The sequence below is a fragment of the Pseudorasbora parva genome, chromosome 6 (genome assembly GCF_024679245.1).
Source record: "Pseudorasbora parva isolate DD20220531a chromosome 6, ASM2467924v1, whole genome shotgun sequence".
Lineage (NCBI taxonomy): Eukaryota > Metazoa > Chordata > Actinopteri > Cypriniformes > Gobionidae > Pseudorasbora > Pseudorasbora parva.
Genome location: NC_090177.1, coordinates 13,077,286 through 13,214,702, shown reverse-complemented (window position 1 = coordinate 13,214,702; position 137,417 = coordinate 13,077,286). Strand labels below are relative to the sequence as shown.

At 37.4% G+C, this 137,417-nt stretch overlaps 6 protein-coding genes across 8 annotated transcripts; 4 read left to right on the top strand and 2 right to left on the bottom strand.

The window, feature by feature from the left end:
- The first annotated feature begins 18,625 nt into the window (after window positions 1-18,625).
- LOC137079234 (P2Y purinoceptor 1) lies at window positions 18,626-21,194 on the top strand. The gene is made up of 2 exons (XM_067447188.1): window positions 18,626-18,718; window positions 19,822-21,194. The coding sequence occupies exon 2, from the start codon at window positions 19,993-19,995 to the stop codon at window positions 20,920-20,922; it is 930 nt and encodes a 309-aa protein (XP_067303289.1). The 5' UTR covers window positions 18,626-18,718; window positions 19,822-19,992; the 3' UTR covers window positions 20,923-21,194.
- Window positions 21,195-22,825: 1,631 nt separating this feature from the next.
- Window positions 22,826-35,172, bottom strand: ints11 (integrator complex subunit 11). Its single transcript, XM_067445674.1, has 17 exons — window positions 34,896-35,172; window positions 33,542-33,639; window positions 33,397-33,470; window positions 33,078-33,306; window positions 32,226-32,324; window positions 32,098-32,132; window positions 30,654-30,792; window positions 30,490-30,554; window positions 30,153-30,342; window positions 29,599-29,682; window positions 29,379-29,468; window positions 28,692-28,854; window positions 26,901-27,011; window positions 26,692-26,753; window positions 26,442-26,584; window positions 24,088-24,217; window positions 22,826-22,976 (listed from the first exon to the last, which is right to left on the bottom strand). Exons 1-17 carry the CDS (start codon window positions 34,921-34,923, stop codon window positions 22,920-22,922), a joined length of 1,797 nt encoding a protein of 598 aa, XP_067301775.1. The 5' UTR covers window positions 34,924-35,172; the 3' UTR covers window positions 22,826-22,919.
- A 1,098-nt stretch (window positions 35,173-36,270) lies between these two features.
- On the top strand, window positions 36,271-38,106 carry cptp (ceramide-1-phosphate transfer protein). Its single transcript, XM_067447187.1, has 2 exons — window positions 36,271-36,579; window positions 37,136-38,106. The coding sequence occupies exons 1-2, from the start codon at window positions 36,467-36,469 to the stop codon at window positions 37,656-37,658; spliced, it is 636 nt and encodes a 211-aa protein (XP_067303288.1). The 5' UTR covers window positions 36,271-36,466; the 3' UTR covers window positions 37,659-38,106.
- A 773-nt stretch (window positions 38,107-38,879) lies between these two features.
- Window positions 38,880-41,389, top strand: ubxn10 (UBX domain protein 10). Of its 2 annotated transcripts, none has more exons than XM_067447186.1 (2): window positions 38,880-38,976; window positions 40,454-41,389. In XM_067447186.1, the coding sequence occupies exon 2, from the start codon at window positions 40,459-40,461 to the stop codon at window positions 41,113-41,115; it is 657 nt and encodes a 218-aa protein (XP_067303287.1). In that variant the 5' UTR covers window positions 38,880-38,976; window positions 40,454-40,458; the 3' UTR covers window positions 41,116-41,389. The 2 variants fall into 2 exon arrangements, with proteins under 2 accessions (XP_067303287.1, XP_067303285.1); XM_067447184.1 differs by having other exon boundaries at window positions 38,887-38,976; window positions 40,458-41,389.
- A 6,710-nt stretch (window positions 41,390-48,099) lies between these two features.
- ddx19a (DEAD-box helicase 19a) lies at window positions 48,100-56,719 on the bottom strand. The gene is made up of 12 exons (XM_067445673.1): window positions 56,533-56,719; window positions 56,014-56,068; window positions 54,665-54,697; window positions 54,285-54,420; window positions 54,060-54,152; window positions 52,682-52,784; window positions 51,688-51,802; window positions 51,432-51,609; window positions 50,478-50,715; window positions 50,232-50,394; window positions 49,638-49,829; window positions 48,100-49,115 (listed from the first exon to the last, which is right to left on the bottom strand). Exons 1-12 carry the CDS (start codon window positions 56,587-56,589, stop codon window positions 49,054-49,056), a joined length of 1,425 nt encoding a protein of 474 aa, XP_067301774.1. The 5' UTR covers window positions 56,590-56,719; the 3' UTR covers window positions 48,100-49,053.
- Window positions 56,653-120,381, top strand: vwa5b1 (von Willebrand factor A domain containing 5B1). 2 transcript variants are annotated; one of them, XM_067445671.1, is made up of 23 exons: window positions 56,653-56,788; window positions 58,322-58,355; window positions 67,817-68,026; window positions 70,478-70,636; window positions 70,816-71,035; window positions 74,476-74,624; window positions 78,894-79,025; window positions 82,000-82,124; window positions 86,970-87,146; window positions 91,001-91,111; window positions 91,984-92,186; window positions 96,345-96,459; window positions 96,789-96,974; window positions 99,697-99,898; window positions 100,068-100,267; window positions 106,710-106,914; window positions 109,836-110,126; window positions 110,259-110,396; window positions 110,586-110,717; window positions 114,113-114,187; window positions 114,428-114,497; window positions 116,613-116,739; window positions 117,229-120,381. In XM_067445671.1, exons 3-23 carry the CDS (start codon window positions 67,888-67,890, stop codon window positions 117,910-117,912), a joined length of 3,840 nt encoding a protein of 1,279 aa, XP_067301772.1. In that variant the 5' UTR covers window positions 56,653-56,788; window positions 58,322-58,355; window positions 67,817-67,887; the 3' UTR covers window positions 117,913-120,381. The 2 variants fall into 2 exon arrangements, with proteins under 2 accessions (XP_067301772.1, XP_067301771.1); XM_067445670.1 differs by lacking the exons at window positions 56,653-56,788; window positions 58,322-58,355 and adding an exon at window positions 58,936-59,226.
- Window positions 120,382-137,417: the final 17,036 nt, after the last annotated feature.

The window sequence follows — 137,417 nt, the reverse complement described above, 5'->3', positions numbered from 1 at the left end:
AAGCAGCACCAGTTTACATAAAATGCCTGGACAACAAATCGGAATATCAGCATCTTGCCGACCACCAGCAACATATGAACCGAGGACATCAATTACATGTACATGAGTCTGAAGCTGCTGAACTTGGATGATTTCATCTTTAACACCAAGCACATGTTTAATCTAACAGAACAGAGTTACTACTGCTCCGTCTGTGTCAGACGGCTGAATCAGGGTCACTAAAGGACTAAAGGATAATATTCCCCAATAAAGAGGGAATACGAGTCTCAGTGGAACTATAAATATTAGCCAGCCATATTTTATCATTAGATACGCCAAGCCAGTGTAAATAGGCAATGCAATCATGTTGGTTTTATTGATCGAAAAAGCACATCAATATTAGATTAGATTTCCATTTATGAATTTGTAATGCTTTTATCCAAAGCAAATCTAAATGCACCAACTGAATTCAAGCTAAGAATTTAATTTTGCTGATGTTCCCATTAACTTATGGTAATGCTATTTCTGAATGTTCCCTATAAACATTCATTTTTTTAAAGTTTTTTTTTTTGTTTAAGTTTTTTCTTAATTATACAAATGTTAAGGAAACATTCCATTTTATAATTCTGCAAACATTGTGACTGTTACTTTTGAACGCTCTTTGAACATTCTAAAACAAGTAGGTACATTTAAAAACATTTCAGAAAAAAATATATGTATAAATAACATTTTTGTGCTAACATTTTGAGAACATTATTAACCCTTCTGTAGCCCTTATTTGTGAATCACACTCATGTTCCTTACAGTTGAAGGTAACTGGACAGCTGGAACGTAACTTCTTATTTTTTTTCAGTAAAATCATTGTAATACATTTTATTTTGCATTTTTAGGGGGGGTTGTGGTACTAGTTAACATTTATGCAGTAAATGTCTGCATACATTTTATTTTTTTATTTACCATTGAAAATAATACAAAAATATTATTATTATTATTATTCAATTGATGCTGTATTTCAGATTAAAATAGAGACACAATTCCATTTTTTGAAGGCAAATTAGTGCCATCTGGTTGTTTTAAAAAAAGAAAAACATGTAATGCCATGGTGTAACCACTAGTTGCCAGTATAGCTCTCTATAAAGTGGCTTGTGAATTGCCTAGTTGTTTTTAGACATAATTACATATTTTATTCAGTGGAATATTTTAATATATAGTTAAACAATCTCAAAGACTACTTTTTGTCAAGTTTTAGATATTTCTTTGTTATAAATAGTGAATTAAAGTGTTATTTTTTGTGTTGACTTTACAGTCAAACTGAATTATTATTGAATTGATTTCACATATGGCTTACTCTCAAAACTTTGCGGTTACAGACAGCAGTTCCTGCAAGCAGTAAGTAGTGATTTAGCCACGTATTGACTAGCTGTTTAAACAATTTCTGATTAAATTGAAAGTTTCTTAGAGAGACAGCATTGTCAGATAACGCAAGATGCTAGTACAGTAACAACAGGAAACTCCAAGTACCATACAAAACTAAATAGTGTGTCTAATGACAAAGGTTAATATTATTTTGTATTACAAAATACAACCGTAGATACGTTGCTTACAGATCGTTCACTCGATCTTTCTAGCAAACGTCACCTTTTCCACCATATAAGTTAAAACGACAGTCATTTGACACGGTTATTCATTTAGTAAAAATATAAGTTATATATTTATATTTTTGAGAACTGAAGTATGGTGTTTCCTATGATGTTTTTGCATGCTTGCATCTCAGAGTACATCACAGTCACTGCGTAGCCTACATTGTGACTAATGTTATATAAACATGCAATATCGTTGACGAAAAAGACAGGTCTAAAATGTAGACTGAATGACACTTTAAGTAGAACATCTCAAATGGAGATTGCTGAAATGCAGCGTACTTGTTTATTGGTGTTTTCAGATCATCTGCGCGCGAGAGAGAGCTTGTGTGTATATGGTTGCCAGATTGGACATGTTTAGGTAAAACACCGGATAGTATACGGGTTTGTTTTCACAGAAAAGCTCTGTTGGGGGCTCGCGACCGCGAGCTCTTTCTCACACGCGGATGATCTGAAAACACCAATAAACAAATAGGCTGCATTTTATCAATCTCCATTTGAGATGTTCTGCTTAAAGTGTCATTCAGTCGGTCTGTGTTCTTTCAGGACTCACGAACCGCTTCACTGAACTGCTGTGAGCTGCTGAAATAAGCCAATCAGAGCAGAGCTCAACATTAATATTCATGATTCTTCCAAATAAGGCAAAAATAGAGCATTACATCCTAGGGACGGGTTGTAACTGGACCTGTAAAACTGTGTCTGGACAATTTTTTTCCTTAAATAAGCCACATACCCTCTATATAGATATCAGAGAACAATTTAACATGTGGTTTCAAATCATTCTAGGGCACCTTTAAGTTTAAAGAGGTTGGATAGGCTATGGGGGGGGGGGGGGGGGGGGGGTTTGTGTGTTCAAATTCCAGATTTCAAATCCCAAATTTGAAAATCGAATGCCAACCCATCAAATGAATATTCTGGTCCAGTCCTAATACAAACAAGTTCTCAGTTTGGGATTAGAACGAATTCAACCAGTCAGAATTGCACTTACTGATCACCACAGCAACGACCAAAAAGCGCACACTCCTGGATCATATCTACGTCTCTCATCCGGATTTGTGCCTTCAGGCGGGTATGTTACATAGTTATCATAACTATCAAAATCCAGTGTTCTGTATTTTGCGTACGTGAGTTTTTGTTGTAGATGGCTATTGCTGCACGTTTAGCTAGAATGCCATACAAAACCAACCCATTGGGCCACTGAATCCGCATTAACGACAACAGCTGGGGTAACAGCCTTAGTCCTAATGGGTTGTTATCATCGCTATCAAAATACAGTGTTCTGTATTTTGCGTACGTGAGTTTTTGTTGTAGATGTCTATAAAAATTTTTTTTTTTTTTAATTGTGTACTGTGCCAATTAATTGAGATTTCTTACAGCTCTTACAGGTTGTTGGCCTTGTCTGTTTCGTTGCTTCTATTGCTCTCCCCTTTTTTGTAAGTCGCTTTGGATAAAAGCGTCTGCTAAATGATTAAATGTAAATGTAATGTATGTTCACATTCCAAGTGCCATAAAAGTCACAAAGTTTTGTACCATTCCGGTGAAACTGTGATTTAAAAAAATTCAGAAGTGACCAAGGGCCAGATAAGGTTCAACAAACATTCTATTGACATTATAGAAGAACGTTTGTTCAGAACCGGGCAAGAACTTTCCGTTTGCTGGGTTCATGCATTCCCTGGGAAAATCGAACCTATGACCTTGATTCAGTATTCACTTCAATCTGAGTTGATTGTCCTCTATGAAAAGGCATTTTAATGTGATATGAAAACTTATTCAGTGTGTTGGTATCAGAAGGCTTGAGTCCTCTGCAGCATCGTAGCCCATCCAATTATTCTAACAGCAGTTGGCAGATTAAACAACAACACAAATACAGTTCCTGTATGAGAATCTGGAAGTGTTTGACTTATAGATCTCACAGAGAAACCTGACACTAAGACGGATTTGCATTCTGGCAGGCTGTGAGAAGTACCACAGCAAAGATGCAAACATATGTGGTGGAGATTTCTCCTCAAAACAAAGCAGTTATCAAGTTTCAGTGGACAGGAGTAGTCTAATTCAAAACCATAACTCACAACAAAAATAAAGGTTCTTTATATATTGTTTCATAAAGAACCTCAGTCGCGTTGGGACATTTCTCAAATCGACCTTAACATTTGCAAGTTCATTTCTCGAAACAGTTTGTACAAACAGCACCCCACAATGGACTATACCTGCAAAAGCCTGTAACTTGCTCAAAAGAATGATAAATTGCTTTTATGATCTGATATGATCTGGGAAATGTACCAAAGCAACTGAGAAACTGTAATATCCATAGAACTTTTCAAATGCACAAAAGAGTCTTTATAGTGGAACAAAATTCTTTAGATTATTAAAATGTTCTTCACATGTGAGGAAAAATGGTTCTTTTGTGACTTTCTGATCACTGAAAGATTCCTCAATGGGAATCTTATATATTGCAATGTATATTATGTCTTTTATTAGACTTCATTATGCATTTCCTTAGGATTGAGAAAATATGTACATTTCATATTCAAACTATTGTCTTTGACAATCTTTCCAGAATCTATTGTGTTCAAACTTTACTAATTAAATGTTATAAACCTGAGATGATTGTTAATTCCCTATTAAAAGAGAAAAATACACAAACACAATTGAACTTGGCATATATGGCATGCACTCTTCATAATTATCTCTACTGTTCTTTGTAATCCAGATGGTCATTCATAAGTAGATGGCCAGTATTTAGATATACTGTATGAACACGTCAATTGTTCTAATGGCATTTTTATGGAAAGACCCAAATTAGAGGCTTTCAACCGCCTGCATTTCCTATTTGAAGCCAAAAATAGAGGGCATTATTAATTCACAGGAAATGGGACAGCCTGGGGGAGGGACAGGCACGCAGGTTTTACTCCAGGCTTTTATTGAATGCTATTGTTCAGTCACACTGGGAAAGCCGTTCCCATTCATCCGAATGATGTCATTCCCCTTTCTTCTGCTTTTGAGTAGTCAGGACAGCCCCTGGACTGTCCGTGATAGTTTGTTTGGGGTGGGCTAGGAAGTTAGGTCACATTGCTATTGCTCATACTTGGAGTTAGAACAAATGACTCAAAGTCTTCATCTTCAGAGCATAATTCATCTCTGAGTGTTTGTGCTGCAGGCAAAGATTATACGTACTTCAAATGATGCAGCATGTTGAGGAGAGGTGTGCTAGTACTTTGATTGCATTGGACTAATGATTTTTGTCAGGAGGATGATAAAACGGGTTAAAACAAAATCTCACACTTAGACACTGAACAGAACCATCAGCAGTTAACAACTACATAAGCCATAGCAACCAACAAAAACACCCAAGCAACTGCATAACAGCTAACATCACATTGAGTGATGATCAACCACCACTCCCATTTTCTATAGAAAATACACTCACCTAAAGGATTATTAGGAACATAATACTAATGCTGACCCCCTTTCGCCTTCAGAACTGCCTTAATTCTACGTGGCATTGATTCAACAATGTGCTGAAAGCATTCTTGAGAAATGTTGGCCCATATTGATAGGGTAGCATCTTGCAGTTGATGGAGATTTGTGGGATGCACATCCAGAGCACGAAGCTCCCGTTCCACCACATCCCAAAGATGCTCTATTGGGTTGAGATCTGGTGACTGTGGGGGCCATTTTAGTACAGTGAACTCATTGTCATGTTCAAGAAACCAATTTGAAATGATTTGAGATTTGTGACATGGTGCATTATCCTGCTGGAAGTAGCCATCAGAGGATGGGTACATGGTGGTCATAAAGGGATGGACATGGTCAGAAACAATGCACAGTGGTAACAAGGCATGATGGATCCATGTTCTCATTCTGTTTATGCCAAATTCTGACTCTATCATTTGAATGTCTCAACATAAAACGAGACTCATCAGACCAGACAACATTTTCCCAGTCTTCAACTGTCCAATTTTGGTGAGCTTGTGCAAATTGTAGCCTCTTTTTCCTATTTGTAGTGGAGATGAGAGGTACCCGGTGGAGTCTTCTGCTGTTGTAGCCCATCCGCCTCAAGGTTGTGCGTGTTGTGCTTGTTCTCACAAGTTTCGGAGAGTTTTTTTCGAGCATGGGTCCGCTTGACGTCGACAGAGCGGAATGTCCTTGTATGGGCCATACTGGCTCTTCTCCCGGAAGGGTCCGCGTGACCAGAGCGAGAGAGCAAATGCACGCCCCTAAACACTTCTCTCAAGCTGCAGATCCACTCGTCCCTGCAACAATTGTCACGCCGTGCTCCACTTTATTCCTATGGGTGACGTCAAGCGACTAGGTGTCAGTTTGTTTATTGTAAAACCACCCAAACATAAAGCTAGGGGAGGTTCTCACAAAGCGTACTTCGTCATTCAAATGCGCTAACGGTTACTCCATTGTTTTTCTATACACTAGTCTGATGTGCAAAACCGTTTTGCTTGCTTCTGCTAAGGTTTAGTCGCATAAAATAGTCCATAAACCAAATCATGTCATCATAAACCACGAGGAAACCCACACAAATGTTGACAGGCCACTAAATAACTTACAGTACATACCACAGAGACGGACGTCCTGCTGTTGTTGCTTCTCCTGTTAAATTTATTTCAGCCTCCGGATCTGATTCTGGATCATTATCTGTATTAGTTGAATCTGGGTAGCGTTTTCTTCTCCACGCTTGAGGACGTCCCAGCTTTGTGCTCGCTCTTCATTCATTAGCTCCGCCCACACGATACGCCTCCAGCTGCTCGTTTATTTTTTAGAAAGACTCGGTACAGCCTACATTTCTTTTATAAGTATAATAAAACTAAAGACTTTTCGGAGATATGAAGGATGCAATACTACTCTATAGGTACTCAAGATTGACATGAGATTGACTGAAACTGAGTGTTTCACCTTTAAATCACCTTTCTTTCCCATTCTGACATTCAGTTTGGAGTTCAGGAGATTGTCTTGACCAGGACCACACCCCTAAATGCATTGAAGCAACTGCCATGTGATTGGTTGATTAGATAATTGCATTAATGAGAAATTGAACAGGTGTTCCTAATAATCCTTTAGGTGAGTGTACAACAGGGTGTCCGCGGGGTTTTAAAAAGTATTAAAAAGTGATAAATCAAAATTGTCAAATTTAAGGCCATTAAAAGTGTTAAATGTGGTCTCATAGGTATTATTTTTTTCCAAATTAGGTATTATTTTTTCAGACTATCAGGTGTCCTATTCTGATTGAAATTCTATCTCCGTTCGCGTTAGTTCGTTTAGATATGGGCTTTAGCATATCTGGGCACATAATCAAAGATCTTTCGTCTCCGTCTCGACGTATGTTTGATGCTGACGTCATATTCAGTGGTCGTTCGGCATCATCTCAGAACACTGCGCGCTCAACAGAAGGGGCTGCATGGCTTACGTTTTATTTTAAACTTGCTTCAAGGCATATCTTCAACGACTGTCCCCATAAGAGCAATCTTAAACGATTTATATAAAGTCTAAAATGAACAAAAAGAGTTGTGAGAGAATGAGGCGCGATCCATAGACAGTGAGATCCGCGTGTCTGTCTGCTCTTAAAGGGGCAGCAGCCAATAAAGCTTCCTGTCAGGGAACAGAGAAAATGACTCGCTGCTCTTGACTAAATAACTTTTGTAGCTTTAATAAGGATTAACTATTTAATTTATAGTTTATGCAGTGCAGACTGCATATAACTTTGATAACTGTATTAAATTTCTGTATATTTCCTAACTGTTAAGACAGGAAGGGCAGGAATAAACATGACATTTATTATGGGTTTATGTTAGCATTGTTTTAAGTTTACTTAAATTAAAAACTGTTATATTTTTGAAGCCTAATAATGAATGTAAAAAAAAAAAAAATCAGTAGCTGTATTAATATCAGTAATACTGGCCTTCATTCAGAAAAAGATGCCATTTAAACAAGTATTTAAAATATACTGTCTTTATGTTGTTTCTACATTAATTTGATTAACTGTGAAATTATTATATTAAAAAATGTATTAAAAACGTACAAAAACTTTTTTTTAATTGCGATTAATCACAGAAAAAATGTGTGATTAATCTAGTTAAAGTTTTTAATCGATTGACAGCACTAGTTTTTAGTATTTTGTTTAATTCAACAACTTATCACAGTTATAGAAATGTAATATTTGGCTCAGGTTTTGTTGCTGGAAAAAAACACTAAATCATTTAATTGCTGAATTACCAATTATTAATGTAAATCAAATGTGTATGCAGTAATGCTTCTCCTTAACCAACCTTTGTGAATGTTGAGATGTATTTTACTGTGTCTGAATGATAACTTATAACAGATTTCCTCCTGCTGTCGATTCTAAATCTATTCTTTTTTGTATGTTATATATGTCAAAATCTGTGTAAATAATAGAAAGGTCGCTGATTAACACTTGCAATTCAGTGTCGTGATGGTTTTAAAAAATATTCTGAAGGTAGTAAAAAAGGTATTAAAAAGTAGTAAATTTAACTTAAGGATTGCTGTATATACCCTGTACAAATATTTTGTTTAATATATAGGCTAATGGGTCCTGCACACTGTGCGATTTTTCAAAATCCTTTGCGAATGTCCCTTGTCAGACTGTACGAACATGATCCCGATGTAAGCCATGTCACACTGTAAGATCTCAGTTGTCATTAATGTCAGACTGAACGATAGTGAAGGCGCGCTAAAAACGGACGCGCACAAGAAAACTTGTCCGGAGTTTTATATCATCAATGAATGACGCGTTCGGTGACAGTGAGCTGCATTACACGCGGGACTGAAATGCTAGCTACAAAGAAATCTCTAGCACTCGTTTTGGTCATAGTTTGTCTTGAAAAACCAAGATATTTGACGGTCGTCGTAGGCGAATTCACACTGCAGGATTGTGTGCCAAATCTTCTGACACTGCCAGAATTTCGTCTGAGGTAAAATTTGATCGCAGCGCTCATTAATCGGCTGCCGGTGAACATGTCAAACTAACGACCAAAGACGTCAGATTTTAGCCTAGGATCTGAGGAATCTTTTAGGATTTGCTAAATTTGTCTCAGACGGCCAAATCGTGGGCAAAATCGCACAGTGTGCACCCTGCTTAAGACAGACTGTAAACAGATTACAAAGTGATTCATTTTTAATTGAACTTTTATTTAAACATTTTTATTTAATTTGATTTATTTTTTGTATTATAATTTGTATTCATTTATTTTATGGCACACTTCAATCAAAAACAAAGAATTAATATAAATTTACTTACTAAACCGCATAACTAAAGGACCTTTTACTTTTTTTTAACTTTTTTTTTGCATTATTTTCTTGTAAGGTGTAGCATTAAATTGATAAACAAACAAATAAAGCAAGCAAGCTAGGCTAAATTTGATTGCATAGCCAAATCACATAAGCAATCATCCATAGATTTACTTAATGCAACAATAAAGATTAGATCATTTACTAATTCTGATTAAAATGTATAGTCCATATTCTCAAAATCATTTCCCATTAGTAAAGCTTACACAAATTGCTGGGCAAGCCTACTGTGTTATAATATTACCTTTATTTTAATTACTAAGATTCGAACTCGGGTCGCCTGAAGCGCAGCGGCTCCGACATGGCGTCATGATTTGTGTGTCACGGGCCGCCTTTAGTCAAAAAACCTTCCTTTGACTAAACACTGCCAATAGTTTCTCTATTTCAGCTTGAGTGAAATGCTGATTTTGTCCTCAGGACACCAGCAGTCATGGGAGTCATTCGCTGAGGACACCAGAGCACACGTGTCTCAGCCTCCAGCTGCGTCTTGCATGCCAAACCTCCTCCGCTCTAATACGGGTGTTAAAATTAGAGCTTTTTCAAATTCAGCGAGACTTCCAATTCTCCAGTCGCTCTTCTTCCCCAGTGCTTTCTCCCCGACTTTCACTGATCAAAGCCGCATTTCTTTCTTGGTGGCTGTTGAGTCAGCAGTCTAAATTAGAGAGAGAGAGAGAGAGAGAGAGAGAGAGAGAGAGAGAGAGAGAGAGAGAGAGAGAGAGAGAGAGAGAGAGAGAGAGAGAGAGAGAAAGAGAGAGAGAGAGAGAGATTTACAGGAAATATTCCATCTTTTCTTTTGAAGTTGTGCCATTATTTTTGCTGGCATTCCATAAAGAATTCTATAAAGAACTGGACCTTAAAATATCAGTAATAAGCATGACCTTCAGTTCAGAATGAAGGAAATGCTCATAATTGCTCATGTCTTATATGTGCCCTTGACGGATGGACAGAACAGATAGATAGCGATATAGAGCGATAGATATAAAGCAAAAAAATAGAGCACATGAGCAGTTCTACAGCCGCGGTGTCCTGTCAGCTCAGATTTTGGCTGTTCTTCTCTCATCTCAAGCACATCTGAAGCAGCAGTGTGGAATGGCGAATTTGCTTGGAGAGATGCGAGTCTCCGGGAGGATGACCTACTTTTGATCCCAGCACTTCCCAATGCTCTCTCTTCCTCTGGAAGAAGCAAACCCTCCGCAGAACACACACTGTAAGTAACAGTATCATTTCTGACTGCAGGTGCTACAACCGACAGACACTGGAGTGATTCAGCCACTTTCCTGCCAATAGTATATTATGCTCTCCCTCTCTCTTTTTCTCTCACTGATTCATTATTCATCCTCAGCATGTTTGCTTTTTTTTCAGTACATCTGGCCTTTCCTTGTACTGGGGGACATGTTTTAGTCTCAACAGTCTTACTCTAGTTTTCTGTTCCCACCAGAAACACAAACTGCAAACAGTTCATCATCTCCGTAAACCAACAGATACACAGACAAACTTTCAAAACCGATTACCAGGAGTCTTGCAACACACACCACTAAATTCTACAAAATGTCCTTTAGCTCATCTAACACAGATTGTGCAGCTCAGTCCAAGTCATCAGAACATACGAGACAATAGCAGACCCATATGCCAACATCTTAAAATGGGTCTCAAGTGCATTTTTAAATGGCAAGTTATAAAAGTATAAATAAACTCATATAACTGGCTTTTTAGACCATCTGGGAGCATTTAAACATTTAGTGGGTCTGAAAAATGAAAATAGCAATGAGAAACAAATTTGCAAATATGATGTCAGTTGGATTATTTGATAGGGCCAGAGCTGGTTTTAGGATCTGAAGGATCTGGGCAATTGCACCAACGAGATTTGAAATGGAATAGACATTTTTCTGTTTTGCCGTTACTGGATGTGTGCCTTACCAGATGAAAATGAGCACACACACACAAGACAAAAAAATAACCGCATTTGTCCTTACCTGGATGATTTTTCCCGCTGGTTGTTCTTGAGTCCCTTGTTTGTCCTGAGCAGTTAAACTGCCTAACATTTTTCCTCCAGTACCTGCAAATTCTTCAGTTTTCCAGCATATTTTGCATATTTGAACCCTCTCAGTGTATGATTTTGAGATCCATCTTTTCACACTGAGGAGAATTTAAAGACTTTAAACCCAACTATTAAAAAAGTTCACTGAAAAGTTCAAACATTCAATTATGCTCCAGAAGGAAACGCAATGCATGATCCAGTGAGTGAACTTTTTGAGGTTAATTTACTTAATTTGTCTTCCAGGAACCATGTTCTGTTGCTTTCCAAGGGCAGTACTAAATGAGAAAATTATATTTAAACAAAATAAGAAAAATGTGGACATCAACTATCCAACCTATATACATTTTGTGTGTGTGTGTGTGTGTGTGTCCCACAAGTCATTTCATAGCTGACCTTGTCTTTTGGCCACTAAAGTCCACTGCAGTCTTCCTGATAAAGTTCGGGGCTCGGACACACAGCCAAGCTTTCACAAAATGCCTCTCATAACCTTGCACTCCAGTTATATCAGATCAGATGCACATGATTATCTTTAGCTTGAAATGTTATGAACATTATTCTCTATTTGTGTTTCTGTTTTATCATCATTACGATCATTTTTTCTGCTTAAATTAATGAAGTTAACTAATTGCATGATCTGAACTGTACATCTCTGCAATTTAGATCACTTTGACACAGTCACCTGATAACAGATTACTGTAATGTAGAAACATGTCAATCTGCTTTGAAATTATATATATTGTGAATTAAATGTTCTGTGCATGATCAGAAGTGACTTTACTGTCAGTTTGTATGCAGAATTTGGAGTTATATAGTGTGTCTGGGACTTATTAAGCACACTTGAAGTGATTAGAAAGGAACACACTGTGAAGAACTATGCTGCATTGCTGGGGCTGCTATGAAAGATTCATGAGAACAGATGAGAACAACCCAGTTCAGTGCAATCCAGTGTTGTTTTTTTGTTGTTGTTGCTATCTTTCTTTAAGATTTTATGTTTAATGAACAGATAACAAATAAGTCTCACTGAAAAATGTAAGTCTAAGGGTCCTATTTACACTTGGCCACTGCAAAGGGGACAACTCGTAAAATTGCAAGTTTATAGCTCTCAAACTGAGAAACAAATGAAAAATTGGTGCAAGAAAAAAGTGAGAATAAAAAGTTTATTACGGAGGTACAGAAGGCCTGATGGAAGCCCTGACCCACGAAGTAAAAAAAAAAAAGATAGCATTTTGAGATTAAAGTCTAAATGTTTCGAGATTAAAGTCGAAATGTTTCAGGATTAAAATTGGAATATTTTGAGATTAAAATTGAAAAATTTCAAGAATACATTTTTTTTTTTTTTTTTAGTAAAGAACTTCTTCTATTTTTGACTTTATTCTCGCAATATTTTGACTTTAAAGAGGTGTTGGTAGAGTGCACTGTAATGTGTTCATGCTTCGTTTTTAAAAGATTGCATTATTTTTCATATATTCTACCTTTATTCTACACTGCTCTGTCTCTCCTTGTAAAAACGGTCTGATGGTTTCCGGGTTCTATGAAGCCAGTCCCCAAAATACGCAATGGGCTCAGATTGGTTAGCTGGCCCAGCTGTGTTCTGATTCGCTAACCGCCTAGTGCACGTTTCTCGGAAACCCCCTACCTTTACTGGTAGTCTGTAAAGACTGTGGATCTATACTACTCGCTACTGAATGGCACCGTTTGTATTTTTAGAACGATTATAGCCAAATATCTGTCGCAAGAACTATTAACCCAAAACGAACACTAAACATTGGCTTTACTATAGCCAAATCAAACAAAGAATGATGTTTATCATGCCTGTAGATAAACAACCATGTAGATAAACAAGACATAAAAGCGCAAATAAAACAATAATTTACACGAATTCCAAGCAAGTTCGATTGCTTGACAAAGTTTGTAATGTTAGGTGTTTGTCGGACAACATTAAGTATGAATGAGAATTTAACAAACTGGGTTTCAGAGCCAAACAGCATTGTCATTTGTATACTTCCTAGCTACAACGTACAATTAACAATACGAACTATTACAGTAAAAAAATATAGACGAAAAATAAATCATACTTACAGGTTGTGGTCCGTAAACAGCTTCTGTTTTTAAAGTTGGAACTGCTCCATCCCGAAGGACAAAGCCGTTGTGCGAATCCTGCATTGAACTTGCGCCGATTGTGGAAGCTTTCCTCCGTAACATGTGCAGCACAGAGAGCAAGATTTGGGTAATAATCATGAGGGACCGAGTTAAAAATACATTTTAACCATTGATCCCTAACTCCCCCCGTCCCTTAAACTTAATCAAGATGTTTGGTCTGGAAACTCACCATTGACAGGGCTCAATCCGAGGGGCGGGATAAACGGTTGTCTTTTAAACTACCTCTGCACGCGATAGGATAGCGCTACAACCAACCAGAGCAACGTGAAGCGGAGCTCGTTGACAGATTAAACTTTAAACGTATCCGGTCTGCAAAACTCTGAACACATCTTCCCTTTTTAAGAATGATTTCAGTGCCGTTCTTTGTTCTTTTCTCAGAGAAAAGCTTAACTCCAAGTCTTCCAGAGTCGCAGTCAAAGCTGATTACTAGCACGCAAGCGCAACTCGGCCGTCATTATGTTAAGCTCCGCCCACCGACTCTATACACGATGTGATTGGCCTGCCCAGAGTTTGGTTTTGACAGCTCAGAAGTGTATTGAGAGTTGCTAGACGATACTCGCGGCAGATTAGGTTTGCTGCCGCTAGGGTACGTCTAGATTTCTAGGCTACCCGTCCCTTGGAAGGCTGAAAAAAGTGGATGAAAATCCAGATGAAAATAACAGCGTTTCATCGGTATTGCGGCAACAACACTTCAGCCTGCTATTCCACAGCAATAAAAAATGGCTTCGCCCCCCTTATTTAATGTTCTCGGAGGAGGGGTTTATGTAAATATTGAGGTTGGTGATGTCAGCAACCCTGGAGGAAAAGTCTGTAGTCCTTAGAAATTGATTTCTTTAAAAGCAAATATCTCCCTTTGCTTTAAACTTTGAACATTGTAATTTGGCAGATGTTGTTTATACTCAAACAGCAACATTACACACTAGCTAAAGTTAGAAAAGTGAAATCGTGTTTTACCACACCTTTAATCTTGAAATATTTCAACTTTATTCTCTAAATATTTCTAATTTAATCTCTAAATATTTCAACTTTCATCTTGAAATATTTCAACTTTATTTTCTAAATATTTCGACTTTAATCTTTAAATATTTCAACTTTATTTTCTAAATAATTCGACTTTAATCTTAAAATATTTAGACATTCTTCTAAAGAAATATTTAGAAAACTTTTAGCATTTCGAGATAAAAACAAAAATATTTCGAGATTAAAGTCAAAATATTTTGAGATTAAAGTCAAAATATTTTGAGAATAAAGTCGAAATATTTTGAGAATAGAGTCGAAATATTTTCTAGGATGCTTTATTTTTTTATTTTTTTTACAGATCATTATTATTTTTCCATAATACGAAGCTTGCATACCGTCATGTATCGGTTTATGATTGATGCTTTCTATAAACTCTATATAATATAAACATTCTCTATATAATAATTGTTCTATAAAGGATTTCTTGTCTACTAGTGTTTAAATGGGATCTTTACAAGCATGTTGACTCTACATTCCAAACAGCATCTGACCTCACATAAGCTTCTCTTAAGCAGGTGGTGAGGGTGAGAAACACCATCTGCTCCTATTTAATAGGTCAAACACCCAAAGATTCAATAAACTCTCCATTAAATATTCTACTCACATTCATCAAGGAGTTAGATAAAGGATCATCACATGCAGGGCAGGATGTTATGGAAGATGACTGCTTAATTTTATTTGCTGAGTTTCCAGTGATTCAACACAATTTATTTGTCCTTGAGATGCTTCAGTTGCTGAAAGACAGTGGATTTGTACAAAGGACAAGGTGAAAGGTCAAAGTATGTTGCACATCCTTACAGATGAACGCATCCGAGCAAAGATCATCCATGTGTTTTACTGTATTTCAATGCAAACATCCTGTTTCAGCATTTTTTTGCTTGCAGCATGACTTTGAAAAGCATTTATTCTGTGAATAACCCATATAACCGTAAAAACCTCAAGAATGTTATGTTTTCTAAAGATATTTTTTATTGTGAAGAGCGTGCTGTATTTAAAAGCAAAGATCTGATATAATTTACATCTGGATTATTTGTTACAAAGTTGGTGCACATGATATTTCTATATCTATATTTTTCCATTGTTGCACTTTGAGATTCTTTGCAATGAAAAGTGCGTAATAAATAAAATATTTTATTATTATTATTATTATTTCTCCAACACTTGAAAAAGAATAGCATTCATAATGTACACATCAACAAGTGATGTGAATAACATTATCTTCATCACAGCACCTGTTAGTGTGTGGAATATTAGGCAGAAAGGGAGCATTTTGTCCTCTTAGTTGATGTGTCTGAAGTGATGGCTTGATGTGTGAACACATGGCGCCAGGATGCACTATGGGAAGAAGGCAAGCTGGCGGAGGCAGTGTGATGCTTTGGGCAATGTTCTGCTGTGAAACCTTGGGTCCTGCCATCCATGTGGATGTTACTTTGACACGTACCACCTACCTAATCATTGTTGCTGACCATGTACACCCTTTCATGGAAACCGTATTCCCTGGTGGCTGTGCCCTCTTTCAGCAGGATAATTTGCCCTGACACAAAGCAAAAATGGTTCAGTAATGGTTTGAAGAGAACAACGAGTTTGAGGTGTGGACTTGGCCTCCATATTCCCCAGATCTCAATCCAATCGAGCATCTGTGGGATGACTGAACAAACAAGTCTAACTTCTAATAAATGCTAACGTATTGGTGCCAGATACCAGGGCACACCATCAGGGGTCTAGTGGAGTCCATGCTTCAAGGGGTCAGGGCTGTTTAGGCAGAAAAAGGGGGACCAACACAATATTAGCGTATAATATTGTCTTAATGTTATGCCTGATCGTGTAGGTTATATTTTCATAAATATTTGTAAGTAACAGTAAATATAAATAAATATTATAATGTATTATAACTGTGGTTGCGATTATTCACAACATCATTCAATGCATTATAACATGCATTACAAGGCTTAAATTAAAAATACCTTTATAATGCTAAAGCCTTCAAGTAAAGTGTTACTGATATTTCTTTCCCAACTCAATTTTAATGCAAATAACAAATCAATAATACATTCCAAAAAATTATAAAAAGGGAAGAAATATACAGAGGTGGTAAAAGTACTCAAAAGTTATACTCGAGTGAAAGTATATATACCTAAATAAAAATTATACTCCAGTAAAAGTAGAAAGTCCTCCATTCAAACATCACTTGAGTAAAAGTACAAAAGTATCCGATTTAAAACGTACTCAAGTACCGAAAGTAAAAAGTACATATACAAATTAACTGTAAATATCAATAAGCAGATAAAATCTTTTCAGACTGATATGCAATGCTTTAATTGAACAAATGACAAGATTAGATACTGCAATTAAGAATTTGTTAGATTTGCAGATGAGGAGCAAGATACTATTAACTAATTCAAAATTAATTCAAAAGCCATAACCACAATGACATATTACGTAACAATTAGTTAATAGTCATGTGCCTCAACAAGTAAAGTCATACTATAATTTTGCCAATTGTTATGATTAATGATGAATTAAACAGACAACTGAGAGTCGGAATGCATGGCTTTGAATACATGAATTTACATTATTAGTTAATGTAATATGTTATTAGGGAATTAATGATGTCATATTTAATTAATAGCAATTCATATATTACTTAATCTATTAATCATAGAGAATGTTCATTAGTTGCTGATGCAGTAATCATTAATAAATGGTTTAGTTCTTCATTAGTAATACATTAACTCATGATTATCTGTGCATTAGTTAGGCATGAATTATAATAGTGCACCTGTATTGTAAAATGTTACTGATGTTTTCATAGTAAATTGTGTGCCGCAAAAAAAAAAAGGTGGGGAAACACTGAGCTAACGTTAGTGTGGCAAACCTGACTTGTCAGCTTTTCCAAGTCTATACCCGACTGGATCATCCATGACCGACCAGACCGGTTTGGAAATCAAGTGTAATAAATACTTAATACTTGGAGCGGGCTTGGGGAAATGTATTGGAGTAAAAAGTAAACTTTGCCTTTAATATTGTAGTGGAGTAAGAGTAAAAGTAGATGCAACTAAAATATACTCAAGTAAAGTACAGATCCCCGAAAAAAATACTTAAGTAAAGTATCAAAGTATTTTTACTTGATTACTTACCACCCCTGGAAATATTGGAGATCATTTCAAACCATGTTACTTTAATGGTCAACATAGTTTCTTAATTTACATCCTGTAATCAAATGCGGAAATGCAAACCAACATAGTTCTGTGTTTCATATATTCCACAATGCAAAGCTGCATTTCAGAGTCATTTTCCGAAATGAATGCCAAGGGTATCCTTACAGGAAGTGTGGAATGTGATGGGCTTGTAGTCAGTGAATGCATCTATCACTACATAAAGGCCATCGGACACAATGCCACCCTTAAACCAAAACACAAATCTCATTCTTGTCCTCTCTGATTCAAACTTTAGAGTTGCATATTCAGAGTTGCAGCTTTAGAGTTGCAGCCAATTCAGTTTCATTCAGTCAGATGGTATTTACAGGATCCTAAACTAGATTTATTGTCCTCGGGATGAGTTTGTACATTGGCACTAAATTTACAATTTGTATGTTAATAACCCATAAAACCTGCTGTATCATATTATGTTAGAAAAATTTCTAAGGCCTCTAAATGATCACCGTGATGAAAACTTTGCTGAAAAATCATGTTAAAATGATTTGTTCAGATGCAAATGTAATAGAAATGCTTGCATTGGAAAAAAATATTAAATATAATTATTATCATTAAGAATAGGCCTATAAAATGATAACGGTTTATGCGCCATCTTGTGTCCAAGTGCCAAATAGGAGATTTAAAACTGAAATGGACCAATTTAGATTAACAAAACTGATTCTACACAAGAGGAACAAAAAATAATTCTGGTCATGAGAAGCACTCACTCACTGTACATTTAGGGATAGCAGTAGTCTATTTCAGATACAACTTTCATTCACGTGAGCTGCAGCTGTAGCTACGAAATCTCTAGCATTAAAAAATGCAGTGAAAGAGAAAGCTCATATTCACTATTTGCTTTGCACACTGACAGTTAGCATCCCTGCAGCTAAACTGTCAAATATAGCCTACACAAAAATGTGTATTCAAATAGTTGGTTTAGTAATTTATTTTGATACATTTTAACTGAGGTATTTTGTATTTTTGTTTAAAATTCATGTTCATGTTTTTATGCTCATCTGTGTACATTACCTCGGTTTGACCACCTTTTAATTTCAAAGGAGACTCATTTATCAACACAGCTACCTCAAAATATCTAGACACTCAGCTACACTATGCTAGGTGGAACAATAAATACATAATTTCCACATAGTAAAACGTATGCTTGTCCCCCGTTACCCTCAAAACACCGGGGGAGGCTGCACTTTTTGGATTTCCTGTTCTGTCTTTTCACATCACTGCGTCAAACCACAGCTTTTAGAATAAAGTTTCCACCAGCGCAGCGACAGAGCAACAGCTCTCACGCGACTTCATATGAAAACATTGTGATTTTCTCTATAATTCAAATCTTCAAGGACAATCCTTCAAGTCTTGTAAGTATGTCAAAAGATTATTTTTGTGTGGTGTTTATTTGCATCTCTGTCTAATTTAAAACGGTGTTTTATATATAAATTAGCATAAAATTGAGTGACAAGTCGAATTGAAAAATGAACATGGATTTTCTTTTAAAGTCCTATTTTAAAGGAATATTCGTTGTTTAGTGCAAGTTAATCTCAATCAACAGATCTTGTAGCATGTTGATTACCTCAACACGTTAACCTTAAAAGTGTATCACTTACTGTAAATCAAAACCACAAAATGTAATCACGTATGTTAACATAGTTTTACTAACCCAGCTGGTGTAGCCCTACCTATAAGTTATCAGATGTTATGACTTTGTTGAGATCACAACATAACGTCTAAAACGACCGTAAAATAACGAGAACTAGTAAGTGTTTTTATACAATTATAAGCTTCATATTTTGTCTTTGATATTTTAAAATAGGCCTCATTTACGATATCTCATTGTGACTGCAATTTATGCCATTTTTCCCTTCAAGAATAGCCACAATTCGAACGTATTATTTTTTGTAGTAATCAACCTAATGCAACAAATGCTGTCGATTGAACCCAGAATATTTCTTTAATGAGAGTCGCATTAAAACAGAAATCGAGTAATCCTGGGGCTGGTTGCATAAACTTCTTAGACTAGTCTTAAATGTTAGTCGTCTAATTTTTTTCTTCAAGAATGGTCCTTACTTTTTAAAGTCTGTAGCATAAAAAGGTAGATAGTGTCATCTGAATGGGAAAAGTAAAACTCATGCCCCTTGGTTAACTGCTAGTTAGTCACCCAAAAATGAAAATTATCCCATAATTTACTGACCCTCCTCAAGCCATCATATGTGTACATATGACTTTACTTTCAGCCAAACACAATCAGAGTTGTGGCTCTTCCAAACTTAATAATAGGAGGGTATTTCTTGTTTTTTGAGCATTTCTTAAGATACTGACTGGTACTGAAGGCAGACTTTAACATAGCAGCTACGTTTGTGCAACTGGCACAAGATGACCATGTTCTTTTAGATGTTTCCATCTTCAATGGAAGAGTCAAAAGATCAATGTCACTAACTTACTGTTTCAATTTCTTTTTTCACAGCAGAACCTCACAGACTTTTACCTCTATCCTGATGGGGAACCAAATATCAGACTAGTAACCAAAACAATGAACAATGATTAATTTATTTAAAATCTAGTAAGTTATATTGAGAGTTGATGAGAGCTAATCTCTAAAATCCAACAACCTTATTAACTCAAGGAACACGACATCATGATAAACAACACCACCTCAGTCCACTTTGCAAAGTTTTTGCCTTTACAGCGCTACCTCTTCCCACCTGTGTACGGCCTGGTCCTGTTTTTTGGACTGATAGGAAATCTCGGAGCTTTGTACTACTTCATCGTTAAAATTAAGCAGAAATCTCCTTCAAACATATACATCATTAACCTGGCAGTGGCTGACACACTTTTCTTGTTCTCCTTGCCGTTTCGCATTCACTACCATCTGAATGACAGCAACTGGATATTTGGCGACACCATGTGTGTCATCACCGGCACGGTGTTCTTCGCCAACATCTACATCAGCATCACCTTCATGACCTGCATCTGTGTGGACCGCTACATCGCCACCGTCCACCCTCACACCTACCTGAAGCACCGCAACACGAGTCTACCCGCACTGGTGAGCACCGCCGTGTGGTTGGTCTCTGGGGCGGTCATGTTGGCCTTCATGCTAACATGCCCGCTATCTTCTAAAGGGAACATGTGCTTTGAGCGCTTCACTTCAGAAGAGTGGAGCGACCTTGCACCCTACAGCATATGTAGTCTCATTTTTGGATCCCTTCTGCCTTCTGTGGTTATCCTGGTGTGTTACCCCATCGTGGCCCGTCGCATCACCCGGATCAACAACTCCACCGCCCGCGGGGCACGGCGGGTCATCTACGCCATCCTGGCCATCACAGTTCTGTGTTTCCTGCCTTATCATGTCGTGCATTTAGTGTATCTCCTGTCACGCTTGAGACAGATCGAGCATGATGACTGGATTTACGTCCTCCGGAGGGTGACCATGGCTTTGGTCAGTCTAAACAGCCTCCTGGACCCAATATTGTACTACTTTGCCACCGGCCACTACAAGTGGAGGATCAAAAGACTGAGGCTGAAGAAGAAGAATGGTGTTTATTCCATTTCCAAGGGTTTTTGAGCTTCTGAGGGCTTCGTTCTGACTGAACTATTTGTTTTTAAAGTCCCCCTGTGGTGGAAATCAAGTTTTTAATGTGGTTTGTATGTTTATGTGGTGTGTTTAATAAGCTTGAAGACAAACCATGTACAAATTCATAAGTCGAGTATTTATTGTAACCAATCACGTCAACGTACCGGCGGGCTTTAGAATATCATTAAAGGATTAGTTCACCCAAAAATGAAAATTATTTCATTAATTACTCACCCTTATGTCGTTGGACACCCGTAAGACCTTCGTTCATCTTCAAGACACAAATGAAGATATTTTTGTTGAAAGCTGATGGCTGAGAAAGGCTTCAGAAAGGCCTCCATTGACATTCAGTACATTCCCACTGACCCACTCACAAGACCCATAAAGGCACTAAAGACGTCGTTACAAAGTCCATCTCACTACAGTGGCTGTACAATAATGTTACAATGTGACGAGAATAGTTATTGTGCTCACAAAAATCAAAGTATGGACTTTATCCGCCAAGTTATTGACGTGAACTCGACGCATGCGCGAGAATATGACGCAGCTCCGCCGTTCAGATTCATGACCCGGAAGAGGAGGAGCTCCGCTATCGCATGAGTTCCATGTGAGTTCACGTCCGAGACCTACACGGAAGACAATAACTTTGCGGATAAAGTCATTAATTAGATTTTTTTGTGCACAATAACTATTCTCGTCGCATTGTAAAATTATTGTTCAGCCACTGTGGTGAGATGGACTTTGTATCGATGTCTTTAGTGCCTTTATGGGTCTTGTGAGTGTGAATGTACTGAATGCCAATGGAGGCCTTTCTGAAGCCTCTCAGCCGTCAGCTTTCAACAAAAATATCTTCATTTGTGTTGAAGATGAACGAAGGTCTTACAGGTGTCCAACGACATGAGGGGGAGTAATTAATGAAATCATTTTCCTATTTGGATAAACTAACCCTTCAACTCTGAAGCAGTGGGCGAATCTCAAGAGAAACTAGGTGATCCCGGAATATTTTTCTATTATGAAAAATCAGATAGAATTATTGATATAGCGAGTGAATTATGTATATTGCGATGTTATGATGAACTTTATGGCTTTCTCAACAAGTTGTTTAAAGTACGTTTCTGACTGATACTGAAGGGTGAGATGGCAAACGGGAACATGGTTTGTTAACATTAGCAACACATCATTAGCTGTTTAAAAACATAGTCGAGCAAAATTATAATCCTATTAATCACCGTGATGTTAAGCAGCATTTACCTCAGTTGGCCAACTATATTTCTGAGCTGGTGTGAGTGAGCGGAGGCGGAGATAATTTTGAATCTGCGTATATTATATGAAGCAAAGGTGTAGTTACATTCAAGCATTTTTATGGCACACATAATTTTTTTTACAGGAAAAAAAAGCTTATAAATGTGTAATTTGGGTGATTAAAGATGAGTTAAGGGATAAAATTATTGACTACCTGGGGACTTTATGTGCCATCTACAATGTAAGATTGTACAAGAGAGGCAAGACAAGATGACTCCAATGTGACGATGTAAGCGAGTCAGGTTTTGTACTGATACGGTCCAAAAACAAACAAGAATGACTATTCTTTATGACATAACAGCAAATTTATTGACAGACTGATTAATTGGCCAATATTTCACTATTTTGAAAGGATCTTGCCATCTAGTCTGATCCCCAGTTGAGTCAGTAGTTTATGCAGATTTGGTGTTTTATAATATTTCGTCTCTAAATATCTGCATGTCTCATTTATATCAGTAGATGTAGATATCAGTATCACCACTGGAAAAGCCCACATGTGTCGTCCTCAAATGAAAATACTGTTTTGTTTCAAATTAATTGTTAATGTTGAACTTTTACAATCTAAAACTAAGAAATAAATATGTTTTCCAAAAATGACAGCCTTATGACTTTTACTTTTAAAAAAAACTTTATTGTTTTGTTTTGTTTTTTTCAACCAAAGATAAACATTAAATCAGTATCAGCAGTCAGGAAGGAAGACCTTTCTTCAACAGCGTAGACAAGAAACTGCCCAATTCTTCATCCTGAGGAAGACAAAGATAGTTTTAAAACACTATGATAAACAGGTCAAAAGGGTAGATTTCAAAACCTATTATTAAGTTATTCATTGGTATATTACTATTAGTGCTTTCAAGTTGATTAATCGCGCCCAACATAAAACTGTCTAAATATACTTGTGTGTGTGTGTTTTATTAGTATTAGTGCTTTCAAATCGATTAACATAGAATGTAATTTATTCCTGTGATCAAAGCTGAATTTTTGGCATCATTACTTTTATGTGTGTATGAAGTGTATACTCTTATGTGTGTGAAGACACCCAATTTCACACTTGTTCCAGGATTCTTTGATGAATAGAAAGTTTAAAAGAGCAGCATTTATTTGAATTTGTAGAAATCTGTTTTAACATTGATTTAACAAAGTATTTAATGCAACTTTTGATCAATTTAATGCAGAATAAAATAAAATTAATGCATTTTTTTTCTAAATAAGCACTAATCATTTCTTGAGGTTAGAGGTGTTTCTATTAGACGCAATATCGGAGAAAGTGACACTGCAAATTAACTTTCTGTCAAGCATTTGTAGCCATTTCAATCGCAATCCAGTTGTGATGCATTGCGGTATAATGTATGCCGACATTTATAGAATATATGCATCGACTTCACTTTCCCTTTCTTTCGGCAGTTTGTAAAATACACCTCAGGTTTCCCCCGTTTTAGATGCGTTTTGTGTTTTTCACGGCATTCACGCTGAAAACCAATGCTGCCTCAGACTTTTTGCCACTCAGTGGGCGTAAGCGCAGTCAATCCGGCCGAGGGTGAAATAACGTGCATACCCTCTATTGTGATATGTTTGTGTGGTGAGCTAGCTGGCGATACCCGACCCTGTGTGCAACCCATGTTTGTTTGGAAACATAAGGGCAAAAATGTTCCCTTGTGGGTTGCGAGATTCTGTAAATTCCACTAGAACAACTGTCTGACCACGCGCAGAGAAAACAAGTGATGTTTTCCACAAACACGGAAATATGTAAGACTTAATTATATTATTCCTCAGCTTTAAAAAACAGTGGTTAATGTTGAAGACAACATAACTCCTATTAAATTACAAAGCGGAGATTAGTTCAACATGTTTGTTCACCTGATAGCTCCAAGAAAGCAGAATGACTTTGAGGTTGGGCTCCTCGGCCGAGGAAGTCACTTTAATAACGATGGACTCCACGATGACAGTGCCGTCTGGGACGTGCTGGATGCTGTAACTTTTTAATGCACTGAAAGAGATCATAAAAATAAACAAAAAGGACTTGACTTCGAATGAAACCTTTAGGAAAGAACAAACCTCATACAGTGTTTTCACACATGGGCCGACATTTGCACTGTGGCTAGTTTTGTTTACTGAGGGCAAGTGTTTGGGTGAAATGACTCACCTGTATGTGATAAAGACTACAAACATAGTAGTATATTAAAAAACAGTGCTATAATAACAATATATTCAGTGTATATGATTATATTGATTGAAATGATCCCCTCGTCTTACTCTCCATGCCACTGATCCTGTTATCAGCAGGATTTCTTTTGTAATTGTTTCTGGCTTAATCAGTCAAATGATATAGTCACTGAATATTTTATTGAGTTAATGGCTTGTTTAGCTTTTAAAACTACACTTTTTGATATTTTCCCCCATCTAGCGGTGAAAAGGTATATGACCATCCAGTGAATATTAGTTTCTGTTCCTCTCAATTCCGTTTTGGTTTTAACTCCTACGGTGGCCGATTTAGTCCAAGATTAACATGGCTTCCAGTTCGACCTCGTTAGAAAACTATTTATAATTAGCAGTTATTTAATTTGTCAGTTAACATGTAGGTTATGCAAAATGAATAAGGTAAAGTTTACATTGTAGACTATCTAATTTTCTCCGTGAGCAGAGATCAGCTGATGTGACGGAGGTGTGAGGGAGAGCTAGAGGTACGTGAAAGGCGAAGCTTGAATTTACGGGTATGTCCCTCTTTGGCTAATGTACTTTCAAGATGGAGGGGCAACATGGCGACCAGCATTCAAACCCCTCACCCGTATGTATTTTCAATGGCATATTATAAACTTACGAGAATACTTTATAACTTAAAAGAAGTAAATATACATTAATGAGCACATATATTTTAGAAATAACTAAGTGTTTTTAGCTAAGAATAAACTAAAAAAGTTACACAGTGTAGCTTTAAGAAACATTAGAATTTCATTTTTGAATTATTCCTACATTTATTACAACAAAACACTTTAGTAAACATGTACATTTCATCAATATAAGTCTATCTATCCATTTTTCCACCTACAATTGGGTATAACTGAAAAAATATCTTCAGCGAGGGAGTCAAGTTGAGAGCTCAGTAACGGCATGGAACGGTTCGTTGACAGGGTGAATCTGACTCAAACTACAAGTTTGTTCTCATTAACTCATTAAAAAGAATTGGTTCGTAAGAGTCATTTGTTCATTAATCAAACATGTCAGCTCATGCTGAGTCTCTTTTTCGTTTTATTCTGTCAACCTGAAATCTGAGGAAACCACAGATGATTGAAACCATTTCCGTATTGCTCTGTTGCATTTGCGACCAATTTAGCTAGAGCCTGGCATTCTCTCTTTTTCTTTTCTTTTTTAAACCACATAACAAATGACTCAGTGAGGTCCTCTGAATTAAAAACTGCTTAAGATATCTCACCTAGCCACTACTAAAGTGTAACATCCCACACCATCTGTGAACTTGGAAAAACATGACCTTCAAGATTGAATTGATCTGAAAGTTAGGAAATACTTCATTACAGGATTTACACACCAGTGTTATTTTAGTATTATTTATACATTATTATAGGTTACTATTATTGAATACTTTGAATTATCTTTTATTTTTACATTTTCAGTTTACTTACTAAAATGAAAGTTTAGTTTAGTTTTTAGTAATTTTGTTATGTGCTTTTGTAATGATTTTTTATATTACTGATTAATAATAATAATACATTTTATTTGTAAAGCCCTTTTCATAGTTAAAAACAATCCCAAAGTGCTACACATAAAACAAATAAAACAAAATTAAAAACTGGAAAGAAAAAAAAAAAAGAAAAGAAAAAAAGTTAGCAAAAAGTAAAAAATGCTTGTTTAAAAAGAAAGGTTTTTAGTTCTTTCTTAAAAGAGTCTATGGCTTGAGGAGCCCTTATTACCCTAAGATTAGGTTTAATCCTTAATCTTAATCTTACCCCTTGATTAGGTTTAATTTACATTTATTTTTGTTTTAACTTTTGAATTTAGTTAACTTGTAGTTTTTGATTATTTCCAGTTAGTAATTTTAGACTTATTTCAAATTTAATTTCAAATCTAATGTAACATTGAAGCTTTATTTAAATTTACAATTTTTTTAATCACCCTGTTGCATATGGTTGAGGGGGGCCTGATTAGCTGCATTCATCTAGCAAAAGGAAAGTGTGTGTGTGGTATGGTTTGCTGACCTCTTGAGGTGTGTGTAGATGCGGCCGAGTGTATCGGTGTCGCTGTGGGGGTCGTGGAGCTGCACGCGGCAGGTGAAGCGCAGCTGATGTTCACTGAGGCCCAGCTCTTTGAGGGCCTGCTCTGGAGAAACCAGCCGCAGACTCTACAAACACACATATATATTCAGAGAACATGGAATTAATGACATCCAAAACCTCACATCAGTCAAATAAATGATAAAGACCAACCTAAAGAGGCATATTGACTTACATTGTCCTTCATTATTAATGTCCCGTGCATGGTTCGAGGTCTTTTAGCATCAGGCAATGGACCTGCAAGAAAGTTATATATGTGATGTGTGTGTATATATATATATATATATATATATATATATATATATATATATATAGCTCTTAACCACACGTCACGATGGCTTGTCTGTAAACAGGTCAAGTAAAGCAGTCAGTGTCAATGATCACCTCCGAGAGCCATCTCTCTCTTCAGCAGGTTAAGCGAGATGTCCACGGGGACGCTGGGGTTTGTCACTATGGTCGTCGTCTCTCCATTGGCCGGCATATAGCAACTAACACCTGCATTGGGTAAAACAAAATCTGTTTATCTCAGAAAAGAATATTTAACAAATACCGGAACTGAAAAGTAAACTATTAAAGTAATCGTATGCTACAATATTGCATTACTCCCTAAAACTGCGTTACTTAGTTACTTTTTATGTAAAGTATTGTAAATTACTTTTATGTTACTTTTTCTCACCTCTGCTGAACTTGATTGCTTGTTTTTTAATAACGAAAAACGAAAGTAAAATTGCTGGCAAATGTAAAGGCCCTTTCTCACCATAAGTTAAATGAATAAGCCTCAGGATGAAGGAAATGCATTCACACATGTACAGTAGAGTGTGCAACTCTTCGCAATGCGCAAGTCAAACCTTTCGGCTGTGCTGCCATTCATGACCACAGAAGAATATGACGCATAAGAAGAAAGTTCAACACTCTTAAAGGTGCACTATGTAGGATTTTTGCAGTAAAATATCCAAAAACCACCAGGCCAGTGTTTTATATTTTGTTCAGTTGAGTTCTAACAATATCCCAAATGTTTCTAATTATTTGTAAATTGTGAGAGGGACTCACCTGTCAATTGAGTCATATCTGTGTTACCGGTTTTATTCGGCAAAATTGCTTTACTCTTAGCAGTGTGAACAAGTGTCACAGCAGCCGCTGAGCGAACACACAGAGTAACGTCATAACATCATTTTAAACATACTTAAATGTATCTGATATGATAAATAGAGCTGCGTTAGCTCATACTCATGACTGCAACAGCAGAAATGGTACCGGCGACTGTGTCCCGTGTCATAATAAAAGTCCTGATGATCGCGAGCCGTGTGTTTGCGTTCCGTTGTTCGCTCCAGCGGCCTTGCTCAGCTCCACAACACTCGGCTCTGCTCTGCTTCATACTACAGTAACGTTAATAATCGTATCGATGAACATTTCTACCTATCCCGATTCTTTTCCACCGGCTGTGAGGTGAGGACCACATGTCCCAAGATTCTGAGCTCAAACTTGGTGTCATCAAGCTATGCCTTTGTTTTGAATAGGTTGACCTCTAGCGGACGGAAAAGTTACATAGTGTAGCTTTAAAAAACAAAACACAAATGTGAACTTTAACTAATAGAATTTTTTTCTTATTAGTAGTACCGTTTACCGAAGGACAACAGAAAAGACATTGGTTAATAAAGTGAGATTAAATACATAAAGTATATTTGTGTTTTTAAACATTTCATTATTTCAGGTTTCTGTAATATTGTGAGTTGGCATTTCACTATTTGTATTCATTCTATTTCATGCAAGTGAGATGAGTAAATGCCTGCTCACATTTAGTCTTTAAAACTTTGGTCAACCATGGTTGTGTTTAAATGTGCTCTATAAATAAACATTGATATTGTTTGACTGAGTAACTTTGATGTTCACAGTGCACAGCTCAAATTTCTCCCAACATGGGTACAGGAGAGGTGTCAGTCCATAAATGGGAAAATAAAGTAACTTATCTTACTTTTTTGAAAAAGTAATTTTAAAAGTAATTTTGTTGTAAGTTTAGAAGTAATGAGCTACTTCACAAGTCGCATGAAAACGTCATCGGATTACGTAACTCGTGTTAACTGGTAATGTGTTCCCCTAAGACTGTCCGTGAATGAATCACAGAGCAGGAAATAGTTTAAAACAATCCAGTACAATTTTAAGAAGCTTTAGACTTACTGAACTCCTGTTCGATTTTGTCTTTGAGGAACTCCATTTTCTTGGCTTCTCCATGCACCAGCAGCATGTTCCTGGGTTCTGCCATCCGGATCAACTGCATGATGCCTTTAGCGTCGGCGTGAGCGCTGAAGGACATGTACTCCACCTGCAGCTTCACATCCAACTAAACACACATCACAAATAAGACCACGGCTTGCATAGACTACTCGGGTACTCAAATACCTCTACTTAGCATCGAGTACTCGAGTGTGCAGTTTTGACCAAAACAACAAGCCATGACTGCGACAAAAGAGAGTATGTCTGATATTATTGTTAAGGATTTAATATTGCATGTCAATTTACATTTACTGTTATTTTAATGTTTTTGCAATATAAGAGATGTAATCGTTGCAAACATTGGGCTGTTAATTAATAAACATTTGTTGACATACTTTCTTTTTCGTCCCTTTACTCTAAAATAAACCACGAGCACTCGAGTGATTTGGGTATTGTTTTGACCGAACGGATATTCAGAAGTGAAATATAGAGGTTTGACCTAAGAATAAACTTCTGGTTTGGTCAAATAAGGTAAAAATTGCCCCCTCCCCCTCCAATTATGGGAAATGGTTCACAATATAAACCAGAGACTATAGTTACTATAGAGTTCTCTGATGCCATCTAGTGAAGGTGTTTGCAGCCAGTAATTACCGTTGCTCTTCCCTCTATCTCTAGTTTCTTCTGTCCGTTTAGGATCTTGTGTCCCACAGTGCCTTGCACACAGTATCCTGGCATGATGACCTGAGAAACAAATACATGAAACTTATATATTTTCTCTTTCGATGAACCAAAAGCTTATTCAACGGGCATTGAGTGTGCTGAAGTAAGTGTTTGGCAGTAAAATCTTCTGCTGTTTTCTAAGGTTTCTTACCATGTTCTTTTCATTCCCGGCCCATTTCTTGAATATCTGTAAAGACTGCCCAGCATGCAACATTCCAGGGGTGGCGAACACAACCTGATGGAGCAGATATCAAAGTCTCTGGCTGCTTTTCCGATAATATCATACACTCATTTGACTCATTTCACAGCAATCCATCAATTCTTTTTGAATGCCATAAAAAACAGATGGCCTCTTATAATGGCTATAAACGTAATGCCTTCCCAAAAAGTACCAGCTCTTCCATTCTGAGGCAGTTCTTGAGAATCAAATCAAATCTTTTGATTCTGATCACCTAAAAGACTTGAGCTCAGATTTGTTCACTGATTTATTCTGTGATAGATGTGGAAAATCTTTTTAAATATTCTACAGTTATACCAAAAAAGGTACATATTTATCGTATTAAATAAAGTTAAATATAATTTAAAGATATAAGATTTATCTTTAAATAATATTTTTCTTTATTTAATACAATTTTCATATTTAATATACTGCATGATAGACTTGCAGAGTATAACTATTACATATATCTTTTGTAGCAGCCTTACCATTGGTCCAGGGTTATCAGCATAGGTTCGATCAAAGGCTTTGATGTGCTTGAACTCAAACATGTTCCTTTGTACAAAGGTCTTGCGGATCTTCTGATTGGTCCAGGTGATGAAGAGTTTGTAGTAGTGATTGGCTTTCTCCGTCAGCCCGGTAGAGAAGTAAATGGGTGCTTTCAGGTTCATTCTCTCCCTGATAAAGTGAACAACCATCGATTAGACACCGTTCTGTGCCAATATACGTTTGCATCCTAGCATCCTTATGGAACATATCATGCCTTAAACATGTTCAAAAAGATAAAACAATAAAAGGCGAGCAGCTGTAATTGCACAAGCTCACCAGAATGTTTCCAACAAAATACAGAGTTCCTGTGCTCTTCCCAGAGCAAACACCGGAATCAAGACCTAAAACATAGAGACACCAAAATGGACAGAACATAAACACACACGCCTGAAAGCGTATGATTAAACTGACTAAAATCTGATTGGATGAATCTTGTCTACCTTGCCTCCTCTTTCCACTGTTTCGTGAACCTTTTTCAGGAAATCTCTTTCCCTGCAGCGTTTGGAGTCTCTGATCGTGGTGGCATATGTGGATTCTGATATTAAAATATCTGGCCGGCATTTGTCAATCCAAGCAGCTCTGAGTATTTAAAGTCAGAGAATTTAATGGGTTAGTTCAGCCAAAAATTAAAAATCTCTGATTAATTTACCCACCCTCATGTCATTCCAAACCTGCAAGACTTTATTTATCTTTGAAAAACAAATGAAGATATTTTTAATGAAATCTGAGAGATTGATGTCCCTCCATTGACAGCTAAGCAACTACCACTTTGACAATTCATAAAGAGATTGTGAAAACTAATCCATATGAATTGAGAGGTTAAGTCAAAATTTTCCAAAGAGACTTGCTTTACATGATGAACAGATTTAATTAAGTCCTTTATTCACAAATATATATACATTTATCAACTTGCGCATCAGCTCAAGCATGCTCGCTTGATATGCGAGAACCAATGAGGTTCATTCTCGTGTTACACAAAACGTTTGAGCTTCCTCGAGAACCAGTGAGGTTCAATCTCGTGTTTCGCAGCACGTTTGAGCTTCCTCAAGAACCAATGAGGTTTATTCTCGTGTTACGCAAAACGTTTGAGCTTCCTCAAGAACCAATGAGGTTCATTCTCGTGTTACGTAGCACGTTTGAGCTTCCTCAAGAACCAATGAGGTTTATTCTTGTGTTACGCAAAACGTTTGAGCTTCCTCAAGAACCAATGAGGTTCATTCTCGTGTTACACAGCACGTTTGAGCTTCCTCAAGAACCAATGAGGTTTATTCTCGTGTTACGCAAAACGTTTGAGCTTCCTTAAGAACCAATGAGGTTCATTCTCGTGTTACACAGCACGTTTGAGCTTCCTCAAGAACCAATGAGGTTCAATCTCGTGTTTCACAAAACGTTTGAGCTTCCTCAAGAACCAATGAGGTTCATTCTTGTGTTATGCAAAACGTTTGAGTTGAGCTTCAGTTTGTGTTTCTCTAGGGTAAAGCAGGTTTGGTCATGCTTCTGTTTATGTTTGCTGATCAATGTTTTTTATATGTGAATAAAAGCCTAAATGAATTAATTAATCTGAAATTGTTCATCATACAAAGCAAATCGTGTCTCTTCTGGAAATTCGGATTAAACCGTTTAAGTCATATGGATTAGTTTTACAATCTCTTTATAATGTTTTTGAAGAATCAAATGCATAGCTGTCAATGGAGGGACAGAAATCGCTCAGATATCATCAAAAAAGATCTTCATTTGTGTTTCGAAGATGACAGAAAGTTCTACAGGTTTGGAAATGAGGGTGAGTGATGACCATGTTTTACATTTTGGGTGAACTATCCTTTTAAACGTGACAAATTTGAAAAACAAAACAAAAATTGTGATAAAAAAATATATTTTACTCACCCTAAATGTCTGTCTGGTGTCATGTTGTAATCCCCCTATACAAATTGATTTAGATATAATTTGCAAATCAAGACAATATTTGGAACATCATGAAATTGGGAGTATGTAATAGGTAATGTGACACTCACTGTGTAGACAACAGACTCCAAGCCCACTTTGATTTGAAACATGGCGGCTCCCAACACATGACCTGCATAGTACGCTTTGATCTCAAGCTCTTCATCTACCTTGATGCGGCAAAAAAAACAAAACACTTAAAACACAATGTCATTTTTAGAGGTTGCTTATTCAAAACAAATGCATAGCTTGATAACACCTTGATTTCGCACACAGCTTTTATTATGCCCCAGTTTCCGCGCTTCCGCTTGTCCCGCTCGTGTGTAGTAACATAGTGCTGTTTTATCATATTCAATACATTTGAGTGTTGAAAGTTATGCTATAATGCTACTCTGTGAGTTCGCTTGGCGGCTACTATGAGACACTTGTTGCACACTGCAGTGAGCTGGATCGATATTAGTCATGGTAAAACATGGCACTCGCCGTAAATCATGAAAACGAGTTTTCAACATTAAGACTAACTGTGTTGAGCTATAGAACAATGAATCATTTTCTGTCGATGAATGTCTTCAAACAGTTGCTCGCCTGTCTCAAAACACATAATATGTTAAAGCTTCTTTAGTGTTTCCATGGTTTCTACAAGATAAAACCAGAAATCGAGGGTAACACAGGTATGATGTCATTGATAGGCGACACACGGACATGATGTGTCCTGGTTAAAATTGCTTATTTCTCTGGATTTAAACATTCGTGGAAACATTTGGGATAATGTAACTCAAATGTATAACATTGTTCTATGGTTTTTGGATATTTGAATCCAAATTTTTTACATATTGTACCTTTAAATAACATTTTATTTAAACAGATTTCGATGGGGAAAATTTACAATAAAAATACATATTAAATTACTAAAAATACTCTACCTGAACAGTTTGGTGGAGGTTGAGCGGCACAACTTTCTTCATACAGTCTTTAATCATCTGTGAAGTGAAGAAGTTGGTCTCTCCCTTTTTGTCGACGGTGATCTTTCTGAAGTCCTCCAGCAGGATGGGACAGATGGCTTTGGTGGGGTGGGTCATGTAGATGGGTCCGTCGTAACCCACCATCTCACTCATGTAGGGAAGAGCACCGCAGTGATCCAGATGGAAATGACTGATGGGAACATAAAGGAGGAATAAATCACAATGGAGAGCAGGAAAACTCACACAAAAGTCACATAATACAAATCAAGTATAGACAAACCTTATAATGACACAGTCCAAAAACTCAGTAAGGCGACCGTTTTGGGTAATGTAACTAAAATCTGGGAAACGTCTCTGAAATGAAATGCAGAAAGTTATACTCAAAATACACAAATGTGAACGGAGCAAGAACTGTTGTAACGCACATCATCGTTGTAGCCCATGTGCATCCCGCAGTCAAGCATAATGTTTTTGCCTCCGATGGAGACCAGAATACAGCTGCGGCCGACATCCTGACCTGCACCTGTGAGACAACAGACGCAGCACACACATTCATTTATAATATACTCAAATATATAATCAAATATACACAGAACAAAAATATAAAAGCAACACTTTGGAGTTTTCGCTTGAACTCAAAGATCTAAGACTTTTTCTATGTACACAAAAGGACTATTTCACTCAAATATTGTACAATTCTGTCAAAATCTGTGTTAGTGAGCACTTCTCCTTTGCTGAGATAATCCATCCACTTCACAGACTCATCATACAGAGATGCTGATTAGACAGGATGATTATTGCTCAGGTGTGCATTAGGCTGGCCACAATAAAAGACCACTTTAAGGCCCTGTCCACACGGAGACGCGCTTAGTTGTATACGTATACATTTTGTACCGTATCAGCATTTCGTCCACACGGATCCGGCGTTTTCGGAATCGGATTTGGAAAGCTCTGGCTTCGTGTGGATGGGGCCTAAAATGTCCAGTTGTATCACACAGCACAATGCCACAGATGTTACAAGTTTTGAGGGAGTGTAATTGGCATGCTGACTGCAGGAATGTCCACCAGAGCTGTTGCCCATGAACTGAATGTTCATTTCACTTCCATAAACCTACTATAAGTCTCAAGAGGCGTTTCAGAGAATTAGGTAGTACATCCAACTGGCCTAATTTTGAGAGATATAAATCTTTTGTGTATATGGAGAAAGTCTTAGATCTTTGAGTTCAGCTAATTAAAAATGGGGGCAAAAAGTTATTTTAATATATAGTTATTATTATAATATGAAAAGTGAACACAGGGACCCAGGAACAGACAAAAAAATTCCATTGTTTTTGCCTAAACATGTAATTTCATGTCTTATTGTCATTTCAAGTACAGCAGACAATGAACATAGCTTAACATATTAATAAAATTTATACTTTCAATATTTTTCTTTCCATTTGTTTCTTATGCTCTAATGTAATGACATAAAATAATACTACATTCATAAAAGTTCTCACAGTATTACACAGGTTCACAGGTTCTCAGAGTACACATGCATGCAAAATTATATTATAGATAGAATATCAACGGAGTCTAATATACATATTTAAAATGTATTATTTTAATGTACAATAAGCTTATTAACATAAACACTTGAACACAATAACTCGCTGATTAATATATAATAATGTTTGCCTATATTATAGGATTTGTTAAGCAACATGTTGGCAGTGGCTTCTGGCTTGTTTATACATGCGTTTCATATGTGTTACCTAGTAAATTAAGCAAACGTCTTACCTAAAGGCGTGACTTTGATTTCAGGCATCCTGACAGCTTTCACAAAAGATCATAAATTAATGTTTTCTGTTAACAGGAGACTCTTAACTGTAGATTAGCGGGACATGAACACTTGGTGGGTGCATGTCTGTCCACTTGCACACTGTCCAGGGATGGAAATTAGCTGTGGAGATTTTATAAGTGTGGATATGTTCAAATAGCCTAGTAGATCAATCAAAAACAAGTTAGCACCGAAGCTAAACAACTTCACGCCGCAGCCATAACACCAAATGAGAACCGTCATGGTGTGGGCGTGGCTTATTATTCTGAATTATAATTCTCTTATTTTAACGCTTCACTTTATATTTTATATTTTATAATGGCTATTAATGCACTTCAATGTTATTATTCAGGTATAAATTATTGACTAGACCGCCACTAAAACGCAGCAAAGACATGGTACCGTTTCATGGTACATGGTTCACATGGTAACCGTTACCTTTCACAGCGGTGTGAGGTTGGACCAATCATGGTCGTTTGTGATTTATGGAAATTATTTTTAATTTTCATTCAGATTTCAGAGGTTTATTTATATTCCATTATCAGGAAAAACATATGTGGAGTTTACATATTAAAAGATTATAGTGCTCAGTGTATAATATAAATGTCTTCAATAAGACAAACAACCTCCAGAGATTTGAATTCGACTTTCTGAGCCATAGACCGTAAAATAAATATGGGCACTCAATCGTACCCTCATGGAATGACTACTTTGTGCATCATAGAAAAAAAGCTAGTAAGAATTATTACTCTAATTCTCTCTCTCTCTCTCTCTCTCTCTCTCTCTCTCTCTCTCTCTCTCTCTCTCTCTCTCTCTCTCTCTCTCTCTCTCTCTCTCTCTCTCTCTCTCTCTCTCTCTCTCTCTCTCTCTCTCTCTCTCTCTCTCTCTCTCTCTCTCTCTCTCTCTCTCTCTCTCTCTGTGCCCAAGCCGTCCGCCATATTGGAACGGTCCGGGAACATTTGAGACCCGTCTCCAACCTTAGTTAGACGCATGTATGAATATATATAAAGACCTCAGCAGATGATATTGCGAAATTAACAGCAAGACAAAGGTGATAAAGGTGACATTAACAAGTTAATAGTTGGTCAGCAATGGTCCACGCTGACCGTTCCAACATGGCGCGCCTACGTGTCTATAGCTAGAGCGGTCGAATGTGGTATCTACGTATATACAGCTATAGCAAGATTTGACGTCCAACCTCGTCATCTCCAACCCCATTGGTTAAATTCTCCAAACAACTGCGGTGTCAAGACCTAACGCCCAATCATGTGGACATTTTGTCATGTAATGTAAAAACAGGTGATTTGATTGGTTTAATGTTTGCCTACGTTTCTTAAAGAATGCAGGAAATCCACGAAGAGAGGGTCAAAGGGAAAGCAAAGCATTCTTAATGATATGATCCCAAAGAAGAACACATAAGATACTTCGTTTCTGCTAATTTATATATATTATTCCCTTGTAGATTTTGTTAAAAGGATTCGTCCACATTTTTTCTTTGGATTATTTCGTAGTTGAATAAGAAATAACAAACATGGCAGACACATTCAGTCTTCAGAGGGTTTTAGAAACATTCAGATCGAGCCTAAGTGAGAATAAGGAGGTTTACATTAAACATTATATAGAAGGATGGAAAGAGCTGGTCAGGTGGGTACATGTTTTATTCATGCTTTACATTATGGTTACTTTGAAAAGGTTTGCCACAATTCTTGAAATATTAAGGATTTTTTTATTTATTTTATATTTAATTTTTATTATAATTTCAAGACCTGTATAATTCACAGAAACCAACCTTAATTTATGAAAGAGAAAGAGTAATTTTTCCATTTAAAAGTGTCTAATGCTCAGATATAGGCTATTGTAATAATAATTACAGATGTCTGGAAAAGTTATGAAAGAATTTGTCAAATCGATTAATTGTGATTAATCGCATAAAAAAACAGTTTACATAATATGTGTGTACTGGGTATAATTATTTTGTGTATATATATATATATATATATATATATATATATATATATATATATATATATATATAAAATAAAATGCACAGTATACCCATGAATAAAAAAATATATAAAATCATGCATTTTAATATACATAATAATTATAAACAGCACACACACATATATTATGTAAACAGAAACTAGAAAACGTATAAATACTGTCTAAATATGGATTGCCTGCTCTTTTTCCTTATCAGCTTCATGAACAGTTTAGGGAGCGTGTTTTCCTTCATCTCCAAGGATGTAATATGCAAAATCCAGATAATGGAGAACTTCCTTTTAGGAGAAAATGGATCCCATTATGTCACCATCCAATCCATGGTGAAGTATGAGCTTGAAAATGAGCTGGTGGACCTCACCAAAAGAGGCAGCCACCCAGAATCCGGCTGCCGGACTCTTCTGAGGCTGCACCGTGCTCTGCGCTGGCTGGAGCTCTTCCTCGAGAGACTGCGAACCAGCGCAGTGGACAGCAAGACCTCCGTCATGTGTTCTGATGCCTATAACGAGTCACTATCTCAGCACCACCCCTGGCTCATCCGGAAAGCTGTCGGCGTGGCCTTCTGTGCCCTGCCAGGGCGCGACACGTTCTTTGATGTGATGAATGCTGGCGATCACACACAGGTGGTTGCGCTGTTAGGAGAGTCTCTGCCCCTCATCTCTGAAGTGTACCAGATCACAGAAGACTTGTATGCAAAGAACAACCTCCTGGAGTTACCATAGAAGCATAGATTTAATTCAGTTCTTGTGGCACATACTCATTCACTACAAACATAGGCTGTCTTTCCGTTTTAAAGTATTCATTTATTTGGTTTGCCGAAGGGACATGCAATATGCACATTTAATGCAGGGATCTGCTCATTTTACTTTGAACTACACAATATTGTTGGCAGAGTGGGCATTTAATGCTGGGTGTATTTAATATATTTGAGCTTAGGGAACAATATAAAGTCATGATGTTTATTTAAAGGTATAAGATGTTTATGATATATAAAGTGATGTGTATTTGATTATATAGGCCATTCCCTTTTTTCTTGAATGTTAATTATCTTAGTGGTAATTTTATTTCACTTGAATTCATGTTGAATTTGCGTCTTACATCTGAAACTTAAGGGGAATTTTGTTGTGAATGTAAAGGTATAATATGCAATGCAATAAATAATAAAATATGTGCTGTTGTCATGGTTATTCTATAATATCTCACATTTAGAGGAATCCAAATATTGTTTCTTAGAATTACGCTTTTTAAAAACAATTGTTGCTATAGTAAAATTTGCACCCATATGAATAAAGCAGTTTTTCCAACAACCCAATAAAAAAAACCCAACAACCCTAAAACAAATAAATAAATATAATAGGTAAGCCTATAATAATTAAAAAAATATATATACCAGGATATATAAACATTAAAAGGGAAGGTGAAAAACAAACAGGTAAACAAAGGATGGCCCTGGCCCCAATCAGTGAGAAAGATAAGAACATAATCCTAAGATATTTCTTATTAAAAGTGTTTTACAGTATGATATAAATCTAAAGCAAGAAAGACTTCTAACTGTTACGACATTTAATAAGTTCAAAAGCATGGTTACTGCCAGGGAAAAATAAAGAAATATATATTTCAGAGAAAAGTGAACAACATTTTGTAGAAGGAGAAGGATAACAACAACCACCAAAGGGAATGAATGCATCTGATTGCGATTACGAAATAAATGTTTACAGAATACAGGCCTACACTGTACAACTGGAAATATCAATAAAAGTAACAATAGTTAGTTGGATGTTATGCAGTATCTTTTACTTCTTTTCAGTGAATACTGTCAAAAAGCTGCTTCAGTAATACGTTTTCAAAAAATTGAAATGACAATGTTATCTATATAACATTATATGAGATAAGTGACAAAAACGCTCATACAGCACTTCCGCTTCAGGAGCGTTGTCACGGAGACGCCAGCGCGTCGGCAACACTAGAGACTGAGGTGAAAATGCCTCCTCACTCGATCTTTTTAACAACGATTGAAAGAAGCAAAATAACAGAATAAAGGTACGACACATCTAAGATTTTACAGTAGAACGATTATTTGTTGAATATTTGATGAATTTGAACCTATAAACGTTACCCTATATTTTATACAAGTTATTTGCAATGCAATCGCTAGTCTATCTATCTAGTTGCAGCTTTGTCAGATATCAATAATATTTGTGGAAACTTATGGGTGCCTGTTAAGGCTCTCATGAATCAAAGTATGTCTGCAAGTTATATGTTTTTGTATCTATCTATGCCTTGTTTTCCCCCCTTCTTTTTTCCTTTATGTTGTATCTTGTTGTTGGGCCTAGAGCCTGTAATAAAGTCTCTATCTATCTGTCTGTCAATCAGTCGCTCTGTCTCTGTCTTGCTAGCTAACTCTATCTGTCTGTCTGTCTACAGTGCATCTGGAAAGTATTCACAGCACTTCACTTTTTTTGTCCACATTTTGTTACAGCCTTATTCCAAAATGGATTAAATTCTTTATTTTCCTTAATTCTACAAACAATACCCCATTATTAAATCTTTGCAAATCTTTCACAAAAAACAAACAAACAAACAAACAAACATGTACACAAAGTGCATCCGGAAAGTAGGCTATTTACAGTGTTTCACCTTTTCCACATTTTATGTTACAGCTAACTTATATTCCAAAATTGATTAAATTTATATATTTTTTCTCAATTCTACACACAATACCCCATAATTACAACATGAAAGAAGTTTGTTTGAAATCTTTGCACTGCACATTTATTAAAAATAAAAAACCCAGAGGAAAAAAAAAACAAAAAAACAACAACAACACATGTACATAAGTATTCATGCTCTCCGTCCACACTTTTTCTCATCCACACCGAAACATCAGTAAACGGCAAATTCAACTTAATGTGGATGCGTAAAACATAAATGCTCACTGAGATGATACATTTTTCTAGCAGGATCATTTTATTTAGCAAAATATCTCACCATTCATTTATGTGTCCGGGTTGCTCTCAGTCGACCATTATGTTTGGTCTAATGCTGCTCACGTGCTATCGGAAATTTGATAATTCCCACTTCTGAAGTCGTGATTACGAGCTCATCCCATTGAAATTTTGAAATAGGAGGACGTTCATGTGTAGTTTTTACCTAGATAGAAGACTCACATGTACGATAATTATATAGACAGGTGTGTGCCTTTCCAAATCAGGTCCAATCAACTGAATTTACCACAGCTGGATTCCAATCAAGTTGAAGAAACATCTCAAGGATGATCAGTGGAAACAAGAGCACCTGAGCTTAATTTTGAGTGTCCTGACAAAGACTGTGAATACTTGTACAAAGATTTCAAACAAACTTCTTTCTTGTGTGTTGATTATTGGGTATTGTTTGTAGAAGCTTGAGAAAAAGAATAAAGTAAAGTGTTGTGAAAACTTTCCAGATGCACTGCATGTATTTGTGTGTGTGTGTCTATCCATCTGTATGTCTGTCTATTTTAACTCAATGTCCTCTGGAGGCAGGATGCATGTGACCAGGCCCAAGTCTTCTAAGGGGCGCAGCAGACCCATGATGGCTCACACTTCGAGTGTGAACCCACCTTCTCAGTCCTTGTCTCTTTCACCCCAACCTCCAACTGCCAAGGCAAATGACAGATTAAACCAGAGTCTTCGATCCCGAGCCATTCTGAGACGCAGCAGTCAACCAAGTACAGATATACTGACTGAAATCTTTGACAGACCCCCAGATGAGCCCATCTTACTCAACAAATACAGGGTTCTGCCATCCATAGAGAAAAAAACAGATACTGACCGGTTCAGTCAAGATGACAGCAGCCATAGGATGCGTCAACACACTTCATGTGTCCACACAAAGCCCTGGCCGGATGTGATGTCAGAGGGGACGGGAAATGAGACAGAGGAATTATGTCTGCTGCTTGCTATCAGAAATCCATGCGGTCAGAGATTCAAGAGCCATTTCCGGCCAACAGACCCGCTCCGGGCGGTGCTATCAGCCGCAGAGGCTGAATTTGGGGTGAAGTTTGATAATTGTTTGCTTGAGACTATGGATGTACCACGCAGAACTTTTACAAACCTTACAATGACCTTGGCTCAGTGTGGTGTCCTAAACAAATCGGTTTTATGCATTTCCCAAGATGACAGCAACGTGGATTTAACTTGAAACATTATGCAGTGCAACTTTTTATGAACACTCAAACAGCACAAAGATAATAGATATGCTGTCTGATAAACATTTCAAATTATGAATAACAGTCCTCACGATTAAATACATAATTTAATGATAAATGTTTATCCAATCAGTTTAAGTTCAAAGAGTTAGAGGGTAACATTACAGAATAATAACTATAAATTAAGATTAATCTGTTTGGAACTTTGGGTCATATTCATGCCAAAGTCAACAGGAGAAAAAAATAGATATTATATAGATATCTAGATAAAAGATTAAGCCACTTATTTTTATCTATAATATGTAGAGAAAATTAAACTTATTTGTGAGACCATTGAGACTTTTTGAATTGACATTTTTTTCTTGATTACAGATTCAGGATTTTTGATATCTTAAATACTGTTGCCATGGCAATGTGTCAAACTTTAATAATCATAATGGGTGTTTTGAAACTCGACACACATATCAGAGTTTTCAGCCACAACCTTACAAACAGGCTTGGAGGAAGGGCTCAGTAGTACCACCTTTTGACAAAAGTGTGTGTGCAGGGGGTGGGTTATTTTCACCTAAACTCAGTATATGTGTGTGTGCATACATACATACATACATACATATATATATATATATATATATATATATATATACAGTCTTGTTCAAAATAATAGCAGTACAATGTGACTAACCAGAATAATCAAGGTTTTTAGTATATTTTTTATTGCTACGTGGCAAACAAGTTACCAGTAGGTTCAGTAGATTGTCAGAAAACAAACAAGACCCAGCATTCATGATATGCACGCTCTTAAAGGGTCATGAAACCCCCCTGCTGCAGCGGTGTTTTTTCACACCTTCGATTTGAAAAGGCTTGTTAAAAGGGGAGTGGTCGACTGTGAAAAGGTGGGATGGTATTGTGTGGAAAGAGGGGATGGTTTGCATAAATAGGGGAGTGTCATTAGGTGCATTAAGATTAGCAATCCCAATAGCAGCAGTTACAGCGGTACTGAGACACTGTAGGCTACCACAGTGAGATTAAATGAGGGATGAGTACAGCGAATGAGAGAGCTATGTGGCGTGCAGCAGAGATCGCAAATCATTCAGCTCTTCATATTCAACCCAGCATAATTCAGTGAGAAATGAAAATAAATGTTATTCTGCATGACGAAATATTTTGCAAACGTGATAAAACTATATTTGTCCAAATATGCACGCTGTTTGGCAAGATGAACAACGCGCCGACGTGATAAGAGAACGTGAACCACCCAACATGCGATGAGATAGAGATGTGTAATTCTAGATCAGGGTAAAAGCGAAGGTGTTTGAGGCAAGTCTCAACCGCGCATCTGAAGCACAGAGCGACGCGCGCTGGGTTGCCGTGACGATCCGCGCTGTCTAACACTCGGCAGCTAAATCTATATCTGTCCAAATATGCAGCACACTGTTTCACTAAGAGCCCGAACACATGCGGTTTAGTGCATGGCAGTGACCACAAATAAAACGGAGAGGACGTGGCTTTTGTTCATTAGCCTACAGATTGGTTATTTTGCACTCCTGACATAGATAGTCAACGCTTGCAGGTTCGGCGTGCGATTCCTCAGGTGAATCTTACTTTACCGAGCCTTTGTAGCAAAGGCTTCCACAGACGGCGCCGGTTACAGCTCGCTCGGCGCCCTTACGTTACTTCGTATCAGCACAACGCCTAGCTTTCCTCCGTGACTTTTCCGCACGCTGCTTCCAAAACTTCCCCACCATATCTCTACAATAATGATGGAAGACGAGCCTGACAGAAGTGACTGTCTCATGCATATTAACTGAATTATCTTGTATGCATACAACTGCGCAGGGACTGGACTGAATGAGCTTTATGTCATGAATATATATCGAGAGTCGCTCGGAGCGGTCGACGTCAGCATGTGCCCAGCAGCCCATACATGGGCCGAAAAGCCCGAGCTGACGTCAGCATTTGTGACGTTGCTCCGACTAAGCTTTTCAAACCGGAAGACAGAAATCGCTCTGAAAAATGCAAAAATAACTATTTTCACATATGAATACCATTAATGAGTACCCTTAGTGTTTTCAATGATGTGCAGCCTATACATATCTGTTTACATCTCAAAAAAAGTGTTTTGGGGTTTCATGACCCTTTAAGGCTGTGCAATTGGGCAATTAGTTGAAAGGGGTGTGTTCAAAAAAATAGCAGTGTCTACCTTTGACTGTACAAACTCAAAACTATTTTGTACAAACATTTTTTTTTTTTCTGGGATCACTAAACTAATATTTAGTTGTATGACCACAGTTTTTTAAAACTGCTTGACATCTGTGTGGCATGGAGTCAACCAACTTGTGGCACCTCTCAGCTGTTATTCCACTCCATGATTCTTTAACAACATTCCACAATTCATTCACATTTCTTGGTTTTGCTTCAGAAACAGCATTTTTGATATCACCCCACAAGTTTTCAATTGGATTAAGGTCTGGAGATTGGGCTGGCCACTCCATAACATTAATTTTGTTGGTTTGGAACCAAGACTTTGCCCGTTTACTAGTGTGTTTTGGGTCAATGTCTTGTTGAAACAACCGTTTCAAGGGCATGTCCTCTTCAGCATAGGGCAACATGACCTCTTCAAGTATTTTAACATATGCAAACTGATCCATGATCCCTGGTATGCGATAAATAGGCCCAACACCATAGTAGGAGAAACATGCCCATATCATGATGCTTGCACCTCCATTCTTCACTGTCTTCACTGTGTACTGTGGCTTGAATTCAGAGTTTGGGGGTCGTCTCACAAACTGCCTGTGGCCCTTGGACCCAAAAAGAACAATTTTACTCTCATCAGTCCACAAAATGTTTCTCCATTTCTCTTTAGGCCAGTTGATGTGTTCTTTGGCAAATTGTAACCTCTTCTGCACATGCCTTTTTTTTTAACAGAGGGACTTTGCGGGGGATTCTTGAAAATAGATTAGCTTCACACAGACGTCTTCTAACTGTCACAGTACTTACAGGTAACTCCAGACTGTCTTTGATCATCCTGGAGGTGATCATTGGCTGAGCCTTTGCCATTCTGGTTATTGTTCTATTCATTTTGATGGTTGTCTTCCGTTTTCTTCCACGTCTCTCTGGTTTTGCTCTCCATTTTAAGGCATTGGAGATCATTTTAGCTGAACAGCCTATCATTTTTTGCACCTCTTTATAGGTTTTCCCCTCTCTAATCAACTTTTTAATCAAAGTACGCTGTTCTTCTGAACAATGTCTTGAACGACCCATTTTCCTCAGCTTTCAAATGCATGTTCAACAAGTGTTGGCTTCATCCTTAAATAGGGGCCACCTGATTCACACCTGTTTCTTCACAAAATTGATGACCTCAGTGATTGAATGCCACACTGCTATTTTTTTGAACACACCCCTTTCAACTAATTCAACTAATTGCCCAATTGCACAGCCTTAAGAGCGTGCATATCATAAATGCTGGGTCTCATTTGTTTTCTGAGAATCTACTGAACCTACTGGTAACTTGTTTGCCACGTAGCAATAAAAAAATATACGAAAACCTTGATTATTCTGGTTAGTCACATTGTACTGCTATTATTTTGAACAAGACTGTATATACACACACACATACAAACATACAGGTCCTTCTAAAAAAATAGCATATTGTGATAAAAGTTCATTTTTGTCCATAATGTAATGATAAAAATTAAAAAACTCAAAAAATTAGCATATCATGAAAAGGTTTCTTTAAACGAGCTATTAACCTAATCATCTGAATCAACTAATTATCTATAAACACCTGCAAAAGATTCCTGAGACTTTGTAGTTAATTACTCAAAACCACAATCATGGGTAAGACTGCCGACCTGACTGCTGTCCAGAAGGCCATCATTGACACCCTCAAGCGAGAGGGTAAGACATAGAAATAAGTTTCTGAACGAATAGGCTGTTCCCAGAGTGCTGCATCAAGGCACCTCTGTGGGTCACTTTAAGACCGATTCCAGACCTTGGGGGACCTGCAGAAGCAGTGGACTGAGTCTGGAGTAGAAACATCCAGAGCCACCGTGCACAGGCGTGTGCAGGAAATGGGCTACAGGTGCCGCATTCCCCAGGTCAAGCCACTTTTGGGCTACAGAGAAGCAGCACTGGACTGTTGCTCAGTGGTCCAAAGTACTTTTTTTGGTCATTAATGTCATTCGTAAATCAAGGTGCCAGAGTCTGGAGGAAGACGGAAATGTCCAAATGCCTTAAGTCCAGAGTCAAGTACCCACAGTCAGTGATGGTCTGGGGTGCCATGTCAGCTGCTGGTGTTGGTCCACTGCGTTTTATCAAGGGCAGGGGCAATGCAGCTAGCTATCAGGAGATTTTGGAGCACTTCATGCTTCCATCTGCTGAAAAGCTTTATGGAGATGAAGATTTGGTTTTTCAGCACGACCTGACACCTGCTCACAGTGCCAAAACCACTGGTAAATGGTTTACTGACCACGGTATGACTGTGCTCAATTGGCCTGCCAACTCTCCTGACCTGAACCCCATAGAGAATCTGTGGGATTTTGTGAAGAGAAAGTTGAGACGCAAGACCCAACACTCTGGATGAGCTTAAGGCCGCTATCGAAGCATCCTGGGCCTCCATAACACCTCAGCAGTGCCACAGGCTGATCGCCTCCATGCCACACCGCATTGAAGCAGTCATTTCTGCAAAAGGATTCCCGACCAAGTATTGAGTGCATAACTGAAAATAATGATTTGACGGTTGACTTTTTTTGTATTAAAAACACTTATTTTATTGGTCGGATGAAATATGCAAAAAAATGTGGGTTTTAATGAGCTGTATGCCAAAATCATCAGTATTAAAACAATAAAAGACCTGAAATATTTCAGTTGGTGTGCAATGAATCTAAAATATATGAAAGTTAAATTTGTATCATTACATTACGGAAAATAATGAACTTTATCACAATATGCTAATTTTTTTAGAAGGACCTGTATACTTTAGCTCCAACCAACAGGAAGTCAGATATTTTGGTTTGAATGTGGATTAAAAAAAAAAAAAAAAATCAGGCTCTGAATTTTAAAGTACTACTCTTAAGTGGTTTATTTGATTCACACCAAACATTTTTTTTACATGACGACAATATATAAAGATGCTAAATTTTGAACCAATATCGTATATCTCAAATTGTATAAATGAACGTCATCCAAATGATTTTAAAAAGGTCTTTTTACATTGACCCGGTTTAAATGCATATTGCCTGTCATGCAGTTGCGCTGAACAGGGATGCAAAAAATCTGTATGGTCAAAAAAGAGAGAGGTAATCGAAGCCCCTGCCCCATGGCAAATATCCAGATACTTACTTTGCCACCAACCCCTGCCCACCCCTATGGGCACAAAGTAAAATTAAATTCTGGAAATCTGTTGCAGTGGCAGATACCATAGACCAGTGTTGGTCTTCACTATTTTTTTTAGATGTCATTTTTTTTTAGGAAAGCCATGATAGGACAAAATCAATAGGAGTGCCACTTTTAGCAAAGTGTAAAAAGTTATATCCAATAGCATATCTGCATATCAATCTGTCATCCCCGAACATACAATATGCAATGCAATAAATACAAAAGGCAGATAGATAGTGGGTATGCATGCATAATATATTTTTTAATGTAAATTTTCTTTTAGTGCTGTCAATCGATTAAAACAATTAGATTAAATCACAATTAAAAACAAGTGTTTATATGTTTTTAATATATTTTGATGCAATCATTTTACAGTAAATGAAAGAGTATATTTGAAATATTTGTTCAATGGCATATTGATATTAAATTAAATATATATGAATTAAATATAGATTAATCAAGACGCCCTTTTTTTTCCTCTTTTTTCGTTTAAGTTCGTTTAAGACGTTATTTGATATGTGAATACTCGACAAAACTGAAATGTTGGCATAATTCTTTCTGTGAGTTATAGGTTTTTTTTAAGCACGAAAGAGAACTGCAATCTGGCACACTGTCGGCTTACGATGCTGGCACGTAACCCACGAATCCTAGTTGACAATGTGTATCATATGCATGTGAAAAGTAATTCTGGCGTATAAATTGGACGATAAATACAATTCATGTTATAGATATGGACTTCATGAGAATGTGTTCGTAGTTAAGAGCAGGAAAGATAGCCAAAACTGGCAACTCCACAGTGAGTGGACTTAAGGTCAGAGTTAGGTTAAATTTTCAAGTCTATATTTCAAACTTTTTTAATGCAGCTGTTTTGGGTATTTAAAAATAAATTTTAAAGTTATTTTAATAGATTTTATTTTATATTATTTACATTTTTAATTAATTATTTGTAATAGAGTAGGCAGTTTGAGTTTTTAATGGGTTATGTTATAGCCCTGCTTGTTTTTATTATATATTTGTATTGACTGCATGATCATTTCACCATATTATTTACTGCCATGCGAGCCGCAAATTAAGCTGGGCGAGCCGCGCAATGACACTGCCATAGACAGTAAAAGATACGCAGCAAGAAGAAACACCAGTGGTTCACACTTGCGCGCATAGTTACTGCTGTTTTGGTGTGCAGTGTCCTGATTTACTTAGCTCCTATTTACTGTTTGGTGGAGGCAATCCAGAATTACTTTTGGTGATCTGCACCATTCACACGTCACCCAAACTGACGTGAAAAAAGCGGGAGGCGCCGAAAAGCGTGCTTTTTTCATCCCTGGCTGAAGTCCCCAGGGCTCAGGCCTACCATCACTGCTTGCAGCTATATTTACTGTTTATTTCTTTATGCAAAATAATGATGTGTTAAAAGCAGATGCGTGTTAAAACATCTGCAAACTGTTAAAAGTGCTAAAAGTATTTTTCATAGTAAATGCAAGGAACTGGAAAGACCAAAAAAAAAGCAACAAAATAATAAAGTAGATAAATCCACACTAAGAGTATGTTACATTTAATGCTGGCAAGGAAGTGAAAATGATTGATAAGACCACACAGAAATGTGCCATCTGGTATTTTTATTATAATAAGAATATAGAGCAAACAACTATAAAACCCTAAATGCAGCTAATGTACAAAAAAACCTGAAATGCTAAATGCACTACCAAATGGGGTTCAGTCAAACAAAGTGCATTACTTTTGAGCAGCAAAAATGTAAACAAAGTAAAATAATTTTGCTTTTTGCAAACAAGAGTAGAGCAGCCATTCCTAACAATATAGCTACAATACAACAATCACTCTTCAGTAGCTCTTTATACTTTGTAAAAGTGCTGCATTTACTGCAACGGAACAAAATATGCTAGCAAATGTTCAAAAATTCAGTGCAACTAAAACTCAAACTAATATTTGGTCTTTCTGAACAGAACAACAACTCTTTCTTCTTCCAAAAGCTTAAATGGGGTTTGGCATCATTATACAATCACAATAATACTCTATTGTGTGTTTACACAATAATTCTCAAAACAAAACGTCTAAGTGTCTAAAGTGCTCAAGGAATGTTAGTGTTTCGAGTTGGTCTTAAGGGACTGCATAATTTGTGTACTTTATAATTTGGTGCAAATTTGTAGGCATGCTGAAATATAAAATTAATCTTTATCCTTACTGACTGTTCTTCTTAGATACGGTGATAGAATAAATACTGAAGTCTGTTCAATTGTAAGACCAAAGGGTAGTCGACTTGCTTCAGAATGCAACACTATGCAAGATATGCTTAATTAGTCAAGAAGATAACAGACAAAACTTTCTCCAGTAGGAATTAGTATTGCAATCCACTTCTAAATCAAAACATACTCAAACGCAAACTGATCCTGTAATAATAGAATCAAAACTATTTGGCATTAAGCTTGTCGAGTTAAAGCGCATTCTTTTAAATATTCGTCAAGTATTGTTGTAAACATTACAATGTAACAGCAGAACTGATTTTTAGGAAAATAACGTGGATTTCACTCTTCATTACTTCAGTTGGCGATTTTTTCAATTTCATCAAGATCATCCGTGTCCAGCCTCACAATTTTCTTATCTGTTGGGAGAAACAAACAAATAATTGAAACTATCTAAATTCTGAATTATAAAATAAATATAATATTACATTTGATTAATATGTTATTTATTCATTTGTAATTTATATACACTATGAACTAACATGAACAAACAATGAACAGCATTCACTAATACTAAAACGAATACATTAGTACATTTTAACAAATTAGACCTTATTATTAAGTGTTGCCGTTTTTGGTTCATTTTTTTCCCCTTACTTAATTTAGTACAAGACATTAAACTAAATGAAAAATAGAAATGTTGAAATAAAATATTTACAGAAATAGCTCTATTTAATAGTTTTAATTAAATATTTTTTGTTTTTTCATAATTAATTATAATATATACACACATTCCCATTCTCTTTGATAGGAAAGTGCATCCAAACTTTTGACTTGTAGTGTGTATATGATAATTGAAATGTTCAGAATAAATAATTTCTGTAATTCATTAAAAATAAAAACGATTGGGTGAACTATTCTTTTAAGATATATAGACTTACTAAAATGCCTCTCGTATGTCTTGAGAATCTCCATGCTGCGCTGACTGTCCACCATGTTGACAGCGAGTCCTCTCTTGCCAAAGCGTCCAGTCCTACCGATCCGGTGGAGGTACGTTTCGTTGTCTGGATTGCTATCTTTGTCCAGTGGAAGGTCAAAGTTGATCACCACTGACACTTGTTCAACATCAATACCTGTGAACGGACAGCTTGATTATTTAAAGACGGCACAATTTACACATAGGCCCTGTTCACACTGGTATTAAGAAGCATCACAAGTGGAGCACACCCCTAAGTATCTGAAAAAGCAGATACATTTATCTAACCATAGAGTCTCCCCTCGAAGAAATCAGGCCAGAAGTGGTTGAAAGTGGACAAAGAAGATGGATTAAAACACCAGGTGTAAACAGGATGTCTCCTCGTCGCCTACTTGTGATCCGATCAACCAAAACACATCTTAATACCAGGTGTAAACCAAGCCATAGATGAGTTACTTACAAATAATTCATATTTTGGTTAAAATAGCATATTTTATAAAGGATGTAAAAATACAGCTTTGCATCTGATTAGATACATGTTATTAGGTAGTGGACTTGCCTCTTGCACAGACATTGGTAGTAATGAGAACTTTCTCCTTGCCATCTCTGAAACGTTCAATAACTGCGGCTCTCTGCTCAACCACCATTTCCCCGCTGAGGAGCGCCACCTGGTGGCCCTCTTTAGACAGCTGGCCAGCAAGCCAGTTGGCTGTTTTTCGAGTCTGAGAAAAGACAACAACATGAGATGATTGGGTGAAAGAAACAACAAAACACTGAAATATCAACCAGAGGCAAACAGACTCACATGACAGAAGATCATTGCTTGTGCGATAGTGATGGCTCCGTAGATATTACAGAGCGCGTTGAGCTTGTCCTCCTTGCTGTTGCAGAGCACATAGTACTGCTTGATAGTGTCCAGGGTCTCCTCTTCTCGTTTTAGCTTGATAATGTTGGGATCCGGCACGACCCGCTCTGCAAACTTCCACACAGAGTCCTCAAAGGTGGCAGAGAAAAGTAACATCTGACAACCTTTGGACAGCATTCTGTAAGAGACAAGAAACAGAAACCTTTTACACTCAATCTCATGCTAAACCATGTTGCCACTTCTTTGAATTTTAAGCCAGTATATCTGAAGGATAAATCTGTTGGTATTTTTGTAAAAATATCCAAAAGGATTAGCAGATTTGTGCTAAAAAAACACACACAAAAAACAACAAATGCTGAGCTTTAATGACTAATTTAATTCAATTACATTTCATGACAAAATATCAAGCTGTGTAAAGAGTAAAAGACTTTTCTTGCAGAAAGCTCTCAAATTTAATCAAAAATATCTTCATTTGTGTTCCAAAGATAAATGAAAGTGGACCCGGAAGGAGTGATAAAGACAGAATTTTAATTTTGGGGTAAACAATCTCTTTAAATGTCAAAGTCAAATGATAGAATATTTTTGAAGATACATAATTTTGTAACTTGACACAGTCATAAAGGTCTACATGTGTATCTCCATTCATAATATCAATTCCTGTTTTTTTTTACATGACAACAAAAGGGGATCCTTCATGTAGGTTTTAAAATTAAATAAAAAATCTCAAATATTAACAGTATCTTAAAAGAAAAATGACTAACTATCTAATTAAGTAATACTAATCTCTCACAAACACACACACAATCATTATAGATCATGTAAACATCAGTCTGTCTTTGTGCAATTGCCTGCAAGGTTTGAAAGCCAGTTCTCCAAACACTGGGGAAAGTTCACCTCTGAATGCGGATGCTCTGGTCTTGGTGTCCCTGTGTGGCGATCATGACATCAGCCTCGTCCAGAACAAACACTTTGATCTTTTTCGGGTCGATGAACTTCAGCTTGAGGCACCAGTCCAGAACCGTCCCAGGTGTGCCGATGACGATCTGCTCCTTGATCTTAACGCCACGCTCCACTGACAGAGGGCACAGCAGCCATCACGCATTTACATCTGGTTTACACAATATTCTGAGGCTTAATTTGAGCCACTTACTTTTATGTCCTCGAACAGCATACGCCAGTTTAACTTCAGGATAAAACTTGCCCATTTGCTCGATGACTTTACCCGTCTGCAGAGCGAGCTCATATGTGGGAGAAATGCACAAACACTGGAAGAAAGACACAGATCGAACAACAAAGCATTATTAAAATTAAATTGCGTTATTAAACCGCATTACCTATTAAAATATGCACTAATTTGCATAAATGTCCAGAACAGAAATGTGAACATTGGATCAAACTAATTCTTGTTTCATTTTGTTGACATTTTTTAAAGGTTTTAACAGAGGCGATGAATAGCTATTTTTAATTACTCCATAAATTAGACAATACTGTCAACAGTTAGAAAAATAAAATAGTCACCATATTGTTTAGGAATAAAATATTGTATAAATCAGGGAAATAATTATGAACAAACCCCTCTGTAAATACCTTCAGAATTGATAGGAATAAAACTGTAAAGTTGAAGGTATGTTAGGGGTGTGAACCTACATGGTTCGATTATGATTATCATGTCATTGATTCGGTTCAATTCGATATCACTATGCATTGACGGTTCGCTGCATCCTCATGTATACAATTTTGTCAGTCAGTTATATGAACAAAACTTAAGATTAAAAAAAATTAGTAATAAAGGCATCGTAAAAATAAATAATCGAGTGTCTAATCCAAACCCAAGTCTTCTGAAGAGACATGAACAATGGCTTATGATGAACACATTTACAACGACGTACATACTGTAGTAAACACGGACGTTCAGATGATGGCGTGATGCGCAGAAACATTGTGAGTATACGAGTATGACAACAAGTGAAGCGAGTAAACGCAGAATTAAAATTCTTAGATGAGCTAAACATTTACAGTTTGAGAGCGGTCAAACACTTAAATGTGTATTTCAGATGTTTTCTTTCCAATAGTCTGAAAGAAAAGTTATGGAAGTAAAATGGCCTAAAATCTCAGAATTGGTGAATCTCAGTTTTCTAACTCACCTGAGGCCATTTTAAGCCTGGGTCCACATGACTGAGCATGGCCAGCACGAAGGCAGCTGTTTTACCAGTCCCAGACTGCGACTGAGCGATCAGATTTTGAGGTCTGAGAGTGAAGGAAACAGTCCATTCATATGAGTGCTATATGAAATTTATTTCACATTTATACTCTCTGAGATTTCACATAACACATTTTATAATAGTCAAATATTGTGCATCAAATATCCAATATGTTTCATTCTTCCTTTAGTTAAATAAAATAAATTCCAATTGTGTGTGTGTGTGTATGTATATATATATATATATATATATATACATACACACACACACACGCATACAGGTCCTTCTCAAAAAAATTGCATATTGTAATAAAGTTCATTATTTTCCATAATGTAATGATAAAAATTAAACTTTCATATATTTTAGATTCACTGCACACCAACTGAAATATTTCAGGTCTTTTATTGTTTTAATACTGATGATTTTGGCATACAGCTCATGAAAACCCAAAATTCCTATCTCAAAAAATTAGCGTATTTCATCCGACCAATAAAAGAAAAGTGTTTTTAATACAAAAAAGTCAACCTTTAAATAATTATGTTCAGTTATGCACTCAATACTTGGTCGGGAATCCTTTTGCAGAAATGACTGCTTCAATGCGGCGTGCCATGGAGGCGATCAGCCTGTGGCACTGCTGAGGTGAAACAGTATGCTTATTTATTTACCCGCCACGGTGGCCAGTAGGTGAAGCGAGTTTACCCGCCACAACTCAAAATCACCCGCATTTGGCTGGTGGCGGGTGCTAATTTCCATCCCTGTCTGACACCTTCCTGCCAGCATTAACTTCTTGTGCAATTTGAGCTACAGTAGCATCATGTCCGTTTGATCGGACCACACGGGCCGGTTCACAACTGTTCCTTCACTTTCGGTAGATACTGACCACTCCAGACTAAGAATACCTCACAAGAGCTGCAGTTTTGGAGATGCTCTGACCCCGTTGTCTAGCCAACACAATTTGTCCCTTGTCAAACTCACTCAAATTCTTACACCTGCCCATTTTTCTTGCTTTCAACATCAACTTTGAGGAAAAAATGTTCACTTGCTACCTAATATATCCCACTCACTAACAGGTGCCACAATGAAGAGATAATCAGTGTTATTCACTACACAAGTCAAAATGTTATGCCTGATATATAAATACACACACACACACACACCTTTTACATTAAATTCTTATTATGGAGCCTGCCAGAAGTGATTTTGTTTTTATACTGAGTGTTTGGAGCCAAAGGGGCTCGAGTGCAATTCAGTTTTTGCTACAAACACTCAATATGACATCTGTATTCAACTCAAATCTAATGTAAAAAATATGTGGACGTACGGTTCAGCGAGCATCATGGGAAGGGCATTCTCTTGGATTTTAGATGGTCTGTTGAAGCCCATTTCATAGACGCCTTTCAGCAACTGAGGTTTCCTGAGTGACACAAGTAAAAACTAATAAAACACATGCAAGCCACCTGAGAGGTGTCTTAACCTCCAAATATAGCACAATGTCTAACCCCACCCCCCAGATGTAATTGCTTTAACACTCATATGCAGTACTCACAGTCTCAGCTCCTCGAAGGTCTTGACTGAATACAGTGGGGAGTTTGGGTCTCTCTGAAGAACCTCCACTTGGTTTGTGTTGTTGACCACATTGCTTCTGATCAACTTATTAAGGAGAGACTGTGTGGCTTTGTCCTCTAAAATGGTATATTAAGAAAGAAGCAGACTTAATAGGAAGTTTTTGTTTTTTTGTTTTTTTACTCTCAGTCTATAAAGTTTAGGTGTCATTTGAATAAATACCTTAAGATGCAACCACACACTTTTTAGATTATTTAAATAGCAGATTTAACATCAGAATAATTCACAATAGCACTAAATGTGTATTAAGCAAATAAATTTGCTGTTTTTTTTAATGGCAACTGTAATGATTTAAAGATGAACCTTTTTCCTCTTCATCAGATTTGTCACCATTATCTGCAGGAGGGAAAAAATTACATGTTAGAAAATGTGAAGAAATCTTTTAATGCAATTATTGTTAACAGTTATCTTTTTTAACAACACATCTCTATACCGTTTCAAACCTGTGTGCCTTTATACTTTAGACAGAGGAACATAAAGGGGACATTTTGAGACTGGTGGTTTCTTCTACCAAGAACCAGATCATTTTAACTCATGTCAGAAGCCACGCCCGTGTCCAATACGTCACATTGTGTCTCTCCCAGTCCCTGTTTCACCCTGGAAACCTGATGTTTTATGCAAGTTTCCGATTGAAAGGGTTTTTTGAGTCGTAAGGGTAGGTTTTGCGTGGGTTTTGGCCATTAGGTTGAGAGGGTTTTGGTGTAAGAGTGGGTTTTAGGTGGGTTTCAGCGTACGGGTAAGTTCTGAGTGGGTTTCAGGCGTAAGGGTAGGTTTTTGGTGGGTTCCGGGTGTAAGGGTAGATTTTAGGCATAAAGGTAGGTTTTCGGTGGGTTTCGGGAGTAAAGGTAGGTTTTCGGTGGGTTTCAAGCGTTAGGGTAGGTTTTTGGTGGGTCGGGTGTAAGAGTAGATTTTAGGCATAAAGGTAGGTTTTCGGTGGGTTTCGGGAGTAAAGGTAGGTTTTCAGTGGGTTTCAAGCGTTAGGGTAGGTTTTCAGTGGGTTTGGGGCATAAGGAAAGGTTTTAGGTGGGTTGTGTTTTTTTTAGCTTATTGTTTTAAAAAGATGGTTGCTAGGAAAATCTGACAAGCAACTTTGTTTCTTTACACTTATGGTTGCTGTTTTCTCCAAAACATCAATTGACTGCCGTTGATTGACATGTGACGTTGTAAATGCAATCATTGATAGTTAGTAGATGTAAATGGCCACATTTTCACAAACAATGCCACCAACAGAGATGTACAGAGATGGAGAGGAAACATGGGAGATGATGGATGGTGCAGGGAGGAGAGGGACCTACGTTTTATAATGTATTAATCATTCGACTATAATTTAAAAAAAACAAAACAAGTAGGCCAATACTAATACTTTCTTCTTTTCCATCTACAAAACTGTGCATGCCCCCCTGCTTTGTTGCAATTTGATGTTTCTATTTTTGCTTTTCAAACAGAGTGGTCTCGGTTTAGTATGTTGCAGGTTCATTTATTGATAAGAAATAATTTATAATTAATATTATTGATATGAGGGTGTGTGTTGAAGACTTCATTTGTCAAAGGTTCTCTTATTGTGTTCCGCAGAAGTCATACAGGTTTGGAACTACATTTCAATTTCTGGGTGGATTGTTTTGATGCGATATAATAATGCAAAACGTTAATACCATTAGTCTCACGTAAAGATGCATCTCCTGCTTCCCTAATCCGCGACTTCCCAATCTGTTCAAATTAAAACCACAGAATTTACAGTTTTAGAACAAATAAAGTCAATATCCACTAAAGAACATTCACAAATTAAGCATTTGTCAATAGCAACGTCTTAAATTGATTAAACAACAGTCAATGATTTATAGTACTTTACGTATATTTGATGCTAGTTTAAGTGCTAGCTAGCCATAAAAGACACGTTAATGTAAATTACTCAAACACTAACTAGCTTTTAAACAGCACAGGCAGAAATCTTAACTTCAAAGTTAAGTGGTTCAAAGTCAAACTGTAGTCACTAAAACTGATATAGATTTAAAATCTCATACAGGCTCTAGCAATTTGATGGTAAAAACGTGTTAGGACGTTTTAAACGCGGCTGTGACATTCACGTGGATTTGAGACCCAGCCAATCCCTGACTCACCGCCGCTAGTGCCCTAATCCATTACAACACAATTAAAATCTAATTTTCACTCACAGATTTGACTGTAGACTCTTGTTCGTCTACAGCTAGAGCCCACGAATCGGTTGACATGGCTTCTGTCGCAGATGTACGAACTAATAAACTCTTTTGATAAGTCTTCAGATGAGATGTCCACTTCACTTGACTCAGCTTCGCGAGAACGCGCAAACTGCCAGCGCGCGCATTGAACGGTGTCCGACTCCGGCCGGAAGTCAGCACAAGATACCCAGTTCCAGTTTACTATTCACCTCAAACTCTTTGACTTTCATATGTAAGTATTTGTGTTGTAGTCTAAACCAGATTTAAAGTCATCACACGACACCCAGTTCCAGTTTAATATTCACTGCAAACTATTTCATGTGTAAGTATATTGTAGTATAAACCAGGTTTAAAGTCAACAATACCCAATTCCAGTTTACTATTCACTGCAAACTATTTCATGTGTAAGTATGTAATCGTATAAACCAGGTTTAAAGTCAAAACACGATACCCAGTTCCAGTTTACTGCTAACTATTAGGCTAGTGTGTAAGGATTTTGTAGTCTAAGACAGATTTAAAGTCTAGTTCAAGTTTACTATCCACTGCAAACTATTTCATGTGTAAGTATCTGTATTGTAGTATAAACCAGATTTAAAGTCAACACTCCCAGTTCCAGTTTACTGCAAACTATTAGGTTAATGTGTAAGGATTTTGTTGTCTAAGCCAGATTTAAATCATCAATCTGTGCAGACTAATATCACAACATTTTGCACTGCCTTTATTGTTTGGCGTCACAGAAGCCTATGCTAAACCATTTCTTATTTTTTACGCGTTAGGTTTGGTCCTCCAAAGCGTACACACACGGTAAATAAATATTAAACATTGGAACACACACAGTATTTCACATGTAGTTTATGTTATAATGTTTTATTTTACATCTGGTTAGGCTATTTATGAATTCTGCCTGGTAAGTTTAAATTCCAGTATATTCATATGGAAATTATTACAGGAATGAGTTTTCTAAGCATTAAAATTTTTCTCCTCTGAATATAAATCACATTTAATTTAAATACAAAATTTACTTTAAAATGATGAAGAAAAATAATTATATTATAAGACTGTGTAACACTAACTGTGGTGTTTTGGAAGAAATAGTAGACACTATATAGGGAGCGAAGGCATACACATTGTGTTTCGGCTACTCATTTCTTGAATTATACCTTTGTCATATAGGAAAACATAGTTGCATTCGTGTAACCATGGTAATAAGGAGACATGCAGGTTTTTGTCAGTGGTTACTATGGTCTTATGAGAAATATCACAGTTAAATTATGGTCACTGTGTAAGTGATTTCCATTAAAATATTTAAAATCTTCTTCTGACCCAATTAAAGCCCAGTGTACAGATGCTATCAAAGCTATCAAGTTTCCCATATTTTGTACTTTCATCGATTTAGCAGATGATTTTATTGGAATACAAGAAAAGATTTATCGGGGAGAAATCGTGTATTGTCGGTTCTCATAAACCTAAGAAAGGTCAAGATGCTTCAACCTGATACCTTAGTGTTACAAATTATTAATTTATTAATTAAGGTGCTTTGGGTATTTTTTTCTGCTACTTGCAATCTTGTATTTGTCTCAAATACATTTGTACACTACAGGCTATATGGTTGTGTTTATTTCTTAGGAATCGAATGCTTGTGTTCAAAGATTCTTTATTTTTTTAAATGATCATCATGTAGCTGATGTTTATGACTTGCATCCATAGCTTTTTAGATATTTATTTTTTTGCCGTTGTATTTGACACGTTATTTTCTTTATTGCAGATGAAATAATCAACAGCAACTACTGCATCCCTCGGTAAGTCTCAGCAGATGAGATAAGAGACATTCAGAGAGCGAGTAACAGAGAAAGAGAGACAGTAAATAGCACATGTTAATTTAATTGAGAAACAGAAGCTGAGATTTAAGCCAAGGCAGTGCACATCACTAGACACACACACACACACACACACACACACACAGACACTTTCTCCAAACAACCTGTTGTCTTTTGAGAAGCCCTGGAGGCTCCATATTGATCGTCATGGTTACATCCTCTGCAAAAGCAGATTAATCACACATGCCACGGTCATATTGAAATCAAGATAGTGAGCTTAGTAGTCACTGGAGGGAAAACATGAATGATGGAAGGACGGACAAAGACAGAGAAGGACATCTATGCATGTTGAATCCTTCGCATGATCTATGATCTCTCGCCCTTCCCTCGTTTCCCCCATGCATGGTGTTGCATTTCAGCCCGTGGTGCCCCGGCTATCAAATAGGATACATGAATGGGCTCTCGTCACTGATTACGGAGAGACAGAGAGGTGGGGGAGTGGGTAGGTGGGTGGTACAGATGCTGAGGGGAGAATTGAGCGTTGGTGGGGGGTGCTGGGGTTCCTGTTAATCTGTTGCACAGGACAAGCTCTCGCTTCCAGCTTCCAGCGCCTGTGTTTCTGCCACAGCTTCTCTGAGCTTCATAACCACATGTTGCTGTGCTGATTGACTGCGTTAACGTTCCTCCAGCTGCTTCTATATCTGTCGGTCTCTCTACCTCCCTCCCATCTTTGTTCTGCTCAGTTGTTGTGTTCATCTCCAAGAGGTAGAGAGCTTTCCGGAGTTGCAGCCGATTATTTTGGAAATCTCAAATGCAGGCGTCGAGAGAGAATTGTGACTGCTGCAGATGTGAGGTAAGAGTCATGCTTTGCAAAAAAGTGCATGAGGAACTCAAAGGGTTCAATTAGGCTGAAAGCTTATGGTGAAGTAGGAGGCATTTCGTTTTAGGTTTGAGATGAATTTGGGAAGTGTTTCGAAAAACCTCTAAAAGAGATTTCACAACCTAGCAAAGTGATGCATCTGTAGTCAGTTGATGGAGATGCAGGATCAACAGGTGGTTGTTTCTGTGCCGCATCTCCCAAGGTCTGTGTGGTGGCAGCCGTGGAGTGTGTGTAGTGGGGAGTCTGGCTCTTTTGTTGGGAGTGATTCACACACCGTTGCTCCAGGGAGAGGATGCCTGGGAGGCGGGGGTTGATCATTGTCTGTCACTTTGGGTTCTCCTCATTTGGGTCCCCGTGAATTGAATATGGACGTTTTATTTCATGCATTTTCAAACTAAATCAATCTTGTCATTGAGGATGAAATTGAATTTGAACCGTTACCTGGTCTTTTCTGCTGGAGTTATTTTAAAAAGCTTAAATTATTATTTTTGTGGTTTTTAATATCATTGGTATACTCTTAAAAATAAAGGTTTCAAGAGGGGTTTTCTTTCTTAGCGTGAAGAACATTTTAATAATTTTAATTTTCAATAATAAAGGAAACTTTTGTGCAGTGCAAAGTATCCAAAGGTTCTTCGTGCAACCATCAATGACAATAAAGAACCTTTATGTTTATGAGTGTTTATGCATGAATTCAGTGTCTGTTATTTCATGTCTGAAAAAGATATTGACACCATTGCTTAGTCCAGAAATGCCTGCTCCTCTCAGGACACATGATGGCAGTGTTTGACCGGTTTGCTGTGTGTGATGGCAGTCAGGGGCGAGGGGGAAATCTATCTTGCTCGTCTGTCCGCTTTCATCTTGTCACGTGGCACTGTGCCAAACCCTAATCCATTAGAGAGGGGGTGGCATTCCTCTGTCTCTGAGTTATGGCCATGTGGACACCTCGATGAAAGCCTCTGTTTCTCTTCTGTAATATCGGGAAGCTGTTTAATCTAAAACATTAATGTCCTCTGAGAATAATTGCTCGTAAATCTGGAAACAAAGTCAAATTTCCAAAACACTGACCCTCTGAAGTTCGAAAGTTCAACAAGTTGGATGAAAATTAGAGGATTGATTAAGTCATACTGCAGTTTGCTTTTAAAGTTTGTTGCAGTTAGTTTACCTATTAACTACAGTGCTTAAAACAATGACAAAATGTGCGTTTATAAGATATAAGCATTCAAAACTTACTGTAACTAATTTCTGCTGAAATGGAGGATTTTGATGACATTACTATGGCCTTTTTTAGCCAATCAAATGCTCTCTAGAACATAAAGCGTCCTGCCCCCTACATTATAAAAAGAAGCTGAGGCTAAAATCGGTTACTTGTTCACACATTTTCTACATGGTGAATGGCACATAGTGCACTATATAGGGGACAGGGAACGATTTAGTGTAAATATGCTTTCCACTGTAGCGAATGAAGTCTGGTTTCACATTAGTGTCACATGAACTGCCACAGCATGGCACACAGTTTGCTCTGGTCCAGAGACATGATAGCACAGAGCGGATCAAATGCGTGAGTCGGCACAGACCAGAAAACATATTGGATCCTTTAAATTCTGCACAGAATGCTTTATTTTAAAGGGATATTAGGAGGAAACTGCAGCAGCTTCACCAATCTCAATTTGTCTGGCTGTCCACAGACCAAGCTTAATTTAAGATTGAACATTGGTCTGGGGAGTCTGCTCTGTATTTTCTACTGCACAAGAGGAGTGATCAACGAGCATTATTCAAATGACTGTATGCAATTGGATAGTCCTTCAACATATCAGACCGCAAGAGGCGTGATCAACAGTCAAAAACCTATCGCTTCTCTATCCGTCATCGCGTTAAACCCGCCAATAGTGTGCCAGGTGGATAAGTCAGTCTGTGATTGGTTCCCGCAAAAGTGTAACAGAAGCAGTAGAAATTAATGTACAGGTTTCCAGACTGAGTTGCAGGGTGAAATCAAATCGCTGGCAGACCAGGATGGGTTTACCCAGTCTAAATCTCAATGGCTCTGGCCAAGCTGTGATCGCTATTGGCTGTTTTAAAAAAAGGGAGAGAGGCTGTTCGATATGTCTTCCTGTTTTAGTGGAAATTACGTCATTGAAAAATGATGTGCATTTCAAGCGACTTCATTGGGTCTTTAACATACTGTGGGATATTGTTGTTTGATCAGAGCGCGGGAGACTTAACGAAATTCCCATTTGCATTTGACTGAGCTCTAGTAGATCAGTAGAGAGTTTTGGAAAACTGTTTGGAAACCGTTATCATTTTCTTATAATACTGTTCGATGACGTATGCTTTGAATAAAATCTATATGCTTTTCCTGTAAGTAAGACTGTAGCATTAAAGTCAATATAACATTGTAACAGGGTTCGTTGATGGAAGGAAGGAGGCGGGAACTGGTGAACGTTTAACAACTTTAATTTGCAAATAAATAAACAAAATGAAAGTTTCGCTGCCTTTGCTCCTCATTTTATGCTCCCATCACTCAATCAAACAATGAGCAACAAATGCAAAAACATGAAACCGAGCAGGAAACTATGAAAAAAAAAGATTAAAGTCTATCTAAAACTGAGAACAAAAATCTATGATCACAATAAGCGTGTAAAAAGTGTGTAGGAATCCAAGGAACTGCTCTTAGCTGGTTCAGATCTTATCTTAGTAATAGAACCTTTTCAGTAGGTATTGGTCATCAGTGCCATTTTTATTATTATATATAAATGTATTTTATTATTAATATTTCGTACTTTTGCTATTTCGAGGCATTATTGCAATTATTGGAGTGAAGTCGCCATGGTGATAGTGGCGCTGCTGTAATGAAATGAGATCATGTAGTGGGCGGCAGGGAACGTCGTCATCCATGCTTTAGTTTCATCATCATGAAAAGGTGAAAGCCATCAGGGGCTCAGTATCGTAAAGCTCATCACGAGCTCATTCATGACTGTCAATGTGACTCCTGCAGCGTTTTGGGCTGTCAGACTTCCTCAGCGGCTAAATCACATATTGAACACACACATTCGGTTTTTAATTGTAGTGTCTGTTCTCTAACTGAACTGATTTTATGAAGATGAACGCGGCCGCGGTGGGAAAGTGATCAGTGATTCAGTAGCAGTGGCTTTGGGAATGGCCTCACAGGGCAGCGAAGCATTCTGGGAATTGTAGTCTTTCATCCCCATGAGACAAAAATACATTTTCTGTCTTTTCTCAGTCTAGAAAGCACCAAATTCAAAAATAATTTCACATTTCTACTACATTAATGACCCAGTTTATATACAGATTCATCTTCCCAGCGCTGAAGTACTCCTTTAAGCTCAAATTTAGTGATTTAAAAAAAAAATATATATATTGCTATGTTTATATTATTTTTTTATATTATTATTACTGTTCTTTGTACAGCACAGTGATCAACTTTTGTTGTTTATTTGTGCTTTATAAATAAATAAATAAATAAAAAATGAATGAAGGTGGCCGACAAATGATATAATGTCCTCAAAAGGAATATTAAATATCTCAATGTTAAAAATACTTTTATGAACACCAATTTTATACAATATACTCTACTATTCAAAAGTTTGGTGTCAGGTAGATTCATTTTGTGGGAAAACCAACAATTTAATACTTTTATTCTAAAAGGATGCATTAAATTGATCGAGAGTGACAGACAATTCTAATGTTACAACAGATTTTTCTTTTGAACTTTATTCATCAAAAAAATATATTCCTGAAAAAGTATAAAAGAATATATGAAGCAATACAAACTGTTTTTAACACTGATAATAATCAGAAATGTTTTTGAGCACCAAATCATCATATTAGAATGATTTCTGAAGCTGACACCTAAGGCAGGAGTAATAATGCTGAAAAATCATCCTTGCCAAAACATTTAACTCTTTTTACTGTATTTTTCATCAAATAAATGCAGCCTTGGTGAGCATAAGAGACTTATTTAAAAAATATTTCAATTTTTCAATATTTCAGTTTCAAAAATCGTACCGACCCAAAAGTTATATCATATTCTGGTCAAATATTGTATATTACACGGCAGTATAGCTCAGGTAATTTGGTTGTGGTTTTCAGATTTTGTACCAGGAGACTTTTTTTTTGTAGGTATTTGGCTGTTACATGTATACCGAATTTCATACCTGTGCATGAAATGTAGCGGGAGGGGCACTTTGTTGAAATTTTGTAGGTGGCCATGGCGCTATCGGGCCATTTGCCATGCCTAATTCTGAAACTCGTATGCAGATGTCTTCAGGCTTATCAAACATATGATGTTTGGGGCAGATCGGACTTTGTATGCCTGACGAACAACAGCTTCCTGTGTCATGGTGAAAGATCAGACTTTGTTAAATTAGACAGGCCTTTAAATTAGACAGTGCAAATATAATGTTGATCTGATTAAATCTCTAGGAGGAGTTTGTTAAAGTGCAACGTCTGGAAATGGCAAAAACTGCAAAAATGTTGCAGAGAAAATTCAAAATATCTCGCATTTTGCCACGCCTAATTCTGAAAACCATATCAGACGTACATTTTCACCACTTCTGACGCATGTGCAAAGTTTCATGAGTTTTCGAGCATGTTTAGGCCCTCAAAAATGCAATTCATTTGGGAGAACAATAATGATAGGTTGAGCAATTCCAATATGGTCCTCACACCATCGATGCTCAGGCCCTAACAAGACAAATGTTGATATGAGTATAGGGATATAAAATTAATGCACATAACAGGTCAGATCATTTTGAAAGATGGTTTGAGTTCATATCAGAACCTTTTGATTGCAGACTTTTTATTTTGGCAAATCCCATTTTGACTTTGAGACATTATTCAAAGGAGAAAAATCTGTGATGCATTAGCCTGCCATTTAAATTCCATTACTGTAAGATCAATTGAAACGTTAAAGAGATCTTATTCATGCACTCAAAACCATCTCATTTGAGTTTTACATCATGTTAATTGCTTTTTCTGGAACAATCATTAATAGAACTAAGACAAAGATGGTGATCTGTATCGTATAACTCTTCTGGTTTTGTATTTCCATTGTCTGAAGTTCTCTGCGCTGACATCAGGTAAAAACTGACGAGTCATGACATCAGCACTGCATCTGTAACGGTGCCAGTGGCCTTTTGATGTGCCAGAGGCTTCTGTTTCCTTTTGATGGTGCTGAACCAGACCTGAGCTTTGTGTGCCACAAATCCACCCTTGGGATGGAAAACAGTGTTACATTTTTTTGTAATTTTCTGGTGTTCAAAATGTTAGTCGAACATGTTCTGTTCTTAATCAGTGTTTTTCCTTTTTCAGAGGATATACACTGATCAGGCATAACATTATGATTATGTGTTACTCTCCCTTTTGCTGTCAAACAGCCCTAACTTGTTGAGGCATGGACTCCTCTAGACCCCTGAAGGTGTGCTGCGGTATTTGGAACAAATATGTTAGCAGCAGATCCTTTAAGTCCTGTAAGTTGCGAGGTGGGGCCTCCGTGGATCGGACTTGTTCATTTAGCACATCCCACAGACACTCGATTGGATTGAGATCTGGGGAATTTGGAGGCCAAGTCAACAGCTCAAACTCGTTGTTATGCTCCTCAAACCATTCTTGAAACCATTCATGCATTATCCTGCTGAAAGGCCACAGCCAACAGGGAATACCATTTCCATGAAAGGGTGTATATGGTCTGCAGCAATGCTTAGGTAGGTGGTACGTATCAAAATAACATCCACATGGATGGCAGGACCCAAAGTTTCCCAGCAGAACATTACCCAAAGCATCACACTGTCTCCGCCTGCGTGCCTTCTTCCCATAGTGCATCCTGGTGCCATGTGTTCCCCAGATAAGTGTTGCATACGCACCCGACCATCCACGTGATATAAAAGAAAACATGATTCATCAGACCAGGCCACCTTCTTTCATTGCTCCGTGGTCCAGTTCTGATGCTCATGCCCAATGTCTTGCCGCTTTTGGTGGTGGACAGGGGTCAGCATGGGCACCCTGACCGGTCTGCAGCTATGCAGCCCCATACACAATAAACTAACACTTTTCTATCAGAACCAGCTTTAATTTTTTAATCAATTTGAGTAACAGTAGGTCGTCTGTTTGATCGGACCACTCAGGCCAGCCTTCTCTCCCCACGTGCATCAATGAGCCTTGGCCGCCCATGACCCATGTCGGTTCACCACTGTTCCTTCCCTGGACCATTTTGGATAAATACTGACCACTGCAGATCGGGAACACCTCACAAGAGCTGCAGTTTTGGAGATGCTCTGACATTTTGCCCCTTGTCAAACTCGCTCAAGTCCTTAAATTTCCCCATTTTTCCTGCTTCTAACACATCAACTTAAAGGACAAAAGGTCCTTGCTGCCTAATATATTCCACTCACTAACAGGTGTCGTGATGAAGAGATAATCAGTGTTATTCACTTCACCTGTCAGTGGTTATAATGTTATGCCTGCTCGTGTATATTTGAAATGTTTATTTTTCTTTTTGTTTTAATTAAACCTCGCAAATGTGCATTAGATTCATGCTTAAAACAAGAAAACACAATGCAGTAAAAAAATAAATATATATATATATATATATATATATATATATATATATATATATATATACATACATACATACATACATACATACATACATACATACATACATACATACACACACACACACACACACACACACACACACACACACACACACACACACACACACACACACACACACACACACACACACACACACACACACACACACACACACACACACACACACACACACACACTCCTGAACAAAATCTTAAGACCAGGGGATTCATTGCAAGTTTTACACATTTCGCACTAGTGGATCATAACCGGGTTGTAAGTGCTGCTTCAAAATGCCAAAAGAAGAAACAGGAGCAAGAGACAAAAAATAGAGAGTAGGCAATTTATTGAAAACTGTGTTTAAACTGATACAGGCCGTTCATCAGCTGATCAAAAGTTTAAGACCATAGCCATAAAAAGGTAAAATCTGCACAAAAATATGGCTTTCATGGCATTGTCCTTCAAGCAGTCATACTGTCAAGATCTCCTGATGGCAAAGGCAAAAAGGCTTTCTCTCTTTAAACGTGGCAGGATTGTTGAGCTGCACAAGCAAGGCCTTTCGCAACGCGCCATCGCTGCTGAGGTTGGACGCAGTAAGACAGTCATTTTACATTTCTTGAAAAATCCTGAGAGTTATGGGTCAAGTGGTAGACCCAAAAGGATTTCACCTGCACTGAACCGCAGGATCCGACGGGTTGTCCGTGAAGACATAGGTCGATCCTCAACCCAAATTAAGGCCCTTACTGATGCTGACTGCAGCCCAATAACCATAGACGTCATCTGCTAGATGACGTCTTCAAAGGCCACGTCTCCTCCTACGACACAAACTTGCCCGTTTAGAATTTGCAAGGGAGCACCAAACTTGGGACACTGAAAAGTGGAAAAAAGTTTTATTCTCTGACGATAATTTTTTTTACCTGGTCTTGATGGCTTCCAACATTACTGGCATGACAAGGAGATCCCACCTGAGATGTTTTCTACGCGGCACAGTGGAGGAGGCTCCATCATGATCTGGGGTGCTTTTTCCTTCAATGGGAAAATGGAGCTTCAGGTTGTGCAGGGGCGTCAAACGGCGACTGGCTATGTGGATCTGTTGCAGCGGGCATCCCTCTTGACCGAGGGCCTCCGTCTGTGCGGTAATGACTGGGTCTTTCAACAGGACAACGCTGCAATTCACAAAGCCCGCCTGACGAAGGACTTCTTCCAGGAGAATAATGTTGCTCTTTTGGACCATCCTGCATGTTCCCCTGATCTAAATTCCATTGAGAACATTTGGGGATGGATGGCAAGGGAAGTTTACAAAAATGGACGACAGTTCTAGACCGTGGATGCCCTTTGTGAAGCCACCTTCACCACATGGAGCAACTTTCCCACCAGCCTCCTGGAAACAGTCACATCAAGCATGCCGAAACGAGTTTTTGAAGTGATCAACAAGAACGGTGGGGCTACTCACTACTGAGTCCTTTTTTGACACTTTTAGTACTGTTGTGCGTTTATTTTTGGGCTATGGTCTTAAACTTTTGATCAGCTGATGAACGGCCTGTATCAGTTTAAACACAGTTTTCAATAAATTGCCTACTCTCTATGTTTTGTCTCTTGCTCCTGTTTCTTCTTTTGATATTTTGAAGCAGCACTTACAACCCAGTTATGATCCACAAGTGCGAAATGTGTAAAACTTGCAATGAATCCCTGGTCTTAAGATTTTGTTTTGGAGTGTGTATATATATATATATATATATAATATAATTATATATAATTCAGGTCCTTCAGTTTTGCTTTAAGTACATTTGTGTTTTTTTAAGGTGTAAATATTTTCAATATTTTTTCTGGATGTTCATACAATGGCCAAAAGCATACATAAATATACATTGGTGCCAAGGAATTAATTAATGGTTGATTCATTAATTCATTCACTCTGTAATATATTGTAAAATATGGTTTCAATCTTATCTAGCCTTTTTAGGGAAACATCACCTATCGCCTCCTTCTCTGCATGTGAGAAGCTGTACTGGACAGATCTACATCATGCCAGGCCTGATCAACAAGAGCAAACGGAGCGCTCTGCCTCTCAGCATCTCTGACATCACTTCCTGTGTCAGGGGTTACACCCTGGCAATGACAGCCTCCTTGACATATGAAAACATTGAAGATCACCCTGTTGAGGGTGAGTATGCTTCCTAATAGGTGCATTACTTCTGATACTCCTGAAATGACATCCATAGCTGCTCTTTCTAAGGCATTACTATTACACACAACAATATTTATAGTACACACAAATTTTAAGATTTATGTATTGCATATAACATTTGGATTACACAGTTTTAACATGCATAATGTGATGCATATTTGCCAGACATATGTATCTGAAACAGGCACAATTTCACTAATAGTACTAATAAACTGAATGTGTTTTTAATGCACAATAACCAGGTTTATATATTTATCATCAATAAATCAAATTAGTTTCTATCTCATAAATTAACTGAATATTTCTAGCCATTCATATTTGATACATATTCAATGTTAATTATTTTTAACTGAATAAAAGTTTCACAATGAACAGATTTATACTGATTTGAATAAAGGCATTTGGAATATCATTATTTAAATAAAATCAAATAGATGCAAATTAATGTTAATAGCCATGATTTTTTTTTTTGAGTGCAGAAGAATTTTCTGACTGTGGGGGACCACAGGTGTCACAGAAATGCTAAACGGTTAAGCAAATCAAATAGATACATAAAAAGGAAAAACAGCACAGAAATGCAAATGAGTAACCGAATTGCCCTTTTAATTGCCTGACTAAAACCTATACTTGTAAATCAATTTGTGAACCCAATTTCTTATTTCTCTTTTTAAATCGCATTTTCAAATCAAATAATTAATTACTTCTCTATTTAGACTATTTAATTTGTAAACACATTTAATAATACCTATTTTATTGTACAATTAGTTATTAATTAACAAAATGCTTTACTACTATGTCCGTGTGGTCCTCCATATCTGAAAAATATATGCTAAACTTGTGTTTCTTAGACTTGTTAAAATTGTGTGACCCAAATGGATGGACATTTTATGTGCAGTTACATTTAGACCTACATTTTTTTTTATGTAGTTTTGCTTATTCTGAAGGGATTTGAACTGAACTCTAGTATTAAACTTTGCCATGTAATTCTTCACACAATGTTCCAGTTGTTCCACCAATGATGACTAGATTAAATATAATCTCAAAATATGCTACATCATCAGGCCCTGCACATACACTTAAAAATAACAGTTTGCTACAAGCTACATTGAGCAACCAACAAGCTACATTGAGATTATAATTTGTAATATATACACATTTTTAAGTTGATTACTCAAAAAAATAAAATAAAAAAAAATTGCTCCAACTACTTGAGTTGTAGCCCTATAAATAATTAATATTATCTATTTCAGTTCAAATTCACAGCTACAGCACATATGTTATTTGGCATGTATATTTAGTGAACAGGTAAGATATTACTTGTCAGTTATTATCCCAGTCATTGATTATAGAGTCTAAATGTTGTGTTAACCTTATGTTGTCTACTCTTCAGCAAAATAGTAACCACTAAAACTTCAACATTGCAGAAACTCATTTGAATGTCAAACATAATACTAACAGGTCTTTTTTCACAAATAAAACAACTAATTAATTAGCAGGTAATTTCAACATTTATTCTCCATATCCTATCCTAGGCAAAGCATGCCACGATCCACTGCCTAATTTCTGAAGTTACCAAGATGATTTAATTTAGTTACTACAACTTTATTTAAAAAAAGAAAAATCTATTCAAGCAGAAATTTGAGTTAAAATTATACACACTATTAAGTTGATGCAATAATCAACATTATTGTCAGCAGAACTCAACAAAATAATGTTTGCAACCTAAAAGTTTGAATTAAAACTAAATATTAGAATTTTTGCAACCATGCATTTATTCAAAGGGGTAGTCCTCCCAACAATGAAAATTCTGTCATCATTTACTCACTCTCTGGTTGTTCCAAACCTTTATAATTTTATTTTTCGGCAGAATTTTTGGGTGAACTATCTCTTAAGTTGTTGTAACAGGTCCCCTGAATTACCTTTCAGAGTGTATTTTTAGTAGATGTGTCAATATATATATATATATATATAATATATATTGTTTTGTTTGTTTGTCCAAAAGCACTCCACTTTATCCACTTGTGATGAAAATAACCAATATAAAAAATCAAGAATTTATTTATTATTCTTATCCTCAATAGCAATTTGGGACAAAAAGCAATATACTCTTTATAATCACAGTAATACTTTCTCAAAATGCCCTGAAGGAAAGAGAAACACTTGTGTTTCACTTCCAACCTCATCAGCGATTTGTGTATGAACTCTAGAAATGTCACCGGCACATTGCTGCTCTGTGGTCTCCAGTGTCTTATTGACTCCAACAGATTGGATTTTGCATTAGTCAATGCTGAAGGCACTAAAACGAAGGATTTAATTTCTGTCAAGTGCAAAATTAGCTTTGTGGAAAGATCGCCTTTCGCTATTGTGTAATAAACAATGCATTCTCCTGAATCACTTTTTCTAATCCTTTTCCTGTGATTCATGCAGGAGTCTTTATATATCCTCTGGATGAGTGCAGTGTGGTGGTCGGGTTCGAAGCGATGATTGGCAGCCAGATAATAACCGTGCAGGTCAAAGACAAAACTAAAATCGATGACTGTTACTTTGATTGCTGCAATGCCAATGGAACCCCGCACAGTGGAGGTGGTAAGACTGCATGCTCATTTATAACGCTCATCAAAGATCTAATCCCCAATTCAGAGCTTAAACGGAAGGCCTGTCATGGTGTCTGTTCAATCCAGTTTACACGCAAAATCCTGTTAAGCTCTTGCATTGACGTTGACTGTACATTTCAGAGGCTTTACTGATGAATCATCTTGCTGCAGGACATATCGTTTTGGATGAGGATCAGGAGAGGTCAGTGCTGGTGGTCAGTCTGGGTGTCATTCCCCCTCTGGAGACCATTAATATACTGGTCAGCACGTCCTCGGAGCTCAGCACGCTCCCTAACGGTGGAATTCGGGTAACCTCACCGCCCGTATGCTCTCCAAGAGTCCAACGTTCTGTCAAAGAGGAGCAGGCGTTTTCACCGAGTACTGTTAGGAGGTTCGTGATTCATTAATATTTCATATTTTAATAATTATAGTATTTGAATGGCACTCCTGTATTTATAATCCTCAAACATTCTGGTTTCTGTTTTAAATTCCAAACGAAATGTTTTTAATAATAATTTAAATTCTGTGGATTGTATTATTGACCTTGTGTTTGCCATGTAAATAACGTAATAATCAAACAAATTAAACTCCAAATCCTAGTCGAAGTATTAAACTTTGCAGTTCTTTTTTCAATTTTGTTCTTACTTGCAGATTTTTTTTCTTCTTACATCTACATTTAATCTCTATGTAGCTACATTTAATTTACACAGAATCACAATAATAATAATAATTTACTCGCCCTCATGTTCCTAAATCTGTAGGACCTTGTGTAGAACACAAAATAAAATATTTTCTATTTAAATATTTTGAAGAACTTTGGGAACCAAACACCTTTAGACCCCACTGACTTCCATTGCATGGGGAAAAAGCAATACAAAATATATTTTTATACAGTGCCTTGCGAAAGTATCGTCCCCCTTGAACTTTGCGACATTTTGCCACATTTCAGGCTTCAAACATAAAGATATAAAACTGTCATTTTTTTTGAAGAATCAACAACACGTGGGACACAATCATGAAGTGGAATGAAATTTCTTGGATATTTCAAACTTTTTTAACAAATCAAAAACTGAAAAATTGGGCGTGCAAAATGATTCGGCCCCCTTAAGTTAATACTTTGTAGCGCCACCTTTTGCTGCGATTACAGCTGTAAGTCTCTTGAGGTATGTCTCTATCAGTTTTGCACATCAAGAGACTGAAATTTTTGCCCATTCCTCCTTGCAGAACAGCTCGAGCTCAGTGAGGTTGGATGGAGAGCGTTTGTGAACAGCAGTTTTCAGATCTTTCCACAGATTCTCGATTGGATTCAGGTCTGGACTTTGACTTGGCCATTCGAACACCTGGATATGTTTATTTTTGAACCATTCCATTGTAGATTTTGCTTTATGTTTTGGATCATTGTCTTGTTGGAAGACAAATCTCCGTCCCAGTCTCAGGTCTTTTGCAGACTCCATCAGGTTTTCTTCCAGAATGGTCCTGTATTTGGCTCCATCCATCTTCCCATCAATTTTAACCATCTTCCCTGTGCCTGCTGAAGAAAATCAGGCCCAAACGATGATGCTGACGCCACCATGTTTGACAGTGGGGATGGCGTGTTCAGGGTGATGAGCGGTGTTGCTTTTATGCCAAACATAACGTTTTGCATTGTTGCCAAAAAGTTCAATTTGGTTTCATCTGACCAGAGCACCTTCTTTCACATGTTTGGTGTGTCTCCCAGGTGGCTTGTGGCAAACTTTAAACAACACTTTTTATGGATATATTTAATAAATGGCTTTCTTCTTGCCACTCTTCCCTAAAGGCACGATTTGTGCAGTATACGACTGGTTGTTGTCCTATGGACAGAGTCTCCCACCTCAGCTGTAGATCTCTGCAGTTCATCTAGAGTGATCGTGGGCCTCTCGGCTGCATCTCTGATCAGTCTTCTCCTTGTATGAGCAGAAAGTTTAGAGGTATGGCCAGGTCTTGGTAGATTTTCAGTGGTCTGATACTCCTTCCATTTCAATATTATCGCTTGCACAGTGCTCCTTGGGATGTTTAAAGCTTGGGAAATCTTTTTGTATCCAAATCCGGCTTTAAACTTCTCCACAACAGTATCTCGGACCTGCCTGGTGTGTTACTTGTTCTTCATGATGCTCTCTGCGCTTTAAACGGACCTCTGAGACTATCACAGTGCAGGTGCATTTATACGGAGATGTGATTACACACAGGTGGATTCTATTTATCATCATTAGTAATTTAGGTCAACATTGGATCATTCAGAGATCCTCACTGAACTTCTGGAGAGAGTTTGCTGCACTGAAAATAAAGGGGCTGAATAATTTTGCACACCCAATCTTTTCAGTTTTTGATTTGTTAAAAAAGTTTGAAATATCCAATAAATTTCATTCCACTTCATGATTGTGTCCCACTTGTTGTTGATTCTTCACAAAAAATTACAGTTTTATATCTTTATGTTTAAAGCCTGAAATGGGGCAAAAGGTCGCAAAGTTCCACGAAAGTTTGGTATGGCCATTTTGGAATGACATGGATAAAGACCCCAATATACTTCAAGAGTAATCGCAAAACGAACTGATGTGATATCATTTCAAACAAAATCAGGCCAAAACAAAGTTCAGGTAGGTGTGCATGGCCTTCTTTTACGGGATTTTGAAGGGGTGGTTCCGTGTTTTTTTCTTCTAGGCTTGGTTGTGTTTATGGGGCGCAGTATAACATGTCTTAATACTTTTTTTTAAAGATGCCGTATTTTTCTTCTATTTGACCTTTATTCCACACCGCTATCTTCACTGTCCTTTGAACGGCTTGTTTGCTTCCTGCTTCTGTGAAGCCCATCCCTCCGAAAAACGCAATGCTCTTAGATTGGTTTGATGGCCAAATGTAGTTTCCTGTATTTTTATTGGCTGAAGTGCCAAGCACAGGTTACCGGAAACGCCACGCCCCTTACCATTACGGGCAGAAGTCACATCTGGGGCAGTGTTTATGTTAATAGCAAGGGTTAATGATGTCACCAATCCGGAAAGAAGCTTGTTGTAGTCCAAACAATATCTCCGTTTGCATTGAACTTTCAGCGCTGTAACTTTGCAGATACTATTTATGCTCAAGCAGCAACATTACACACTAACTAAAGATAAAAAAGTGAAATCGCATGCAACCACCCCTTTAAACAATCTATTGTATAAAGTGCTGTATAAATAAACGTGACATGATTGCTGGTGTGCAGCAGAGCTCGTGCAAACATACATGTTGCTATGATTAGATGCTTTTTTTATGCTTTATTAAAAAATGCTTGCTGTTTTCTCAATTGTGTTGTTAATTTTTTTATTGAGAGGGAAGCGTGCAGCAAATATTTCCATATTCATCTAACCGTCGCTCTCAGCAGCATGGGCGGCGTCAGATGTTTGATAACAGTATAGCGCTGCTCACGTGTTTCAAGCGTTTTTTTACTCCTAAACGAAGAACGAAAAAGAACTTTGCCTTGAGTATATCGGGGCCTAAATTATGACAGAATTTTAATTAGTTGAAATTAAATAGTTGAGATGTCAGCTGCTCTAAGCCATTCCTCATTCCTCAGCCATTCCATCTCTTCAAAATACAGATAATCCTCCAAAAAGTTTTGTACAATTTTGGAATGGTGTGAGTATAAAATGATGACAGACTTTTAATTTTATAGTAATCTATCCTTTAAATCATTACTACTGTTGTTTTACTGCCTTTTAAGCACTGCTTTTTCCTTAAAAAATTAAACATATTCATATTATTACCTCACTAGTCCAGGATTTAATGAAACTGAACTGAAAATGAAGTTTGAATGTGTACCTGCTGATTTTGTCTCAGGAGGGATCAGCATCATTGTGCACAGGGAACACACGAGCAGACGGCCTCAGGTGTGTGTTTGGCTGCTCTGTTGGAGGAAGAGACCATCAACTCCATTGACTATGAGTTTAACTTCCATCTTGAGATCAGAGGCCCGTATTTACTCGCAGGTCAGTTCCTCCATCCTCATCCTTAAAAATTGTCTCTCAATGAAACACTCCTAATACCCCGATCATAGGCTTGATTTCCAGAGAACACAAGTAAATTTTGTGTGGTTAATCGCATCTAAATATAATTATATTAAAAATATCAATTATATATATAAATTATATAAATATACATACATAGTACATACATGCACATATATACAGGGTTCGTACGGGTGCTTGAAATCCTTGAAAGTGCTTGAATTTTGATGTTGTGTTTTCAAGGTTTGAAAAGTGCTTGAATTTTGGATAAGGTGCTTAAAAATGCTTGAAATTGTAACTATTTCTTTTACAACAAATACCTATCTGACTAAATAGTTCGTTTATTAAATGTAGAAATAAAATGTTGGAGAGCCTAAAATGAAACCTGCTGTGCTCGCGATCTGCCTGTCTATTTCCGTGTGACTCCGCCCCCATGTTGTCGTTTCATTGAACGTTGGCTGAAAGATGCTAAATACGAATTTTGGATCAAACTGGCACAAACCCCACGAAGTACCTCCTGTAAAGTTTGCAAAAATACATGCAGCTTTTCACTATATGGGCGAGTCTGCTCTTTCGAGTCACATGAAAGGTAGGCTAAGTCATAGACTTTCAAGTAAGCTAACTAAAGTAGTTTAACGTTACTGTAGCCTACACATTAGCGCCTATTTGTTTAACTTGCGCTATTAACTGCTAGCTAGGAATTCGCATTAGTGACAGAGTATATGTATAATGTGATAATGTAAGATTAGCATGTCCGTTATGGCATGTTCATTTGTGGAATAGGCAGTGAACGTAGCCACAAATTTAAACCTACAAACATTAGCTCAGTGCATAAAAATAGTGTCAGATGATCATACAAGTAACCATGGGCGTAGATTACGCGGGGGACGTGTCCCCCTCACTTTTAATAAAATGTATTTTCGTCCCCCGCACTTTTACTGGGTCTCACCGATGCTAGTCGACCCGCTCCGAGCGGGATCCGAACCGGCGTTACCTGCGCGGGGGCGGGCAAGTTAACAGGGACGCTAAAAACAGCTCTCTCTAATCTCGGTTGATTGCGCGCTTCTTGAGGTCACGGTCAAATGTATTTACATAGAAACCAATGTGAATACATCAAGATTTAAATTCAGAGACAAAAAATAATCTATGCATGACCTGTCATTTTATTCGCATCTAAATATGAGGAAAGTCCTCCTCATCCACTTTTGGAAAGTCCAAAAGTGGATTCGTAATATCCAGTCACGCTGGAGCTGCAGCTGAAGGAAAACAATCGTTATGATGATGAAACGTGACGACGACAATCAGACGATTGCGACAATATATATGCTTTGTGTGTTTTTCAAGCCATCTCAATGTAGGCTATTGATGACAATAAAGTATAGGCTATCATATGAATAATGCAGCTTTTAATGTTTAGTATCTTCTGCTCACCAAGGCTGCATTTATGTAATCAAAAATAGTTCAAACAGTAATATTTTGAAATATTATTACAAATTAAAACAGCTTTTTTCCTATGTGAATATATAGTAATTTATTCCTGTGATCAAAGCTGAATTTATCATTACTCCAGTCTTCAGTGTGACATGATCCTTCACTAATCATTCTCATATCAGGATTTAATAATCAAGAAACATTTATGATTATTATCTGTGTTGAAAACAGTTGTGCTGCTTAAAAATGTTGTGGAAACCATGATAGCCTACATGTTATTTTTCAGGTTTCTTTAATGAATAGAAAGTTCAAAGGATAGCAGTTATTTGCATTCATTAAAAATTATCATCTTTTGTAATATTAAAATTATCACTTGTGATCAATTTAATGCATGTCTGATCAACAAAAGTATTAATTTCTCTCTTTTTTAATTTTACCACAAATGTTTAGATGGTTTCCACAAAAATTAAGCATCACCATGAGCAGCACAACTGATAATAATCATAAATGTGTGTTGATCATCAGATCCTCATCTGAGAGTGATTAGTGAAGGATCATGTGACTCTGAAGACTGGAGTAATGATGATAAATTCAGCTTTGATCACAGGAATAAATTACACTTTACTATATATTCACACAGAGAACAGCTGGTTTACATTAGAATATATATATATATTTTTACATTGCATAAAATCTATGGAATGTTAATGCACAAGTGTTTGTAGGCTAGTATATAAACCAATTATAAAATTGGCACAAAAAATAGGAGAATAATATTATAGATATTAATTAGTGGTTATTGTTCAGCAGTGTATTTGATATCTTGCCCAATTAAAAGCAAGAGATGCAATAAATTATATTGGTCAAAAAAAAAAAAAAAAAAAAAAAATTCTGTCCCACTCACTTCTGAAAAGATGGCTTTGCCCCTGCAAGTAACTTAGTGCTGTCAAAATATTGATATATTTTTCGATCGGTCTGAATTTCACACAGGATTAGACACATAATTCTACAAATTCCTGCCGATTTTGCGCTCATATCTGAAGTGGGCACATACCGTTATAAGCCGACCTCTGACATACAAGTAAATAAAATAAAAAATAGCTCCTTTTCCCAGCTAATTAATGGTCAAATACACACAAAAAATGTTACACTGTTCATCTGGGTGTGTATTAACCTAAATACAGCCGTAAACGATTCAGAAGAATGAGTAACAGGAACAGTGTTTTGATTCCACACTCGCGTCAGGTCTTAAAGGGGCAGCAGTTATTCAAACTACAAAAAGACAAAATATCACCTGCTGCTCTTTACTGATCATATAAAGTGATCTCTTCAGAAGAAATACTTGATTGCCTAGACTTTTAATAGACATACACACACAATTTTTTTTAAAATTAAAAATAGAAAAGGTCAATGAGGTACATGTGATTGACTGTCTACCTCAAAGACGAATGTTTTCATTTTTAAAATGTTCAATAAATGAATTGAAAGTGAAGTGAACCCGTCGAGTGATTTTGTTTAGGGTAATTGTTTTTACAATTACCCCAAAGGCAGGTCAGATAGTAAGCAAAATCTACTTAGACAGTGATACATTTAAAAGAAATAAAACTTGATTTGGTTAAATATCTGATCCTGCTGCTTTACGAAACACGATTTTGGCTGTTTATAGTATTATTATCTTTTTAATGTGATGATAAAGTGTACTAAATAATAATTTTGACAATGTATTGGTATGTAATTTACAGCGGTGTTAGGTGCTGGAAAAATCATTAAATTTGACCTTGAAAGTGCTTGAAAAGTGCTTGAATTTGACCTTTGAAAAGGTGTACGAACCCTGTATATATTAAGCATATATATATATATATTAAGTAGTATGTGTGTATGTGTGTGTATATATATATATATATATATATATATATATATATATATATATATATATATATATATATATATATATCAAATATTATAATGTGAAATGTAAAAAAGCGTGAATATACTGCAACTTTATTTGGATTAAATTGCCTGGCAAATGTATGGAAGCTTAGTTCCACCATGGAATAAAAAAATATAATTATGTAATTGCGAGTCTCTTATAATTCTGACTGTTTTCTTACAAGTGCGAAAAAATTGCCAGCATATATTTTACATTTATGCATTTATGTTGAAGTTCTCCTTTTTGTTTATATCTACCCATTTAGACTTTTTCCCCCTCCCAATTCTTAAAAAGAAATGTCAGAATTGTGAGATGTACGTTTGCAATTGTGAGCAAAAAAAAGTAAGAATTGTGAGATAAAATGTTGCAATTACCTTTTTTTTTCTTTTTTCTTTTTGGAGTAAAAAAAAATAAAACAGAATTGTGAGATGTAAACTTGCAATTACCAGTTTATAACTTGCGAAGTTGTGAGAGATAAAATCAGAATTGCAGGAAAAAAGAGAATTGTGAAATTAAGTCACAATTACCTTATCCGTATAAATACATAAATCTAAAACATGCTGCCAGTTTTTTAGCCCAAATTATGTTTGATGTGTGGATAGTATGATGAGTTGACTTTTAAAGCTATACATGTTATCAGTTTGAATACACATCCAGGTGCATTGGATAAAAGTGCCTGCCAAATTCATAAATGTAAAGTGCAGCATATGCTTGTCATTTCAGCTGGGACTCAAGCCCAAATTATGTGTTGATTGCCTAGCTGTACCACATTATTTCATACCAGTTGTTTTGCAGTATACGTCTTCCTGCTGAACGGTTTAGTCCTCGCATGTGGTCTATTGTCTGTTGCTCCTGCTTATTTTAGATGCTTTAGAAGTTTCTCTGTGCAGGTGTGGAGAGCCCCTCACATGCCATCCGGGCGGACGCGGACCCTTCGGCTCGCTCTGCCACAAGTATTGTGGTCACACTGGCAGACAAGTACACCTACGACTGCCCTGTGGAGATACTGATCTACCCCAGTGGTTTGTAGCACACATAAATCATTTTAAATAATTAAGTAGTATAAATCAATAATTGTATATAACGATGATCTCAATCTACATTCTACAGTATGAAACAAACAATGCTGAGCTAGCTCTTTTTAGTGAATCAAAAGTATACAGCGCAACAAAATAAACTGTTCAGAAAAATTAATTACTGCCTGATGCATTCAGATTTTTAGGTTCTATTGTCTAAAAGGGATAGTTCACCCAAAAAAGAAAGTTTTGTCAAAACTTACTGATCCTCAAGTTGTTTTAAACCTGTATAAGTTTATTTCTTCTGTTGAACACAAAAGAAGAAATTTTAAAGGTCCCGTTCTTCGCGATTCCATCTTTCAAACTTTAGTTAGTGTGTAATGTTGCTGTTAGAGCATAAATAATACCTATAAATTATAAAGCTCAAAGTTCAATGCCAAGCTAGATATTTTTTAACAGAAGTTCCCTTTCAAAGCCTACAGCGAACGGCCGGTTTGGACTACACCCCTGCACTTCCTTCATGAATGACGTCACTAGAACCGTTTGTTGACTAACCCTCCGCCCACAAGAACATGCAAAATAGGGGGCGTGGTCTTTTTGCTCTCCCATGTGGAGAAGAGCGCGCTTTCAGCGCTTGGATCTCCCCATTATGGTAAGAGGCGGGACCTTTCCGGGCAAAGTGCGCTAAGCTGCTGTCCAATCACAACACATGAAGCGCTGGCCCAATCAGAACTCGTTATGTGTTTCTGAAGGAGGGACTTCATAGAACAAGGAAATCATCAGGCCGTTTTTAGGACAGAGGAAACAGCGGTATACAGATAAGTAAATTGTGTGAAAAATACTGTGTTTTTTTTACACGGGAAACATGAACTCATGCTATTTTGCACACTGTAAACATAATCAAAGCTTCGAAAACACACGAAGAACGGGACCTTTAAAGAATGTCTGTAAGCAGACAGTTGATGGACTCCATAGTAGGAAAAAAAAAACCTACTGAGGTGAGTAAATGACAGAATTTTCATTTTTGGGTGAACTATCCCTTTAATAATTCTCCTAAGTAACACTACTTTGTTTTGTCCAGTTTGTCAATGTCAGTTTCTTGTTCAAACAATTCTCAGTTAGTAACTAACACAACAAATTGATATGTCATTTTCGATAGCCGTTTAGGCTTTTTAGTCCTATAGGATAAATAGGTTAAGTGAACTATGCTAACTTTGTTTGTCAAGGATCATTCATTCTATGAAGCAAAGATATCCAGGATAAAGTTCTGAAAGGTCATAGACCTCGACACTGGACACACAAACCTCAAGAACAATCACAATCACTAACAATAATTACAAAACAAAGTAATATTTTTTTATAATCCTATAAAATTAATGGCAATCAGCCATGATGTTCAATATGAAATTCTTTTGATCAGTTGGGACAGCATTTGGGGCAATTCTGGTGGTCTACCATGGTTTTTTATGTAGTTTCAAGTAATTCACATTTCTTAATATTTGTGAATCAAAAGGTTTTGTAAACTGGAAAGTATGTACAGTAGTTGCTTTTTTTAGGGTCTGATTCTTGAACAAATGGTTCAGATTTGATTATCTTTAAGTGAAGAGAAAATTTCAGTGTAACCAGTGTGGTTTATTATTTATTATTACTAAAATAGTCTCATCATTTTTGTTATGCAATTGCATTTCTTATTTCCATATATTTATTCCTAAAGGCTTATTTATACTTCTGCGTCGACCCTATGCTGTAGCTATGTTGTAGGCTGTGTGTGGAAAGCATTGACTCTGGCGTAACCTGATGTGCACCTCTCCAAAAATGTAACAAGCATTAACTCTTCATGGACTGGAAGCACTGTTATTGGTCTGCTAGAACCCCTTCTTCAGGTCAAAAAAAAAATAATCTGCACAATTCCTCATATGCAATATCCTCTTGCGGATTATAAATATCTGTTCTTTGATATTTAACAACAAGCTGCAACAAAAGTGGCTGTCTATTTGCCGCCATCACTGCTGCTGCTTCCCCGACAACGTACACAACAAACTGCTTTGTCTTCAGCTTTTGAATTAATACTGTGGGTTACACCATCAACATGTCCGTGGACATTGCCTACTAGCATGTTTAGTGTATGTCGACATAGACAATGGCGCAGAACTGTATAAATGAAAACTGCCACAATTTGAATTGTTCAACAGAATCATAATTCAATTCTCTATGATTCCCATTCCTACAATTTCTTAAACAACACTAAACACTCACAAAAAATGCCTTTGTAACCATTGACCTGTAGCAAACACCTATAGTGGTGACAAACACCACACGTTTTTAGTTCATGAAAACTTATGAAGCCGTTTTCCTTCTGGACCTGTCCAGCAATTTAATTTTTTGTCAGGACATTTGGTCCCCATGGACAGACAAACAAGATAACAGTAAGACACAGTAACTCAGACCTGTGTTAACTGGACAATAGAGTCTGCCTTTTGAGAACAAGCCAGTCCTAATCTCTCCCTGTGCCTGATAGCTTGTCCAAATGAGAGGCTGTTTATTAAATCAGAGGCTATTGAAACATCATTCCCAGGCCCACAACCATACAACATGATTTCTTGCTCTATAAGCACTGTTTAGTTGAGCTCTATATTTCTTCAGCCACCCCATCATGCATCTCGACCTTCATCGGCTCACAATGCCTCATAAGGTGCCTCATGAGATTGCCTCACTCTGCAGGTGACCCGAGGGCAGTATTGTGCAATTGAATTCATTAGAAAACCAAGTCAAGGGGGCAAACGTTCAGCCGTATTGATGGCCCACTAGGAGCCGACGCACTTTCTTCCAAATACAGCTGCTGTTTTTTAAGAAATACTGCCATCGTGGGAGTCCTTCATGTCTGGCAATAATGCAACTCATCGTCTGCTGTCATAATTCACTGTTGTGCTGCCACACAGAGAGCCTTACAGAGAGAGTAATTATTCTTTTCTATGCGTAGAGCCCCATCTGCCACACGTTCTCATTGAAGAAGGAGACATGACATCGGAGGAATACGACGAGCACCTGAAAGGACGGAGCGACTACATAAAGGCCACGAAGAAGGACTGCAGTAATGAAAAGACAGTGAGTGAAGAGAAAGAATGAATGAAAACAGACAGAAACTGTTTGAGCATGTTGTACAAGGACGAAAAATAGCAAAAGCTTGATGGTCTGTAGAAGTAGTACAACACCATGATGCTTAGGGACATATTTATCAACATCTTGCACCAGCACAAACCCTCTTTTGGCGTTAAAAACTACTGTCCGTTTTTGAAAAAGCTTGAACAGGGTTATTTTTGCAACTAACCTTATTGCAAATGTATTTGCAGGAGTTTCCCTTTCAGGCACAACATTTATGGGAGGAGAATTTTTAAATTAATCATGTAAGGTGATTTACTAAGGTTTGTGCTAGTCAATTTGTACTGGTATTTCACCATTACCACCCAAAAAAGCATGTTTTTAACCAGATGTTAATTTGTGCTACTCTTACTCTTAGGAAATGAGCCCGCTTAGTAAATATGGCCCTTAGTTTTTTAAACTTCATATAATTGGTAAAGAAATCTAGAAAAGATTATTTTGTTTTGGCAGCCAGGATCCTAAACTACTGGAAGTGGTAATTATTTTAAATAATGGACTCAAGTCGTGTTATTGGGACGGAGATGTCCATTACCAAATTGGCATGTAATATATAAGATTCAAATACTTTCAAGGAATGATTCTGGTCACTGACCAAAGAAGTACTTAAAAGTATCATGGTGCAATTATAGTTTTTTTGGACAATGAAACCAGTTTTAAAATTTTAGATGTGTAAAAGAGAAGCATAAAACATGTCTAAAATAATTGTGATAAATCTAATCACAATTCTAATCTAGTCTAGTCATCTAATCTAGTCAAATTCAGTAAATTATAAATTATTTATTTAATGTTAATAGTGATACATTTAATAATTAATAAAATATTATGAATATACACTCTCCAGCCATATTATTAGGTACTGTACATTTATTAGGTTGGACCCCCTTTTGCCTAGCCTAGAAATCGCACCCTAGCAACAGCAAATTTCAACTTGTCAGGCTACCTTTTGCCTTCAGAACTGCCTTAATTTTTCGTGGCATAAGGTGCTGGAAACATTCCTCTGCGATTTTGGTCCATATTGACATGATAGACTCATGCAGTTGCTGCAGATCCATGACGCAAATCTCCCGTTCCACCACATCCCAAATGTGCTCTATTGGATTGATCTGGTGACTCTGGAGACCATTTGAGTTTGGTTTCTTGAACGTGACAGTGAGTTTACTAGTTTGAGATGATTTGAGCTTTGTGACATGGTGCGTTATTCTGCCGGAAGTAGACATCAGAAGATGACACACTGGTTATAAATAGATAGACATGGTCAGCCACATTACTCGGGTCATCTGTGGGCTTTAAACAATCCCAAAATGTGCCAAGAAAATAATTATTTCCCACACCATTACACCACCACCAGCCTGAACTGTCAATAAAAGGCACGATGGATTCATGCTTTCATGTTGTTTACACCAAATTCTGACCCTACCATTGAATGCCACAGCAAAATCAAGACTCATCAGACAAGGCAACATTTTTCCAATCTTCTATTGCCGGATTTGGTGAGCCTGTGCGAATTGTACCCTCAGTTTTCTGCTCTTAGCTGACAGGAGAGGCACTTAGATTGACCTTCTGCTGCTATTGCCCTTCTGCTTCAAGGTTCGATATGTTGTGCGTTCAGAGACGCTCTTCTGCAGACCTCGATTGTAACCAGTGATTACTGTTGCCTTTCTATCAGCTTTAACCAATTTGGCCATTCTACTAATAGACATGGTATTTTCACCCACAGAACTGCCGTTCTCTGGATATTTTCTCTTTTCCAGACCATTCTCTGTAAACCCATAGAGATGGATGTGTATGAAAATCCCAGTCGATCAGCAGTTTCTTAAATACTCAGATCAGCCCGTCCATCACCAACAAACGTTTAAAGTCTAAAAAAAATTTGTTCTATAGTATGATTAAGGGTAGTTTTAATGAAATTCGGATATCTGCCATGTTCATGCTTCATGAATGGACACTTCAGAATCTCAGCTGGAGTAGTAGGTCATCCAGGTATTTTTCACTTACTTTTCAAATATTAAGTATTCAAACATAATACTCTTTTAGCGTACGTACAGTTTTCGCATACTGTATTTTAGGAAGCATTCGATTTCGGAAGCAGCGCATTTCTACTTGCCATGTGATTGGCTGATTAGATACAATTTTTGCATTAAAGAGCAGTTGAACAGGTGTATTTTTGTGTGTGTGTGTGTGTGTGTGTGTGTGTGTGTGTGTGTGTGTGTGTGTGTGTGTGTGTGTGTTTGTGTGTGTGTGTGTGTGTGTGTGTGTGTGTGTGTGTGTGTGTGTGTGTGTGTGTTTTTGTGTGTATTTATTAGCACTATAAAAGTTTGGGGTTGTTAAGAATTTATTTGATCAAAAGTACAGTAAATTACAAATCCTTGAATCATTCCTCCAGTGTTCAGTGTCACAGAAATCATTCTAATATGCTGGTTTACTGTTTTTCTACTATTATCAATGTTGAAAACAGATGCACTGCTTAATATATTTGTGGAAAAATATCAGCATTTTTTTTCAGGATTCATTGATAAATACATTTTTTTAAAATAATGAGCATTTATTTGAAATAGAAATCAATTTTATAATGTATAAATATTTTCTGTATCACTTTTGATCAGTTTAATGCATCCTTGCTGAATAAAATAGTTTATTTATTTAAAAATTAAAAGTAACTAACTAAAAGATCCCAAACTTTTTAAGGCTCCAGTCATTCTGTAAAATGTTCAGGGACTTTTAAACGTCAAGCTGTTAGATTTAGCCCAATGACTTACATACTCAAAATCCTGTATGAAATCAGATTTAGTTAGGTTATCCAGTTAATGCAAAATCTCTTGCCAATTCTTGCTAATCTTCGCTTCAGTGGTTACATTAAGTGAAAATATCAGCACAGATTCATGTTTTTTCAGCAGCACAAAGCTTCAGTTGCATCCTTAAGTGAGTGCTGTTCCTCAACAGGAGGGAAATAACATCCAGCCCTAAAATAATCAGCAATGAATAGCGGTTTCTATGGAAACTGTCAAAGGTCTTCAGCAGAGTCCAGAGTGTTTCTACCCATTGCATAGCGAACTAATAGTTAACTTCACCTCATTCGGGAGGTATGCTCCTTTAATTAAATCTTTAAAGCATGAGAGGGGAATCCAGGACCCGTAAAAGATTTACAAAATTCTGATATTTGCGAACAGTTTCATTATTTGTCTCTATTAATCGTTTACGGAAGTAAGCTGAATAACATCAAGAAGATGGTTCACACAAAAATTAAAATTTAACACAACAGGAGAAATATGGATGAATTCTCTGGTCATTTTTTTCCATACAGTAATGACAGTAATAATACCTGAATCTGAACTTGCAGAATAGAAATTAATATCTTTGCGGACATCCAAGCAAGCTCAGTTTTATACAGGATGCATTAATGTATATAAAATAAAGCTATTTCATCTGAAGATTAATATAGTAAGTATGCAGGAAAAGTGCAGATTTCCAAGAAATGATTTATTGTACAATGGACCAACCAATTGAAACGTGATGCAAAGGGGTTGAAGTGCTAATCTGAAGTACTTTATTCAGAGAAGTACTAAACTTGCTCATATCCTCCAAATGATCTTGCGCTCTGACACATGCACCGAACTCGAGAAATATATATATTTATAATTTATAGACTAAACTTTTAAACGGTACTGTGTATTTATCTATAATTTTTCATGCAAGAGTTAAAAATAATCATGTCTCTCACACTTAATAATAATGCACAAATAAATGCAAGGCAGGATTATATTTATTTATATTTATCTAAATAGGCCATACAAAAAGCCATATGGGGACATGAGTGAGCATTTTATAATGACATATTTAGTTTAATAATAGTTTGCATACTATATATGCTTTTTTTCTCATACAATTAAGCAGATTTTTCGAGTGTTTTGTATATACTTTAATAAATGTTTCCATTTCATGTATTGCACCGGATTTAGCTCAAAGCTAATTTTCATCCGCAGTCCTTTGGCAGGTCAACACAATACATATATACACAATAAAAACACTACACTACAATTAAACAGCAACCATGTCAATGTCTACAAAGCTGATTACATTTTTAAAAAGATTTTAACTGCATTTTAGAAATACAACTAGATTTACACCCTTTTATTTATACCCGAATCGTAGCTTTCACAGCAAAAGACGATTGTCCAAAAGCAGAATGGCAAAAAGGAATAGCACAATTTCTCATAGATTATCTAGTAGATCTCACAGAATGATTAGGACGGAAACTAAAATCACCGTCCTAATACCGAGTACCGAAGGAGCCAAACCATTTACAATTTTATAAACCATCAGAAATTTGTAAAAAGCACATACTTTTCTCAATAATTTATATTTCTTCAAAATGCTACAATGATGAAAATGGTTAGGTTTTTTTTATCTAAAGTTTTATACATGCTTACGTGCATTGCATGAGAATAATATACATAAATATGCAAACAATTGACTTCCATTGTATTTTTTTTCCTGCTATGGAAGTCAATGGCGACCGTCTGTCTGGTTAACAACATTCTTTAAAATATCTTCTTTTGTGTTCAACCGAAGAAAGAAACTTATACAGGTTTGGAACAACTTGAGAGTGAGTGAATGATGACAGGATTTTCATTATTGGGTAAACTATGTCTCAATATTTCCAAAAATGAGCTTTATGAAAAATTTTTTTTAGTTCTGTTGTGTAATGTGTTACATGCTTTCATTAAATTCACCAGCTTTAACCATTATTAACTTCACTAATGGCTCTGTCACTGGCTGATGTGTGTTGTGTAGGTGGACATCATTCGGAAGAGGCTTCATAAAGACATCCTCCACAACCCCGTGGTCATGCTCAACTTCTGCCCAGACCTCCGCTCAACGACCTCTGACCTGCGGAGCATCCAGGGGGAATTCATCTTCCTCATTGACCGCAGTGGAAGCATGAGCGGGGTCAACATCAATCGAGTGAAGGTAGAACACTTCTGTTTCTGCGTCAAGCTAACTGTCGCCCTAATTCCCAGCACTCATTAACTTTTGAAGACATCCTAATTTATTCAATGGTTTAAAACTGCAAATTGCTTTAGTGTTGATAATGACGATTAATGGAACAGGGTATTTATATACACACAGCAGTGCTTATTTACCAAAAAAACTCTCGCCCTCAGTCGGATCGCCCACTTGTGTTCATAAGTTTCGATCTTATTGGATGGTTTTATGTAGATTACAGGAGTGAACGGACTTAATAAATTCCCAAAGTAATAACGCTGTGTTAACTTACATTTTGCAACGTTTAGCATGAGAGTGTATCATGAGGTTCATAATAACAAGGAGGGCAGGGCAATATATTTAATATTTACAATATATAATGGCTTAAACTTAATGAAGCAGCATTAGGAGTTTTCAGTTTTTTTTCTTAAACTACATGGTGGAAGTACCCACTTTTTGGCATCTTGCTCACCGCAGGAACTGGGGAATGATTTTAGGTATAGTCTACTTCAGAGTAGTGTCTAACCCAGCACAAGAGGAACAACCAGTGATGTAAGTGAATGTTGATTGGCCGAATGCATGCCATACAAAACACTGGGAACCACCCTAAAGTAATTATTGTGTTATTCCCTAAAACATTTCACTAATTGCATTACTTAAAGGTAGGGTAGGTAAGAATTTGTTAAAAAAACTTTCTTTATATATCAATACATAATTAAAATGTAAGTACTCTAAAAAAGAAAATATTAAATTTGAGTGTCTGTGGACCTCTCACGGCTGTTTTAAAGACAGCTCATTATTTCCATTCACTCCACCTTCTCCCTTCTGGGCTCTTTCCAAAGCCACGCCCCCAAAACACATGAACATGCCTATAAACTATAAATAGTTATATTTATAAGGCAAAGCTAAAAACAGCATTGATTAAAAAAAATTCCAATAACATCAGTAATACTGTAATGAAGATGAATTTCGTGTAAGATTCATAACACATACTGTGTTTTGCATGTAAGAGTTTCCATGATGAAAGCATTGTTGATTAGTAGCTAAAGCTAACTTAGTTCTAAAAAATTTCCTGGATGCGGTGTACTAGCTTTTACACATGCATTTTGTTATCTAAAGTTACATTTTACGAAATTCAACACAACAGCGATAAACTTGAACTAAGCATATTGAGTATTTATCATCTTTACTAATGGCTAAGTGTATAACATTGTAACTTTATGCTAAGTAAAGTTATGTTAGCTATATTAGGCAGCAATGTGTGCTAGTGATACATGCTTCATGAAAACATAAACCGAAAAAATATATAATCAAAATGAAAGATTACCTGTCCAGCAGAAATACAGCCAGCAAGGAGTCGTTTTTCAGCCCCTTGTGGTCCCTCAGTTCTCGCCACCATTGGAAAGCCACGCCGATATTTACTCGCGTTTGATTTCTTTGTTTATCCAAAGACTTTTTGTGCATTGCCTTTACTTACAGGCCTACTGGCTTTCTTTTTTTTTTTTTGCATTGTTTGCCTTTGCTGACTGCAAAACCCAGCACCGTGCATTTTGAATGCTTTTGCTCTTCCTAGGGGTGTGTGCATGTGGGCAGATCCTGTAGCGAAAGCGATGGTCGCCATGGTAGCGAGAGAGACTGACAGTCGCCCAAGCCAATCACTTGTTTCGTCCCGAACGAAAATAATGAGCGGTGTTTATTGCAGATTAAAAAGTCTAGAGTCACTCAATTTTTATACTCTCTTTTTCAGAGTACTTACATTTTAATTATGTATTGACAAGGACATTTAAACACATTTGGACAAAAGTGTTTTAGATCATTCTTACCTACCCTACCTTTAATTACTTTCTAAAGAAAGTTACTTCTGCCTTACTTTCTTACATGGGCCGGATTTGGTTGTTTGTTTTTTACTTTAAAAAAAAAGATAGAAAAGGAATACAATTGTGATGTTTAACTAAAGTGATTTTTGCTTATATGTATCAACAGCGAAGGTCAACAGCTGAGACATTAGTTAATAAAGTGAGATTAAATTCATAAAGTTTATTTGTGTTATTTAACATTTAATTATTTCAGTTTGCTTTTAACATTTAAGTTATCACCAACACGTACACAATCTGCACAAACATGGAAAACAGAGATAGGTAGATCGACACCGAGGCACTTTTCTTCTCAACCTTTACGCTATTAAGTTCACGTTGTTGAATGCTGTGCTTAAATGAAGTTTTACATCACTACTGGTGGTGCGAATGCAACCTGGAAAAGGGCCATAGGGGAAATTTAGTTTTCGGAGGACCTTTTTGGTGGCTAGTCCCTGTGTGAAGATGTACATTTAATTTGACTGTTTTTGCTACACTGAAATAAAGAAACATTTTACTGAACATCATGTGGCTCTGTAGTTTAAGGAGCCTGTTGAAGAGGCTTTGTAATGAAATAACCAGCTTGTTGCATTGAATAGCTCAAGCAGCTACGATAATTGAACTCGGTAAGTCCCCATGCTGAGATTGGATATTTTGTGCGGTGTGAATGAGTGTGCTCGTGTACCCCGTTGACGGGGCTCTGCAGCGTGACGCACGAGGCAGCGATGACTCACTGCGGTTTTGATTGAGGATGCTCCCCTTCTGACCACAGACACCAAACTGCTCTAATGTAAAGGCTCAGTTCACTCTAGAGGTAATATCCATCCCAGAATATCCTTGACCCTGAAGAAGACTTACTCCATGCTGAAATGTCACATTTCCATTGTGGTAAGGTGCAGGAGGAAAGAAGCAGATTTATCCAGTAAGCTGAATGGAATATATTTTTAACTCCTTGTGGTAAAAAGTTTTTAATGTTTTTTGTTTGTCTCTGTGGTGTTTTTAATATACTTTAAGTAAAAAAAACATCTGCAGATTTATAAACCAACACCATCATTGAGTATGTTCAACTCCAGTGAAAAATTAACAGTTTAAAATTGACTGAGGCTTTTAAAATTAAAAAAAGATACAAAAGCACCATTAAAATTATCATTAAAGAAGTCAATATGAAGATCTGCTATATTCCAAGCCTTCTGAATCCACACAATAGCTTTGTGTGAGGAACAAACTGACTAGAGAAATGAATTTGTGAATGAATCATTCGGACTGGTTTTGTGAACAGTATCATCTATTTTATTTCAAATGAACTGATTCATCGCTCATCAAGCAGACTTTCAAATTCTCTCATCAAATCTCATGATAGATGGGGTCTTTCAAGCATCAAAAAAGATGCAAAAACACCAAGTAGTATCATAAAAGTAAAAACGAAGATGTTACTTCTGAGTTTATACAATAGCTTTGCGTGAGGAACAACCTAATACTGAACTAGAGAAATGAATCACAACACACCATAAGTATCAAAAAAATAAATTTGAAGATGTGATATATTTCAATTATCATATGATAGCTTTGTGTGAGGAATAAACTGAAATTGTCATTATTTTGTGACTTCAACTCGAGAATTGAATCAGTACAATCCATGAAGGAATCATTTAGATTGGTTTTGTGAACTGGATATATAATTTGTATATATGTATATAATTATAATAATTTTGATATTTGTATTTTGCATGTATATCATTTGTTTTTACACATTTTTTATACGTAATGCAAAATACAGAATACATTTTATTGTTAATAATATCAATTGTTAAAGAATCAATTTTTTTTTTTTTACTGATTCACCTTCTAATAGCTGGTGTGAAAAAAGTTACTCCCTCTCCTTTTCATTCCCATCCAGTCTTCCTCCTCCATTATCTGAACTCCATTTAATCTGCTCATCTTCCACCCTCATTCATGTTGACCTCCTCATGTTGTGTGTGTTCACAGGATGCAATGGTCGTGATTCTGAAAAGTCTTTTCCCAGCATGCTTATTCAACATAGTGGGCTTTGGATCCAAGTTCAAAACGCTGTTTGCCACCAGTCAGAGCTACAATGAGGTAGGTCACCTGCAGGGACCCGCGGTCAGTAGCATCCTCAATCACTGCCCTCATTAGATCTGCAGTTACACCAAGATGCTCAAGATGATTGATGTTTGTGTTTTTCTGCTGGGATCCAGTGGCAAGTGTCTGGGTTTATATAATAAATTTCTATTCAAGTTTCCTATTGGTTTCATAATGCATAAAAACACTCCTTATTCAGTAGTCTCTGTGGTAAATAGTTGTTGTTTTCCTTTAAGCATAAATCTAATTAAAAATGACTGTGGATAATGGCAAAAAATGTCATTGTTGGGAAGAAGGTGCTCTCCATTCCTCTTCTTTCAATGTATCTGACAGAAGTCGACCACATTGTTACTAAACGTTTGGACTGCATGGACTGGACTGCATTTATATAGCGCTTTTATCCAAAGCGATTTACATTTTTGCTTCACATTCACCCATTCATACACCGACGGCGATGTCAGCCATGTAGGGCGCCATCCAGCTCGTCGGGAGCAGCTGGGGTTAGGTGTCTTGCTCATGGACACTTCGACACTTGGTCAAGTGGAACCGGGGATTGAACCACCAACCTTCTGGTTTGTAAACAACCTACATGAACCACTGAGCCACTGCCGCCCCATACTGTTTGCTAAGTAGTATTTCCTACTCAAGCAAGGTGGTATTTGACTGGTCAAGCTTATACAATAGGATCAGACTGGGAGTGGACAACAACATGCCCAGTGCGTTTTGGGTGTTTTTCCTACCTGTTTGGTAAAAGTGTTTTCTCTAGTCAGGTAACAGAGATTACATCACCTTTCTAGCACATGAGTAGCCAAAATGTATTGAAAGCCCATTTTGCCAGCAGCGAACTGCAAACCTCATTTATTTCGCAGGAGAGCTTGGCATTGGCTTACGAACACGTGAAGAGGATCCGGGCTGACATGGGTGGCACAAATATACTGGCTCCTCTCAACTGGATCCTACGGCAGCCCATGCAAAAAGGTCATCCTCGCCTGCTCTTCCTCCTGACCGACGGAGCCGTCAGTAACACGGGGAAGGTTATTGAGTTGGTCCGCAGCCACGCCAGGTTCACCAGGTCAGTGTTGGCTACAAAGTTTCCAGAAACTTTCCAGATTTTTTAGAAACTTTCCATTAAATGTTTGAAATTATATTGTATTTAATATACAATAAATATATTGTATTTAATATATATTATATAGTAATATGGTACTTATATATAAATTGTAAAAAAAAAAAATTAGCTACTAACTGCATTAAAATGTTTTTTTTTTGTATTTAATATTTAAATTTTCTTTAAAATATTACATTTTATATTTTTATTTTAGTTAACAATAATAACACTGACTATAAACTCAGCCGAAAGCTAGATGTTTACTTTATAATGTGTTAAATATGGATATTTTTCTTACACAAGCCCATCGATTCACTTCAGAACTTTATTAACCCCTCGGAGCGGTGTTGAGTATGTTTATAAGGGATGGATACACTTTTTTGGTCTTCAAATTTTGGGCTGCCATTCACTACCATTATAATGCTTGGATTAGCCAGGACATAATATGATTGTATTATGATTATATTTGTCTGAAAGAAAAATGTCATGTACACCTAGGATGGCTTGAGGGTGAGTAAATCATGGGCTAATTTTCATTATTGGGTGAACTATCCCTTTAATGAAAGTAATTGGGGTCCAATGTTGTTTGTGCAGCAAAAGTAACATTATACAGGTTTGTATTCATCATACAGAATAATCGTTTTTGGAGAACTAGCTATATAGCACTATTTAGCACTTTGAGATTTTGTTTAATATAAAGGGCATTATAAATAAAATGTATTATTATTATTTATTATTATATATAGACCATAATAGATCATATTGAATAGTATCATATAGTGCTCAAGTCATACAGACATGATGTGGTGTGCTAACCATTCCCTGGCGATTTTATTTTCCACAGATGAAAGTCATATGCTTTTGGAATGATTTGCTGATTAAACGACTGATTAAAATGTGTAATTTTTGGGTGAACTAATCCTTTAATATCGTAGGTTCAAGGATACAGAGCTGCAGAACTATTCAGGTAATAAGATCATAATCAGATCAGCACAGACGCTAGCAACAGTAAATTGATGTCTCTCTGTCTAATCCTTTTAAATCCGCACTAGCCATAACACTGCTGGTATTCACAGGCTTTGTTTCCGCACTTTGTTGCTTCCTAGAGGCTTCCATCTCCCACCTCCAGTCAGCTTCTCACATGCCAAGATGTTCACCTGAGACACACTTATTTTCTTCCTCGTCCTCCTAGGGCTGATGCAAATATAGCTTTTTTTCAAAAGGATGGAAGAAACCATAGGCTTTAACAGCCATTCCTGCATTACAATAGACACAAGCTGAGGTCAGACACAAAGACGATGACACTGCAGCCTTCAACAGCTCTTGCACTCCACTGATGATCGAGAACAATCACAAATGTGTCTCACTGCACCCCATTTCTCTGCTGTGAGGACACGACTCAGCTTTCTTTGCTTGTTAGGGAAGAATGTTTCTCAGTAAACTGATCAGACGCAGCGATAGTCAGTCCAGACTTTAGTAAATGGACAGATGTGTTCCCTGTTAGTGCATTGCGCAAACAGTGCATCTTGTATCTCAAACACAGTGAGCCACAGTTCTCATCTTCACTCATCTTCAAATATTACTGTTTGCCTTCAGATACTGTGGATTAGTTCTGGTGTGTTTCACAGACCCTAGTAAGGCTGAAATCTAAAGATTGTAGAGACATTTCAAATATAATATACTCCGATCAGGCATAACATTGACTAATATTGGGATGGTCCCCCTTTTTCTTCCAAAACAACCCTTACCCGTCGAGGCATGGACTCCACTAGACCCCTGAAGTTCTTCTGTGGTATCTGGCACCAAGATGTTAGCAGCAGATCCTTTGAAGTCCTGTAAGTTGCGAGGTGGGGTGCCATGTGTTCCGCAGGTAAAGCCTAGTTCACACTGCCCGATTTTTGCCCCGATTTTAAGTCGCCGACAGGTTTTGCGAAATCGCCGACAAATGCCTGAAATCATAGTCAAATCGGTGCTCGTGCACGCGAGTGACAATCATGCAGTGTGAATGATCTAAGACGCGATCAGAGAGAATCGCCGACGAGTCGCCGACGCCTGTGAGATATTTGGCATGCTAAATATCTGGACCTGTCGGCGATTGAAACTCCTGAAAATTACATCGGCGATGACCGACAGCCAATGAGAGAGTGAGATACAGGGCAGCAGGAGGTTCAGGGAGGAGTTATAGAGCAGAATTTCAGTATTTTAATAGATATATTTACAATTCTATCAAACAGAAACAAAGGCCAAACATTTGCACATCCAGCCGCAGCAGCAGCACATTACAAAATAGTTTATTTACCTCAAACTGTCTTTGCAGAACACAATCCTGGCTCCCTCTGTCTTCTCCAACAATTTCTTCCGCCATAATCTTTTTTTTTTTTCTCCACAAATCAGCGCACATACAATTTGAAGAAAACTTTGTGCAGTTTATCATTTTTAATAACAATTCCAAGTCTCGCGCGAGAACTCCGGTCTGACGCACGTGTGATCTCGCGTTGTTTACACATTGCACGTGTAGTTGGGAAACGTAGTTTGCGCACCGGAGAGAGAGAGAATTGTCGGCGATTTTTTCCTCTTGTACAATCATGCAGTGTGAACTTCTCTGTCATCAAACCATCGTGCAGTGTGAACACAGCAGTGACTGAATGATACCCCAGATAGTCATGCAGTGTGAAAAGAGCAGTGACCCGACGAGTTTGAAAATCCTGCAGTCTGAACTAGGCTTAAGCGATGCACCCAGCCATCCACGTGATGTAAAAGAACCTGATTCCTTAGATCAGGCCACCTTCTTCCATTGCTCTGTGGTCCAGATTTGATGCTCACGTGCCCACTGTTGCCGCTTTCAGCATGGGAACAGGGGTCAGCATGGGCACCCTGACTGGTTTGCGGTTGTACAGCCCCATAAGCAACAAACTCTGATGCACTGCGTATTCTGATACCTTGCTATCAGAACCAGCTTTAACTTCTTGAGCAATTTGAGTTATAGTAGCTTGTCTGTTTGATCGGACCACACGGGAATCAATGAGCCTCGGCCGCTCATGACCCTGTCGCCTAATATAGCCCACATACTAACAGGTGCCGTGATAAAAAGATAATCAGTGTCAGGGGCGTCGGACTGGGGGGATAAAGGGTACCAAGTAACCAGGGCCCGAGGCAGGGGGGGCCCTTAGAAGTCAGTTTTCTATACATACACATACATGGTACGGGGGCCCAGCAAGATGGTTTGTACCCAGGGCCCAGTGTATTTGCTTGGTTACAAAACCTAGTGAGCTGCCTACCTAGACAGTATTTTAAGACATCCTAGTAACTGAAAAGAACAAGCATATCTTCAACACTGACATCACATTATGCACATTTCAGAACACAATGTAATATCTTGTAATATATAAAAAACTTGCTTAGAAGCATTTGGCCAAATTGTAAGATAATCCCAGAATGCAAAGGGATAGCATCACTGAGAAAAAAACAATTCAAGATGAGTGTATTTATGTATTTTATTTATGTATATTCAATAAGATTTGTATTCTTAACTTAGATATTTACATTTATTTCGATTTATTTCAACAAAGGGTCTTATGAAAATTGGACTGTTGTACCTGTTTATTTTTATACTCATTAGAATAGTTTTGTTGGCTTAGCAATATACTAACATGAAACCATATTGCAATTAGTTGTCTTAATCATTTTGATCTTAGTTGATTGGTTTGCAGGTTTTAGTGGTGTTCTGTCATTTTTTTTAGGTTGTCTCCCAACCTAAACCATGTAAGACGTTTAGGCTAGTTTAAACAATTTGTCAGCATAGTTGTAAGCCTCTGTGTCTACTGCAGCTCAGTCACTTTCCATAGAAGGTAGCTGTCTATGTTTAGAGACAGAGAGTTGCTAAAGAAGATTTGATGCTTACTATTCTAATAAACAATATGAAAAAGTTGCTTTCCTGCTTTTTGGCAGCATGCTTGCCAGTCCCAGAACTAATAAAGCAATAATTTCAGAGAACTAAATGTATTTTGTTTGGCAGAGCGTCACCAAGTTGAGATGCAGTTTCTTCGTTGTGATGCTCTTCTGATGTTTTCATAGGCTCACCGCACCTGTGCTGTCTCTGTTTGTGTGTTTGCATCACGGCAGGTGTTACACGTTCGGCATAGGTCAGGGTGCGTGCAGGAGGCTGGTTTTAGGACTGTCCGCTGTTTCCAGAGGCACAGCTGAGTTCCTGGCAGAAGGGGAACGACTGCAGCCCAAGGTCCTCATTTCCTCTGACATGTTTATCTTCCACCGCAGCAGCCTGTTATTTTGAATGTCACTGCAAAGCAATTACAGCAGCCACGTAAATTGTGGAGTGTCCGAATATATTAGCAATTAACAATTTGTTTTGTTTATTCAAACATAAATTAGGATAATAATCAAAGCTGACAGCACATTTAATATTTGTTCTTTCTCTCCCTGGTGTTTAAGACTAGCGTCTATATATTTTACAGTTTTTTTAAATAAAGTTTGCATACATAAACTGTGCTCCCTTGATTAAGTTCACTTGGTGGTTTTTGACCTGGCCGTTATTTGTGTCACTGGCAGATGATTAAGTCGCTGAAGAAGTCCATGACATCAGTACTGACGGACATCTCCATTGAGTGGCTGTATCCAGAGACAAAGGAGATCCTGCTCTCTCCAGTGGGGGCGACCTGTCTGTTCCCTGGTGACCGGCTGATTGGATACAGTGTAGTCTGTGATACTTCACGGTATCACTCCAACCCCAAATCAGTAAGTCTGTCCGTAATTATTATATTTAGATGATATTGTTATTTTAAAATATACTTGATCATAATACTGTATTTTGATTATAATACACACCAAATATACACAAACCCCACAAAATCTGCACCAATAAAATTAAGTTATTATTATTTAGATAAATAATATTGTTATTTGAAACTATACTCAATTTTGATATATTATAATATAAAATCATCTTTATAATGTATTATACAAATCTGTTTTAATCTGGTTAATATCTTTATACTACGGTACTATTATTAATCATAAAAATAATTATTTTATTATTTTAAAATGTTTTTTAAAATCTATTTTGATATATCAATTATACACAAAACTAATTATTATAATTATTTAGAGAATATTATTATTTTAAAATGTACTCCATTTTGATATGTTACAATAACAAATATACAGTTCCTTCTCAAAAAATTAGCATATTGTGATAAAGTTAATTAGTTTCCATAATGTAATGATAAAAATTAAAAACTTTCATATATTTTAGATTCATTGCACACCAACTGAAATATTTCAGGTCTTTTATTGTTTTAATACTGATGATTTTGGCATACAGCTCCTGAAAACCCAAAATTCCCATCTCAAAAAATTAGCATATCATGAAAAGGTTCTCTAAACGAGCTATTAACCTAATCAACTAATTAACTCTAAACACCTGCAAAAGATTCCTGAGGCTTTTAAAAACACCCAGGCTGGTTCATTACTCAAAACCGCAATCATGGGTAAGACTGCCGACCTGACTGCTGTCCAGAAGGCCATCATTGACACCCTCAAGCGAGAGGGTAAGACACAGAAAGAAATTTCTGAACGAATAGGCTGTTCCCAGAGTGCTGTATCAAGGCACCTCTGTGGGTCACTTTAAGACCGATTCCAGACCTTGGGGGACCTGCGGAAGCAGTGGACTGAGTCTGGAGTAGAAACATCCAGAGCCACCGTGCACAGGCGTGTGCGGGAAATGGGCTACAGGTGCCGCATTCCCCAGGTCAAGCCACTTTTGGGCTATAGAGAAGCAGCACTGGACTGTTGCTCAGTGGTCCAAAGTACTTTTTTTGGATGAAAGCAAATTTTGCATGTCATTCAGAAATCAAGGTGCCAGAGTCTGGAGGAAGACTGGGGAGAAGGAAATGCCAAAATGCCTGAAGTCCAGTGTCAAGTACCCACAGTCAGTGATGGTCTGGGGTGCCATGTCAGCTGCTGGTGTTGGTCCACTGTGTTTTATCAAGGGCAGGGTCAATGCAGCTAGCTATCAGGAGATTTTGGAGCACTTCATGCTTCCATCTGCTGAAAAGCTTTATGGAGATGAAGATTTGGTTTTTCAGCACGACCTGGCACCTGCTCACAGTGCCAAAACCACTGGTAAATGGTTTACTGACCACGGTATGACTGTGCTCAATTGGCCTGCCAACTCTCCTGACCTGAACCCCATAGAGAATCTGTGGGATATCGTGAAGAGAAAGTTGAGAGACGCAAGACCCAACACTCTGGATGAGCTTAAGGCCGCTATCGAAGCATCCTGGGCCTCCATAACACCTCAGCAGTGCCACAGGCTGATCGCCTCCATGCCACGCCGCATTGAAGCAGTCATTTCTACAAAAGGAATCCTGACCAAGGATTGAGTGCATAACTGAACAATTATTTGAAGGTTGACTTTTTTTGTATTAAAACACTTTTGTTTTATTGGTCGGATGAAATATGCAAATTTTTTGAGAATTTTGGGTTTTCATGAGCTGTATGCCAAAATCATCAGTATTAAAACAATAAAAGATCTGAAATATTTCAGTTGGTGTGTAATGAATCTAAAATATATGAAAGTTGAATTTTTATCATTACATTACGGAAAATAATGAACTTTATCACAATATGCTATTTTTTTTAGAAGGACCTGTACACAAAAAAATAAACAACGGTTAATCTGTAATTATTATACTATATTTATATATAACTATTAATAATTATTTAATAATAATATGTTTTATTATTTTCATTATTTTTATAATGTTGTTTATTTTAAAATATACTTTTTGATATAATATCGAATATACACAAAACTGATTATTATTATTATTATTATTATTATTATTATTATTATTATTATTATTATTATCATAGACCATCTTGTCAATATTGAAATATAGTACATTTTGATATCATAATATCAAATATACACTAAAAACAGTAACAGTTAATCTAATAAACTAAGTACACTCAATATTAAAATATACATTATTTTGATATAATATTGAATATACACAAAACAACTTATTATTAATATTTAGATATATTGTTATTATTTTAAAATACACTGTATTATAAACCATTAACTATAACTACAGAATTTTTTATTATTTTGATGAGATAGTATATTGATGTTATTTAAAAATATACAAAAACAGCAACAACAGTTGAATTAATGAAAATATAGTTTTATATATATATATATAAACAAACTATATTTTGTTTTGTATATATATATATATATATATAGAGAGAGAGAGAGAGAGAGAGAGAGAGAGAGAGAGAGAGAGAGAGAGAGAGAGAGAGAGAGAGAGAGAGAGAGAGAGAGAGAGAGAGAGAGAGAGAGAGAGAGAGAGAGAGAGAGAGAGAGAGAATATTAAAATATATATATATTATAGATTTTAGGCCAAAACAAAAAGCTCCCCCTTTTTAAAACATCTTTTCTCTGCTGTAACAGGACAAACGAAAACGTTACAGCATGATGCGATCTAATGAGTCCACCAGTTCCGTGTTCTATCACTCTCAAGAGGAGGATGCTGGGAAAGTTTACTGTGACTCTCAGGGGCCTCACAGGGACATTCAAGTCGGCTCGTTGTTTGACGGTTGCCAGGAGACCATGTCTGAGAGCAGCCCTGTTGCCACAGAGCAAGACATTATCGGTAAAGTACAGCAATATATGAAGTAAACATGTTCCATACAGGTAGTCCTTGTGTTACAGAATTTACATGTTTGGGTGAATTCTTTAAAGTGAAAGATGAAAAAATAAAAAGAAAGTTTTCCTCATGAAGTCAACAGTTTCGCTAAATTAGTTTTTTTTTTTTTGCACAGGAACTGACACAAGCACCTCTCCTAGAAGACGCGCTTATAGCACCAATCAGATTGTAGATTACAACCCCTTGAAGAAGGCCTTTACCCCCAGTGACCCCAGCTCAGTGGTGGGCAAAAACCCTCTTAGACGAGCAAAAGTCCAGGAGCTCATCGGTCAGACTCATCCTGACTATGGAGCTCAGTGGAAAATGGACTACCAGGTAGGTGAATGCTACAGCATTTTGGCCAGAAATGTGCTTTGCAAATGTGTGAACGCAAATGCTTCTTGCTATGTGAGTTTGCTTTTGTGTGCCATTGCATTGAAAATTTTATAGCATCAGCATCGGGGAAGCTACTTTAAAAAGTACATTATAATTTTAACATAAAGTGGTAAAACTACAGTACACTACATACAAACAATAAGTTGCTAAGTACACTCAAACTACATAGGTTACATAAAAATATAATCCAAATATAATCCAACACAGCTAAATGTATACTAGGGGCAACTATAGTACAGGTACTCGAATTGGACAATACATTTTGTGAATCTGTTCATTAAAATTGCTCATCCAAACAAACTGACAAGAATGAACTGAATTTCCTTTACCACACATGGAAGAAGACAGATTAGTGGGGTTAGGCATTGTCTGAAATTTTGCATTTCTGTTTATCGATTCCTAGTTTTGATTCCAGCAAAGTAAAAACATTTAGACAAACACTTTCTCAAATGTATTTATTCTGTGTCTTTGAGCAAAACATTTTTGTTTGTTTTTGCAGCTCATTTTCATGAACAAAAAAATCAACAGTCTAAAAAACACTAACATTTTCCTATGGTTTTAACAAAAAATTAGAAAAAACTAAACTGGTCTAACTAATATGCATTTCCAACATTATTAAAGACAAGTAAACAGTTATAAAAAAAAAAAAAGAACAAATAAACAAATTAGCAAAAGCACAAAGAAATGGTGAAAGGAACATAGCACACTATATATGTGATAGGAAACGATTCAGTGTAAATATTCTTTCATTTGAGGCGAATGAAGTCTGTTTTCACGTTAATTTCACACACCGCAGCCGCGCACACACCAACGGCTCTGGTCTAAATTTATCCGCAGTGCGGATCATATATGCGCGAGTCCGCGCAGACAACAAACATATCGACCCATTTGAATTCTGCACAGAATGCTGCATTTCAAAGTGATATGAAGGAGATTATGATGGTAAACTGTGTTAGAGGAAACTGGCTTTACCAAACAGAGAAAGGTCCGCTCTTGCACTCTAGTCAAACTGTATATTAAAGAAACGCTATTGGCTGTTTCAAAAAAGGGGAGGAGCTGCTAACAGCTGGAGCCGTTTCAGGGGAAATCACGTCAACACATTAAATAATGCGGCGCGTTTCAAGGCACTTCAGTGGACCTTTAATAACAACAACAAAAGTTGTATTTATGGCAAATATAAAGACCCTTTCACGGCAAAAATAAAATGAATACGCCGTAGGCTGAGGGAAATGTAAATTCACACCTGTACAGTAGAGGGCGCAACTCAAATAAACCTTTCAGCTGTGCTGCCATTCTGGATCACAGAAAAATTGGATCCATGAGGAGAAACTCTTACGTCAGCAATAAAAAAAAAAAGTAAAGTGAAGTGAGGTGAGTCATTTTTGCTTATTAGCTTGGTTGAATTGGATCCTCGAAAGGTCAACAGCAAAGACATTGGTTAATAAATTGACATTTGAATACATAAAGCATTTGCACCTTGCTCCTGATTTCTCTCAATATGGGGACAGGAGAGCTATCATTCAATAAATGGGAAAACAAAAGTAACTTGCGTTACTTATTTGAAAAAGTAACTTGTTATACATTTAAAGTTCCAATGAAGTGCCTTGAAATGCGCCGCATTATTCAATGTGTTGACGTGATTTCCCCTGAAACGGCTCCAGCTGTTAGCAGCTCCTCCCCTTTTTTGAAACAGCCAATAGCGTTTCTTTAATATACAGTTTGACTAGAGCGCAGGAGCGGACCTTCCTGTTTGGTAAAGCCAGTTTCCTCTAACACAGTTTACCATCATAATCTCCTTCATATCATTTTGAAATGCAGCATTCTGTGCAGAATTCAAATGGGTCGATATGTTTGTTGTCTACACGGACTCGCGCATATGATCCGTGCTGCGCTCTCGTGTCTGTTGGAGCGAGCCGTTGGAGTGAGTGCGCTGCTGCGGTGTGTGAAACTAACGTGAAAACAGACTTCATTTGCCTCAAATGAAAGAATATTTACACTGAATCGTTTCCTATCACATATATAGTGTGCTATGTTCCTTTCACCATGTAGAAATTAGTAAATGTGTGTTAACTGACCGATTTCAGCAGCAGCTACAGCAGTGTAGGGGGCGGGCTTTAGATTCTAGAGAGCATTTTGATTTGACAGAAGATTTGACGAGAAAGTGAAGTCTGCGATTCATTTTAACGGAAATGAGAGACTGTAAATTTTGAATGCTTATATCTCCTAAATGCAAATTTTGTCATAGTTTTGGAACATACTAGCTTATTCATAACTTTAAGGCTAACACAGTCATACTAAAAGCTACAAAACTTCAATTTTGATTTCAGTGGACCTTTAAAAGTAATGCGTTACTTTTCTTGTTACTTGAAAAAAGTAATCTGACTGCATAATTTACTTAATACAATACTGCTTATAATACACATCCTGAGTATGCAATCAACATAATATTCTGAACTGATCAGAAAACATCTTTAATCTCCTTTGTAAGCTCTCTTGTGTGTTTTGACATGAAGCAGACGGCTTCTATTTAGCAAGTAGTTGTTTTCTTTAGAGGAAATATCTGTAGGCAGCCTTTCGCCGTGCCATCTGTTCTAGCCGAAACATCTGCTATGATTTAAGATGAGCTCCATGGATTCATCTGTCTGTTCTGAAGGGTTATTTGAACTCATTTCTGAGCTCGGTGATGAGAATGTAATTCATAATTCAATGTTCTTACTGCCACATCCAGACAAATAGAATTTAGATGGCACAGCCAGTGGAAGATGAATTACAGTTCCCTGGACATTTAAGCAATGGAAGAGTGTGCAAAAAGGAAGGATGTTTTTAAAACAAAAAGAGTTTTAGGTGGACAACTTGTGTGATGTGCACCCACACCCTGAAATATAAATGCACCTTTGAAGTGCAGTAAGGAAAAAAAGGTTGTCGTCTGCCACAAAAGACGTGCCAAAATATCTTTGACCTAGAGATAAATTAGTATGTAATCGAGACCACAATGAAGAGGTGTGCATCCTTTGTGACTCATAATGATGGCCGTTCCAATTTCATGCACGATGGTTAAGATGAATTGACAAGGAAAACCCATTCGATTCACAGCAGGCCTTCTGAGAAGACTTAAAGATGCTTGTATGCTTCGACTTTCCTAATAGACAACAGTACTTTTCTATCTCTTCGTTTATTCATTTAAAGGGGCGGTTGCATGCGATTTCACTTTTTTAACTTTAGTCAAATTGGTATGGCAATATTGATGACATTAGTTACACCTCAGATGAGACTTCTGCTTGTAATGGTAAGGGGCGTGGCGTTTCCCGCAACCTGTGCTTGGCACTTCAGCCAATAAAAATACATGAAACTACATTCGTCCATCTAACCAATCTAAGAGCATTGCGTTTTTCGTAGGGATGGGCTTCATAGAAGCAGGAAGCAGACGAGCCGTTCAAAGGACAGTGGAGACAGCGGTGTGGAATAAAGGTCAAATAGAAGAAAAATACGCTGTTTAAAAAGAAAAGAAGTATTAAGACATGTTATACTGCGCCCCATAAACACAACCATCCCTTTGAGCATCCCTCAACATTTTGGATACCCTGTAACATTTTTGTCAGGTTACCTAAATTTGTACTTTATTTAAGGTAAACTGGTGTAATTCAAGTCAAAAGTACAATTTATTATTTAAATAGTATTATTAATAATTTAATATTATTGACATTTAAATAATATAAATAATTAAAATTAAATATTTTGAAATGGTAATTAATAAGCAACATTTTTATCTCCCTTTCATAGTTTTGTTAGGCTACATAAAATGTGCTCTATGAAGATTTAGGTTTATTCAAGCCAGTAATAATATTATTTATTAACATTAAATAATATAAACAACAAAATATTTATTATTTGAATATTATTTAACAAGCATATGCTTCATGTGGTAACACAAGTTAAACTGGGTTTATTAAAGTAAAATATATATTTCTATTTAAAGTTTAAATAGTATTATTTAAATATTAGCTTATTTAATGATTATTAATAATATAAAAATATGATTTTATACAATTTTTTTTTCCAGTAAGCAATTACTAATTTCTCAACATGCTTCACACTCAGAAAAAAAGGTACAACAGCTGTCACTAGGACGGTACTCTTTAAAAAAGTTCTATGTACCATTTATGTACTAATATGCACTCTTTTGGTGTACCTTTTGAAAGGATATCGCTCCAGCTTTTGTACCCTTTTTTCTGAGAGTATTGCTGACGAAATAATGATAGATCCTGTATTTATTGCTTCTAATTCATGATTTGTGTTTTGTATTCAGTGAGTTTGGTGATACTCCCGCATTGCCAACAGCCTGCCAAGAGGCCTATCGAACATCCAGACACTTATTTTTCAGGGTACAATTAGTTCTGACAACGGTGACAAAACCCTTGATGGCCATGATAAAATTTCCAATGTCACACTCTCTAAATGGGCAAAAGATATCAATAGTCTAGGCGACACTTTGCACTGCGAGCAATTGGCCATGGAAATCTTATCAAAAAGGGAGCGAGTAATATTACAGATTAGATACGGCAATAACAAGAGTCCTTGATTTCCCCTCAATGGACACAATAATGACTTTAATGGTCATTATTAAACCTTTAGCAGGCATACATTTATCATGGTCCAAATTGCCTTTAAACCCAGATGAACAGAGCCACGGCTATAGGAGCTGGCATGGTTGTGGCATCTTAAAGAATCATTATGGTTATAAACTCTCTTTACACAAGTTAGAATAAATTGGATTTCCTTTTGCTATGCACTGCCTTCATGCTGGAAATTACCGGGGGAAACTACATCAACATGAGCATAGAAGCACAATCAGACTTGTTAGCATTAGTGCCATTACTTTGGCATTGCAATATTTTTTTATAAGCTCAAGAAACACAACTGTTTTGATTGACCACTGGACCTATGCAGTAGCTGTCCTAATGCTAAGTAGGTAAAAAAAAAAAAAAACTATAACATTTTTGTTTAAATATATTATTAACATATTTAAATAATAATACTAACATTTTTAATTTTGTAAATTATGTTGTTTTATATTTTATATATAAATAGGCCTATTTTTATTATTTAATATACCTATATTTATAATTAAGTTATGACTGATAAATGTTTTATATTATAAATGTTTGTGTGTGTGTTCTGCACATTTCAGAGTAAAATTTACATTTAAAAGTTGTGCAAACATCCCAAGAAATTAATGTTAACACCTTACTTAAAGCTTTGATTATATAATGCATTATAAAAGTATTTTTAATGCATCAATTATGTCTTGTATTGCACCTTATAATGCATTTTAATTGTAAAATGCTAATATTATAATGCATTTTTAACTTTGGTTACCATTATTTATGAAAAGATATAATGCATATTAATTATAATGCAATACCTTTATAATGCATTGTGCATTAAAGGCTTTGTCGTTTTAGTGTTACCAAATTAACATTTGTGTACAAATGCACACAGCTCTGCTAACATTACACTCACTCTTAAAGGTGCAGTGTGTATTTATGAGGATCTATTGGCAGAAATGCAATATAACATACATAATCATTTTTTCAATGGCGTACTGTATAAAGACCTTGCACAATGAGCCGTTTGGTGTCATTTCTATCTATATACACCACGGCTCCCCTTACAGTGAAGTTTCCATTTTGTGCCGTCATGTATCTACAGTAGCCCTAAATGGACAAACTTCTATACAGAGCACTAGCTACTCTCTGCTGTCTCCGATGAAAACATCTTTATCCTGTGCTGGCCACCGTAGCGTCTCTATGTGCTTCAAAAGTGAGGGGCGAGCGGTGGGTGGTTGCAATTTGCAAACTGACTGCTAGATGCTTTTCAAGTTTACACAGTGCACCTTTAAAGGGAACTCACTCTTCAAGAGACATTTGAGTCCTCTTAAAGAGTTAAATATTTCTCATAATCTTACTCTGTGACTTGGAGTTATTGCTTGTCTAATCCAAGCGGAGCCGCGCGGAAAACGCGTGCATGCTTCAAATAGAAGAGTCGCCTATTTTTCACGCGATTTCATTTTGCCTAGAAACGTTTCCAACACGCTCGCGTGTCGCGTGAAAAATAGGCGTCTCTTCTATTTGAAGCATGCACGCGTTTTCTGCGCGGCTCGGACTGCGCGTGAGCCGCGCGGCTGACGCAGGCAGTATGCAAACTTTAACCGGTAACATAGCCGAAATAAAAACGGACACGCCACGCAGCTGAGACGCTCACGGCACGCTTGCAGTGTCCCCCCGGCCTTAGACATTTAGTTCCATTCAAGTACAGTGGCCTTGCTAAGATAATTGCAGAGTGAACAAAAGGACTAATGAATTGTTGCTCATTTCTCCAAAAGCCACAGTTGGCCAGCCTGTGTGCCACGTCCTCAAGAGGACGTCCCATACCTGCTCACAAACCTCCAGTGCAGCAACAGGAGGGTCTCCAAGGGGAGTCTAAGGCGGATCAAACCCACCCTGGCCCCTCTGCACAGGGCCCTGCATTAGAAGACGGCTCCAGGTCTTCAACGGACAGCCATTCTCTAGGCAGCACTGGCGATGCAGGTTAGTCCTTCGCTACAGTACTCAAGTGCAAGAACAAAGACATCAATTTCTGATGCATATCAATCTTAGCGCTGCTTGGGCTCAGAGTTAAGCTGGCTTTTAACACTGTAATATAAATACCCATAATCATCTGCACAGTGTGGGGGCGTAAAGGCATTTAACATATACGGTGAGCGGGGACTGAAAAACTACTCATAAATCAGCTAATAAGTTCTAGTTGTAAAATCCGTTCTCTCTCAATTGTTCTGCCAAAAAAAAAAAAGTTTTTTTTTTTTTTCCAGATTTTGTACTGCTTTAAAAATGTTTATCAGCAATAATTATTTTTTACCACTAGCACATTCTGATGTCATATTATTCTTCTATACTAACTTGCATCTTTCCCTACGATTCAATAGGTGTCATCATCATACATTATACATACATGACGTACCCAAGTTTATTAGATATTAGATGTCATACAGTGTGATTTGTAATGATCTAATTGCATCTGTAGCAGAAATAACCCTGATCAAACACAACTGAAACAGCTAATTATGATCTTTAATCAAGGAGCATTTGATAATTACAGACAGGTGTGTTGGATCTGATTGGACACCCCTGGCTTAGGCTTGGGATCACACTAGATGATTTTCAAATCTTAACTCATTTTGAAACTGTGGGAGAACACAGAAATGAGGGCAGTTTCAAAAAAAATAATCCCCTGAATGTACACACTAGAAGATTTGTCCGGACCGTGAGATCACACACCTGTTGATTGTAGTAACATTTTTATTGTGAGACTCACAAGATCATACATGACTTAAAGGTTATCTCAGAGGTTTTTCAACATTAATATAAGTTCCCCTAGCCTGAACATTGTCCCCAAGTGGCTAGAAATTTTGATCGGTGTAAACTGGCTGTCTTTCTCTGCCTTTGAGAAAATGAGAGGTCAGACGAGCTGATCTTGAATGACGTCATAACAGGAAAGGTTACCTACCCTTCCTCTGCTTTACCCACCCAGAGAATTAGTAGAGAATGGATTCAGTTTATCAGTCGCGATGTCAGCACAGTTTTTTACAGTCTATGGTCGCGATGTCAGCAGCATAGACATTAACATATGGATTCGACAGCAACGCCACAAACAGTGAGTAACAGTGTTCATTAATGCCTGATCTGGGATCAGTGATTTCTGATGTGTAGCTAATCATTTAAGTTCACACACTTTTTTTCTAAAACGTTTAATACTGTCAGTCCCGCCGCTGGCCGTCTTGATGCATCAATGAATCAAGCCGGTGACTAAAAATATCAACTTCATGTCGTTTCTGTTAGCGGCATGAAACAAATCTGTTATTTAAATGATTACACTACAGAGAGCGATCAAAGAACACTCTTTATAATGTTCGGATCTGTCAATCACATCTGCAGTGCACACTTCCAGTCCAACCTGCCGTTATAATGAATGATGCTGTTAAGCTGCACAACAGAAGCTCTTACTGTATTCATCTCGATGTCGGGTTTGTTGTTAGTTGTGGTGAAAGCAGTTTGTGAGAGAAATGACATTGCAAAGTTCAGTCGTGCTTATTCAGAACTCTCAGACGCAAACAAAATAAATTTGCACACGCACAGCGCTCTCAACAACTCGGCACATTAACACTTTCTCAGCAATCTTTCCCCAACTCTCCGTCTCTCTCTGGACTGGCAGTGCTGCAGCTGCTCGCGCCTGACTAAACCATGCCCCCTCCGCCACATAAATCTAACTTCAAAAGATGTCAGCCAATCACAACAGTGGGTGTTTTCACTGAAGTCTCACAGCAGACACGCCCCTTGAAACCGAGTATTCAAGTCAGAGGGTTTATATCAATGTAGAAAAAAATGCCTTTTATTTCGAAATTATGACATTTTTGATGTAAAAACCATACTAACAATATATGTACACCTCAGGAAACATTATAAAAAAATAATATAAAATTCATGGGACCTTTAAAGGAAGTGTATGTAAGATTGTGGCCCAAACTGGTACTGCAATCACTTTTCACTCTCCCCCTCCCCCTGACTCGAGGTTGCCAGATAGGCTCAGGATCCAGCAGAAACATTTGTAGCTGCAGCTGTGGTGGCTGCAACAGAGCTGGCAACCCGGTTTCACTACTGACTTTGTGATTGGTAGATAGGTGGAGGGCGGCGCTTCAGGCCAAAACACAACATGTCAACGTCAACATCAACATCAGTTGAGGGCTGCCACAACAACTTTTAAATGACAATATCCTGGCCGGACTACTGTTGTCAGTGATATAAATATTTGATATTAACATGATTTTTTAATGTCTAGTGACATATCAAGGCCATTTTATGATTAATCGAAATACATTTCTTACATACAGTTCCTTTAAGAAGAAAAACAAACAGGTTCTCCTGGCATGAGTTTTGTTTTATGGGACGAAAAACAAGGAGATAAAAGAATATGGGTAATTATCTTTCTTAACTTTTGTGGCATGTTTGTGGCTGCCAAATTGCAGCTATAGAAGCATGCAACATCCGATTGGTGAAGCTTGCCCGTTCTCATTGGTTTATTGCGGGTATCGCGTCAGAGGCCAGCTCAAGAGCCCGATCAAGAGTTGATCAAGAGCCAACATGTTTGATTTTTACAATTTTGGATTGTGCGGGCTCGACACAATCGGGAGCAGTAAAATAAACAAATAACCACACAATTGAGGATTTTTTTGACAAAAAGTTGATTGCGAGAACCCTTAAATCAGGCCAAACTCCCCAGTTCGTTGAAGGTTGCAAACCGGGCCCAAACAAGCAATGCTTTATTTTTTACCGTTTTAACTTGAGCTAATTTAAGTCCTTTAAGCTGTTTATGAGCTCAACCAACTGGTTTATGATGTTTTTCATAAGTGAATGCATCATTTAATACTCTGAATACTATGTTTAATATTGAACAGATGGCTACACACATCAGCTTTGCGAAGTCGAAACTCCCCAAGATCCTCATGCGCCTGAATTCAAGGCCAGTCACGGAAAAGGAGATTGCAAAGCGGTCGTATCAGGACTGCTGTGTGGGAAACCCATGAAATGGGAGGTGATCTTTGATATTCAGCCTAACCTAAAAGGTCGAGAGCGGGAGGAAAAAGTTCACGAGGACCTGTGGAACGAAACCTTTCATCACCTGGCAGGACGTTCTATTATTAAAGACTTCGAGCAAATGGTGGACAAAGAGTGTGAGATTGAGCATGGTGAGGAACTGAACTCTTAATTACCAGTCATTTAGCTGATGATCTTTTATCGTTTGTGGGATTTGAATTTTCAATGTTCAAAAAATGACTTGCATATCTGACGAAATCCCTAAAATATGTCGTTTCTTGTAGGCTCTGGGAGAAGGTACCAGCTTTACGCCATCCACACGAGCAAAGCCTGCAATATCTTGAGCAAATACACAGCGTTTGTCCCTTTCGATCTGGACAGCAATGAATATTTACCCACCCGCGTTGAGTACAGTCACCCTGGTAAGTCATTATTCTAATTCATCTGAGCTTACAAGGTCTGGCAGTTGCAATCATTACGTCAATGGTACTGTTCTCAGGAAGAAGAAAGCAAAGGAGAGCTCAGGGAAATGGGAAAGCAGTTGCTCCTGGCTTAAGCAGACTATTAGATTATGGTAATGAGTGACCCTTTGTATATTTGTTTATCTCCAGGGGAGGATCATAAACGAAGTTCACACTGCAGTTCTCGTTCCGGCAGCAGGAAGACCCGTGGCTACTCTGTAGGTCTGGGTCGGTCACAATCAGGAGGTTTGTCTGGGCAAGATGACGCAGCACTCTCCTACAGTAAGATTGAAGACAAAATACTGACTATTGGGCTCATTTACAAGTGAGGAATTGGATAGGTTGTGAAAAGGTTTTAAAAAAGGTAATAAAAGACACATTATCTATTCATTTTCTATTCCATGGGTTGATCCAGACCCTGTCAAATGTCAATTTGACCCTGTCAAATCTTCACCAGAGATACAGTAGCCTCATAAAACGGACCAAAAACACCCGTTGTATGTAGGCAAACATTGTTGTATGTAGGCAAAACTTTTGCATAATGGCACAGAACTATGTATGTATGCATGTATGCATGTATGCGTCATGGTTCTGATAGTACCATATCAATTTGGTGAAACTTTTTAAGAATAAGAATTAGGCCAATAAGAATTTTCTTAAATGAATTAATACTTTTGGATCAGCAAGGACACATTGACTTGGCCAAAAGTGACAGCATCAGAGCTCCAAACTTCATGTGCCCTTCACATCAGCTCAAGAACAGTGTATACAGAGCTTCATTGAATGGGTTTCCATGGCCTCCAAGCCTTACATCTCCAAATGCAATGCAAAGCGTCGGATGCAGTGGTGTAAGGCACACCGCCACTGAACTCTAGAGCAGTGAAAACGTGTTCTCTGGAGTGAAAAATCACGCTTCTCTGTCTGCTTATCTGATAGACGAGTCTGGGTTTGGTGGTTGCCAGGATAACGGTACTTGCCTGACTGCATTGTGCAAATGTGATGTTTGGTGAGCGGGTGATTATGGTGTTGGGTTGTTTTTCAGGAGTTGGGCTCTTAATTTGAACTCTTATTGCTTCATCATACCAGGAAGTTTTGGACAATTTTATGCTCCCAACTTTGGGGAAGGCACCAGTGCACAAAGCAAGCTCCATAAAGACATGGATGAGCGTGTAACGACAATGACTTATGAGTTTAATGTCTCGGGGAATAATTAACTCAAAAGGGATTTAATATTCAATATTCATGAATTTATGAATATAATTTGCCAGTCGTTCATCACGTATTAAAATGTTCCGATAGGGAAAATTGTTTAATTAAATACAAGTAACCCTTTACGTAATTGCTTGAAATTATCCTACTAAGTTTGTCCTGCAAATTAGTTATAGACTTTTCAAATCAATTCTCAATAAGGGATTACTGCTTTACGAGTGCATAGGAAACATTAACTTTACTGATCAGGACAAGTTCAATATTTCAAATGGTCATACAGTTTACTTTACTAACATAGTAGCATAAGCAGTTAGGTAATGTTAGATCGGAAGTTTCATTGACTTTGTGTATGTGGGAGAACAACAGACTCAACTCATAAAATGTCTTTTGGAGGTTTAATAAACACAGACTAAAAATAACACTACGATTCACACAGAAAGTACACACTAAATATGCATCAAGATAGTAGAAATATAGATATTAACGAAAGAATACATAAAAGAGAATAATGAATAGACTGAAATTAGAGAGAGATAAAAGAGAGAGATAAAAGAGAGATGGGACAAAGAATTAGGGGTAAGAAGCAGCTTTCCTTCAGTTCATCAAATACAACCTTCACGGAGTTAACTTGTCCCAACGGGAAAATAACACACCCTCTTAACAGCAGTTTGAATTTGGAAGATAATACTTGCTCTAGTTGTGGCTTCTCGCGTGTGTGCGTTTGTTCCGAGTTCAAATGCCCTGCGTGTCAGGTGGTTCTTTCCGAGGTCGAGAGGGAGCGGCTGGTTGCTTTCTAGAGACGCTCCGTGTCCTCCTTCTGAAGAATGCCCTTGGGGCTAGTAAGTTGATGACTCAGTAGGGAAGCGAGGAGAACCAGGGAAGAGGGGAAGAGAGGAAGAGCTGGGGCCTGCTTGGAGGGCCTGCATTGGTGGCCTGGCTTAAGGGCCAGCCACCGTGGGTGTTGGCTCCCACAGGGAGAGAGTTGGAGAAGTAAGAGAGTAAGAGAGCATCCGAGCGCCTCCTTTTATGGTCTGGGCGTAGTCCCACCCTCCAGGGTTAGACTTAACCAATGAGATTGTTGGGATTTCCAGGCGGGAAAATTCCTCAGCAGATTTTATGGCCCTTTGTTCCAAGGCTCGAATCAGTGGGTCTCTGACCATTCATATTCTAATTAATGCAACAAACACACACTGCATTTTCTGAATAAGTGATATACATGGAAGTGTAAGTCGTGAAGTGAGCATTACTTTGATAGGAGACATGACATATATGAGGTTATCTGAACTAGTACTTTGTTAAGACAAAGACAAAAAGATGCAAAATACCATACATAATAAACATTTTACAAGACAGTTATGTGTTTACATATAATGTCCTGGGGTGCATGTTCATTTATAGATGGTTTGTCTATAATTTGAGGTAAAAGCGGGTTTGTTACAAGCTTCATGTCGTAAACTCTTTGTGAATAAGACACTCTTCCTGCACTTTTCTGTGGCCAAATTCTTTTGGGCCATAAAACATCTTATCAGATGGTTTCCAGGGTAACGAAGAATCTTTCTCTGTTGTGTTGGGGGAAGGTCTGCCACCCAGCACACAGCTTTCACAACATATTTGTTAAATGTAACTGGCGATTGTGTGTTTGATTCGCCTGAGTCGCTACAAGCGAGTATGGTGTGGAGGAACTTGAGTCCTGACCTCAACCCGATAGAACATCTTTGGGATGAATTGGAGTGAGACAGGCCTTCTCGTCCAACATCAGTGCCTGAAATGGCTGAAAGTGGCATTTTGCAATGTTTGGCAGTTTACCCTTTACAGTTTCAAATGATGTTTTACTCTTATCTAAATTACCATAAATAAGTATTTTAAGTCATTTCCATTGTTATGAGATGGAACGTGGTTATGAGACTATAATACTGATCTACCAACATGGTCGCTATATGATAAATTAAAATAAGCTGATAACATGATTGTTTCTCCAGCTCGACTGTATAGCCAAATCAAATTTTGTTGCAATATTGTCCTGTTTAACACTCTGCTGCTTTGAAAAAATCGTCATTGTAAAAGCGCTGTATAAATAAAGTTGATTGATTGATTGATTGATTGATTGATTGATTGATTGATTGATTGATTGATTGATTGATTGATTGATTGATTGATGAGATACAATTATTTGGCTTTGTGTCTAATCTAGCAGTTAGAGTAACACATCAACAATTCCTTATTTTTTTTTATTTTAAGCAATAACAGGGTAACAGGGTAATTGAACTCCTTTTCTCAAATTCACAGGGGTGCTGTGACCAAACAAACTTACAAAGAGCATGTTATTGGTATGCATGAATCATCTTCAGCTCAGACCCGTTTACAAATGCACTTAGATGTGGTTCCTTAGTGCACATTCAGCTTTCAGTCTAAACTCTGACGTCAAAAGGACTCATGTCTGCACCCTAAAACTCTTCTTTGATCTACAGATGTAGACGATGGATCCAAATCTCCCAGCAAAACTCCCTCCTCCTCCAGTTGGGAACGATGTAGCTCATCTGAAGGTACATTTTTCTATCTGGCTATATTCAGGTGGTTACTTCAGTTTCGCAGGTGTCAAAGCTTGTCAAACAAACACAGCAGCATTAGTCACTCAAGCTTGTAGCTGCTGAGTTCATTAATTAGATTTGACCTAGTTGAGCATGGGTGGAGTTTCAGTGCTCTTTGCCTTTGAGTGCTGTGTATTTGTTTGTGTGTGTTGGGCAATAGAAATGATCAGAATAACAACCTGCTCTCTCTTTCAGCCTCTCAAAGGAGTCCGTCGGTGACCTCCGACCACTCACAGAGATCAGTTGAGAGCCTTTTCTCTGCCAGGTGGGTGTAAGATAGAGGAAGCTAATTGGGGGAAATAGCAAATCACAAATGAAGTTTTACCATTACAAAAACTGTAAATCACAGAACACAAATAAAGAATTCAGAAGTTTGCATCAGACCTGCGCCATTGTTTTATATCACGAGTCGAATTTGCATTTTGATTGCTTTTGGTATTCTGTTGGTTGCATGTAATGAGTTCAACTCTCACAGAAGATAGGCATTCATTAGTCGTTAAAAAAAAAAGTAAGACAGCAGAGGCATAGACTGACAACACAACAAAGTTCTGTGCAGGTATTCAGCCTCTTTTGCAAATCATTTCACCATTATGGTTTGATGTAAAGTGCTTTCTTACAATTAAATGAGTCTGTGTCATTATCTTTAGGCAATGAGTGTTGGCTCTATTGACGTCAAAAGGTTTCGCTATTAGCACTTTCCTTTAAAAAAGGAGTCTACTTGAGTTTAAGTGAATGTATGAAGTGAAAGATACTTAGAGGATGTTAGTCACACACTCATTTTCAGTTTTAATTAGTGCTTGGCATTAAGCAACGTTGAAATCATAGACAGAGATTGAATAAGCTGTGGGGTGGGGCTCTGGTTGTGATGTCACAAAATACGTACACACAGTTAAAGAAAGGGTGTCAAAATTGTACTTTTAGGGGTGCAACAGCTTGTTGCTGGGGCAGTACCCTGAAAAGGAGAACTTTGTACCATTTTTACCACGAAAAGGTTCATAGTAGGACCCTAAGGTACACGTTTGTACTCAAAGGTAATATGCACCTTTTAGGAGTAAAAAAGGTACAAAGATGTCATTTTAAGGGTACTCGCCCCAGCGACAAGCTGTTCTACCCCTAAAGGTACAATTTTGACACCCTTTTTTTCTGTGTGTATCGGAGAGAAATGTAGCCGCTCGTTGATTTGCCATGTGTGGTTCTTTAATGCAGACACTCTCCTTATGTGTTTGCAGTTTAAATATATTGATGCATTTAAAAGTTAATGGCCAAACGTAGCATTACAAAAGTTCACAGTGCTGCTGCAGGTGAAATATAATGTGGATAGCACTGAATAAATATCTTTTCGTTGGGTTAAATACTGATAATTGATCACTCAAACCTTTATCTGAATATCTCAACTTAACCGTCGGACTCGCACATCTGTCACATTTGTCGTTTTTTAAAACTTTTTATCCGTTTTTGTAGTTCTAATCGAATCCTGGTCCCACTCGGAGTGGGTTGTGGGCAATATCAGACGTTAGAGTGCGCGTCGATCCGCACTTCGAATTCTGACTGGAAATAGTAAACCATCTGGGTATCTTTGGAATACTCTTTTCAGCATATTACGATTTGGAACATACTAATTCTATTAAGTATAATATTTAGTATGGATAGTATGCAAATTGGGACGCATGGAGTGACTGGCTCTAATGAAAGGTCATGATGAAGGGGATTTTAATATAAGAATCAAAACAATAAACAGAATAATTACTCGAAGAAAGAAACAACCTGATCTAAAGCAAACAATGCAAGACGGAGGACTACGTGAAACAGAGGGCTTATATACAAAGGCAAACAAAAGAGCTGACGAGATTATTAAACACACACCTATACCAGAATACTCTAATCAAATCAGTAACTATGGAGACAAACAGGCGGGGAGAATGGATGATGAACTAATTAAACAAGCTGAGAAGCTAACTAGAAACACAACACAATGAAAACTGCATGAAAATAGTCAACATACTTGTGACAAGAAATGGTTTTACATGATCTTGGATTAATATTTGATCATTTTATTGTATGCGGCCTGGATCGTATCCTAATTCAATTCAAATTCTCAATATTAGACATAGATGGTCCTCTAGACACCAAAATAATAAACACTTCCCTTTTGTGTCTGGAATCTCTTCCCCAGTTTTACCTCTCACTGTCACTTGAAATGTCAGCCGAACTAATGACCAAAACGTGAGGAGCGACGCTATCAGGGATGTGTACATGCTTCGCAAATTAATGAATGTGAAAGGGGCACATTTCCCCAAGAAAAAGCACTTTAGACGTGACTGTGCATTTAATGATGATAGTCAGGCACTGGATTAAAGGTGTTGTTTCTTTTTGCTTCTAGCAAGCTGAGCCTGAGTAGGACACGTCTGCTGACGATGGCGGCCAGGGGCTTCATGAGCCGGTCACAGAGCAAAATCAGCAACTCAGTGGGAGAGAGCGATAATGACAACAAGGACTACATCCCTCTGGTTTCTGTCGCCATATTCTGTCTCTCTTTTAATGGCTGATGTTATATTATATAACAATCCAACAATAGCAAACAACAATTCCTGCCTGACACACTTATAAAAAAAAGGCCTGACATGTCATTGAGTGTACTGCATCCACCTGCCTCTATAAATAGCTGGTCAATACTCGCCTTGCAAGCAAAGGCAGGAGTCTTTAGGTATAGTGAGTAATAGATCTGGTGACATTTAACAAGCACCGATCAATATCTCATGATTGCTTGGTGTGGTTAAATGAGATGTTCTGTTTGAGTAGAATATATATGGGTCATGGGAATTACTTGAAGTAAACAGTGATGAGCAGTAACAAAATCAGTAGGGCGTATTTTTGAGGCTAATGTAATTGACATTGCTTAAAGGCCTTAAACGGCTCCTTGAAGTTCCATCTCTAAGCATGTTTTATACGTTTAACCACTGATTAAATAGACAAAGCATTTCTACTTCCTGTTGCAGGTGTCATTGCAGCTGTCCTGTGGGGCGTTCATGTTGAACAGTGCCTTGTGTGACGCCATCAGCGTGCCCATGGACAAGCTGAAGTGGACGTCGCCCTTCACCAGCCACAGAATCAGCCTTACCCACGTGTCCCACTCCGGTTCCCGGCGTTCCGAGAGCCTGGAGGTCCACCGCGGCTCCTCGCCTCCTCCAAAAGACTTGGACTTGAACTCTGAATGCGAGGAGCTCATTTCCCGCACATCCTCATCCTCCTTCCAGGCCCGAAGCCCTCGGATGGAGGGCGAGCCCTCACTGCTGGCCGGCTTCTCGTCGATGTCGACCGAAGCCCCGCTGTCACCCATCAACTCATTGTGCGACAGCGGGCGGGGGTCTGAGTACGAAATTGCAGGGACGCCCCCTTCTGGCTCGCCTGGGAGCCTGCAAAGGGGCGTGCAAGACCCCGAGGGCATGGTGTGGGCAACTGCGGTAGCCCTGGCCTGGCTGGAGCACAGTTCAGCCAGTTATTTCATCGAGTGGGAGCTGATCGCAGCCAAAGCAAGCATGTGGCTAGATGAACAGATCATCCCAGAGGGCCGAGACCTGGCGTCGGTCAAAGCTGCGGCCAATCAACTCTTCATCATCCTCAGACACTGGGATGAAAACCTGCAGCTCAACATGCTCTGCTACAACCCCAACAGCATGTAAGTCCTTATAGGGTTGGGACTAAACTTCAAACTATGCTAAACGAGGATTTTACTCTCCTTAATTTGTTTTAACGTTTATTGTGTGGGTTTTGTTTTAATTGTATGAATAGAAACCGTATTTCATTACCATCCAAGGCCAGAAACATACTTTGCACAGATATATAGACGCCAATGAATGTAACTTGCATTCGTTACCATGTCAGTAAAATACCTGTAAAAGACTGTATCCACCTCAGAGTAAAGCCCGGTTCACAGCAACAGAGCAAAATGATTCAAAATGATTCATTGGAATGGTTAGCTGGCAATTTCCAGTGCCTCGAGGGACAGTGACTGTTGGTGACAGGTGTGTCCAGCAACACAACAAAGTTGAGAGACACTGGGTGCGTTTACATGGACGTTCTTACGCCAATTATGCTCAATAAGCCGACAATGAACATGGTCATGTAAACGCAGTAACCTGTTTTCTTTTATCGGAGTAAGGTCATAAACGCCGTAAGCATAAACCGGTCGGGACAGGTAGTTTTTTGCCTCTTACCCCTATTTAGCACGGCATGTAAACGAATTAACCTGCTTTCTGTCGGCTTATTGAAGTATGCATGTGTGATAGGTGACCAAAAACGCAAACTTAGAGCAGATTTAAACGCATCCAGACAGAGCGAGTTAGCATTTTGCATTAAATAAGGACATATATCACAAATGCAGACTCTTTTAAGACCCAGAAAATTGTAAAGACGTTCTCATTTCATGCAGCAGAAGTAGAAGAGGTTCAGTCAAAACGCTGCATAACTGCATGAGGGATCATATGAGCCGTAAATCTCCCGCTGACACGGCGCACGCTTTATTTAAAATCACAACTGGCGTAACATTTGGAATACTCCGAGTCAGATACGGACATTATGTTTTTTGATGTAACTACAAGGAATAACCCGGTTTATTAATAAAGTCATGTAAACGCGGTTTACTTGCGTTGTCAGTTTACTGGTTTGTAAACGGGGAAAACTGGTTATTTCAATAAAGTGATATTTGTTAGTAATCAGCTTACTGGTATGCATGTAAACGCACTCAGTATGTTTCTCCAGCAAGATGATGAAGTTCATTTTAGTGGCCAGCAGAGGTGGGCAAAGTACACAACTCTATTACTTGAGTAAAAGTAAAAGTACCACTGGTCAAATATTACTCGGTTACATGTGAAAGTTGTAAAAACCGATTTTTACTCAAGTAAAAGTAAAGAAGTATTTGTTTTCAAAAGTACTTAATATCAAAAGAAAATCTCTTTTTTTATGCCAATGCATAATTTTATTATTGTTGTATAAATGCACACTAGCATACTAGCTTACGACTAACTTTAATTCATTTAAATACTTGTATAAAGCTCTTTATAAAGCTTCTGTCACTTTAAGGCCGAATGCACGGATCCAATACACTGATATACATCTGATATTCTCACAGCTTTACTCTTCTCTTTCTCTCAGACGTTTATATTTTTTAATATTTTATAAGACATGCACCAAGTGTATGCCAACTAAACTAATCTTGATTTAAAAAAAAATGAAACATACTTTCAAAGTATTGCTATGGGTGCACAAACTTGTGCCTAAGAACAGTCTTCTTCCATTTTGCTATAAACTGATCAGTGTTCAAAATAAGTTGTGAAACTTTACATGATCCTATAAGAGTGATTAATTATAGACAGTCTGCAACAACAACAACAAAAAACCTTTTAAAGAAGGAAAAAATAATCGTCCGACTTTCAGAGCTGCTACAGAAACAACTTTCGACCTAGATAGAAATGTAGTGGAGTAAAAAGTATGATTTTTGTCTTACAAATGTAGTGAAGTAAAAGTCAAGTTTACAAAAAAAATAATACTCAAGTAAAGTACAGATACTCAAAAAGTGTACTTAAGTACTATACTCAAGTAAATGTGCTTAGTTACTGTCCAGCTCTGGTGGCCAGCAATTTGCTTATTAATTATAATACAGAGACACATTCCCAAAAAATGATGTGTGATCCCAGATAGACCAGTGCTTGCACTTTCCCCACAGATAAAAGAGCTACAATGGCAAAGAGCACTTGCTGTTTCTCATTCATCTTTATTATTAAAGCGGACCTATTATGCCCCTTTTTACAAGATGTACCATAATATAAGTCTTGGGTGTCCCAAAAATATGCCTGTGAAGTTTCAGCTCAAAATACCATACAGATAATTTATTTTACCTTGTTGTAAATGGCCATTTTGAAGCTAAAACATGCTGTTTTTGTGCATGTATCTTTAAATGCAAATGATCTGCTGTTCCCCGCCCCCTATACAGAAGACGGTGGAGCCATTAAAGCTCAAGATTAGGATACTCTGACAAAAACATACATCTGTTTGGTTTTGATTATAATCTCACGCTCACCTGACATTGCAGTTTGTCATCATCATAAAAAAGTTAATTATCTGCATGTTTTAAAGCCATATCAGTCTAAACTTCTGATTGTGCTTAAACTGTCAAATGCACATACGATTATGTCAAAAACTCACAAAGTTCACAAATATAGTCAATCTGTGGTTATGTCTGAGAACTTGTATATTAGATTGAAGTGAAATCAGCGTAATATGCAGTACCTACTGCTATATATGCTGTTCAAATGAATCAAGCAACAAAAGAAAACTAGAAATTCACTCACTGCTCTTGATTGAATAACTTTAGTAGCTTTATTAATAACACGTTATTTTGCTGTTAAATGCTCTGGCGAGGAGATAAACATGGCTATGGGGAGGAGCTAAGCTAATAGGGCAGCCTGTGGCAGTCGTGGGCCGATGTGACATCACCGGAGCACCTTCCTAACGGCTCATTTTGAGACGCTGATTCTCACACACTTATGCACACATAATTATGTTCAAAATCAATTCAGAATTTAATTTTGCATAATAGGTCCTCTAAGCATTTTATGTGCTGATTCCATGTATATTTAGCCTTTTCCCTCCAAAATGTTTGTTTTTTGTGGTAACTGATTTGTTGTCTCTACAACATGGAATAACACCCGTTCATCTGTAATTCAATCGCATTACTATCAAAAGGAAGTAATGGGAGGAGTAAATAGCTGCTGTTATTCAAAACTGTGAAATCCAGTTTGCATACTGTAGCTATAAGTGTTTGCGATCATATATTTGCGTAGAGTATATTTCGGGCCTGCACCACCCAAAAATATTTGCATGTCTGCTTTTTTTGTCTGTAAAATGGAGAGATTGGTTGTACTTTTAAGCTTGTCTCTGAAATAATAACGTGCATTTGGTTTAATGAACTGTCTGGTTGCTGCTTTGGAAGATTTTCGACCATAAACATGTATCATACAAAGCCTTATAGTGACTTTGGTTCATTAGTTGATGTTGTTGACTGCTACTGTATATGTGGCATTTCAGGCTGTTTTAGCTATCTGAGGATCCAGTGGCTTGATTTACACCATCGGTATATGATGCAGTTACATGTATAACAAAATACAATGTACATTAGTTTGCCTTTACGATCATTAAAGATGTCAAATCGTGGCTGGAATGACACTTTTTTTATAGCTGTAAGCGCTCTCCAGTCTTAAGTGCCTAACCCTGGACTGTTTCTGGACTGTTGACATGAACGTTGTACTGTTACTGCAATGCGTAAGCTAATTGATTCTTTTCAATTGTTTTTACTTTGCTGATTATATTTATTGCTGTGTATGTATTATTATAGTATTTTTGGACGTCAGTTGAAAATTGTACAGAAAAAATATAATAGAGTGGCTGTAAATATATGTTAAAAAAAAGTAGTCTAAATAAGAAAATACAAACGCTAACATTCTCTTGTTATATGGCACCGGTTTATTTTATTATTATATGTATTACTCCTCAGGTATTGCTCTTACTGTTGTCCATGTGGATGCATGAGTGGTTTGTGGAAAGATCTTTCGTCTCAAGGTTCTTTACTGATTTAAACCTCTCCTATGCGCTTGTGACGGTGGCAGCTCGTTTGTGAAAAGTGCATTATGTCAAGCAGGTGTACTTTGTACTGAAGTGTGGATTTCTGTTCAAGTCGTGCGTAAATTCTAGTGCAAATCTGGACTGTGTAACTGCATGTAATAAAATGTATTGGATGAAAAAATGGGTCTAGTTTTGCCATCACTCTTTTCACTAAAATGCAAAACTTTAAACATAAGACAGCAAGAGGGCCCATTTATGCCACATATGAAAAGAAAATCATGTTTTTCTTTTTTCTTTTCATTTAATAATTATGGATAAGTATGTCAATTTTGAATTTTGACACTAATGACTCTAGTTCAGAAATTTGACTCTAATGTACTATTTTTAACTGTAGGTCAGAATTTTGACGCGGATATCAATTTCAACATTTTATCTAATAATTACTTGTAAATTTGAATTGTCATTATGACTTAATTTCAACTTTTCATCTCGTATATACGACTTAATTTAGTAATAATCATAATTTTGACTTTGAATTTTAGGTCAAAGTTTTAACTTTTCATCAAATTCGACTGAATCTCAAAAATGGCTCAGTATGTAATTTGTAGTGTAACTTTTTAGGTCAGAATTAAAACTTTTTATTTCAACTTTTCATATATTTATATTTACTAATTATGCCACAATTATTACTTCTTATGTCATAATTATGACTTAGTATGTCAATTTCAACTTTTCATCACATAAATATGATAGCCTATATTTATCAATTATGAATTTCCATTTCTGAATTTTGACTTTAAATAATAAGACTTTGTAATTATGACTTAATTTCAAATGTTTACCTCATAATTGACATCAATTTCAATTTTAAATTGTTATCTTTTATTAATGACTTTTGACTTCATTACACAAATGACTTAGTATGTCAAGGTTTTGTGTCAATTATGACTTTTTATGTCATATTTCTTTATGACTGTTGACTTTATATTTCAACTTTTCGTCTCATAATTGACTTATTATGTAATCATTTAGACTTGTATGTCACAATTATGAAATTTTAGGTCATGATACTTTACTTTTTTATGTTATAACTTCGACTTTTAAGTCATATTTATTTATTCATAAATATGATTTAGTATTTCATAATTTTGACTTTTTATGTCCGTTTACCAAAGCATGATTTCTTATGTGGCAGAAATGGGCTTCCATAGTATTGTATTTACAGTGAGTTTTTTTGTTGTGCCTCTAACCTCACCATAGGCAATACTTTATGCAGCCAGTAGATGTTGCACCACACTTTCAAAATAAAGAAAAAAAGGGTGCTGTTTTTGTCAGAATGCTGCATTTACAAAACATATGACAGCTTGTTTCTACTCTCTCTCTCTCTCTCTCTCTCTCTCTCTCTCTCTCTCTCTCTCTCTCTCTCTCTCTCTCTCTCTCTCTCTCTCTCTCTCTCTCTCTCTCTCTCAGAAATGCTTTGTATTGTTTAAGCTTATTAGTCAGGCATTCATCTGGGAATTACACTGCAACTATAGCTGTCATCGTATTTGTATAACTCAAAACAATGAAATCTAGCCTCTCTTTGTTACTCTGTCTTTTATGAGTCACGCTAATGTCTGTCCTGCAGCAAAAGCCACGCTTACTTTAATTATATCAGTTTCCACTCAGTGGGGTAAAAATGGCTTCAGGCACAAAGTCAGCATCAAAGAGAGGATTTTGATAGTATGCTTTTGATGATGCTATGACTAATCTGTAAAAACACTTTATGAAAAGCCAAAAAGCACAAAATCTCAAAATTGACAGATTCATGGTTATTTTTATTTTTTTTTCCTGTAGTGTCTCGTCAGTATTTAATGCAATGGTTCACCCAAAAATTAAAATGCTATGTGTATCTGCTTACACCCAGGGCATCCAAGATGTAGTTGTGTTTGTTTCTTCAGTAGAACACAAATGAAGATTTTTAACTCCAACTGTTGCAGTCTGTCAGTCGTATATTGCATATCAATGGCAACATATGAGAGTATGAGAACTATGAGAGTAAAAAAACACATACGAATCTGTATTAAACCCTGACACGAAATGATTGGTTTGGGCGAGAAACTGAATTGTATTTATGTAAAAAAAAAAAAAATGAGCTTGAATGCGATCTATGTCCAACAGCCATCAGCACGTAATGACTTCCGGGGAGTGAGGTCAAATGATATAGCGTAAAAATATATGCAAGAGATCCCTTCCGCTGCTTGTATCCGACTAAACCGAAATGTGATAAATTCTTCTTCTTAAACCATCAGTGAGAGAACCCACCTTTTGGAATCTTAAGAGTGTAAGGAATTTCATCAGAAACATCTGAGATGAAATATATATTAATAAAATGACATTTCAGTTATTTGTGGTCAGTGTAGGCTGTTTGTTTCTTACAGTGATCGTGGTTTCCTCTGAGCCTTGCATTCACAATCATAATGGCTTTCCATTAGCGTGTATGCTAGAATAGTCTAGAGACATTAACATAATTAAATTTCCTCAGTCCTCACGCACAACCCAACTACAGGTCTCATTACATGGCGCAGCAGGTTCGAGACACTCGAAAATACCCTAGAGAGAGAAAATGTGAAAAAAGGGAAAATACAAGCTAATTTTGAAGGGAAGATCCTGAGGAACTTCCACTTCCTTAACCATTATTAACCATTCTTTTAGTACATCACTTTTTAAAATAAATTTACCAAAAGGTGGTTTTCACAATGATGCCACGGAAGAATCTTTTAGTGAACAGTTTCTCTTGGTGTGAAGAACATTTTTATAATACAAAATTTACTATAAAGAACTTTTTGATCAGCAAAAATCTGGCAATATCGAACCATAAGTTTACCAGTGTATGACAATATTCGTGTTCCATGGTATTTGAAACTAAAAGCAATATGTCAGTTTTCGCCTAGTCTTGCATAGCCAGACTTCCAGACTGACAGCAGAAGGTCTGGACTCTATCGCAGCTTTCATTGGTCAAGGGCCACCCAAGCGGACATTTGAGCGACATGTAATGCAACCAATCACAGTTATTTTTGTTCCGCAAACACGGCACCGTTCTTCTTTCACGAGGGTGTTTGGAGTCGCGGCATTTGTTTCCAGGCGGACCGTTAAAGAATGTAACACATTTCGTAGACATCCAGTAGAATTCAACCAATCAGATGACGACTTCAAAACTCCTGAAGTGTTTCCAGATAGGTGTGCCATATGCATCAGACGTTCAGCCAACTGTCTGTGGGCGTGACGTCTGAGGCTGAGGCTACTAAAAGCCTTTCTTCCGTTAAAACAATCATATTTTCACTGACGTTCGTCCTGAATACATTCTGATAATTTCCATGGCTAGGAAACATCCTGAATTAATGGGAAATGTGTACATTTTACTGATATATCATTTTAGCTCGCTTCAAGGGGAGCAAATGTAATCACTTTACTCCACTCTCCCCTAAGTATAGTCTGTTCTTAAAGGTGCACTATCTAAAAAATGTTGCAGTTAAATATCCAAAAACCATTAGGCCAGTGTAATAGATTTTGTTCAGTCTAGGACTTATAAAATCCCAAATGTTTCCAACTTTTTGTAAATCGTGAGAAAATTGCTATTTTAATTAAGGAACTAGTGTTGTCAAAAATATTGATATTTCGATATGTATCGATACTGGAATATCTGAAACGATACGATTCTCAGTTTTTACAGTATCGATATCAGCTGTGCTCTCCTCTCTGACCGTCAGCGAGTTGACACACACCGGCATATTCTCACTCAGCCCGGTTAACCTCTGAGCACGGCGAACACGCGTTCTGCTGGACTTTTTCCTCATGACAGTGTGTTAGCGTTGGTGTGTGATCGGTCTGAATTTCGCGCGGGATTGCACATAAATTAATTCTACTAATCCCCGCAGATTTCGTGCTCACATCTGAAGCGCACACACACATAGCGTACCCTAATAAAGCCGCCTCTGACATGATACAAGTGCAAACATTTGCTTTTTTCCAGCTTATTATTTGTCAAATACACTCAAAGAATTATCAGTGCACATCTGGAAGAGTATTAACATAAACACAGTCGCAAACAGTTCAGGAAGAACTAGTAACAGGAACAGTGTTTAGGATCCATGCGTCCGGGACAGCAGTCATTTGTTATTCAAACTACAAAAAGACAAACGATCACACTGCTCTTGACTGATCAACTTGTGTAACTTTAATAGTTTCATCTGTACGCTATTGAATTTTTTACAAAGAACATTATCCAATGTTGTTTTAAATGTAATTACTATGCATTATTTTTATTCAGTTTCTTATCTGAATGTTAGAATCTTATCCTACCTGAAAAAATAAAGCAGTCTATTTAATTTGTATCTTCTATTCTATTGCATTTATTTGTGCTATTGTTTGTAATCTGTTTATTTGTTCTTATTTTATTACTGTTTAGTCGTCTTTTTAAATTCAATTTACCATTCGAAATCAAGCTTTCTTGTGCTGTGTGTAAGCTACTGCAACACAATTACACCATTGTAAAAAATACATTGAGATAGCAAAAATTTGTGAGATAATTTTAATAGTAATTGATCAATAATTGTTCAAATCAAAACGATGCCCGACCCTAAGGAACAGGCTGGCCACATGAATTTTTTGTAAAAAATAACAATGAATAATAACAAGTTCTGTTGACATATTAAGCATCTTATCTTATCTTTTTTTTTTTTTTTTTTTTACTGTGGTATCGATTTAGTATCGATATTTTAGTCTGATATCGTATCGAAGTCATAATTTTGGTATCGTGACAACACTAATAAGGAACTGGGGCGTGTCAGGGAGTCGCTTGTCATTTGTGTCGTATCTGCGTTACTCTTACTACAGTGCAACAAGTGTTACAGCAGCCGCTGAGCAAACACACAACGTCATTTTCAACACACTTAAATGTATCTAATGTGATAAACAGAGTTGCATTCTCATACTCATGACCGGAAAAGCGGAAATGGCGCAGACGACTGTGGCATAATAAAAGTCCCGCTGCTCACAAAGCATGTTGCGTTCATCTTATTAACAATCGCTCTAGTGGCCTCGCTCAGCTCCTCAACACCCGCTCCTGCTCTGCTTCATACTACAGTAACAATAATATTTGCATCCATGAACAAGATTAGAGCCCTATCCATGTTTTCCACCGACTGTGAGGTGAAGACCACATGTCCCAAGATTCTGCGCTCAAACTTGGCGTCATCAAACTACGCCTTTATTCTGAATAGGCGACCTCTAGTGGACGGAAAAGTAGTGCAGCTTTAAGTGAAAGTAAACAGCGTAACAGTATTCCCCCAAAAATAAATATGCTGTTTATTGTTGATGACATATGCATATGATTACATATGCCATCACTTGTTTCTGCATTATCTTCTCCTGTGTTTTGATCAGGAAATTCAGCACTCTTTCAAAACATGCGTAAAAGCTTCCACCACCTTATAACAATAAAAACATGGAAAACGGCAGAATAAAACTTGTCAATGGTATGCAAAGAGTTAAATAAAAAGAAAAAAATCATTCCCTGCTCTTGACTGAACAACTTTTATAGCTGTAATAAGGATTCATCTATATTTCATTTATGCAGTGCTATTTTACATTTGATTACTTCGGCTTGAAACCATGAATATAAGTGTTTATTAGTATGTTTGTTCTGTTGTATTTGTGCTATTGCTCGTAATTTGATTATTTTTCTTATTTTACTAGTGTCACGTGTATGTTCAGTTCAGTTTCGGTCATGTCTGCATCAGTTCTCATTGGTTACTATGGTGTCTCATTAGTTCATCTCTGTCCAGCCGTGCCTGTTTGGTGTCCTCAGTTGCTATGTGTATTTATACCCACTGTTCTGTTCAGTCTGTGTTGGTTGCTGTTTATGTGGACGTGATCCTGAGTTTTTTTCTATTAAATATTGTTGTTTTTCATCTTTCATCTTGCGCTTTCCAGTTATTTCCAGACTGTTACAACTAATTAGGCTAGTAGTTTTTGGTATCACAACCTTATCAAAGTTATGGGTCAAAAACAAAAGACAATAACTTTAATTTATTTATTACTCTTTTGTAGTAGGGACACAATTTTACCAGGGCAAGTAAAACTTGAGCCACTGAGCCAATCCTTAATGTTGAGTCCTATCATCAAATCTGAAACAAATTGTATTCAGCCAAAAAAAAAAAAAAATGCTCTGGAAGACAATTGTCAGCTATTCATCTCAAACATGTCTCCTGTGGAGTTTCAGAAGAGATCTTTTCAGAAGTCAGAAACATTTTAGAAAATGATCTGCGCTAGAATATATCCACATTAATAATTGTAGCCAATGATATTATCATGTTATCTCATTTGCATACAGGAAGTTAGGTTTACTGTTCAGAATTCCACAGTCATCAAACATTCATCGACTGTGCAGATATCATCTATAAACCACTGATCCCAGGAAGTAGGAGGATGTCACCGATGAGAACTTTTGATGTGTTGTGCTGATAGCCTCAGATGTATTACCCAACACTTTCACAAGAGGAACGGATTCGCCCTGCTTCATTGCTTATTTTCATCTCTTATGTAAAGACTCTTATTTAGAAAGTATTCATTGTGTGGAATGGACACACACCTTTTACACGACATCACACTTTTGCACACACTGCGGCGAGGTGTTATTTGATGTTTTGATAATGACTGCCAAGCATAAGGGGCAAAGCACGCACAGATAAAACTGAAGCAGAACCGTAATGACAGGTCTGTAGTTAGCACATAAGAAATTAGAGACGCCACTTTTATGCTGCACAAAAACGAGATATTTCATGCCTTACTGAGCTTGTTTCTATGGCAACTAAGCTTTGTTAAGCAGGCCTTGAAAAATATACTTGACATAAGAGCACAAAATTAAGAGAAACTAAAGTTTTGGTAATTTGATCAAGTCATACTCAAACCTATTAGTGGTGCATCACAAGTACTATTGGCCATACTTTGGTGCATAAAAGAGAATAAATACTTTTCTATATAAGACCTGGTGGACAATTTTCAATTTGTAAATGCTTTTCATGTGATGATATTTAGTTAAAAATACATTTTAATTATATAGTTGCATTAATGGGGCCAATAAAAACACAGTGTAAACACCATGCAAATATTTAAACATATTTTATATGCAACTAAAATAATCTGTAAGAATAATACATGGAACCTGGATTTGAAACCAGGGCTGGTAAATTGCTTCCGAATCTCAGCTCAATTGAGTGATTCAACTTTTGATGCACACGTGATTTTCAAGTTTAGGTAACGGTTTCTGTTAGTATGTTATTTAGCTGTTTTTTCTGTGTTTCGTTCGTGTTTCTTCTCTTGGATTATTAAACTATGTTTATATTGGAGTTACCTCATCTACCTTCTTTTTGTCTTGGATTAAATGTGACAAATTCTAACTTGTTACCATTGTGGTTTATGTGCCTTTCTTCTTTTTATACACATGTAGAAACTAGGGACTTTTATTTGCATCTTGGTGTTTCTTTCCAACAATTATTTTTTCTTTTCTTTTCTTTTTTTGGTAATATCTCAAAAAAAAAAAAAAAAAAAAAAAAAAATCATGGATGGAAACCCAGCTATAAGTTCACTCTGAACACTTTATCAGTGAATACAAAAAATTGCAGGCCGACTCCAAGTTGATACCAGTGTTATTTTAGTATTATTGAGATATTATTGCAGTTATTTATTAATATTTTGAATTAGTTTTTATACATTTTTATTTCCATTTTAGATTTAGCTATTTTAGTACGAAGTAAAAGGTGTCATGAACTAGCTTTTTTATTTTTTTATACTGTTGTCTGAGGTCAACTAATGACATTTGTGTGGTTTTTACATTAAAAAACATAACTAATAAGTAATAGGCTATTTTCTACACTGGTTTTGAGGCTGTCTTCTGAACGCTGGGTTTTGATGGGTGTGCTGCACTGGAGACTTGGAACGCCCATGGCTAGGATTGGATAAGATTTGCATATTTAATGAGCTCCCTCCGGGTTGAGTTTAGACAGACAACACGATTTTCAAACTCATGGGGTCACTGCTCTTTTCACACTGCATGATTATCTGGGGTATCATTCAGTCACTGCTGTGTTCACACTGCACGATGGATCGGCGACAGAGGGTTTCACACTGCATAACTGTACAGGAGGAACAATCGGCGACAACTCTCTCTCTGGTGTGCAAGCTGTGTTTCCCAACTACACGTGCGATGTGACCAATGACATAGACCGTAAAGGATGTAACAAGTAAACAACGCGAGATCACACGTGCGACAAACCGGAGTTCTCGCGTGAGACTTGGAATTTATTATTAAAAATGATAAACTGCACAAAGTTTGCTTTAAATAGTATGTGCGCTAAATTTGTGGAGAAAAAGAAAATAAGATTATGGTGCAGGAAATTGTTGGAGAGTCAGAAGGAGCAAGGATTGTGTTCTGCAAAGAGAGTTTGAGGTAAATAAATAATTTTGTAATGTGCTGCTGCTGCGGCTGGATGTGCAAATGTTTGGGCTTTGTTTCTGTTTGATAGAATTGTAAATATATCTATTAAAATACTGTTATTCAGCTCTATAACTTCTCCCTGAACCTCCCACTGCCCTGTATCTCACTCTCTCATTGGCAGTCGGTCATCTCCGATGTGATTTCCAGTCAGAACTCATTTCACACAGTCAAAATCGGGGGCAAAAATTGGGCAGTGTAAACTAAGCTTAAAGGGATAGTTCACTTTGAAATTAAATGTTGATATGTTTTAGCTTACCTCATGGGCATCCGAGATGTAGGAGTATTTGTTTCCCCAGTAATTTCAATTTTGATCATTTTAGGTCAAACCGTTCTTGTCTGTGCCTCACATAATGTTGGTCTATGGTCACCACCTCAAAGAGCATAGAGAAGTCCAAATTAAACAATCCCCCATCGTAAGTACACACTGATGGCCTAAGACACGAAACGGGCGGTTTGTGTGAGAAAACGAACAGTATTTATATCGTTTTTACCTCTGGTACACCACTACGTCCGACTGATCCGAGGGCGCGCTTGCGTGTTTCCTGTGGTCAAAATTGAAACTGCTGGGGTAACAAATACTCCTACATCTCGGACGCCCATGAGGTAAAATAAAACATATCAAAATTTAATTTCAAAGTGAACTATCCCTTTAAATGAGGGATTGTTCTGAAAGTGGCAACTGGAATAATTCTCTCGATCACAGGGCTCATAAACGTCTTTGTCAAACAAACATAATAATTTTTTGTTCACAAATTTATTTCTGGAAAACACAGCCCCAGGACTACTATTGCATATAAAAAACATGTGTTGCACCATTCCTCTCGAATCCAATATAGAAGGCACATTGTGTTTTAATCTCAAATATCTGCAAATCCAGCACAACCTGAGACTTGTTTACAAAAGATTCCACAGTGAAATGAAGCGAACACACAGTAGCTGTGTCTAATTTCGGAAGGCTGCGTCCTCCGGAGGTCGCATTTGAATGGTGCATACGTCATAAGGCCGTCTCATTTAAAAAAAGTGAGTAGGACACTCCAAATGTGGCCTTCGAATGTGTCCTTTCACAGGAATTCGGAGTGTGCATGAGGTGTATCCTTCACGGCTGGAGATAACCCATAATTCTTTGTGTCTCCGTTAACAACCGTCATATTTTTTTTATATATTATATGAAAAACGGCACCACCGCCAGATATACATGCGAGCGTAGGTGTGGTGTTTAAATTAAGTAGTTCAAGCGTTTTTTTTTCTTCTTTTTTTCCAACTAAACAGATAGTTGTGGTAAACAGTAGGGCTGCACATTTTCAAGTTTTTCATTAACCGTTAACCGAGGCCCTTAGCGGTTAATACTCGGTTAACCATAGTGTGCGTCAGGGTTATTTTTAGCTTATTAATTTGACGACCACCATCTCCGTAGTGAACACGCCTATATAGAGAAATGCACTTCATGGATTACATAATCAGAGAGTAGCCTATTTCTTTTCGTTTTAAATTGTTAAAAGACATTTCAAGTTTCTTAAGGTCTATTTCATGTCTGCGAGGCGTACGCTGAGTTTCGTTAAATTAGGATGAGATGCGCTCCAGTTCACGAGCAATGCGAGTGGCCGTGAGGGCGCCTGCATGATTAGAGCATGTAACGTAAGTAAATTATGCAGCAGAGAATGATTCCCACAGCGTTTGACTCGTGCGGCTGAGCCTCTCCCGGCAGAGAGTTCAAGCATCTGCGGTCTCGTCCCTTCAGCTCTGGCCATCTTGCTTTCAGTCCGCGATTAGCTTTTTTGTTTTCTTCATTACAGTTAAAGTAACGTCTGCTTTTCTCTAGTCATTCACAAGTTTCTCACTTCAAACTTTCTTTCTTCTGCTCCGTTATGCACAGCTCGCACGGCTCCCGCTCTGCTTCTGCCCTAATGCGACTTTTAGTCCAGTGCGACGTATGTTATTTTCCTCTTCATGACGCATATTTTGACTGATGCGACTCATACTCCGGAGCGAAAAATGCGGTAAGCACTGCATTGCAATACTTGCATATTGCCCCGTCACTCTCATTTTTTAAAGTGCTCCCATGCTTTCTTTGCCCGCTTCATTGCCCGCTTAGAAAGCTGGTCATGACTTCTTCTTGTGGATATTACAAATGTCTGGGAGCGCTCTGGCGGTCTCTAGGGGTGCAAACATATATTACAACAAAATTCGTAGGCACGTCATTGACGCCACTTAACCGAGCAAAATGTTTCACTCGGTTACGCAATTTTTAACAGTTAATCGGTCAATCGGTTAACCATGGACACCCCTAGTAAACAGGATTACAACTGTTTAGTGCATTTTAAACGTTTAGAACAGTAAATTGCTGTCAAGACAAGAAACATTTCATAGTCATTTTCAAGTTATTTTCAAATAATTTTCATTCATATAACTGGCGTGAGAGTGCAACGAGGCTGAACTTGTTGGCATAGCAACGTGATGCTTCCTGCCTGTGTGTCCTACGAATGACGTCTCCTTTAATTCTGATTGAAGACACTCCGTATACTGCATCCTACACAGGATGTGTCCTCCGAAGGATGCAACCTTCGAAATTTAACGAAATGAGACACAGCTATACAATGTCTTCCCCACGTGATCGTTTTCAGGGCCTTTTGTCTATAAAAGGTTTTCATTGACTAACAAGGTTGTTTTCAGTTCTGAAACTTACAGGATATAATTATATTACCATGAACTTTTATATATCAAAAGCTCAAGGGAATGTTGATTTCTCAATTCATCACCCCTTTAAAGTAAATGGAAATCAGATGAGAAATGGCAACTAGCTAGTTTTTTATATTTCATTTCATTTCAGTTAAAAGAGCTATAGGCTATGTGTCATACACAGTTTGGCTGTGCTCTGGATGGGGGATACCAGACACCTAAAGTCCATAAAGGGAAGGCTATCTCGTCGCGTCATCCATTTCTGGGTCTGGCTTTCTGTCACGCACGGTTGTAGAACACACAGTGAAGAAGAATAGGTTCAGAAAGTCTTTAATAATCCACATGAGTAAACTCAAATACAGGCAAACGAACTCAACTCAGCAATTCAGCATTGACAAGACCGAACAAAGTACAGTGAAAACACAGGAACTTATATACTGATGATGATAAAATGACAAACAAGTTCCGGGAAACAGAACAAAGGTCTGTGGAAGAGATAAAATACGACTGAATATCCCTGTCAGATCACCACCTCCCAGCAGGCACGACCTCGTGCTGAAATAGAAGTGAGGGAGGGATGGTGGAGGCTTTGGAGGTGGTGCAGGGATGATGAAAGGGGTAGGCGAAGGGTTGGAGAAGGTCTACCTTGCCCACGTGACCTTGCCCACCCAATCAGAATTTAGGAACTGATAGTGTTCATTTGTTTTTAAGATTTGTGCATTGATATAAACAATCTGAGGTAGGCAATGTGTTGAAAGTTTTGATGAAGGGGTGTAGAAAGCCCCAAACAGTCACAAATATAACACCAGCGTTATAGGCTACTTGTGCGAATCTGTCTGTAGCAGAAAAGCAGAGGCTGCAGTCACACAAATAAAAATGGGCAGAAATATTTGCATACTATTAAGGCAATTACGAGGAGTTGTATTCGTGAAAATGTATCTTGTAAATATATAGTATATTAATATTTAAAGTATATAGGCTATACAGCTCTGATTTTTTGAAAAAAAAACAAAAAAACGCAGTCATTTAAGAACATACATTTATTGTATGGTATCTAGTGTATAAGTTTGTGGTGGGTCTGTATGATGAAGATGAAGAGAGGTGTGACGTGGGCTCGTTGAAGGGCTCCTTCTCAGTCATTAGAAGCATCTTGATTGCACACGATGGAAGTCCAGCCAGAAGTGCACTGCAGTAGTCAAGCCTAGAAATGACCAGGGCGTGAACGAGAAGCTGTGTTGCATGCTCTGTTAGGAACGGTCTGATCTTCCTGATCTTGTGCATCGCAAACGTGCATGACCGAGTTGTCTTTGAAATGTGGTCTTTGAAGGACAGCAGGTCACCAAAAGTTACTCAAAGATTTCTGACCGACCTTGAAGGGGTAATCAAGGATGAACCTAGCCGATTGGCATGGAAGATGAGAAGCTCAGTCTGCAGGTGATGTTCTTTCATCGAGATGTCCGAGATGTCCACCAGACAGCTTGAGAGTCGTGCAGCTACTGTGGGATCATATGGTTGAAATGAAAGGTAGAGCTGTGTGTCATCAGCATAGCAATGGTATGAGAAGCCATGTGCCTGTATGATGGGTTGCAGTGATGTTGTGTAAATGGAGAAGAGGAGAGGTCCAAGCACTGAGCCCTGAGGAGCCCCTGTGGTCAGTTGTGCTTTTGGATTTGTACATGCTCCTGGCAACCTTGAAAGACCTACCTGTGAGATAGGATTCAAACCAGTGGAGCGGAATCCCTGTGGTGCCCAGTGATGAGAGGGTGGAAAGAAGAATGGCTCACAGTGTCAAAATACTTATTGTTTTGTTCATAGAGCAAACCATTTGCTGATTGTTTACAGTTTAACAGTTACTCCAATAATTCACACAAAGTGTCATGCAACGTAGGAAAAAAGTGGTATTTCAAGAATGGTTTCATGGTTGTAGATTTAGTTCATTTTAATAAATCATTACATGATACCATTATATTTTATTTAAATGAATGCAAATTTTTATTTTATTTTAGTAAAGTTTTATTTGACTAAGCCTGTTATGTTTTTTTCTCTTTGACAACGTTAAGTTCCCATCAATGGTCAGTCAGCAGTGAACTGTGATGGATCACTTTGAAAAACCAAAACTGATTATGCACAGTATTTTGGGCATGGCTGTCATGGCTGGTGATAAAATCAATGGCTGACGAGTTCTGACCTACTTCACTGCGCCGCTGTGCATCCTGTCTCTACAGAGATTCTTCTTATCTTCCATACATTGCCTTGAAACATTATTTCAATTAAAATTGAGTTAATTAAACTGCTATTAGCATCTCGTCAACAGTTCCATCCTGAAATGGCAGCTTGTTTGTGCTTTTCAACAGTTGAAACACAGTAAAATTAGCTTGTGTATGATGTTCGTTGTTTCCGAAAACACAGTACTGAAGAATGTCATCAGTCCCATTATGTGAAGCTAAATTAGGGGCTCAATTAATTATCTCTGCAGGTTCCCCAGCTTGACAATACGAGAAATCTCAAACAGCTTACTTTTTGGACTCTTGTCCTCGTCGGGGGATCAGAGAGAAGCTTAGCTCTTAATTAGCTGCGTTACTTTCAGTGCAGAGAGACGGACACCTCAACACAGGGGCGCACAAAGGCCTATAATGATGTCCGACAAGTTTGTTTCCACCGGGATCCAGGGCTGATTAATAGCTGCGTACCAGCGCTTCATTAAAAGACTGAGGTTTGATTAAAAGCAAAGCCACAGAGAAAACATGCTTGCCCTAAATGACTCTCAATTAGCCCACCTTCACACCTGTAAATGACGGTAATGCTAGAGTTCGCTTGCCTTTAGCCTTCAACGCCACCTCTGGAGCTTTACCAACTTTGCTGAATTAATAGTGCTAAAAATGTAAGATCAATACAAGTTATGTTTTGGCATAATATCAGTTAGCAAGGAAAATGATTTGGACCGATCAGGCATAACATGATGACAGGTGTAGTGTATAACACTGATTATTTCTTCATCAGAGCACGTGTTAGGTGGATTAATCCTGAGTTGGCCTCTGGAAGTGGGTGAGTTCCTGCTCCGTCATTATAAAAAAATCACAAATTCACAGAATGCCTCCTGAGTGCCACTGTCCTCGTACGATTTTCTCTGATGCATGCATGTCACAGTTTTAATTCTGTATAGAACATACACCGATCAGGCATAACTATACATATGTAAAATAACATTTAAATAGTGTTGGTCCCATTTTTGCAGCCAAAACAGCCCCGTATATGTAACTTTTGGTCCTCTTGCAATTGAAAAACAAAACTGCATGCATTTTGTAGAAGAACATTGCTTTGGTCGTGCTTGCAGATGAATATGAACCGGCACACAGTGAACTCTGTTATAGAGCTTCACATGGCAAATTGTTTGTTCAATAACCATACTAAAATAAAAAACACCAGCTTTGCGTCACTTTTACAACTTTTTCAAATTCATCAGTTCTCACCATTTCTGAAAAGCCAAGTCAATGTTGATTCTTGTTTTATTATGAGCTCTGTCGCGTTCTCTTTTTGCCATCAGACTCTCTTCTGTTTGCCGTTTGTTTAAAACAGGTGATTCTCTGGAGGATGGAGATTTAGATGCTCCATGTCAATCTTTCTTGTTGTTGTGACAATTGACCTCTGCCACTCCCACACCAGACACCCAACAAAGTAAAGCCTAGTTCAGACTGCACGATTTTCAAACTCGTCGGGTCACTGCTCTATTCACACTGCATGACTATCTGGGGTATCATTCAGTCACTGCTGTGTTCACACTGCACGATGGTTTGATGACAGAGGAGTTCACACTGCATGACTGAACAAGAGGAAGAATCGCCGACAACTCTCTCTCTCCTGTGCGCAAACTACGTTTCCCAAACACACGTGCGATGTGACAAGTAAACAACGCGAGATCACACGTGCGTCAGACCGGAGTTCTCGCACGAGACTTGGAATTGTTATTAAAAATGATAAACTGCACAAAGTTTTCTTCAAATTGTATGTGCGCTGATTTGTGGAGAAAAAGAAAAAAGATTATGGCGGAAGAAATTGTTGGAGAGACAGAGGGAGCCAGGATTGTGTTCTGCAAAGACAGTTTGAGGTAATTAAACAATTTTGTAATGTGCTGCTGCTGCGGCTGGATGTGCAAATGTTTGGCCTTTGTTTCTGTTTGATAGAATTGTAAATATATCTATTAAAATACTGTTATTCAGCTCTATAACTCCTCCCTGAATCTCCTGCTCCCCTGTATCTCACTCTCTCATTGGCTGTCGGTGTAATTTTCAGTCAGAACCCTGTTCACACAGCAGGAGTTTGAATCGCCGACAGGTCCAGATATTTAGCATGCCAAAT

Excerpts from the sequence above, each read along its gene's own strand:
- LOC137079234 (XM_067447188.1), top strand. The coding sequence starts at position 19,993 with ATGATAAACAACACCACCTCAGTCCACTTTGCAAAGTTTTTGCCTTTA.
- ubxn10 (XM_067447186.1), top strand. The coding sequence starts at position 40,459 with ATGCATGTGACCAGGCCCAAGTCTTCTAAGGGGCGCAGCAGACCCATG.
- ddx19a (XM_067445673.1), bottom strand. The coding sequence starts at position 56,589 with ATGTCAACCGATTCGTGGGCTCTAGCTGTAGACGAACAAGAGTCTACA. Across the intron at positions 56,069-56,532 it reads AAGAGTCTACAGTCAAATCT|ATTGGGAAGTCGCGGATTAG; the intron begins GTGAGTGAAAAT and ends TAATTTGAACAG. Across the intron at positions 54,153-54,284 it reads ACCTTCGAGGAGCTGAGACT|GAAACCTCAGTTGCTGAAAG; the intron begins GTGAGTACTGCA and ends TGTGTCACTCAG.
- ints11 (XM_067445674.1), bottom strand. The coding sequence starts at position 34,923 with ATGCCTGAAATCAAAGTCACGCCTTTAG. Across the intron at positions 33,640-34,895 it reads AATCAAAGTCACGCCTTTAG|GTGCAGGTCAGGATGTCGGC; the intron begins GTAAGACGTTTG and ends GTTGTCTCACAG. Across the intron at positions 33,471-33,541 it reads ACATGGGCTACAACGATGAT|AGACGTTTCCCAGATTTTAG; the intron begins GTGCGTTACAAC and ends ATTTCATTTCAG.
- cptp (XM_067447187.1), top strand. The coding sequence starts at position 36,467 with ATGGCAGACACATTCAGTCTTCAGAGGGTTTTAGAAACATTCAGATCG. Across the intron at positions 36,580-37,135 it reads GGATGGAAAGAGCTGGTCAG|CTTCATGAACAGTTTAGGGA; the intron begins GTGGGTACATGT and ends TTTCCTTATCAG.
- vwa5b1 (XM_067445671.1), top strand. The coding sequence starts at position 67,888 with ATGCCAGGCCTGATCAACAAGAGCAAACGGAGCGCTCTGCCTCTCAGC. Across the intron at positions 100,268-106,709 it reads AGTGGAAAATGGACTACCAG|CCACAGTTGGCCAGCCTGTG; the intron begins GTAGGTGAATGC and ends TTTCTCCAAAAG. Across the intron at positions 110,127-110,258 it reads AGAGTGTGAGATTGAGCATG|GCTCTGGGAGAAGGTACCAG; the intron begins GTGAGGAACTGA and ends CGTTTCTTGTAG.